Source organism: Anolis sagrei, chromosome 3 (assembly GCF_037176765.1).
Source record: "Anolis sagrei isolate rAnoSag1 chromosome 3, rAnoSag1.mat, whole genome shotgun sequence".
Classification (NCBI taxonomy): domain Eukaryota; kingdom Metazoa; phylum Chordata; class Lepidosauria; order Squamata; family Dactyloidae; genus Anolis; species Anolis sagrei.
Window position 1 is genome coordinate 182,242,607 of NC_090023.1, and position 144,179 is coordinate 182,386,785.

The following is a 144,179-nucleotide window of genomic DNA, read 5'->3' on the forward strand; positions in this document are numbered from 1 at the left end:
CAGGGTTATTTTTAACTATACTTTCAAATTTGTCTGCATTCTGCATTTTCTGACAATATCTAAGGCAGTGTTTCTCAACCTGGGGTCAGGATCCCTGGGGGGGGGGGGGTTGCAAGGTGGGTTTCAGAGGGGTCACCAAAGACCATCAGAAGACACATATTTCTAATTGTCTTAGGAAGACCCCTTTGGCAGAGAAGGCTGAAGATCTCTCTGCCTGTGAATCCTCCCACCAAAAGCCCTCCTCCTGCTGTGATTGTAGGTGAACTATAAATCCCAGCAACTTCATCTCCCAAATGTTAAGGTCTATTTCCCCCAAACTCCACCACTGTTCACATTTGGGAATATTGAGTATTTATGCCAAGTTTGGTCTAGATCCATCGGAGTCCACAGTGCTCTTTGGATGTAGGTGAACTACAACTCCAATACTCAAGGTCAATGCCCACCAATCCCTTCCAGTATTTTCTGTTGGTCATGGGAGTTCAGTGTGCCAAGTTTGGTTCAGTTCCATTATTGGTGGAGTTCAGAATGCTCTTTGATGGTAGGCTAACTATAAATCCCAGCAACTGCAAATCCCAAATGACAAAATCAATCCCCTCAACCCCACCAGTATTCAGATTTTGGCATATTGGGTATTTGTGCTAAATTGGGTCCAGTGAATGAAAATACAACCTGCATATCAGATATTAACATTATAATTCATAACAGTAGCAAAATGACAGTTATGAAGTAGCAACAAAAATAATGTTATGGTTGGGGGTCACCACAACCATAAAATATCAAGGGGTCGTGGCATTAGGAAGGTTGAGAACCACTTATCTATGCGATCAATCTTATAATGACTGAATGATGAGTGGCATAAACCCACATTTTAGGGCAAAAACACACTGAATACCAGACCCAAAATAGCCACTTGACATGTCACATTAAATGAGGAGATGATTTGTTTAAAAGCCTTTTTATTTTCCTTCACCGTTATTGTTTTACAATACAAATTTCACCTTGTTGAACACACAAAAAAACCCTACAGAAGATAACTCTGCTTCACGTAAAATACAGAATGAATATATATATTTATATATATATAGATATATATATGCTTCTTCATTCTTAAAAAACTATTTTGTTCTGCACATTGGCAAGTATAGGATAGAATACTTTCCCCCAAACACAATATGTATGGCAGGACTGAATTTCTTTTTAGAGTTACATGCAGTTTCTGCACAGTTTGGTTTTATAGAAATCAATTGTTTTGCAACAATATATATTTTTTTCATCCAGGGATGAGAACCTCTTTATAATTTTATAATTTTAAACTGATTGTTTGAAAGAAAAAAAAATCTTATAAAAAGGAATTCATGGCTGTTTTCTTGCTATAGTTCAAATCTATGTATGGAGTAGACAATGACGTAATTTAAGAAGCACATTTCACTCTAACCTGCTCCCCACAATCTGTGAAGCCTTGATTATTGTATTTGGTTTTTCCTTCCAACCCAGTCGTCTGAACATTGCTAGAGATTTCCAGTTTAATTTAGATATAAAATCAAAAATTTAGTAATGTGTACAATACATATAATCTTGGTTTCATGGAATACTTTATTTTAAATAAAAGCTTTGAAAGACTGTCTACTGACCATACTATCAAGACAAGAAAGGCACTAGAAACAGACAAATCTCTCTCCCAAGAAGCATTTTTTAAAATTTTACCTCTTTTCTCTGACATGTAAAAATCTTCTTCGATTTTATTTTTACGCATATCATTTTGAAAAATAAAGTTAGGAAATACTTAGAAAATCACTTTACAACATAATAATTTTTTTGCACCTTTTGACACTGTCACTGCAGATTTACAAAATCAAAGTTTACCAAACCTTTCTGCGTCTATCATTTGTAGCTTCAGTGAAACAGGTAGAAAGATTCCTGTATATTATCCCAGTCAGGTATTTATAAACCTTCATATAGATATTTGCTAGAAAATGGCTTACAGCCCAATCTTTGGGGCAAGAGATATGAAAATTATGTTTTCCCAAGAAAATAATATGCTTTATTCCCAGACGAGACTGGAAAGACCAGAACTTATGATATAAAAGCCTTTTTTTTTGTTGCTGTTGTTATTGTCGTTTATGCTGCTGCATCATATACAAAGAAACATGGTGATGAGCAATGCAAATCCAAAACCTATTAACAAGAAATGTATACAGTGCATGATAATTTACCATTTCGTTATTGTTGTCCATCACAGATCCTTTGGAGAGAGAAAAATATCACAGTGCTTACCAGGTAAGAGAAGAGACTTAAGTAAAGGTAATGGTTAAAAATTAGAGGAGAGGGAACAGTTCAATTGTTATGGCATCTTGTCACGTAGAGTTCTTAGCACTTTTGGACAGTTCTCTTGCCATCTCCTTTCTGTAGCTGTTATGTATCGTTCACCAGTCTGCTGTATTTAGGCTGTCTACCCAGGTGCAACACTTGCCAGGAAAATGGCCAGTGATAGGAGCGAGGCACAATGCCCCGGACATTCTTTTCAAAGTACTGGAAGGGCCTGTACCACCAAACCCGTGCAAGAAGGTTCGTCTGGGAAGCCTCTTTTAGCACCTGCAAAACAAAACATGTACACGTCTCAAGAAAAGAGTGGAGGGAACATATCCAGAATTGTCCCCACATCCCCACAAATTTACCTTTTTCATTGCTATCTCTTCCAGGGTTTTATCATTTTGTCATGTGTAATGAATCCCTTACCTTGGCAAGCTACCTTAGGCCTAGGAGAGTGGGCCTGGCAAAGCCACGGTATCTATTTTGGAGAAGGGAGACGCCATCTTAGGTTGAGTTTGCCTTAAGGGGGCGTGTTCTAGTCTTGGAGGGAAAGTTAGGCCACTAGGATTGGTTAGAAAGATGGGGACGGAGCCTAAGTGATCTGAAGGGAAAAAGTGACTTGAGTTTTCAGATGGCCAGTTTGCCAGTTGAGAGTTGGTAGTTGAGAGTTGGAGCTTGGAAAGGGTGTTGGTGAGAGCAGTTTGAGGTTTTGAAGAAGGACTTTGGGTCAGTCTTTTGTTTAGTATTCAGGATAGCTATAAAGTATAGCTAGAATACTGTGGGGAGCAGCACCCCGTTAGTGGTCTGTTCTTTTCCTTAAGGAAGGCTAGTTCTGGTTTTGGCTAGATTCCTAAGGGGGATTTTTGTGGGAGTTACTTTCAGAGATTCATTTCCTGAAGTAATGTTCTGTGTTGTAACTTTTAAGACTTGAAACCCAGAAGTTTTTAAGAACTCTTCTCAAACATAACCACAAGCTTTGTATGCCAGATTTTTACTGAAACTGTCAAGCGTTTGTACCTGAAATGTCCAAGTCTGTTCAAATAAAGTTCTTGTTATTTTTACCAACTTATACCAGCCTCAGTGTGAATACCTTTGTGGTAAAAGTGTTATTCAAGTCAGATTTTTACCAGCCTCTAAGAAAACTAGAGTAACACAGAGTGTGTTACTGAACAACCTCTCAATAGTACCTCAGCCTGTTTTTTAGTAATATGGTGGCAGCGGAAACTTTTAAAGAATCCTTTTAAGACTCACAGTTAGAGTGGTTCCCAGTTCCTAGCTTTTAAATATACAGTTGGTTTATTAACAACCATACTCCCCCTATATCTTTGATGAGTTAATCTGGAGCAGTGTCATCGTTATAATTTGATAGGCTGCTGTGTGAGCTTTATAATTTGGTGGTACAGCGGTGGGATTCGTTATATCGTGCATTTGGCTGTGTTTCCATTATGTTATTTTGCACTGTTTATTTTACTTGAATGGCTTATTTGTTTTATTGTGATGTTATTTTGTTGTTTATATTGTATTTCGCTGTAATGTATTGCTGGGCTTGGCCTCATATAAACCACTCCCAGTCCCCTTTGGGGAGATTGTGGCAGGGAATAAATAAAGATTATTATTATTATTATTATTATTATTATTATTATTATTAAGTATTCATCTTCACTTATCATGGATATCAATGAGGGGAGGCCAAAGCTCACAGGGATAAGAACTCATAAGACTGGCCCTGCCAACATCAAAACTCTAATTCCTCTTAATACACGTAGGGCCCAAGTTACGAATATCTGACCCCTAGTTACAAACAGAGCTGAGACAACAAGAAGTGAGAGGAAATCTAACCCTGGGAAGGGAAATTTATTCCCAGCAGAGTTATCCTGGGGAAAAGGTGTCTCCGGCAAAGCTTTTATACCAATCCTTGTTTCCACAACAACCCCAAATTTTCAAAATCCAATTGTCACAGGGACAGAAAGTGAGGTGAAATCCTCTGAATAGGGGCACAGTCAGGAAAACAAATGTTAAAAGTTTTCCCTTGATATTAAGTCTAGTCGTGTCCGACTCTGGGGGGTGATGCTCATCTCAATTTCTTAGCTGAAGAGCCAGAGTGGTCCATCAACACCTCCAAGGTCATGAGGCCAGCATGACTGCATGGATCGCTGTTACAGGGGTGTTAATTCTCCCCTATACTCTCCAAAACGTTTTAAAGGAGTTGGTTGGAGTTACACTTAAAAATGTACTTTTTTCCAACTTACATACGAATTCAACTTAAGAACAGGCCTGCGGAACCTATCCTGTTCGTAACCCAGAGACTGCGTGTAATTTTTTCTCTCTACTCTGACAATGTTTTTGGTTCAGTGTAAGATGCAATTTTGTGCATACCTTTCTGACAAGACACCACAAAAAAGAGTTATCTTAGGATCTTATCACATTAAGGTCAGGATTCGTCACGCATTGGGGTGAATCCGTGGGGTCTAAGCAAAGGGGGTAGAGAACCCCTTGCCCCACACCCTGCATGACAACTTACCGCTGGCCTCATCCCAAGGGGGGAAGCGTCCACCCCCTGGCTTCCTCCCATTGTTGCAAAGGCAACACAGGAAGCTTGCCATATTGCTGCAGTGGCGGTATATGTCGCTTGTTCTCCCCTTTTGTCATGGAGTCCCACTGGGAGTAGATGTACATCTTGTAATGGGCTCCGTTGCAAAAGAAGAGAGCAAATGGCATACGACGAGGAAATTACCTTGAATGATGAGGTCGTAAAGGTAACCCTCCACCCTCCATACACTTAAGCAAACCACTGCCGAACTTTACTGTTATGGATTCAGTCACTATGTGTCTATTGTATTGTAAGAATACAGCATCTCTCCTATACATTTTTTTGCTATTTCTTTTTTTTTCTTCCCATTTTTTTTAATTTGATACATCCCAACAATCAACAAAATTTTGCCATACAGGACTTATGGGGGAGGGCGGGGGTGTTGGGTGATACTTGACTAAGTGATGTATAAAATGTCATTTAAGGAATATTTACTTTTGGAATAAAATATTTCCTTTTGGAATAATGTCTAATGTATATCTCTCCTATACATGAGATTATGATGATTATAATAAGCAGTAATAGTATTTATATCCCACTTCTCTTTCAATGGAGACTTAAAGAAGTTAACACGCAAAAGCATATAATATGTAAATTAAAAACCGGAGAACACAAACATTAAAATAGAATTAAACACAGGACACAATAAAAATACATAGTTAAAACCAGATAGAAGCCTGTTAAACTACATACAAGCCTGCCTGCAAAGAAAGGTTTTAGCTTGCCATAAACTAAGTATTATTTTTTTTAGGGAAGGGGAAAAAGACTCACTTGCTGATTGGCCATCGTGTGATACCACCAGAAAAGTCTTGTAGTGATGTAATAAGCCACCACCACATCCACAGTGTAGTGGTCATGGGCCAAGAGGATAAAAAACATCCCAATGATGCTGAGAGCCCAGCAAATCCAATGATACCACCAGAATCGCCGAGGTGAATCTGAAGGTAAGGAAGAACACATGCATTAATTTCATACACACAAATGAATTCTACACAAGATGAAGATATCCTAGCCTACCACAAATAGAAACACTTCATACAGGATAATCCCCAAACGCAATACCGCAATATGGAATGAAGTGCTGAAATCAATCTCATGCATTTCAATGGCTTTAAAACGTGCCTGGTTTTCACGGGCCTGCTAATAGTTTGCAATCTGTGAATGGGCCATTCAAATGAGATCTTCACTTGAGAATATAGGCTTCTTGTTTGCAACACTCATTAAAAAGTTTAAGGTCAAGCAACAATCAAGCACAAGCTTCTGTTAGGGTCCAACAACATTGTAATCATACAGTAACACCTCTGATTACTTTTAATCAGAAATGAGGTCAAAAAAGTGGAACTTTGAAACAAAGAAAGGTCATAAGGGACAAAATATTTAATATTTTGCCTGCCTTTTCTCTATAAAGTCTTCCATCTTAAAATCACACCCATCCTATCCCAGTTCTATATGGATGCAGTTCGATCATTAAGTTCTCATATCGTATCAGCTTTTCCTGTTGTTTCTCTTCAAACCTGCTGTAACCTGGGATTGCAACATCGACAATCCATACTTTCTTTTTTAACACGATTGTGAGGTCAGGAGTATTGTGCTCCAAAACTCTGTCTGAATTCGGAAGTCCCAGAGGAGTTTGACATGCTCATTTTCTGTAACTTTTTCAGCCTTGTGATCCCACCAGTTAGTTGTCACGGGCAGATGGCAGTTGTGTCACAAGTTCCAATTAATCATCTGAGCAACGGTGTTATGCCTCTGCTTGTAGTCTGTCTGCACAATCTTCTTGCAGCAGCTAAGGATGTGATCTATTGTTTCATCTACTTCCTTGCAGAGTCTACATTTGGGATCTGTCGTTGACTTTTCAATTCTGGATTTGATGTCATTTGTTCTAATGGCTTGTTCTTGGGCTGCCAGAATCAGGCCTTCGTTCTCCTTTTTCAAAGTTCCATTTGTGAGACACATCCATGTTTTTTCTTTGTCAATTTGGCTCCCATTTTTCCCCAGGAACTGTCCATGGAGAGTCTTCTTTCGCCAGTTTTCTCTTCAGCTCTGGATTGTGTTTTTACGGCATTCACTCTTTGTCTTTTGAACTTTAAGCAATTTACTACTATTGACTTCCCTCCATGTTGGTTCGTGACTGTCTTTTACATAACCTGCCAGTGCATGTTGTTTGTTGTTGTTTCTTCTCCTTCTCCTTCTTCCTCCTCCTCTTCCTCTTCCTCCTCCTTCTTCTCACAAAAAACCCTACTAGTGAGTAGCAAACATATGACAGTGAGCTCTTATAATACATGGCTTAGTCTAGTAGCAAGAACATTCAAACTTACACTCTTTGATAAATAGGTATGTGAGTGTCAACATCACTGTGTGGCCGCTGTACAGGTAGTCACCACACATATCATGTGCTCCTGTGATAGTGAGCCCGCCTCCTGCCAACAGCTTCATTATCCTCCTCATGTGCGATTCCCAGTCTCCAAAGAGCTGAAAGAAAGAGTGGGAAAGGGGAATCCACCGGTTATTTCAGTTTAAGAGATGAATCTTTAATAAGCTAAGAAAGGAAAAGGAAAGCTAAATCCAAGTTTGCATGCAAAACATGACAGTGGTAAGAAAATTTCTACCAACACTTCTGCATGACACAATTATAATACAATGACTGCATTTTCAGTGCCATGGCTACATTCTAGGGAATGTTAGGATTTGTACTTTAGTGAGACAAGAGAGCTCTTTGAGGACTCTAAATGTCCTTGTCTAAAATGCAAATCCCAGGATGCCAAAGGATGGAGCCATTATAGTTATATTGGTATCTGTGCACATTAATTGCATTGCGTGTAAGAAAAACCAGGAATTAAGAACCCATACTATATAATGCATCTTGTCAGTTAATACAGCATTTTTGTAAACCTGCCCACCTCCCAAATGATGCTAAGTATACCTCTTCCATGTGTTTCAGTATGAGAGAGGTTATTGACCTAAATATCATTTTACTCATTCATTTTGTCCAAGAAATTAAAAGTATATAAAGAGAATAATTTTTCTTTCTATTTATGGGAAGATGATTACATCTGAATAGATATGGAAAGCCTTGGAAAAATAGGAGAAAAAACAGTTTTTTCCTAGTTTTTCTCCAAAGTCATTTTCTTCCAGAAAAATTGGGGGGAGGGGAACTGTGTAGAAACAAAAAGTCTCAGAAACCTTTCATTAAGGTCTTCATGTTATATAGTGTGAATACCATGCCATAGATATATTATTTATCTTTGGAAAGGAACATATTCTAAACACTTTTCAGTGTTTCCGAAAAAAATGGCTTTGGAAAAAACAGGAAAAAAATGTTTCCCCCAATTTTCCTGTTTTTTTCCCAGGCCTTCCCATCACTACAGTTCAATCATTTGGAGCAGTGGTTCTCAACCAGTGGGTCCCCAGTGTTTTGGCCTACAACTCTCAGAAATCCCAGCCAGTTTACCAGCTGTTAGAATTTCTGAGAGTTGAAGGCCAAAACATCTGGAGACCCACAGGTTGAGAACCACTAATTCAGAAAAAGGGAAATCAAACAAAGCAAGTAATGTGTCTTACACTAGTCTAAGAGGTCCCTTCAGCTTACTCCAAAGATAATTTGCTATTTCTAGATGCTTCCAGGAAGGAACATTTGCCTGTTTTCTTTTTTGTACATTGCTAGAAAATAAGCATGATATAGTAATTGAAGTGTTGGACTATGACTCTGGAGATAAAGGTTCAAATGGAACCTCTTTGGATGGCCTTGGGCAAGAGTTACTATCTTAGCCTCACAGGAAAGACAAACCTCTTCTAAATAAATATTGCAAAGAAAACCTCATAATAGAGTCCTCACAATTCAGAAATGACTGAAAGGCAAACAACCACAGCAAGAAGAAAAGGGGTTCTCTGGAGTTTACAGCAGTTCAAGATTGTAAAAAATGCATGTGGAGGGAGATAGGTAACCATAGAGCCACTCTTTGTTAACCTCTGACTTAAAACATCAGCCTCTGACTTAGAAATAGTAACAAATAGTTCCAGAAAACCTAAGAAGACTCAAGGCATTATGAATTTTAATCTCACAATTTTCAGTCACAGATAAATCAGTAAATTCCACATTTTTAGTCTCCATTTTCTATTGCACAACTACAGAATTGTGAAAGAGAGAAGTTGCATGGCATTTTGGTTTGGCAGGGAAATATCAGTCAAGATGAAATGAAAATTCGTAACATTGTATTTCACAGGTACCGTATATACTCAAGTATAAGCCAAGTTTTTAGCCCTTTTTTAGGCTGAAAAGCCCTCCTCGGCTTATACTCGAGTCAAGGTTCTCTATTATTTTACTCTGTTATTATTATTATTTCATTATATTTATTTTTTACTCTATTATTGTTATAATTACATTTATTACTTTATTATTACTATTACATTTATTATCTTACTCTATTATTATTGTTGTTATTATTATTACATGTATTATTATTACGTTTATTATTATTACATTTATTATTATTATTATTATTATTATTATTATTACATTTCCATTATTTTACTCTATTATTTTTATTACAATTACTATTTTGCTCTGTTATTATTGGAAAGATATATAAGTACATTTACATTGAAGAAGGTTGAAATAATGGTTTAATCAAAGTTGGACAGTCTTATCTTAAATTACAGTTGATGTAAATATTAAAAAAAAACATTTAACCTACTGATGCCTCAATTAACGTAATTTTATTGGTATCTATTTTTATTTTGAAATTTACCAGTAGCTACTGCATTTCCCACCATTGGCTTATACTCAAATCAATATGTTTTCCCAGTTTTTGTGATAAAATTAGGTGTTTCAGCTTGTATTTGGGTTTGCTTATGTTCGAGTATATATGGTATTTGCATTTTAAGCTTACTGTATTTCTTGTTGCTTTTGGTGCTTTGGATATGCCTTTGCAAGTTCAGAGCAACAGTGTCATTTTAATACAAACGTTTCATACTTAAGCAATGAAATCTGCTTACATATGTACAAGACAGTTACAAAAATACAATGCAGCTTTCCTGGAATGGTTTTCTTTGGATGAGAGCACTTTACTGCAAGTCTCCAATTATTAACTGAGATTTCCAAAGCGCTGACATGACCACATTCTTGGCACTGCAAGATCCCCAAGTCCATAAATGAGGGATCAATCTACTAAACATTAATAAATCTGACCTAAGAATCATGAGACTGGAATTCATAATGCATTTGAGATTTGTTTTGGCTTCTGCTAGTGCTGGCACATTAGTTTTTTTAAAAAAAATCTCTGTAAGCACAAAAAGCAACATAATTGAGAGAAGCAGTAAGTCATTCACCTCTATGCCTGTGAAGATATCTTATACGAGATATAGGCGACACAAGGCAATCAGATGTAACAAGGAGTGCTTTGATTGTGTTTTTTCCCCTTATAGCAGAAAGGACTGGACTGGATGGCCCTTGGAGGTTTGTTCCTACATTAGGATCCTATTATTGTTGTTGTTGTTGTTGTTGTTACTCAGAGGTGAAATGGCCATCTGTCAGGAGTGCTTTGAATGTGCTTTTCCCTTATAGCAGAAGGGGCTGGACTGGATGGCCCATGGAGGTCTTTTCCTACCCTAGGTTTCCATTATTATTATTATTATTATTATTATTATTATTATTATTAAGCAGACTTGCTCATTACTTAATTTTCCATACCACAAGACTACACTACAGCAACACGTGTCCGGGTACAGCTAGTAATTTTAATAAAACTGTTTGTAAGACTATGGATGGTTTTCTATTCACATCCTAAACACTGAAATGCTCTGGTTCCACCTTTCACAGCAACTATGGTGAGCTGAGTCAATGCTATTCGTCTGTGGGGAAAACTGGAAGAGATATGGATCAGATTCCAAAATAGCCAATCACATGATTGTCTTCAAATCGAAATCCAAGAAACACCCTCCTTCGGGACAATAGAAATACTGAACCAAAATTCTCTCTCGCAGAACCTGTCCATGAGCTAACATTAGGAGCAACAAGCAATACTAATTAGCTTTAAAGAAACTCTTGCCAATTCTCCTTGGCAAACAACACATACATCAGTCTGACTAAACTGTTTCAAACACAAGGGAAGGAAAAGAATTTAGATAATGACAGCAAGGAAAATTACCTTTGGAGAACAGTTGAAATGCATGCCAGGTACTGGGAGTGTAGTTACATACATTGTAATACACCGATATAAGTACAGTGTGCCAACTATACAAAAAAATCTCCTGCCAATAATAGACCTGTGGGAAAGGAAATAAAATAATGTGTCATTTGAAGAACTTTGGTGTAAGATAAACATTGTTCTAGGTGGTATCTGTGCATTTTTGTACAAAACATTATCCTGTTAAGTTTAGGCAATAAGACATTTAAAGCAGATGAGATGCATTACTTCATGGTGACAGCAGCAGCTCAGGAGAATCAAAATGACAAGATAAATCAGCAGTCCTTGGAAGGGAATGGAAAGGTTCTTGGTATTAGCTGTTAACATTAAAATCATGTTCTGTCTTTTCTCTTAGCACAGTCAATAATGTGGTTAAGAACAGAGCTTTGCAAAGAAAAGCAATTCAGGGGATCAAATGAAGATGGGACATTTGACTTGCAGGAGAGATGGATGTAATGGGAACCTGCCTCTCCCTATAGAACAGGCAGGGGCAAACTTTCTAACTTGGGAGCCACATGGTGGGCTGGAGCGGGATGGGCGGGCTAGGAGGGAGAGGGTTCACCCCAAGCCCCCTCACTGCCCTTTCCTTCCCTTGCTCTTCTCTTTCAGAGACAGAAAGTGAAGCAAAGACAGGAAACATTTGGATCCCAAAAGGTTGGCCTTGGTCAGGATGAAATGGTGGATGGGAGAGAAAAAGCACTCTGAAAAGACGGCCTCTGCAGAAAAGCCCCCCAGGCAGCTATTCCACTCTCCAGGAAGTTCTTCCTAATCTTTTCAGTTGAATCTCTTTCCCTGCCATTTGAAACCATTGCTCCCCTGTGCCCTAGTCTCTATAGTAGCAGAAAGTCATCTCCCCCCCCCCTCCTCCTCAAAGGGACACCCTTTAAAATCTTGAAACATGGTTCTCATGTTCCTCTCTACCTTCTCTTCTTCCAGCTAAACATCCCCCAGGAGGAAAGGAGGATAGAAAAAGGAAAAGAAAGGGGAAAAGGGAAGAGTGGAAGGAATGAAGAGTGGAAGGAATGAAGGGTGGAATGGAATGGAGGGAGAGAAGGAGAAAAGAGAGAATGAAGGAAAGACAAAAGGGAAGGAAAGAAAGGGAAAGGGAGAGAGGGAAGAAGAGAGGAAAGAGAGAAGGAAGGAAGCACGAAAGGGTGGAAGGGAAGGAAGGAGGGAAGAAATGAAGGATAGAATGGTAAGAGAGAGGAGGGCCTGAGAAAAGAAACCAAGGGGCCACGTCCGGCTCCCGGGCCTGGGTTTTCCCATACCTGCTATAGAAGCTCTTACCTCCCAAGACCAGAACCAAGTCCAGCCTTGACTTTAAAAGGGTTCTGACTTTACTTTCTCCCCATCTAAATTTGAAGTTGTGCATCCTTCAGAGGATGATGGAAGCAATAAGGTGCTATGCAAAACATTTTGTTGCCCCAGTGAAAATCAGTGAGAACTATTTCCTAAGTGAATGACTACTATGCATTGGAAGCTTCAGACACTACTACTATTGCAGTTCTTTGGATCAAGACCATTATTTGAAATATACATTGATTTCTTTTCTCCTATTTATTTATTTATTTATTTATTTAAAGCTTTTATATCCCGATCTTCTCTACCTCCGTAGAGGGACTCAAACTGGCTGACAGCAAAAATTCAATACTAAAGCTAAAATCAAAACCATCATATATCAACATTAAAATTAACCAATACATATAGGATAAATTACATAACAGCCGTTCACCAAGATAAAATCATGTCATCTCAGTCTGTATATTCAGTCCATATATTGTGGTCAGTAACTTACATTTTTAAAACCAAATGTCAAGTCTGAGATGGCAGTTGGTTAAAAAAATAAGTTATGTTGCTATGTTTTATTTCACAATATTGTATACAAGATAGAAAAAGCAACAACAATGAAGCAAATGGTCTCAGGCATACTATCAAAATTTCATTTTTTTAGTATCAGCAACACTACTTCCAAGAGTAGCAAGAACACCAGTTTTTCAGAGCAGTGATTCTCAACACTTTATGGGTTTCACTGGTTTTCACTAGATCGGTGTTTCCCAAACTTGGGTTTCCAGGTGTTTTGAACTTCAGAATCCTTGATCACTGGGTAAAGCAGCTGAGGTTTCCGAGAGTTAAGTCATTCTTCTCTATGAGACTTAATGATATCAGCACTCATCGTTAACAAGAAACTATTGATGATTTGTGTGCTATTGCCTGATAGCTGGTATATGGAAGCTGCCTTAAAATACCTTCTATTTCAACTTTTTGAGGTGCCCTTTTTCTTATACTGCAAAGATATCTCATTAATATGAAATATTAAAACTTGATTCTTATTTGGAAATGTTGTCTATAGATATTTACTACTCAGAGTAAAATATGAAAATGCTGTACTTTATGTAGTAGCAGCAGTAATTTTATTGATTAGCCCTTAGTCCATATCACAATATCAAACAAAACAACAAGGCTTGATAAGACTTGATTGCACTCTAGGTAGTAAGTTAAAATAAGACACTTATAACAATACAGTAAATAAATATGATAAGATATGATAAAACAGAGTATGTACATCATATTTCCTTATCACCCCTACAGTTTACCCTGATCAGCCCCACATATGTGGTTCTCAGATGTATTGTTTTGCTTAAATACAGAGCTGTTTTATATGTTATTTTTGGGTCTTGGCCACACATAAAATATGGTTGGGAATATATCGCGCTCCAGATGTTGGATTGAAGTTCCGAATATCTCTCAACCCTAGTTACTACAGTTGGGAGTTAACAGTCCAAAAGCCATCAGAAGTACCACACGTTCCACTGCTTTATGTTTTTAAAAGGGGATCAGTTACCTGGCTCTCTTTTATCCTGTACACAGCCACATGGTGAAGAAGCTAAGCATGTCCAAGCATGATCATTACCAAGATGGATGGATACCCACATTTAAAATCAGTTCATAGTAAGGATTAGAGGGGGGGAAGTGAAATCAAGAAACAAATGTACTTACTTGTATTTTAAGAACAGCCACTGAATTAACCAGAGTCCTACAAGGATCAATCCATTAATTTCACAAATAGAAAAGGCCCATTGCACCCGACTAAAGTGATCAAAAAAAGCATCTGGTAGGGGCGGATCCACCTCCTTGGGAGGCACTCGTTCATGGACAACGGAAATAGTCACTGTTGTCAAGACGAAACAGCAAAGTGCATAAAGGAAAGACAGAAGGGTCTTCCCCCACTCCATGGGATACTGAGAACGTTCTGGCTCTGGCATGGGAATCTTTATCATTTCTTTCCTATAACCATTTGGCATTCCGTTGGGCTTGGTTTTGTTGCTGAAGCCATTTTCCCTGGCAGGGGCCTCAGTACTGATGACCAGGTGGCCGTTGGCATGGCCATTTTTGTGTGCCTCGATGTGGTGCTCCATTTTTAAAGTCTCTATCATGTAGAGCAGTCGCTGGCCGTTGTCCGAAGATAGACGTGACAAAGGGGGCTTCTCAAAATCCTCCTTCGTCAGGTTGATCAAGTCTTGCCCAGTGAAACTTTCCAATGGTTCACAGTATTCTGGCACAGCATTCTCCATCAGCCAATCTGCCACCTCCTTGGGTGACCAGAACACGACTTCTTTCATTTCGTTAGAACGCTTGCATGTAAGTTTTAACAACTGCTTTAAATAGGGCAGTCGGCACTAGTTTTGCAGAACAGGAAGCCCCTCATTGTCTCGCTCATCCTGTCTGAAAAGCAGAGCAGAAACCAGTTTTGCAGGTTGACGCAGAGCTCCTCCAAATAGTCTGGTGCAAATATTAACACGTGGGACACAAAGAAAACGTTCACTTCATTTTGCATCTGCCGTTGCTTTTCTTAAAAAAGAGGAGGGGAAAGAAAGAGAGAAAGATCCAGTTAGGATATCAGTAACTTTGAAAATTGCTATTAATGTCGGATCACTTTCTACAAGAGCATTGTTGAGCAATGTTTACTGCAATGCAACCAGATCTGCTGGGATTGCTTCTTTAGTTGTTACAGAAATTCATCAATGCAAATAGATATCTGAACTATCTGTAGTACTTTGAAACAGGACTAATCTATGTCATTTGCTTACTCTGATGAAAGGCAAACTGATTCCTGATACTTTCTGATTCTACATACACAGTTTTCTTTCAGGAGAACGAATTCACATTACAAGTTTATATTACACAGTACATGGACGTTCACAATGCAACTTGTTCTACATGAGTCAGCACTTGTGAAAGTGCCACACATCACCAACTCAGTCCTCTTAAGCTTGTAGGTTCAACTTAGCCTTAGCTTTTTAAATAAAAACAAAAACAAAAAACAGCAGAGTTGATGCATAACATAAAAAGGCAAGATCAGGAGTGAAACCGATTGGGAAAGTAGAAATACAAACTTTTATTCAAGGAAATCCAGGACACATAGCGGCACAATTGGTTTGTCAGCATATAACAACAGACATGTGTCGGTTGCTATTTGCAACTGACTATTTTCTTTGTTCCTTCCTTTTGGACTTCAGCATTCTCATATTTCTGCTTCTAAGCCCACAGAAAAGAGGTTGTATCTATGCATCTGAATTTGTTGTCCCTTGAGAATCTTTCACTACTGCAACTACAAGGAAATCAAGGGGATCACCTGAATATGCTAAATGTGAGCAGACTAAATTATCATAACTGCCATTGTCAAACTGGTGTAATAGTCACACAAACGTTAGTCTTACATTGTTAGTAACATTTCAATGAGAGTAACATGCACCTCGGAGGGGCATACAGTGTTCCCTCACTTATCACGGGGGTTCCGTTTCATGACCACCTGCGATAAGTGAAAATCCGCGATGTAGGGGCACCATATTAATTTTAATATTTATACATCATTTTATATATTTTATATATTATTTTCTTACTTGTGCTTCCTTAACCACCTCCCGGCTCATCCCAAGGTCACCTGCCTGCCTCCCTGGCCTCTGCAGAGCCTCCAGAGCCATGCATACAGCAGCAGGCCCTCCCTACCGTGTCTCAGGCTGCCACACTTCCAGAGTCTGTGGAGGCCAGGGAGGCAGGCCTTCCCTGCTGTGCCTCAAGCCGCCGCATTTTCGGGGTCCTGGCCTCCCTGGTCTCCACTGGATGCAAATATTTATTATTTTTATTAATATCTTCAAAAACCCATGAAACAGCAAGTCCACTAAAAGCAAATCGCGAAGTAGTGAGGGAACACTCTAGAATAATACAGGTCTGCCATGATGGTCACATTTACAGTTATACGATTGTGTGTATGTGTGTGTGTTCCACACAAAAATACTAAGTAAGAAGCTAAGAAAAAGAGCAACTTTTACAAAGCATTCAATTTTACTTAACATCTTTGATCAGTTTGCTATAGCAACAAAGCTTCAAATGTAATGCATTTCTGTTACTCATTATTTACAATCTGCTAAACCAGAGCTTCTTTAAACTGTTGTCGAAGGCTTTAATGGTCAGAATCACTGGGTTGCTGTGAGTTTTCCGGGCTGTATGGCCATGTTCCAGAAGAATTCTCTCCTGACGTTTTGCCCACATCTATGGCAGGAATCCTCAGAGGTTGAGGAGTCTGTTGGAAACTAGGCAAGTGAGGTTTATATCTGTGGAATATCCAGAGTGGGAGAAAGGGGACGTTCTACAAATACCTCACTTGCCTAGTTTCCAACAGACTCCTCAGCCTTTGAGGATGCCTGCAATAGATGTGAGTAAAACGTCAGGAGATAGTCCTTCTGGAACATGGCCATACAGCTCGGAAAACTCACAGCAACCCACTTCTTTAAGCCATTTGAGAAGAGATTTCCTCCCCACTATTGTTCCAAGAACAGGCAGCATATCTGTTCTCACTGGCTAAAGTGTGTCTTCCTTTCCTTGAAGCTTGCTATGGATGGCTGCCAATGACTTGGAGACCAGAACTGTTTTAAACAATAAACTTTTGAAAGGAAAGAAAATTAAGTCACATTGAATCCCACTCAAGGAGAAAGAAAATAAGTAGGGAAATGAATAAATAAATAACATTATGTAACACAGTTTTTGTTCCTGGTTTATAAATGTCATTTCCTAATTAGTTCTATTATAAAAACATGGAAAAAGTTCATTAAACTGCAAAAACTTTGTTCTGCAGGATATCCTACAGCACATTTTGCTATAATTTTTCAAGGGATATCTCATACAGTCTCAACCAATTCAACATTGGTTTTGCTCACATCTATTGCAGGTAGCCCCAGAGGTTGAGGAGTCTGTTGGGAACTAGGCAAGTGAGGTATTTCATATACCACAGTATGTGCAGATGGGCTCAAGGTATACAAAGAGATAAAGCTGTTATGTTATTTTATCAATGTCTAAAAAAATATGAGGGGGAAAGATGATCACAGAAGAAATAGTGTCTGACAGCTCCAGAAATGAGAGAACTCACAGAAACAGTCTTGGTCTGCAATTCTTAAGCAAGTTTTACCAAGGTCAAAAGAACACACTTTAAAGTAAACACACTGAGTATTAAGATGCAAGTCACATTCTTTCTCTGCAGAAGAGAAGAGGGAAAAAGTACAGGCAGTTCGTGAGTTACGAACATCCAACTTACAAACGACTCATAGTTAAGAATGATCAGGAGAGATACAACAGGAAGTGAGGGAAATCTACACCTAGGAATGGAATTTCACTCCTGAAAGAGTTATGAAAAAAGCTATCTCTTTCAAAGCTGGATCAATTCAATTAAAAATATTAAGTACATAAGGATTAGAGAAACACAAAGGAAAATACTGACTAAATGGTACAGAACCCCAATTAAATTATCATACATAACTAAATCAACCACAACATTGTGTTGGTACAGATGTGGAAAAATTGGCTCCTATATACATATGTGGTGGAAATGCAACAGAGTACAAACATTTTATAATAAGGTAAAGAAGGAAATGGAAGAATTAATAGGGCATAAATTAGTTTTAAATAAAAAAGAATTCTTCATCCACAAATTAGACAAGAGCAAAAACATTAAGGATTGGGAAGAAATTATAAAATACATGATAGTTGCCACCCAAGCAACTGCCTTGGGTTGGAAAGACCATGGAAAGTGGGGAGCTAAAAATGGTATGGATACCTAGCAGACTTTATGCTCCAGGACTACATCTTTGAAATAAGAGCCAAACATACATCAGGCCGAATCAAGAAGAATTGGGTTCCGAAATGAGGAAGATTGAAGTCAAAGGAAAAGGAAAATTGAAAGAACTGAACCATTCTCTTTGTACAATTGTTCAATTAAAATAATATTTGAATGAAGGAAAGTACTGTTCCCAGAGGGAGGGGAAGGGGGGTGTAAAATTGATAGACACAAGTGGGAGATAAAGGTGGAATAGGCAAGGTTAAGAACACTAAGAAAATAATATTTGATATGTATTTTGAAATGGTGATGGATTGTGATAATATTCTACTTGTATCTGCAATAAAAAATGTACTGGAAAAAAAGAACCTATTTTGTTCATAACTTGTGGACTGTCTGTATAGGATAAAAGTATGTTTCGAAATGTACTACTGGTAGGAGACAAAACTTGGAAACATGGAATCAATGTATGCTAAATGTTCTGGCTCTGGCATAAAGAGCTTCCAGGAATCAGCTGGAGGTTCAGCATCACTTTATCTCCTTTATGTTAGTTCTAATGTGTAGGTAAATACAGAGAACTCTATGTTAACGGTGGGACTTCTAAGTAACTCCTTTACATAGAGAAAAGCAACTCCAAAAACTTATATGGGACATCCTTTAACAGAAAGAGGATCTACTGCTGGAGGTAAGGAGTTCACAGGGACAGTTCAACAAGTCCTCAAACTAAGGACTTTGAAATGACTTGAAAGCACATAACAACAACAATCCTATCTCATCAGCTAAAAGCAGGCCCACATTTCCCATTGAAATACTAATAAATTTATATTTGTTAACATTGTTCCTCATTTTAATTATTGCATTGTTTTTAAGTGTGTTTTACATTACAAATAAGATACGTGCAGCGTGCATAGGAATTCATTCATGTTTTTTTTCCAAATTATAATCCGGTCCTCCGACGGTTTGAGGGACTGTGACCTGGCCCTCTGTTTAAAAGGTTTGTGGACTCCTGCTTTAGACTATAATAGATTTAATTTCATTTCAATGGGGTTCGCCTTTCATTAATAACTTTTCCTCTACTCTATGCAAGAACAAATTAAATTTTATTGCTTTGATATAATTTGGGGTATTTTCTGACCCCAATATGGTGGTCATACTTTCTGACTGCATGGCAAGTTTAGAATCTCCCCATGTTGAATGCAATGTTTGTGTTCGCTGTATCAACTATGTTGTACTCAAAATAAAATAAAAAGTAGAATGAAAATGAACTAAAATCAGATACAAAGCAGAGGGCAGGAAATACCCCACACGATAGGGAGTCTATATTTTATTGGAGTGCTCCAAGTCTGAAAGATATTTTCATTCCCCCAAAATGAGATCAATTTACAAACAGAGAATGCCATTTCTAATTTACCAGATTTGTTGTTCGCTGAAAAACAGCATGGGATATTTTCATTGTCTCAGTACATAACACTGGTGAGGACAAGCAGAACAATAACAAAAACACCAATGACAACAGTCAACAGATTTGTTGAGAATATTTTTTATCCCAATTGTTTATGGGTGGAAAGAATGCCTGGCAAGTGGCTGAAATCTAGGAATAATTTTGCAGGTGAAAACGCTGTACAAAGGCCTAAGCTGAAATTCTATAATCTGTGTTACATTGTGCAACAGGAAACTGCATCTGTAGAGAGATTAAAGGTCCAGTGTAGAGCATGAAAGCTAAAACCACATGCTAGAAGGAAAACACAACAATGTTATGCATTACTTTGCCAAAAATGTATTGGCAAAAGATTATCTAAAATACTGACATTAGCAACGAGGTAAGTATACAAAGGAATAGCCAAAGGTGATATGCTGACAGACGGGAAGGCTAATACTTTTCAAGCAACCTAACAGAGAATTGTGTCCTATTAACTGTTTAATTCAGGTAGGTCAAACGGGGAGCCATCAGTGAAGTGCTCTCCATATTCTGCCATCAATTTTTAACCTAGTTTGAAGCAAGAATATATGTTCTGCTTAACAATTAACCAGGACTACCCAAACAGCAATGTTTCATTAGGTTTTAAAGTTCAGAGAATGGAAGACAGGATTGAAGATAGAAAAAGGTACACCTTTCTACTGGAAATTTGGTGGAAACAGATGGACAAATGCTGTCCCTGAACATGTTTTCCTGAGGACATGGTTGTTGGGAATCAAGATTTCCAGATTTAGTTAATATCTTACAAACTACAGGGATATGCAAGTAAAATACACTGTATTTTCAATGCTATACTTAGAAAAAAGAAAGCATAAAGCAAATGTACTTAATCAAGGAGGCATGTAGTACCAATGGTAGTAGCCCCTCATTGGAGAGATTTGCTAGCACGCTTATGGGTGGATAAAAAAGCCAAAATCGTTCTGCTCCAGAATGAACAAGTGGAAATTAGGTCAGCTTCATTCCTCCTTTCCTCTAGGAAGAACCTCAAAACATGGCATTTGGGTAACAGGCTTGACAGCAATAGCAATGTTTTAGAACAGACTATGGATAGGCTTTGGGCTGGGTCGTTGGTCGCTGAATTGGATTTGGATACGGCAATATGGATGATAATAATGTTTTCAACGGATTTTAACTTAATCTTCTCTGTTATGATATGTTGTACTATGTTTTTGTATGTGTTGACATCAAATTATTGCCATTGTAAGCTGCCCTAAGTCCCCCCTCTGGGGTTGATAAGGTAGAAATGTCTGAAATTTATATAAATAAAAATGTAATGTTTGTTTGTGGGATTAACATAACACAAAAACCACTGGACGAATTGTCACCAAATTTGGACACACTACACCTACCAGGCCAACAAATAACCATCACTCATAAAAACCCTGAAAAACACAGCAGAAGAGACTTAAAAAGCCAAAAAACAAAAAAATACATTATAACACATGCGCAAAACCACATATATACATAAACACACATATATACACAAATATTTCCACACACATATACACACACAAAACCCATATACACAGGCTGGGGCACAGTAATGCATGGCAGGGGGCAGCTAGTAAATAATAAATAAATAATGCATTTACAAGTGATCTACTCAAGAAAGTAAAATATCATCCTCAACACTTGCATTTACAGATTGCCATCCTGTGTTGAGGATGATATTTTACTTTTACAACATGAATGGGAATCGGGCTGTTCTCTAGAGATTTTTACATCACTATCCAGCACGTGCAATACTGAAGAGTGTTGGGAATTTCAGCGCAACATCTGGAGAATGTGAAAATTCCCATTCCTGCTTTACAGGAATGGGAATTTTGTTCTTGCTATAACAGAATTACAATGCAGACAGTGAATCAAGGAAAAAGATTTGTAGTCAGGGAGAAAGAATCTTTCCAGAATTCCTATTTAGGTTTATTTACAGTAGAGGACATGCGGATAAGTCACAGTTCACATGGGTCCTTGTGAAATTATCATTGCCACTGCATTTTTTTTCTGGAGCTCTACTCTTTGCCACTCTGTCACACTGAACTTCATGGTGAAAAAAAATAACTGACTATAGTAGGTATTTGAAATAGGTTACAAGGATTATAAGGAGTTTTTTTTTGTTTTTTGGGGTTTTTTTGTCGTGTCAGGAGCAACCGCTCCTGTTGTGAGAGAGTTGCCAGGGACTCATAGAAAATAGTTGAATAAGCATATGGAATAAGAAAGGGAGATGGCATAACAAAAGTATTCTGTGAATGAGCTTGGGGAATAAGGGGCAAATGAGAAAGGGGGAAAGTTGTTTCAGAGGAATGATCCCTGGAGAATGGTAGGTCTGGAAAAGCAAAGTTAAAACCAGAACGTGCTAGGATTTAAATAATGAGAGATAAGGGGAAGAGCAATGCTGCTAATCATGTAATTGAGGACAAGATGTTTACACTGAATGTCAGAGCAAAGTGTAAGCAGATACAAAAGATTATGTCTACCAAGATGTCGATCCATTGGTTTTTGAGTCATGCTTGAATGAACAGCAGTATTTCAAAATGTCTGTACTAGCATGATATTTAGGCACCTTCCCTATCGAACACAAGCCGCATACGTGTCATCAAGTAATTCGCTGTATGAATCAATCTTCACTGAATGAGCACAGCAATTCAGGACTGATTTTGGTATGAAATCAGAAGAACATAAATGAGGTGCTTTTTCTTTGCTATAATCTCAGTTATACATTTTCCAGACACTTTGCTAGAGGGACTGTACTTCTGCAATTTAATATGTTGTATTATTTTATTCCAAGAAAGCATTAATGAAATTAATTCATCTACATCTGTAAATGCCGATGTAATTGCTCTACTGCCTCTCTGACCCTTGCATAGCATTGCACTAGATCAGTGGTTCTCAACCTGGGGTCCCCAGATGTTTTTAGCCTACATCTCCCAGAAATCCCAGCCAGTTTACCACTGTTAGGATTTCAGGGAGTTGAACATCTGGGGACCCCAGGTTGAGAACCACTGCACGAGATATTTTCAGCTATGATGTGAGATAGTGTAGTTTGTCAATAAAGACTTTTTTCATGTCAGGAGCGACTTGAGAAACTGCAAGTTGCTTCTGGTGTGAGAGAATTGGCCGTCTGCAAGAATGTTGCCCAGAGGGCACCCAGATGTTTTGATGTTTTACCATCCTTGTCAGATGCTTTTTCATGTCCCCACATGGGGAGCTGGAGTTGACAGAGCAAGCTCATCCACGGTCTCCCTGGATTTGCACCTCTGACATGTCTAAAGACTAAGAAGATGGCAGATCTTAAATTCCTTTTTAGGGATATTTGAAAGATAGCCTCAGCTATCTTTCAAATAAAAAAACTATATAATATCTACATATATCTACATAATGAAATATCTGGGAGATGGGACCCAATTCTAAACAAGAAACCCATGCATGATTGACATATACTTTCTGCACATAACCTGAATATAACTACATTCAATACTTTTAATAATTCTGTGCAACAAAGTGTGAGTGTTTTGAACCTTCAGAAAGCAAGATTGTCACTACCTAGGACAACCTCGTAGATAATTTCTGAAAAATGCTGCTCAACCTCTAATATTTATTTATTTACTGTATTTATATACCGCCTTTCTCACCCCTGTGGGGACTCAAGGCAGCTTACAACTTATTAATTGCAAAAATGCAATGCCAACATACAGAAAAAGAAAGAAATAATAATAATTACTACATATAACTATGACTTAAAATCATTAAAATAATAACAACAACAACAACAACAACAACAACAACAATACCAAAAGTTGTCTTCACCACTGTCTCAGTGGAATTTTTAATATGGGTATATTAACAGCAAATATTACATTACCACACAAGGTTATCAGGAGTATACCAACACCATGAAAATGGGGATCATCATTGGAACTTACTGAAGACTTTTGTATGCCACTCTTAGCCTTAGCTCTAACAAGCTCACAAAACAATAATTGGCAGTTCTGCTACTTCAGGTGCATAGGAGTCTTGAGGGCATTTCAAAAATGTTAAAAATGCACATTTTCTCCAAATAGGATCATCTGTGTCTGGTTTCTACTTTGTGCAGGAGAAGAAGCTGTGTTAAGATGGAATAATTGCAAGGATGAAGCCCTAGATTTTTTACACTGTCTCTTAGGAGCACTTGTCATTGTGACCACTTTATTGATAATGACGGTAACAGAAATAACCAAGAATTTTTTGCTGCGAAAAAGTAACTGCCAGTTTTGCATATTTTCTTGTCTACAAAGATAGTAATGCAAGTAATGAAGCCACTTGAAAGAGTCTGATAAAAAGTGGACGCAGAGCTAAATGTATACCTTGGGGATAAACATACCAGAAATAGGAAGCCATTACCAAAAACATCCCACTGAAAGACTGTTGTGCTGGAGCAAGTTTGTAGAAGTGCATAAAATCCATAGTTCCAAGGGCCAAAATTATCCATTTGAAAAGAGGTCAAAATACAGCGCAATTGCTCAGTATTAAATGAAGCAATTAAATAGGTAACTCAAGCAAGACTAACCTCATTCAGGAAGGTTGGTACAACAGGGCACATGTGGCATTTGGAAAAAGATACAGTGGTATCCACTGAGGTTTGGTTCCAGGACCCTTCGTAGATAGTGAAATCCAGGTATCCTCCAAACCCATCATATACAGGGTGTTTCAAAAAGATGAAGTCAATCTGAAATCACTATTTCTCTGCAACCACAAACCACTCATGAATGAAATTCTTACCACTTTAAAGGCTGGGGCACAGACCGTGCAGAGTTTTTAAAGATTTTTTTCTGGATTAAAATGGTTAGTAAAACTTGATAACCCATTAAACGGTTTGTAATTTTTAGTTTAAATGTAACATGTTACCCTTGTCTTGTCTCCTGCCTATGTCATTAGTTGGGAGCCCCCCAACCCAGCATCAACTGGGCCAGAGTGAAGCAAGAGGGGTCTGAAGACAGTTCCATCTTGTATACCGTGCTTTACTAATAATATAATATAATATAATATAATATAATATAATATAATATAATTGTGTGTGTGTATAATATTTATTATTATAATGTAATACAATATAATACTACTAATAATACAATATTATAAATATATATTTTATATTTCATGTAATATTACCAATAATATTACAATATAATGGTATAGTACAATATAGTAATATATAATACTGATATTGTACTATGCTAATAATATAATATATTGTATGTATATAAGTGTATATCTTGTAAGCCGCTCTGAGTCCCCTTAGGGGTGAGAAGGGCAGCATATAAATGTTGTAAATAAATAAATAATTGTGAAATATACTGCTTTGAAATTGGGGCCATTGTTTTGAAACACCCTGAAACAATGCTGTAGTAAAGTGGTGTCCCTCATATAAAATAGCGAAGTTAGGGGTTGCTTTTTAGAATTTGTTTTTAATATTTTCAAGACTTGGATCATTGAATCCATGAATACAGAATCTGAGGATATGAAGGACCAATACTGAAGCCATCTTCACTTCCACAGGCAGGCATAGCAGTGGTATCCTCTAGACCAGTGTTTCTCAACCTGGGGGTCAGGACGCCTGGAGGGGTCACAAGGGCTGTCAGAGGGGTCGCCAAAGACCATCGGAAATCACAGTATTTTCTGATGGTCATGGGGGTTCTGTGTGGGAAGTTTGGCCCAATTCTATCATTGGTGGGGTTCAGAATGCTCTTTGATTGTAGGTTACCTATATAGCCCAGCAACTACAACTCCCAAATGTCAAGATCTTTTCCCCCCAAACTCCACCACATTTGGGCATATTGAGTATTGGTGCCAAGTTTGGTCCAGATCTATCATTGTTTGAGTCTGCAGTTCTCTCTAGATGTAGGTTAACTGCAACTCCAAAACTCAAGGTCAATGCCCATCAAACCCTTCCAGTATTTTGTGTTGGTCATGGGAGTTCTGTGTGACAAGTTTGGTTCAATTCCATTGTTGGTAGAGTTCAAAATGCTCTTTGATTGTAAATTTATTATAAATCCCAGCAACTACAACTCCCAAATGACAAAATCAATCTCACAAATATTGAAATTTGGGCGTATGGGACATTTGTGACAAATTTGGTCCAGTGAATGAAAATATATCCTTCATCTCAGATATTTACATTACGATTCATTACTGTAGCAAAATTACAATTATGAAGTAGCAATGAAAATAATTTTATAGTTGAGGGTCACCACAACATGAGGAACTGTAGTAAGGGGTTGCAGCATTAGGAAGGTTGAAAACCATTGCTCTAGACTAGGATAATAATGGCAGGGATGAAGCTGGAGCACAAGCCAAAGCTAGGAAGACAGTGCTGGGACACTGTGGAAATTCTCCTACAGAATACCATAATATGTGCACATAGATTTTAAAAAGAAAACTTTTAACTTCATCACACTAGAGTAGGGGTTCTCAACCTGTGGGTCCCCAGATGTTTTGGCCTACAACTCCCAGAAATCCTAACAGCTGGGATTTCTAGGAGTTGTAGGCCAAAACATCTGGGGACCCACAGGTTGAGAACCACTGCACTAGAGAAAGATTCCACTTTAAATCCAGTTTCTGCAGAATTCTGCAGAATTCTGGGCTTTGTAGTTTATTAAAGTCTCCTCCCTAAACAACAAACCCCAGAATTCTGTAGGAGGCACCAATTGGATTTAAAGTGGATTCATTCCCTAGTGCGGTGGTTCTCAACTTGTGGGTCCTCAGATGTTTTGGCCTTCAACTGCCAGAAATCCTAACAGCTGGTAAACTGGCTGGGATTTCTGGGAGTTGTAGGCCAAAACACCTGGGGACCCACAGGTTGAGAACCACTGCCCTAGTGTGATGAGGTCCTTTGCCATGTGTAATGAAATAATGGTCCTTTATGTAACCATCACATGGAGACTGGAAGCTGGCAATGAGAAGCATCTGCTGCCCAATCCCTTCCACAGAACTTAGCTGAATCTCCTTTTTTCCATCTGTACTTATTTTTCTTAGGTTAAGTACCTACATCAATATTTAAATAAGAACTATTTATGTGGGTGGAAAGGACTGAGGAATAAAAGGGCATAAGCTGTCACTATTCCAGAGAGAAATACACAAGGTTTTGTTTTGTTTTTTTAAAACAAGCTCTAAGAGCCAAGAAATCCCGCACAACAAGGCCACTGTGACATTAAAAATAGAGACACAAGGAGGAAAGGATCAAATAGAATGTACGCTCTGATAAAAGCACTACACTTTTTTCTTTTATTGCTGTAAAAGACTAATATAGCTAGCCCTTTGATATCTGCCTTATAGGCTCAGTATTTTTTTTTCCTTTTTAGTTGTGTTCACATTTGTTAGAATGGAGTAGTGCTGCTCTCTCTCCCCCAACCTCATCATATTCACACATACAGACACAAAACTAAAAGTTTAACAAACCAGTCTAGTTTTGGATCATGAGAGTTTAAGCTTTAGTGCACAGAAATAATTGCACGTGCCAGCAGAACAGTCATAATACCGAGGAAGGGACAAAAGTGCATGTTGATTGTGGCAAGAGTTGCCTAGGTAACAGTCTTCCACTTCATTTCTAGTAAGTGACTCTGAAAGATGTATAGGTACAATTAAAAAAAAGTACACACCTGATGCAACACATGCTTGGTGTTGAAATACAAAGGATACAGATCATGACCAGAGTGGAAGCAATTCTACATGGCTTATTGGCCTATGCATTTTGACTAACCCTGTATTTTGACTTCCAGAGTGTTTACTATGGATTTAGAACAGTGGTTCTCAACCTAGGGTCCCCAGATGTTTTTGGCCTACAACTCCCAGAAATCCCAGCCAGTTTACCAGCTGTTAGGATTTCTGGGAGTTGAAGGCCAAAAACATCTGGGGACCCCAGGTTGAGAATCACTGCCCTAGGAGCCATGGTGGCACAATGGGTTAAACCCTTGTGCCGACTGGGTTGCTGATCTGAAGGTCAGCTGTTCAAATCCGCGAGACAGGGTGAGCTCCCATCTGTCAGCTCCAGCTTCCCATGTTCAGACATAAGAGGAGCCTCCCACAGGATGGTAAAACATCAAAGTGTCCTCTGAGCAACATCCTTGCAGACGGTCAATTCTCTCACACCAGAAGCGACTTGCAGTTTCTCAATTCGCTTCTGACATGAAAAAACAAACAGACGATGAATTTGATACCACTGAGAACCAGTACCTGGAGAATTTCCAGCAAAAAAGAAACATCTGTAGTCAATCAGTTTAAAAATGTTTAAAAAGCAATGGTTTTGGGTTTGGAAAGATTTGCTGTTTACAAGAAACATTGCCCAGAAAACGCCCGACTGTATTTGCTCAGTCTTCAAGGAGGCTCTTTCCGTGTCCATAGGTGTACATAGCATTGAATTAAACATGCAGAATAATCACAGGATGTCTTAAACCTACACCTGTTGATAAACTCTACAAGCTAGCTGGCATTGCCCCCCCCCCCCCCCCGCCTCCGATGTGTGGCGGGAAGTTGCTGCTAAATGTGAACACTGTGAAAGCCATCTGCTACATGGCAACCAGCCTCCTCCCAGCAGATTCAAATCATGGAAAAGCTTTATGAGAACTACCACTTCTCTTGGCGTCCCTCAGCAACAGCAAGGGTATCCTCTGGGCAGTTAAACCAGGAAATCCCAACTGGATGGCCCCCCACAAGGGTCTTCCTCCAGGGGCAAACCAAGAATGGGCAACCTGGAAGTCCTTGAACAGACTCAGAATTAGAGTAGGCAGCTCAAAAGACAACCTGCAAAAATGACACTATCTAAAAGAATCCCACACCTTGTGTGACTGTGGAGCAGAGCAGGCAACTCCACATCTGTATGCTTGTCCACTATGCCCTGCCTCATGTACAGAGGAAGAATTGTTGGAAGCTACAGACAATGCCAAAATCAGAAGACGCTTACTTCTTGGGAGGAGGAGGAGAGCAATGTCCAATCTCGATAAAATAGTGAAAAGTAGAGACATCACACTGGCAACAAAGATCCGCATAGTCAAAACAATGGTATTCCCCATTGTCACCTACGGAGGTGAGAACTGGACCATAGGGAAGGCTGAGCGAAGGAAGATTTTGAACTGTGGTGTTGGAGAAGGGTTCTGAGAGTGCCTTGGACTGCGAGAAAATCCAACCAGTCCATACTTCAGGAAATAAAGCCTGACTGCTCATTGGAGGGAAAGATAGTAGAAGCAAAGATTAAGTACTTTGGCCACATCATGGGAAGAAAGGAAAGCTTAGAGAAGACAATGATGCTGGGGAAAATGGAAGGAAAAAGGAAGAGGGGCCGACCAAGGGTAAGATGGATGGCATCCTTGAGTGGCTGACTTGACTCTGAAGGAGCTGCGGGTGATGATGGCTGACAGGGTGCTCTGGCGTGGGATGGTCCATGAGGTCACGAAGAGTTGGAAGTGATTGAACGCATGAACAAAAACAGACAATGCCATTGCGGTTGCCCGTTTTTGGTCAAAAGATATTTAGCCGCCTGCGCTCCTTCTACTTTTATCAGTTGTATACTAATTTAAGCAATGCTTTTGATACAAAATAAAGTTTTAAAAATGGCGCCAATCCTGGCACACTTAACAACAATCTTTTGGCCCTGACAGCTTAAGAAGCACTATCTCAAATGTGCTATTATACCCAGGCTCAACTTTCCAAAAGCAAAGGGAGAAAATCCTGTACTGGACTCAACAGACCCTTTGCCTTATCTGCCATGGCTTTTCCTATTCTAGGAAGGAATGTGAGGCTACCCTGTGTCTTAACAATATACATTTCTTTTTCTCATCCACCCCACATAAGAAGCATAAATATGAAATAGGACATAAGTCTAGAAAAGCAGCAAAGGTGAATATTAATATATATATTTGCATCCAAAATTCATGCAACAATATCCAACAGACAACTAACAAATTATGACACCAATACCCAATCAGTCACAGATAAGACAGGTATTTCATCCAAATATAGCCAGCAGGATCCACAATTTGGAGCAAAAAGAGACAGGTACACATCTATACCCCAATCGGTTATTAAGAACCGTACTTGGGATGTGAAACTGCAAAAGCATCTGGGAGAAATGGGCAGATACCCAGAAATTAAAAACAACTTGATGCTGCTCACCCCAGCGAATCATTTATCAAAGTCAGACATTCACAAATTTGGAAGATCCTTCACCCTGGCCAGATTTAATGTGTTGCAGCATTACTGCAAGGTAGGTTTACAGGCACACCATACTAGGAATGAGTATGTCCATAAGGTATAGAGAAAGTAGAAACTACCAGGCATGTCCTTCTATATTGTGACTTTTATAGAGATATTTGAGCTGTTTTGTTACTCCCATTGTACAAAAGATACCTGGTAGAACTGACAATTACTATCTAAAATGGTTCACCGATAATAGGGAACCATTCTTAGGGTTGCTAAGTTTTGTGTTGTTGATATAAAAATAAGGAGGTAGATTGTGAATGATGATGGGTGATTTTAAAGGATAATGTTTTAACCTACCCATTTTAGTTTCTACACCCGATTTTACAATAGCTGATCCAGATGACCCCACATTGGGAACTTTCTGCTTTTAATGTTTTGAATCATTGTTCTTAATGTTAAGATACATACATTTTATACATCTCACATCACATATCTGATTTGTATTCCTGGTCTGTGACCATTACAATAAAATTCATTCATTCATACCAAAATCTGTGGAGATTAAAAAAATGCAAAATACCAAACAAACAAGCAAACAAACAAAACCAATAACCATGGAAGAGAAAACAGATCAATGAACACCTCTTGTAAATGTGTTCAGGATTCTTAAATGCCTCAACCCATCAATCACAACAAAGATTAGTTTATATTTAAGGTCATGCACATGTTCAACAATATATCAGGGAAAATTAATATCAAATAAGCAGATAGATCTGCTGTCATTTCTTGTATAAAATGATTTCTAAAACTGACGCTTTGTGAAAACACCACATGAGGGAGATCACATCCTCTTTTTCTTATTGAATTGAGGATAATTACGGCAATATAATACTTATGAGACTAAACTGAAAAATCAAAGTGGGATCTACCCTTTAAACTGGGCATTTATGAATGAATATGATTTCTCTAAATCTATACAGTTGACTCTCAGTTAACTGGAATTCAAGCAACTAGAACTTTAACGCAACTGAAAAAAAAGACAAAGAAATCATATTTTAAATAAAAATTAAAATAAAATCAATTTTAGCGGAAATACAAGTTTGTGCTTTTAATTGCTATATTTCCATATCAATATCAAGTCAACACAAGGTTACATTAGAGCATGAGATATAAAATTAGCTAGGTTTATTTTTAATAGTAACTCTCAAGCAATCAGAAACCACTTTTATCTGGCATCTACACATTCCCTTGGGTGCCAGTTAACCGAGAGTCTACTGTATTCCTATACCAAGAACAAAGTGAAAAACATTCCTTACAAAGTGGCTGAGACCATATATCATTCTTCATCTAAAAATGGATGGAGAAATGCAGTGATATTTCTGCTGTCTTGTGTAAGCTGCCTACCATCAGCTCACATATGTACAACATTCTGGTATGCTAAGATATTCTGAAAATATACTATACTCACAGAAAGATTCTGCCGGCCCACAAAACCTTCCTATGTCATCATTAATCCCTCTTGTCATTTATCAGAATTTAAAACCAGTTACCAGTGATTTTGATTTCCATTAATACCACCTCTGGGCCTGGTACTTTGAAAATTACCTCTCTTTAAAAGTAATTTGTTATATAAATGATTGCAAAGCATGCTTCCCACACGTTAAATGTAATTGTTATAGTTTTATTAATTCCCTGCCTTGCTCACTGTAATGGATTGGCCTATCTTAAAGGGTTGTTGTAAAAGGTAGAAAATAGGCCCAGCTTGCAAAAGCTAAGGAGGAAGGTGGGTGGAACAAACAGGCAGCTCATAGCCAGCAGTGCAGTCTAATTGGCTAATGAAATTGGAAGGAAAAAGCTCAGCAACTGTAGATGGGCAGAGCCAGAAGGGGAGAGAAGAAGCTGGGGCAGCCATTTTAAATCAGTTAGGAATTTGGGGTGTGTGGTGTGTGTGAGTGGGGGGGGGGGGCAATCAGAAATTTTGAAGGGGGAAAGTAGAGTTTGGGAACTGTTTGTGGTTTAAAGTTATCTCTTTGAGGATAATAGTTAATAGGCCTCTATAGTGATTAGAGTGCTGTGGGAGGAAGGGAGATTTCAAAGGTTTAAAAATTCTGTTTGGATTTCTGTGTGTGGAACTTTGTTTTAAGAAACTTAAGACATAAGTACCATCCTCTGTAAGAAGTAAAGCCTGACAAGTTATTTGAAACCATACTGACTGTTCAAAACAAACAACATTTTCCTGTTTTATTCCAACTGAAGTCTTCAATTGGTTCTTTAAACAGTCCAGTGAAGGAGATGGCCTATTAAAATAATAAATTTATGGTAGCAAAAGAAATATTAATAAATCATAGGAGGCAGCAAAAGCAAAATATAAAAATACAGTGGTGGCTTCCCACTGACTGGCCTTGTATGTGTAAGGGTGTGTGTGCTTTGATTCCCTCAAAGTCTGGCCCACGGCCTTGGGCCAGACTTTGTCATTTGTCTTCCATCTTTTGTGTGATGCTCCTGTTGCAGATTCTGCCTTCTGGATTTGAACCGCTGACCTTTCAGTCAGCAGGCCTGCTGGCACAAGGGTTTAACCCATTGCACCACCAGGGGCTCTTATTGTTGTTGATGATGTCATTGTCATTACTTATGACGAGTGACTGTTAAGATCTGTGTAAACCACCCTTTCTGTGAATCTTTCCACATCTCAACCCAACTGTTTCATCTTGTGCCTACACTACAAACCCTGAATACCCCTTTCCTATGTAAACATCTAACTAGGAAAAGTGAGAAAAAACTACTTTTCAAACAAATACAACTGGCAAATTGCTTCACTGTCCTCAAAAGCTCTAACAACAGCTGATGAAGTAAGGGGATTATTTTCCTTGTTTGCACATAAGATACTGATAATATGATCCAAGACTATGATTTCACACATACACAAGTTTACTAGACCAAATTTTGCCTTGATTTTATTCTTAAGGTTGTTTTACACAGGAGCACAAAACAGAACAAATTTTAGTCAAAGGAGAAATTGTAAGATCCCAATATCGTAAACGGATCTGATATACAGTAAGATTATAGTAATGTAACAATGAACCTCACCGCAGCTTTAACCATATTTATATCCTACTTTAAATGAGTATAAGGCTACATACATCATCTCACACTTCACCTTATATGCACCCCAAGGGAGCTGACCAGATGGGGGCAACAATGCATTTCTCAAGGCTGCCAGGTGAGGTTCATGGTTTAATAATAATCTGAATCCAAGGTTCCCAAGTATGAGATCAATATTTCACTGATTTCTTTCCACTTCTGTGAACTTGGCAACTTTACATGACATAAACACTGCTGCCAAACCGATGTTTCTAAAGTAGCAGTGCTCTGTTTTGTAAAATCTATACCACAGTTATTTAGAGATATTTATTGATGTATTTGAAGTGTTTTAGTCACTTTTTAAGGCTATGCCATCAGAAACAGTATACATTGAAGAATAAATAGAAGAAGCCAAAATAAAAAAAATGTAGCAAAAATGGGGAATAGATCTACGGAAAAGTCAAGATACACACAATAAATCAATTAACGGTAGGTGTTTGAAAAGGATCCCTAAAGTTCACACACTACAGTAAAAGTATTCAATCTCCATTTCCACTCTGAGTGTTCTATATTTTATTGTGTTACACCCTGAAACTCAAATAAGTCTATTTGGGAACGTATCACCTGATATTAACAAGATGGTATTATTATCATCATCATCTTTATTAATGCCCTGCCTTTCTTCCAGAGGGGACTCAAGGCAACTAACAGCCACACATTTTGATCAATTTAAAATAAAGCAAATAATTTTTTTTTAAAAAAAAAAAACAACAACAATAAAACAGCATGTTGTTAAAGGTTTTCATGGCCGGAATAACTGAGTTGAATGGCCATGGCAGTATGGATATGGCCATACAGTTCGAAAAATTCATAGCAATCCAATAAAACAGTACTGTGTGTTAGGTTAAAATAGTTAAAATACAATAAATACAACTAAACACATAATTCCCCCCAATCCCACTCACAATTTTCCTAGAAACGTGACCCTTCTCCAATGCCTGCTTGCAGAAAGCCAGCAGAAATATTCCACACAGTAAAGGAGCAAATATTTTTACTACTCTGCATTTCTTTGCGTAACAAGGATCAGACGTGACTCTGTAATCTGGTTGAAGGTACTTAACTACTAGCCAAGGTTGCAAAATAGGTCCCCAGAAACTTTAATCAGATAGATTTATCAGCTTCCTGTGATGAATGTGAATTAGTTCCTTCACCTCTACTAATGTTACAAGAACTCTGAAAGTCAAGCCAGATGGAGTAGTGATCTGTCCATTGCTATCTGCCCTGTCCACTTTTCTTCAAATCCTGAGCAGAAGGAGCTCCAAAAGAAAGCCAGACAGATATGTTGGGTTGTATTAGCACTGGAGTCTTCAACTCCAAACACCAAAACTACCTTTGTCAGCTCAGGACTATAAAATAGTGGGATGTATAGTCGCAGAATTCTAGTCCTGCCTCAGGTACGGAACCAGGTACAAACATGTAGAATTGGTTCAACTGGATATCTAAAAAGAAAAGTTGATATAGAACAACCTCTCAAGTTGTGAGAGATTCCATACCGACCGAATATATGACTACAGACAGTCCCCAAATTATAAACATCTAACTTACAAACAACATATAGTTACAAATGAGGGTGAGACAACAGGAAGTGAGAGAAGGGAAATTAACTCCTGAAAGAATTATTATCATGGAGGAAAGGGGTCTCAACTGGAGTTTTATCTCCAATATTTGTTTCTACAACAAGCCAATTTTTCAAAATCTAGTTATTACAGGGACAAAAAGTGAGGTGACATCTGTCCTCGGCTGAATATTCTTCTCCCTCATGCCCTAAAGTACATGCTAGCAAGCTGCATTTGAAAGTATCTGTACCCAAATATTAAAAAGGCAGAAAGAAAAAATACACAGTACAATCTTTTGCAGCTATCAAAGCAGACTAATAAGAGAGAACCATTCACACAAGAATTAATAAATGAATATAGTTAGGAATAATAATTCCATGTTAAACCAATGCACACCAAAACTGATGTGCTTAAATCATACTATTATCTATTATGTAGCTCAAACTAAACCCAAATTAATGCCATCGTAGTTTGAATGCTTATAAAGCCTACCTCAAACTGAGCTAATAATGTGCTGACATGATTACTTTCTGTGAACATGGCTCTAGAGAGCATTAAAGAGACAAAAGCAGCAGAGATGTACACTTTACTGAGACCAGTGGAAAATGTGTCCATTTTTTAAAAAGTACAACAAGCTTAGTTTTTTTGTAAACCGGTAGCAATATGATCTATTTTCAGAACAACCAGTTACATACAGTATTATCATTTTCAGGAATCCTACTCCGCTTATCACTTTCTCCAGGTTAGCTATATTCAATGTATGAGGATGGCCTTTCATAAGGAGGCTGTTGAGGCACAAGTTCTGATACTCTCTAAGGGCTCTTCCACACAGCCATATAACCCAGAATATCAAGGCAGAAACTCCCACAATATCTGCTTTGAACTGGGTTATCTGAGTCCACACTGCCACATATTCCTGTTCAAAGCAGAAAATGTGGGATTTTATTCAGCTGTGTGGAAGGGGCCTAAGTCTTGTTTTCTTAATTGCACTTTGAATCAGATGCTCAATCTTTGTATTGACGGTTACAGATAATGATGATTACCGAACCATTTGTTTATTAAAATATTTCTATTCCGTCCTTTATCAGAAGACATCAACATAAAGCGATGAACTATTATATAACTTTAAAAAGATCAAAATACATTAAATGTTTTTCAATTTAAAATAGCCAATTTCAAACAGGTTAAAACAATAGTGAAAAAGAATACCATATAATGCAATGTAGTCTCATAGGTAAGAGGCTGAGCTGTGAACTAGACAATTATAGTTTGCTGGAGGGTGGTGACACTAGGTTTATGGAGTGCAACACATTTATGGATGGTACGACACAGAGGTGATGAACCATTTTATGCAAAATGGTATTCATCTTATGCGGAACACTTCCCCATCAATTCATAGGAGATTAGGCAGAAAGCATCCTGCAAATATGAGAAAAGTAAATAAACATCCCCACTCAGAAGTAGAATTAGTTCACATGGTGCAAATGAGATGTGCAAAAAATGTGGTCACTTCTGATCAACACATATTTTTCAGTAAGAAGAACAATCTAAGGCACACCCACTAGCAGACCCTCTACTTTGTTTGAATCTCAGCTCTGTTATTATTTTTGGAGCCTCTTCATTCAAAATATGATTTCCATGGATGATGCCTCACCCTTTTGTTGTTAACAAGAACTGAAAAAATAAAACACACTAATTTGTTAGAGCATTTCAGATCCTACACATACTGATACTGACGTTTCTGGAATTTATTTCTGAACAGCCTTACATAGATTTGGCTTGCTCAATTGCACTTACTTGTGAGTAAATGCTATGATTTTATTGGAATTTACTGTATATGTTGACAACATGTGTGAACCAAGAAAAGGTTTGGAATCCACGAGTTTCTTTGGCCGTTCTCTCAGAAACAGGTCATACTTCATATTGCTACATTCCAGTCACAAGACCCATCCAAAAAGTTTCAGAGATGCCAATTATATTGTACTTGCTTTGTTATATTAAGAGTTCAAGTTCATCTTGTTTATTTCCTGCTCTATGCATTAGTGTACAGACACCAAAAACTACTCCAATTTTTTCATTCCCTCTGTTGTGTTTTTGTATTTTTTTGCTCTGTTTTTTCTATAACAGTTGAGGTCTTCTCTCCTGTTAAACTCATCTCTTCAAGAATACTATCTCCCTCCCCCAGACAAAACCATTTAACATCTTCATGATCAGGTCTGCGAGATTGTTAGCAAAACATTCCTGCCAACCTCAGTGAAGTGCAAGCCATCCCTTGCCAGAAGCCTGACTTCATTAAACCTCAGACCATGGTCCATGAGGCCAAACGGTTCTCGGCAGAACCATCTGTAAAACAAGTTTTCCTATTACACTATGTAACACAATTTTTGTTCCTGGTTATAAATGTCATTTCCTAATTACTTCAATCATGAAAACATGGAAAAGTTAATTAAATTGCAAAAGCTTTGTTTTTGTGGGACATCCTGCAGCACATTTTGCTATAGTTTTTAATGAGTATCTCATAGAGCCTCAACCAATTTAACAGTTTGCGGCAGCCACAAAAATCAAGTTTCTTGAGTATAACCACTTCTTTCAAAACAGTTGTTATACAATTAAACATGAAATAATACTTTCAAACTAGGAATGGTTTTTTCCCCAAATATTGTTACACATTGTTATCGTTCTTCCTGAACCATATCTTGAAGCAGGAGGAGACAAAACGATGACCTGTGCATCAAGGTCCATGAGCTTTTTATTCATAATTTTGTGTGATCTCCAGAAGGCTATGCCTTACAGGATAACATGGACCAAAATGTGTGTGGGCTTGATAAGCCTTGTCAACCTCTCTGCTACATCACAGATTTTTGCTCCAGGGAGACAGAACAACTTCACAACCATCATTTCAGGCCTTAAAAATGAATGCTTTTGTTTCTCTCAGCAGGGAGTCCCTTACCACCATCACCTCGGAGGTTGTAAAACTTCATTACAAAGCACTGTAGGACAGACAGTAAATTATTTCCTAGAGGTTAACTGTATTCCACACTATTCCTTAAACTACATGAGTTAACAATCTCATACTATAAACTTTAACATTGATTTCTAATCTATAATCTTTTAAAAACAAAACTAAATTTTATTAAGTTAAGTTAATCTGGAATCATTGTGAAACCAGTTATTAACTTTATTTCCATGTGGAGTTTTAAAGAGTCTCTGGAATCCAAACAGCTCGTTGAGAATTGCACGAGTATTAAGACGACATGAGACACTTTTGTTTTACCAAACTAATATGTGTCTGTGGGTATATGCCTTCAAGTCACCTCAACTTATGCATTTCCTAGGATTTTCTTAGACAAAGAATATTCAGAAATTGTTTTGCCCATTCCTTCCTCTGAGATATAGCCTACTGCACCTGATATATGTTGGTATTCTCTCATCCAAGTACAAACCATAGCAAACCCTGCTTATCTTCCAAAATCAAATGGAATCTGGCACCTTCGGATGATTAGGTACAAATATGTGAATTCAATGGAGTTTCATTTATACACAAAGAGCTAGGAATACCTTAGAATCACTCTGGAGGACTTCACGGAGCCTAGAGAAGTAATTGCTGCCAATGCAATGATATGGTCAACTTCCACCAGAAGTTCCATCAGATTGAATACCTAGAGAGAACACTCCTCTAGACATTTTCTAGGTCCTCCACAGTGATTCTGTGGCATGCTTTGGACAGAAGCCCAATACATTGCTCACTTCAGGTAAGAAAATAAGGTTCCATATTACGCAAAAATTGCATTACACTAAGGGTCCTGGAATAGATGTTTCACATAATACATGGGCCTACAGTTTACATGTAGAGAGAGAGAAGGCATGCTATAATGGCATAGCACTCTGTCAAAAGTGTTATGAGCTCATGAGGATAGAGCTGATACAACATTTTTTGAGAGAAGAAGTGGATTTAGAGTGTTCTTAAATCAAACGTCGACCATTTCCCCAAGTGCTGGCCAAGGTATTTACATGTATGGAGTACAAAAACATGCAGGGTTTTATACATGTAAATTAGTATACCATATATCTATGTCTATGAAGATCACAGTGTACTATTTTATTTATTATTTTTTACAGTATTTATATTCTGCCCTTCTCACCCCACAGGGGACTCAGGGCAGATTACAATGTACATATACATGACAAACATTCAATGCCATAGACACACCATAGAGACAGACACTCACGCTATTTAACATACCAGCTTCTGGCCACCAGGGGAGCTGTCGCTTCACCGTCCATTTGTGACACTGATGAAGAACTTCCTCATTCTTTGCATGCTTGCTTGAGATTTTTATAGCGTCGTAAATTAGCCTCTCCACATAAGCGGTACCTAAATTTCCTACTTGATAGATGCAACTGTCTTTTGGGCTGCAAAGGTCGACAGCAAGCTACACAAATTGGTCGGAAGCTTACTCCGACTCGAGCTGGCTTTGAACTCATGACCTTCTGGTCAGTAGTCATTTTAATGCAGCTGACTTTCAGCCAGTTGTGCCACAGTCCCAGTGGCTTTTTAACTTGTGTGAAGATTTCCTCTAAATTAAAAGAAGTATAAAGGAGTTTTCCACAAAGTAGCAACACACTGATTTACCACATTGATACTACCTTCCAACGGGGGAAACTAGTAAGTGTTAAGCAACTGCTCTTTTCCATAAAGTTAGCCCTATTATTTTAATACAGCCTCATGAAAGGAAGAACTAATGACTTTACAACATTAAGATAAACTCATTTGACTAACAGATAAATTGCAGAGTAATAGCAAAGTATCATGAGTTCTCATTAAAGTTGGAGGGAGGAAGAATCCAGATAGCATCAAATGGCTTTGGGTCATTTTGAAAAGAATTACATTAACTTCATCACAAATCATTTTAAAATACCCCTGAATTTCAAGGAAACCGCAGTTCCTAAGGGGAGCAGGAAAGGGTTGTCTGCTGGCATTATTCATGCAATTCTCTGGATTGTAGCCAGGACCTGTGAACAATTTTGGATCTAGGAACTGTTTTAATTGCATACAGATATATCTCAGTTTCTGAAACAGATGCGATTTTGGGTTTTACTTCTTAATCCAGGACCTCCCATGAATACCAAAATTCATGGATGCTCAAGTCCCATTATATACAGTGGCATAGGAAAATGGTGTCCCTTACATAAAACGGTAAGATCAAGGTTTGCTTTTTTCTCCTCTCCTTTTTTTTTTTTTGGGGGGGGGGGGGATTTTCAAGCCATGTATATATAAACTATGGATACAGAGCGCAAACTGAATAGATAGATAGATAGATAGATAGATAGTAGGCCTGTCGGTTTCGTTTCGTTAATTCGTTAATTCGTATTAAAATCGTTATTTTTTGCATATCCGAAGCGATATCAAAACATATTTTTAAACCCGGAAGGGTTTAAAAATATCGAAGCAGCAGCCCCATGTATTTTACGAGCTGAAGCTCCGCTCGTTAATTGCATGGAGGCTGCTGCTGAGCGCACCATCCGGCTCTGGCTCCTCCTCTTCCTCCGGAGCCCATTGGATGGCGCGCTCCTGCGCCCCCCTCCTCCTCCTCCTCCTCCTCCTCTTCCTCCCAGCTGAAGAGGAGGAGGAGGAGGAGGAGGAGGGGGGCGCCGGAGCCCATTGGATGGCGCGCGCGCGCTCACAAGCGGCCTCCGCGCGCCATCCGGCTCTGGCTCGGGCGCCCCCCTCCTCCTCCTCCTCCTCCTCCTCTTCCTCCCAGCTGGGAGGAAGAGGAGGAGGAGGAGGAGGAGGAGGGGGGCGCCGGAGCCCATTGGATGGCGCGCGCGCGCTCACAAGCGGCCTCCGCGCGCCATCCGGCTCTGGCTCGGGCGCCCCCCTCCTCCTCCTCCTCCTCCTCCTCCTCTTCCTCCCAGCTGGGAGGAAGAGGAGGAGGAGGAGGAGGAGGAGGGGGGCGCCGGAGCCCATTGGATGGCGCGCGCGCGCTCACAAGCGGCCTCCGCGCGCCATCCGGCTCTGGCTCGGGCGCCCCCCTCCTCCTCCTCCTCCTCCTCCTCTTCCTCCCAGCTGGGAGGAAGAGGAGGAGGAGGAGGAGGAGGAGGGGGGCGCCGGAGCCCATTGGATGGCGCGCGCGCGCTCACAAGCGGCCTCCGCGCGCCATCCGGCTCTGGCTCGGGCGCCCCCCTCCTCCTCCTCCTCCTCCTCCTCCTCTTCCTCCCAGCTGGGAGGAAGAGGAGGAGGAGGAGGGGGGCGCCGGAGCCCATTGGATGGCGCGCGCGCGCTCACAAGCGGCCTCCGCGCGCCATCCGGCTCTGGCTCGGGCGCCCCCCTCCTCCTCCTCCTCCTCCTCCTCTTCCTCCCAGCTGGGAGGAAGAGGAGGAGGAGGAGGAGGAGGAGGGGGGCGCCGGAGCCCATTGGATGGCGCGCGCGCGCTCACAAGCGGCCTCCGCGCGCCATCCGGCTCTGGCTCGGGCGCCCCCCTCCTCCTCCTCCTCCTCCTCCTCTTCCTCCCAGCTGGGAGGAAGAGGAGGAGGAGGAGGAGGAGGAGGGGGGCGCCGGAGCCCATTGGATGGCGCGCGCGCGCTCACAAGCGGCCTCCGCGCGCCATCCGGCTCTGGCTCGGGCGCCCCCCTCCTCCTCCTCCTCCTCCTCCTCCTCTTCCTCCCAGCTGGGAGGAGGAGGAGGAGGAGGAGGAGGAGGAGGGGGGCGCCGGAGCCCATTGGATGGCGCGCGCGCGCTCACAAGCGGCCTCCGTGTATGACCATGTTCCAGAAGCATTCTCTCCTGACATTTTGCCCACATCTATGGCAGGCATCCTCAGAGGTCTGTTGGAAACTAGGCAAATGGTGAGTTATATATCATCTAATATTATCTATGGAATGTCCAGGGTGGGAGAAAGCCATTCAATGCTAATCAAGGTGACCATTACTGCAACATTCACACTTAGCCTGTTTGATCAAGAAAATTTTTTTTTCAAAAATGTTTTGTAAATAATAACGAAAATTCGTAAATAACAAAACATTTTTTTTGAAAGTTTTGTAAATATTTTTAATATCGAAACAAAAAAACACCCCAATTAAGAATCGAATTTAGAAACAAATTTTTTCTTGATCAAACAGGCCTAATAGATAGATAGATAGATAGATAGATGATAGATAGATAGATAGATAGATAGATAGATAGATAGATAGATTATGATGGAGGCAGTTTCTCTTAACCTTGCCTGATGTAGGTCGCTGTACACAGTCGGAAGACTGGCTATAACAGAATCCAGTTCTTCCTTCCTCAAGTTTTGTTGGAGTCTGTGTTTCTTTAGCTCTCTTTCACCATTCTCCTCATGCCAATGATGCTTTAAAAAAAACCCAGCTAGACAGAAGATAATATAATCATAGAATCAAAGAGTTGGAAGAGACCTCATGGGCCATCCAGTCCAACCCCCTGCCAAGAAGCAGGAATATTGCATTCAAATCATCCCTGACAGATGGCCTTCCAGCCTCTGTTTAAAAGCTTCCAAAGAAGGAGCCTCCACCACATTCCGGAAGAAAAAGGCACTGGGAGAGCTTAAAACAACTTTGTAAACAAGAGATTATTTTTCAGATGTTTCCTTAATATAGATAAGCCTATACTTAATAAACTTTATATCCTGCCACCATTCCCCAAAAGGGGTTCTGGGCGGCTTACAAGGCACTAAAGATGTAGTATATAATATAAATGGTACATGTATAAAAGTAATATCACAGAAATGTTATAAAAACAACCACTATCAACACATAAAATAAAATAAAAACAGTTTAAAATGCTGATCATTTGTAGTTAAAACTAGCTGCCTTCAATTCACAACTAAAGTGCCAAAGTGTCAATCTCATATGGGGCCATTTCAGCCTACTAGAGGCCAAAAGCCTGCTTAAAAATCCATGTTTTTAGGCTGGATCAGAAAGAGTCAAGGGTGTGGGCTAACTAATCCCTTTAGGGAGGGTATTCCAGAGCCTGGAATCCACAACAGAGAAAGTCCTCTCTCTCGTCCCCAACAATTGCACTTGAGACCGTGGTGAAGCTGAGAGAAGGACCTCCCCTGCCGATCTCAAAGCCCACGTCGGTTCAAAGAACGAGATGTGGTCTCAAAGACAGGTTGGACCTGAAGTGTATAGGGCTTTGTAGGTAATAACCTGCACCTTGAATTGAGCCCGGAAAATTGTTGGAAGCCAGTGGAGCTGCTTGAGGAGGGGCATAGTATGTTCCCTATAGCTAATTCCAGATAGTAATCTGGAGGCCAACCTTTGTACTAAGTGCAGTTTCCAAGCCGTCTTCAAAGGCAGCCCCACATAGAGTACACTACAGAAGTCTATTCTGGATGTAACTAAGGAATGGACCACCACAGCCAAGTCAGCCTTTTTGAGGTACGGTCGCAGATGGCGCACAAGTATAAACTGTACAAAGGACCGACACCTGAGCTTCAAGTGTCAACAATGAATCCAGAAGGACACCTAAACTGCAAACCTGTGTCCTCGGGGGAGTGGAACCCCGTCGAGCTACCCTATACCCCAACTGCGACTGTCCAGGAGGACTTCTGTCTTGACTGGATTAAGTCTCAGTTTGTTGACCCTCATCCAGCTCATCACAGCTGCCAGACACTGATCCAGAGAGCTTCCTTAGATTGGGGTGGAAAAGAGAAGCAAAGTTGTGCGTCATCTGCATAGAGATGGCACTTGTTACTTGTTACTATGCTACATTTGTTTTGCTTTCAGAATAAATACTACATCTTGGGTCATTTGTACTCAGTTGTACTGTCTTAATTCCTTGCTCATGTGATGCTGTAGTGATACAAAGGATTATCGTATACATCATGGAGTCATGGGGAACAAGGGACACATGTTAGTCATGGGGAAAGTGAATTAGTTCAGGCTTCCCTTTGATAACAAGTACTGGGTCAAATTATATCACCATCAAAAAATTATCCTGAAGATATGATCATTTCGGTATCTGGGTGTGGCCATTGAAATTCTACTCAATTCAATCAGAGGACAGCATAACCTAACCTATCTGCAATTTTTTAAAACTCTTAAGACTATAATGTTATAGTGGAAAGAGCAGAATGTTGCTTGAATGAACATAAGCATATGTGAACATTTGCTTCTCCTTAAATTACTATTTCTTCCAATATGGTATTCAGTGCAAGGAACTCAGCCCCATTGTAGCCAACCGTGGCTGCATATTCATCAATATCTCAAGAGTGTCAAATCTTTAAGCCCAATTATTTATTTACTAGCAGTCCCCTGCCATGCGTTGCTGTGGCCCAGTCTGTGTATATGTGTTTTGTGTGTATATATATATGTGTGTGTGTGTGTGTGTGCGCGCACACACACTCATATATATGTGTTTGTATATATGTGTGGTTTTGCGCATGCGTTGTAATGCAATTTTTTGTTTTTTGGCTTTATAAGTCCCTTCTACTGTGTTTTTCAGTGTTTTTATGAATGGTGGTCACTTGTTGGCCTGATAGGTGTATTGTGCCCAAATTTGGTTTCAATTCGTCCAGTGGTTTTTGGGTTATGTTAATCCCACAAACGAACATTACATTTTTATTTATATAGATTATTTGGGGGGGGGGGGGTTCCGTGTCAGGAGCGACTTGAGAAACTGCAAGTTGCTTCTGGTGTGAGAGAATTGGCCGCCTGCAAGGATGTTGCCCAGGGGATGCCTGGATGTTTTGATGTTTTACCATCCTTTGTAGGGGGCTTTCCTCATGTCCCCACATGGGAAGCCGGAGCTGACAGAGGGAACTGTGCTCTCCCCGGATTCGAACCTGTGACCTGTTGGTCTTCAGTTCTGCCGACACACGGGTTTAACCCACTGCACCACCGGGGTCTCCTTATTTTTATTTGCCACCCTTCTCAATCCCGAAGGGGACTTAGGGCCGTTCACAGTGTTGACAACAATTCAATGCAATCGATAAAAACAGTATGAAACCTGAAAATTGACCTTCTCCTGATAAAACATTAAACATTATTAAAGACATCACATAAAATAATAAAGGTGCTTTCTCTTTATTATATTTCCTTTTACAAGGTTCTCTAATATCGAAAGAAAAAAGGAAGAACAAACAGCACACGAGGGATATGCTTTCTCTTTCATGAGCCAATCTGCAAATAAAAAGTCCCAAAGAAAAATCTCTTTCCAGAATTGCTTAACATCACCTAAATTACTTAGTGGAAAAATGGGTGCAACGGACCTAAAATGGGAAGCCATTTAAGGTGCTGGCCCACGCTTATTCCAACACTTATGCTGCATTTGAAGATGCTAAAAATACTGTGTTCCCTTGCTATTCCATATAAACAATTGTGACATTTGCCATAATCCTATTATGCAGTGAGTCATCAAGGAACCCTTAAACATACAACATGGTCCTAGGGAAGTTAAATACATAAGTATTAAAGAAGGCTTGACTAAGCCAATTTAGAGAGAAAGGGAGGGAGAGAAGGGGAGAGAACACTCTGATAATGAACAGAGTTATACAGAGGAAGCTCTCTGAAACAAAAGAAGCAAACAATGTTTGCCCATGAAACCATTTAAACACTGAAGACTGAAACCAGCTTGCATTTGAGATTACCTGCTCATTAGAGTATCTAAAGTGCCCTATGCTCAGCAACTGTGACAGCAAATTCTACTATAAAACATGGTATACTTTGAAGTATTTACATTCAACCAATTTTAAATAAGTTCTTAGCTTGATTTAATTTAACAACCCTTCAGAGGTACCACTTCTAAGCATTCATAGGCTGCCAAATTATATTAAATACATACAATGATTACTTTAATGTTTAATTGAGAACATTATATATTTTTCCAGACGGCCACATTTGCTGGAGTATACAGAAGACACGCCATCAGACAGACTTACCATTACCATATCTGAGAACGTTATTTCCTTGCTTCTTTCACACTTTGAATGAAAACTTTCCCATCTGTATACAGAATGCAAATAGACTTCACAATCTCTTCCCTCCCATCCAGTTTCATTTCTTTGCAAACGGAAAGAGCCGCATCAAAAAGTCTCACAGAAAGCAGTTACGACACAACACAGGCTGTAAATTATACATACTTAAATAAAGCTTTTAAATAAATAAAACATTCGAGCCAAAACTCACAGCTTTTTTCCTCCAGCTGTAATTCTCCGTGTACTATGTACAAAGCTACGTCAGCAGCTTTCAAGAGAAGGAGGAGGAGTAAGACCATACAGGGAAATCCAGTTCATCTAGAGAAAGCCTGTGACTTATGTGGGTGGAACTATGTCCCGTTAGAGAGAACTTTCAGCCTACTGCGATTCTCAAAAGCGAAATGTATTTCACTGCAGTTTGCACAGAGAAGAGAGTGAGAATGGGTGTGTCAACAGAATGTAGATTTCATGGTATGTTGGGTGTGGTAGCGTTCGGCTGTGTTCCGTTTCCCAAAGTGTAAGGATTAAATACAAGTCCTTTTACTCCAGGAAACGGGAGTTTGTTTCATGAGACTTTATAAACAAGATACGGAAACTTGGAATTTGATAACTCAGGTTTACTTTGACTCAGTAAAACTATTTGGCACTTTAAAATCTGTTTCCATTTCTGCCCACAAAATGTTTGTAGATGCTTAAATTACAACCTGCCCTACCATAACACATTAAACAGTCACTATAAAAATATTTGTTTGGCTTTACAAGCAAATCTAATACGCTTTTTAAAGCTATTAAATGGTGTTTGTCACAACAACAGTTCTTTACAATAGGAAAATCCACCTCCAAATTACTGTCAACAACATCTAAAGTTTCTTTAAAAGTTCGTATGTCAAAGAGATTTCTTTGTTGAATATATGACAACAATGGTGTTTAGTACATTGACCTTTTAAGCCCAAGAACCCATAACAAAGACACAGGTCAAGCGTGGTAACCGAATCGCAACCTGAGTTTACCAACTGTGTGAACTCTTACGGCTCCGTTGATACTAATACAGAGTGGCACTAAGAACTACTGCAACTGCAGCTTTTAAAAGTAAGTAAGCCTTTTTGATTACATATTTATTTTCATTTCCTTACCACCACTGACAGGAGAGTGCCTCCAGTCTTAGAAATGTTCTCCAACTTAACACCGCAGGTATAAACACAACTATTAATAACTACTATTGTGCTGGTCAGATAAATATTCCTAGCAGAAGATGCCACAATTGGGACTATACCAATAGTGTAATACCTACTGTCAAAATATTGTGGCTTATGAGATTTAGCAGACAAATTAAAGAGGTGGGTAAAGGTAAAAGTAACAAGCAGTAGAACAAAATACACATGCCATAATTTCATTTTTGAATAGGACAAGGAGGTAAAAAACACATAGAGTTGGTGGAAATCAGAGCATTTACGAACCAGGTACCATCTAGATATTTTGGACTTGCCAAAATAAGGAACAGATGTCCAAAACACCCAGCAAGAAAAAATAATATCTAAAAATCTGGAGGTGGAATCCACAATAATAATAATAATAATAATAATAATAATAATAAACTTTATTTGTACCCCACCACCATCTCCCCCAACGGGGACTCGGGGCAGTTTACATGAGGCCAAGCCCAAACAACAAATTACAATAAAATAAACAACATCACATTAAAGTACAAAACATATAAGCATAATAAACAATATATACAAAACATAAAAAAGCAGTAAACCAAACATAATGACAGTGAGCGGGCCGCATGTACATAACATGATTTTTTTTAAAAAAAATCTACCCATCTACACTGACAATTAAATACAGTTTCAGACTGTAGTGGCTAGACAACAAATGCCCAGGGAAAGTGCACAAAAGAAAGTCCTTAATGTGAATCAGTATGCTGTCATTTGTGTAATCCCCATTCGGGCCTCAAACCAGTACCAGGATTTCCTATGTAATCATTTTTCCACAATACCAGTTTGAAACTGACTTCAGTGGTCTGTGTAGATGTGTCCAAAGTTTCTCTCACACTGTGGGAATTTCCCCCTTTTTCCATAAGTCCTTTAGATCTATTTTGTATGCTCCCTTGATCTGTGCAGATTACACACAGTTATGTAAGGAAAGACTATATTCCATATAGAAGATATGTCTGTTCTGGGTGCTGAAAGTTATCTCTTGCTTACAACTCCTGGTCTGGAACCCCCAGTGGCACAACGGGTTAAACCCTTGTACCAGTAGGACTGCGGACCGCAAGGTTGGCGGTTCAAATCTAGGAAGCGGGATGAGCTCCCATCTGTCAGCTCCAGCTTCTCATGCAGGGACATGAGATAAGCCTCCAACGGGATGGTAAAACATCCGGGCATTCCCTGGGCAATGTCCTTGCAGATGGTCATTTCTTTCACACCAGAAGCGACTTGCAATTTCTCAAGTCACTCCTGACATAAAAAAAACCTTTTAGTATAAGTGAAAAAAATAAAAAACAATATTTTGAAGTTTAAGCCAGTAGGACTGCGGACCTCAAGGTTGGCGGTTCGAATCCAGGAAGCGGGGTGAGCTCCTGTCTGTCAGCTCCAGCTTCTCATGCAGGGACAAGAGATAAGCCTCCCACGGGATGGTAAAACATCCGAGTCAATTCTTTCACACCAGAAGCAACTTGCAATTTCTCAAGTTGCTCCTGACATTAAAAGAAACCTCTTAGTATAAGTAAACAAAAATCAAAAACAAGATTTTCAAGTTTTGCAATATAGTGCTATCCATGTCTAAACCGCAGTACGTGCTTGGATTTCAATGAAACCTATTCCCGGATAAACGTTTGCAGGACTATAGTCTAACATTTCAATTCTAAGAATATTTACTCAGACGTAAATCCCTCTGGGTTCACTGTGGGGCTTGCTTCCAAATAAATGTACACAGGATTGGAAACATAATTGAAATACAGAAATCTCCATATGGTATTGTTTAATAAACCGATGAAAAACTACTATACATGTCATCAAAAAGAAGAAAAATTAATAAAATTAGTGAAAATTAATTCCTGAATCAAGACAGAAATGTGACTATAAGACTTTTTTTCTTGACAAATGTAACATTCCTCAAAATATGGCAACAAATGATAATTCAGGACTGAACAGGAAGGAAAAGTAATTTATTCTGCCTCAATGACGCTTTTCCATAAAAATTATGTCATCTGCATGACCAATGTAAAGTATACGCATACAACTGCCAAGCCAAAGCTCAAAAGATCAGTCACACAAAAGAGTTATCTCCTCTCAAAGGATTATACTCCAAGAAGGGAGAAAGAACTGCCTAACGCTACAGATTATAGAAACTCCCATGCTTTTTCCAAACCTCAAAAGCACAAAGTACACATTGTAATCTTATCTCATTCCAGATAAAGATCTCAGTGCTGGTTGCTTATGCATCATAGGACAATCAGATAACCGTAATGTAGCTTTTCCTGATTTCCATGAGCCATCAGATCAAGATTCTTTATATGACAAGTATTTCATTTTCAAATTATGTCTTCTCCCAGTTCAGATGCAATGATAAGCAACAGTTTCAAAGAAGCCCAGCATATCAGGACTAAGTAGCGGGCATGCTCTCTGATCACTTCCACTCAACTATTCCTAATGGAGCTTCCGTCTAGGTTACTAACTGGAGGTAGCCATAGGAAGCATACCATGCCCCTATTGAAGCAGCTCCACTATCTGCCGCTAAGTTTCCGGGCTCAATTCAAAGTGCAGGTTCTTACCTATAAAGATGTATATGGATTGGGTCCAGCCTATCTTCATAATTGCATCTCCCTTTATGAACCGGTGCGGGCTCTAAGATCTGATGGGGAGGCTCTCCTCTTGGTCCTGCCTCCATCTCAAACATAGTTAGTGGGAACGAGGGAAAAGGCCTTCTTAGTGGTGCCCCCCTACCCCCGGAATGACTTCCCCAAAGAACTTAGGCAAGCCGCCACACTACAGCACTTTCAGAAAGAACTAAAAACAAGAAGCCTTTGATAATGCCTAAGATAGGAGCCAGACTATTCCTTCGCAAGGAAGGCTAAATCGATTGAACGGATTTCAATCAATGACTATTGCCATATTTTATTCTTGTCAATGTTAGATGATTGGTTTTAAATATGTTGTTGTATTTTTAATGTTGATATACTGTATTTTATATGTGGTGCAGCATCATTGGGTGCTATTTGTAAGCCGCCCCAAGTCCCAATGGGAGATGGTGGAGGGATATAAATAAAAGTTTATTATTATTTATTTGATAAGACATTCAAAGTGAAAACTCTGCCTTGCCACAGAGTTGTAAGATTTTTTTTAAAAAAACCCTAAATCTTTTTAAATAATCTTTATTGAGAATATTTCCTTTAAAAACAATATGAAATATGTACATAAGGTAAACAGAAAAGAAAAAGAAAAGAAAAAACCAAAAGGACAATACAAAACACAATTATATTAACTAGGTGTAGGCAAAGAAAGGAACTAGGAAAAAGAGAAGAAGATAAGAGGAAAAAAGAAAAAGAAAATGGAAAATAGAAGAAATAAAAAAAGAAGAGCTTGTTGACTTCCTGAGTGCCGTACGAGTGGGTTCTTCCTTTTCTTTTGTTTTATTCTTACGTCTTTCATTTTTTATATTCTCCTCTCCGTATTTTGTGTGTGTGTGTGTGTGTGTGTGTATACACACACACACACACATATATATAGAGAGAGGGGGGGGGGGGGGAGAGAGACATTCTATTACTTTTGGCCTGGTCTCTTTTATAGAGGTCCCTTTATTTTTGGATATTAGGTATGTCAGAAATATTTTTACTTGGTATAACTGACTAGGCCCTAGACTACAACACCAACAAACATTTGGTTCGCAAAAGTATGAAAAAAAAGAAGAGATACCAGACAAAGAAGAATGGATGGAGAAAACAGCTGATATTAGAAATATGGACAGATTGACATACTTGATATCCCCAAAAACCCTAAATCTTGACGCTAAAGTCAAGGGATCATTTCTCTTTCTTCACAAGCAGCAATGTTTCATATGAAGGCAGCTGAAGGAAACTCCATGTTATGCTTGAAGTCACTAAGATGCCTGGTATGATTTCAGCCAGTTTAAAAATCAAAAAAAATACTTCCTGGAGAGTTTTTGGGTTAAAAAAGGGCTAGTAAACTCTTTCTCTTTATTGCTCTAGTTATTGTGGAAGTAGTTGCATAGCCTGGAATGGCAGTGGGAGAAGGGGGAAATATGTGGGCATTCAGGCATACAGCTCTCCTTCCTCATTGCGCAAAAGAAGTAAAAGGAGACTCAAGCTGATATGACACTTATGTCACTTCATGTGACCAGTGATGAAATGCATTAGTGCAGCTCTATATGTTTGAAGGGGAGGGGGTGTGATTCTGCCTGTCACAGTGTAAATGCATGGGAAAGGTGTCAGAGTGCAAGAATTTTTGTACTCTGGCAGAAACTGATGCTATCAACATTCTTGTTTTAACAAAATACCTCCCTGCAAGAAAAATCCATTTCACATGCTTTTAGCAAACACAACTCAACCTACGGATCCATCCATATATATATATATATATATTTAAAAACAAGACTATGACTGAAATTTCACTTCCCAAAAGAAAATTCAAACTGGATAGCATCATTTTTCTAAGATACAACAAGTATTTGAAATATTTTAATCTATTTTTAAGTAACTTTTTAAAAGTTTTCCCATTTATATATTTCACATTGCCTTTTTATCTATATCACTTTGTGGGAGCTCATAGTCTTAGGAGTTACAATATATTTTATTGTAGCTTTATTTTAATTTACTTTAAATGTTTTATAAGCTAAACTAAAACAAAGCTACAATAAAATCTATTGTAATGCCTAAAGCTTTTAAAAGAGCCAAACACAACAGAACAGGATTTCAGCTATACATATTTTTACATATCATTAACTGGGTTGCTGTGAGTTTTCAAGGTTGTATGGCCATGTTCCAGAAGCATTCCCTCCTGGCGTTTCACCTACATCTATGGCAGGCATCCTCAGAAGTTGTGAGGTCTCTTATGAGGCAGGAAGCATCCAGGCTTTGAAGCTGCAAGGGCATTCAATGCTAATCAAGGTGGCCAGTTGCAACATTCACAGTTGCCTCCCACAAACAAGGCTTTCATGGCTGGAAATAGTGGGTTGCTGTGAGTTTTCCGGGCTGTATGGCTATGTTCCAGAAGCATTCTCTCCTGACGAATATCTCCCACCCTGGGCATTCCATAGATATATAAACCCACTTGCCTAGTTTCCAACAGAGTTCACAACCTCTGAGGATGCCTGCCATAGATGTAAGTGAAACATCAGGAGAGAATACTTCTGGAACATGGCCATACAGCCTGGAAAACTCACAGCAACCCAGTTAATGATATGCACAATCTTTGTAAAAATATGCATAGCTGAAATCCAGCCATGAAAGCCTTCAACAACACATAATCAACAATCTAACACCAATGGTGAAAGTGTAGTGCTCATTATTTTCTAGACTAATAACCATGGCAATGAGGCATATTTTTATTTCATTTTAACCCTGTTTTTTTCTCATGAAAATAACACATGAAAAAAATATTGGATCAAATTATACATGCACAGAGAAAAGTCATATGATAGCACAGTACTAACATGATGCATCTAATTCTGTTGCCAAACAATATCAAGGTCAGAACAACGCAAATCTGGATTGTCACAGATATATTTCACATAATATATTTGAAATGATAAAAATATTTGGGTGTGTACTCATAGATACTTTTATAAACAGAAAGCCATTTTAAAGGTATTACTACATAGCTACTGTGTACTATCAGTATTAACAGAACTCCAAACGTTTCTCTGGGGGTAGAAAGACTGACTCACAGCCATCTGATTAGTAACATCTGTGTTCGCTAGTAATTCCATTCTGAAATATCCCCATCATACTTAAGATTGAGTCATAAGTATCTTCACATGTTGCTAGGAACTTTAGATAAACAATTGTAGGCTCTGCACTGCTGTCCTGGGACCAAGGGCTGGGATTGTATAAACAATTCCAGGCCTTCACCCTGGGACTCAATGCGGATTCTAAATTTTATTCCTAGAGAACCCTAGGCAAAACACAAGGAAACCACAAGCACAGCACCATTTTCTTTGTGGTTTAGACTGAGGTTCTTTTTATACACATGTAATGTACCCATTCAAATGAGTGCCTTGTTTTCTGAAAAGTTAGAAGAGGTAGAAGCAATAAGATGATGATTAGCGACAAAGTGAGATCAAAAGAAAATATCACACATAGCCTAAGGACAGGGAGACTGCTGTGGCATTGACATTATTTGGCTGCAGTGAACTGTGACTGTTTCTCCTGATTCCCACTGTAGCCAGTAAACTGTTGACCTCTCTCCTATGTCACTTCTATGACCATCAAATGTGGACACCTCCCAGATGCCATCATGGTTCCTGGGCAATACTTTATTGGTCCAGACACCACAGTTTTGAATAATAATAAACTTAATAATAATAAACTTTATTTATACCCTGCCACCATCTCCCCAATGGGGACTCAGAGCGGCTTACATGAGGCCAAGCCTAAACAACAATTTACAAGTAAAACCGAAAACACAAACTGGAAATTGAAACAATAAACAACAACGACATATTTACATAGAACATGTGAATACATAGCAATATAAAATTACAATAGGCACCATCACAACTACTGCCATTACAGATACCACTCGGGCATTCCAATACAAGTGTATATTACCAAAAAAAGTGTATATTACCAAAAAAAGAGACCTCACAACCTCTGAGGATGTCTGCCATAGATGTGGGCCAAACGTCAGAAGAGAATGCTTCTGGAACATGACCATGCAGCCCAGAAAACTTACAGCAACCCACCAAAAACAGTTATTCAACAGTAGTTGAGCAGAAAGTTAAAGATTGCTTATTAGTTAACACATATAAATCCGGACCGACCCAAACTGACTCTAATTCTCATCTCTCCCTTCCTTTCACATATCTAAATAATAACGCTTACTGATACTCCTGTATAAGTTAATGTCACATAGACGTCCAACAAGTTTTGAGGTAAAATACACGGATTTTTACCCAGTGGATAAAGGTTAGTGGCGTGTAACCAATGAATTTTTTTTCTGTTAAAAATACATAGGGAAAATTAAAGAGGAATTATGTATTTATTTATTATTTGAGAGTGTAAATTGTCTGTATCTATTGAACTATAGATAGGGTTAAACAGGAATAAACATGTAGAATGAGAATACAATCTGAAAAAAGGAAAGGGGGGGGGAGCCAGGGAAGCAATCTACCTCTATTAGGGACCCAACACAAAGGCAGAGACAAGAAGCGGACATGAGAAGTGCCCACCACATTCCCCTTCCCTTGCCCAAACTGCAGAAAGAAAGGCAGCCTTCCCTCCTTCCTTGCCTTCTTTTTCAGCCTGAGAAGAGTTAATCACCATTACGGGGGAGCCATTTTGGAGTGGAGCGAAGCATTGGCGATTTTTAATAAGGGTTTTTTTTTTTCATAACCTTCTCTGCAGAAACTCTGGTGACCCTTTTTCAGAAAAGTTCCCCTATTTAAAATGGCCAGTCACTGCATCCATGTCATTGTCACCGACCATGCATAAGTTGTCCCGGTTTTGGGGGGTGATAAGTCTAATACTTTTCTATGCTTACATAAGCACATACAGAAGTGGTTCCCAATCTGTCCCAATCTGGTCCGTGGACTACCAGTAGTCCCCAAGAACGAAAACATGCCCCGCAGCTTCACCATTACTACAAGACTGCAACAAGAGTGGCTGGTCTCACAAAACCCTCTTATAGTGCCAAGGCAATGAGGATGTCAAGAAGGGAGAGGCTGACTACTCACAAAAGGCTCCACAACAAGCTACGTAACTGCTGCTTCTCCTCCTCCTCCCCCCTCACCCTGAGCACAGCAGTTCTATGTGGTGCCTAGAAGTGGCCCGGGACGCCTTGGTGTCTTCGTTTTTAGGCCTGTTCCTGGGGTTATTTGGGGTGTTGATTCAGAAAATTGAATTGGATAGACCACATCTAGATTAAGGTTTTCTGTAAGCGAGCAGATGGCGGCTACTGGATGGCATATGTTTTGTATCAGAAAGTAGAGCTGATGTGGTCTATACAAAGCAATTTTCAGAATCAATATCCCAAATAACCAAACCGAATCTAAAGTTGACCAAAAACTGATTCGTAACCCTTTTGGTACGAATGTTGGAGAGTGGTCCCTAGTCAAAGTTGTCCTTGGTCAAAAAAGGTTGGGAACCACTGATATACAGTAATTCCTAATTGACCCAAGTCTAATTAATCTGTTGCTGATCCTTGAGTAATTCTTTGAATATATAGAACTCTTACTCTTAATTGTCCAATGTATTGTCCCCCACTTTTTGTAAAGACTTTTCAAACTTTCAGCCCATCCCCAGTGTCTCCCAAAGTCCTATACCCACACCCCACTTCTGACAGATCGTATTTCTTATCACATGTACTATACATTATGTGGATAGACATACCTTACATTAATTTTCCTTACAAACACAAAAACATTTTTACATAAGGCCAGAAAATCACATGAACGTCCAATAAAATGTTGGAATGCATATGCTGAAACTGTTTTTATATATTGAATGGAATTTATCATCAAAAATGTTGGCTGCAGGCCACTACTTACATCTTAAATGTTCTTCATCGTTTCTTGGCAAACCAAATGTCAGAAATAAACAGCTTCTCCTGTTTAAATATTTTGCTTCGTGGGATCCGAATAAAAATGCTGAAATCCATTCAAGTAATATGCAGACAGAAGTGTTTATGAAGGGATTCATAGTACAATAAAGTAATGGATATACAAACATAAAGCCATCGTATACTTTTAAGTGCAGAATGGCCGCAATACACTCCCTAAGCAGATAATCATACCGTACAAAACACAAATTGCCAAGAGAAAGACAAGTGACTGAGCTGCTTCAACAATATTCGGGGAAACAAAGGACAACATTCTCAAACCGCATGTAATCTAACAAAAGCTGCAGCTCTTAATGCACCCATCAACAACAAAAGGAGGTGATCTTGAAGGAAATATATCTTTCTAGTATTATCTTTCCAGCACATGTGAAGTGCCTACTTTCTAGCAGCTTCCTATCTATTATAACTCTAGGAAGTGCTCTCAAGCGGGCATGGTTCAGATGCAGGCCACAAACGAAGCTTGGATGAAGTGGTAAGATCAGCTTTTTGAAGCTCAGGTTTATTTTAAGAACCAACTGGCTCATCCAGGCAAAAATACCTCTGTGTTCACTCAAGAACTGTTTCACACATAGTGCATTTATAACAATAATAACCACAATCTACTTTTTGTTTCCTTCTGATCTCACGTCTTCATCTGACATCCCAAATATGTACACATACAGTTGCAATTTAGCATAACACCTTATGCATTTGATAAAAGTAGATCTTAACGCATGAAATCTTATATCAAAATAAACTTTGTATGGGCAAATACAAAAATAAGCTAATGGACGAGGTTTAATGTTTCTGAGCCTAGCATTTACTTGTAAAATTATTTCTACTGATCCAACATTAACAATTTTGATAATATTTGCATTTTTAAAACATTGATTACTTACTAAAGAACATTTTAAAAAATTACATTAGGAAACCACATTAAATAAAACATTTATGCAAAAATTTTTTAGTACAAATCATTTTCTGCAAATTCCAACATTTTTGCACAAAAATGTATAGTTTACATAAAATTGGAATTAGTGTATGAAGCTTTTTACTTGAGAAATCACCATATGTGAAAGGCCATCTCAAAACAAAGAAAAAGTGCCTTAGTCTCACGCTGCATGGGAAAAAATTAAATGGTTTGCTCTTGCATGTAAGAAAAATATAAATAAAGATTTACATTATTTGTTGAGACAACATAAAAGAAATCTAAATCAACCTAATTACTTTCCTGAAAGCACGACATTTGGAAAGGTCTGCTGAAAACCAAAAACCAAACTAAACAAAAATGTTTGCTAGTAAAATGTAAGCTTGGATTAGTAAGAGAATTCTAATGCTGCAATTCAGATTGCATTTAGGAAGGAAAACTTTTATTTCCTTTTCTTAATATTTACAAATCTCCCTTTAAAAGAATAATTTCTTACTTATCTGGCTTCTTAAATGTCACCCATTCTTCAAGTCAGAGTTTTCCAAACATTTCATGTTGGTGACATGCATCATTTTGCAACACAGTAATTCAGTTTTAATAGTAATCTGGAGGTTAAACCAACCTCTGATAAGAGATATGGACTGATGCATTCTTTTGTGAGACTGTTGTAAATTTTCTTTTTGAGATTAGTAACTTTTAAGTACGTTTTCCTTTTTATCCAGGACTTCTCTTGTTGTATATGCCTATGCTGTGAATTTGTTGTTGTATGACAATAAAGGCTGCATGTGTAATATGGACACATACATAAATGCCAATAACAAAATGTATAGAAACTATATCTTATAAAAAACTTTCATATATACATATATATATATATATATACACACACACACACACACACACACACACACACACACACACACATATATAATTATTGTGTATTTCACAGACTCAGTGGCATCTCATTACGTTCATACGGCACAATTACAAAGTGCAGGCAACAAACTTATGTGTTGTATCAAAATTGCACAATTCAAAGTGCTGGTCTTAACCTACAAAACCCTATACGGTTCCGGCCCAGTGTATCTGTCAGACCGGATCTCCCTCTACGTCCCACCTCGGAGTCTAAGATCTTCTGAGGAGGCCCTGCTCTCGACCCCACCTCTATCACAAGTGAGGCTGGCAGGGACGAGGAGCAGGGCCTTCTCGGTGGTGGCCCCTCACCTGTGGAACTCACTCCCCGGGGAGATTAGGTCGGCAAATTCCCTTTTTTCTTTTAGAAAAAAACTGAAGACCTGGATGTGGGACCGGGCATTTGGACATTCTGGCAGCTAAAGAAAGACCTTGATGATGAGCTGGAACTGACGAAACAGAATGGATTTACGGAACTCTGAGCATAGGATTAGTTTATTATTATATTAGTGTATTGTTATGTACTGATGATTTTAATTTGTTAACTGTTTAAGTGCTGTATGTATGTATATTTGATATAGGCATCGAATTGTGCCTTCCTTTGTAAGCCGCCCTGAGTCCCCCCTCAGGGGTGAGAAGGGCGGGGTAAAAGTAACTGAAATAAATAAATAATAAAATATCACACCGTTCGGAAAGCTCTGCTCTAAGTGTTCAGGCCTTTGAATTGAGCTCTGTCAAGAAACAATTTTACCATTCTAAAGTTGACAATTGTTTGGTCGCAGATCTATCACATCCCTTCTTACATCACTCCTGCATACATTTTAAAATACTAACAAATTAAAGGAGCTTGATAATTGCTGGAAACTATGTTAGCTCACGCAAAAACCTAAGAAAGACCCTATGTACATGTGAAAGATCACCTTTGATTTGTGCCCTGCCTCCCCGAAAGCAATGCTGATGTTTTCCCCTCTCCACAAAATAACCTTAGACTTATCAATGGATCAAGAGGCCCTGGTGGTGCAGCGGGTTAAACCACTGAGCTGCTGAACTTGCTGACCAAAAGGTTGGTGGTCCAAATCTGGGAAGCGAGGTGAGCTCCTACTGTTAGGCCCAGCTTCTGCCAACTTAGCAGTTCAAAAACATAGAAACTTGATTAGATCAATCGGTACCGCTTCTGCGGAAAGGTAACGGTGCTCCACGCAGTCATGCCGGCTGCATGACCTACGGACAAGGCTGGCTCTTCGGCTTAGAAATGGAGATGAGCACCACCCTCCAGAGTCGGACACGACTATACTTAATGACAGGGAAAAGCTTTACCTTTACTTTATCCATGGATCATAGCAAAATCCATAATTTTGACCCCACATCTCCCCTCAACTAACAGATGAGGTTGACTTATACATGATTATATATAGCAGGCATCCTCAAACTGAAGCCTTCCAGCTGTTTGAATTCTCAGAATTCCTGTCCATTGAACAAGATGGGTATGGCTTTTGTGGGGTTGGAGGCCCAAATAGCTAGAGGGTCAAAGTTTAAGGATGCCTGATATACAGTATAATATTTCTGCTACACCAGATACTGAGTGAACCTTACTAGAACCAAACATGATTACATGAATATACTTAAAGTCAAAGAATAAGTGGTATTACTTCACAACCAAGTAACACAAATGTAACTAAATGTGAGGAAAAATTAAATATCAACCAGAAGACAATACATTTTACTGGCATCTATAGCTTGTAACAGAATATCACAAAGCCAAAAACTGAAGGCAAAAAGCCAAATCTACTGTTGATGTTAACACTCCTTGCCTGTTCAAACTGTTGCTGTTTCTAAGCCAAACAAATATATTCTTTGATCAACTGAGATACAGAGCCCAAGAATGTAACAAGACAAACCTTGTACATTTCAAGAAGAATGCAGCTAGGCTGGAAGAATTTGTCTAGCTTCCAAGACCAGAAACAGATGCTGCTGCAAATGCAAAATAACAAAATCATGTTCCGATGTAAGTGTTGTCCAGTGGCCAAATTATTAGATTTGGGCTTGAGAAAGCCCAGTTTTGCAAGTACAATGTTAATAATACAGAAAATTACTTATCCCTCTTTCCATTCCACCTTACATTTTGTGAGAACAGCACACCAAAAAGGATTCTCCAAAAAAATAATATACGAATGTAATAAATAATATCTATGTTTCTGTTTTATCCGAGAAGTCTAAATGTTTTTAGCATACCCTTATTGAGGCCCAATGAAGTGTGCAGGTTACAGTAAATAACTGGGACGTTCTAATCCTCATGGAAGTTGGAAGTTCACTGGAAAACCTTTCATTAGTCACCAACTCTTAATGTATTTATTTATTTATTTATTTATTTAAAATATTTATAATCCGCCATTCTCACCCCACAGGGGACTCAGGACGGAGCACAACATATATACAGCAAACATTCAGTGCCAGGACATAAAACCATAAATATATACAAATAATGAAATCACTTATAGTCACATTAAAAGACACTTAAAAACTATCTCAGGACACCATTTTGCCTCATTGCACTGCCCCAAAGGCTTGGTCCCACAGCCAGGTCTTCACCATCCTTCTAAAGGACAAGAGGAAGGGGGCTGATCTAATATTGCCAAGAAGGGAGTTCCATAACCGGAGGGCAATCACTGAGAAGGCCCTGTCTTTCGTCTCTGCCAAGCGCACCTGTGATGGTGGCGGGACTGAGAGCAGGGCCTCCCCAGAAGATCTTAGTTTCTGCAGTGGTTCATAAAGAGAGATGCCTTCAGACAGGTAAACTGGGTGTTCAGGCAGGTAAACTCTTAACTTTACATGCCTCACAAGGTTGCTGCAAGATGAAGGTGGAGGAAAATGGGCTAGTCTGCCTTGAGCTCACTGGAGGAAAGACAAGATGTAAACGTAACTAACGTTATTAGCTAACATTTTCTCTGAAATTCTATACATATACAGCTGTTAGCACAACCAAGGCACAATATATCCAGAATCTAACAAACCAGTAAGCAGTATCTTTTCTTCTCTTCTTCCTAGCATCTATGTCTCTCTTTCTCTCTTAGCTGCATGCTAGAAAGCTTAACAAAGGCTAGATCAAAATCACTCGCAAAAGAGATGACAGCGGAAGGAAAAGATAAGGGCCATCTGATTAAATCCCCTGCCATGCAGGAACACACAATTAAAGCACTCTGGACAGATGGCCATCCAGCCTGTGATCAAAAACCTCCAGAGAAGGAGACTCCACCAATCTCCAAGTCACTTATTCGACTGTCAAACAGCTCTTACCATCAGGAAGTTATTCCTAATATTCAGGGGGAACCTTTTTCCGGAAGTTTGAATCACTGTTCCACATCCTAGTCTGTGGAACACTAAAGAAGCTTGCTTCCTCCTTAATACAGCATTATTTTAAATATTTAAACATGGCTGTAATGTCAACTCTTCAGAATGAAAACAGCTACCAGCTTTTTCCAAAGCTGCTTCAATGATGTTGAGTCTTGGGGAGAAAAAAGACTGTTGATGAGAAGAGCTTCAGATTTCTGAATTGCAGCATGGAATTTGTATCTGGGCTTACTTGGACCCTTCTTGTCTTTTTCAAACAGAAAATAGCCCTTCTTGTCTTTTTCAAACAGAAAATAGCCATGCCATTCAGGGTTGTACTTAAGCATCTCTTTGGTGGCAATGTCATATATATATATATATATATATATATATATATGTTATATAAATAAATATATAAATGTTATATATATATATATATATATATATATATATATATATATATAAACATTTCTGTGCATGAGTACCTTAAAAACAAAAGAACCAATGAACGAAATCACACCAAATTTGGCAACAAAATGTCTCACAACACAAGGAGTGACCATCACTCAAAAAATATGATTTTGTCATTTGGGAGTTGTAGTTGCTGGGATTTATAGTTCAGCTCCAATCAAAGAGCATTCCAAACACCATCAACAATGGAATTGAACCAAACTTGGCACACAGAACTCCCATGACCAACAGAAAGTATTGGAAGGGTTTGGTGGGCATTGACTTTGAGTTTGGGAGTTATAGTTCACCTACATCCAGAGAGCACTGTGGACTGAAACAATGATGGATCTGGTCCAAACTTGGCACAATCACTCAATATGCCCAAATATGAACACAGATGGAGTTTGGGGAAAATAGACCTTGACATTTGGGAGTTGTAGTCACTGGGATTCATAGTTCACCTACAATCAAAGAGCATTCTGAACCCCACAAACGACAGAATCGGGGTAAACTTCCCACACTGAACCCCCATGACCAACAGAAAATACTTAAGGCCATCCAATCCAACTCTCTTCATCAGGGCAAGAAAACATAATCAAAGAGCCAGCCAGCCATAGAGTTAGATGGATAGATATGATTCACACACACACAGTTATAGTATCATAGATTTGAATGGGACCCTTAAAGAAAGGACAATGATATGTTGCATGTTCCAGGGTGGGCAACCAGACACTCTCCACATCAACACTGACAAAGAGACAGCAAGAAATACTGTTTACCCACAAGCATAAAGAAATTAGATATATTAGAAACCAACGCTTTCTCATTACTTTATTTTCCAGATCAACAAACTGGGCCACAGCAACCCGTGGCAGGGGACAGCTAGTTATTAATAAAAGACACAGGCTAACTAATAACATGCTTGAAAATGTGACTCTTTTGCTACAGATCTGGATTTAGACTGAATCTAAGATTTAGCTTTCAGAAATAGAGTCAATTGTTGGGTAATTGGTTTCTTAAAACTATTTCTGGGAATTGTCCTTCTTGGTTAATGCTATGGAGAGGTGGAATGGGGCCTGGCCCTTGTGAAAGCAACATTGGACATAAACTATACATGATTGTTGTTTATTTCATTCAGTCTTTCTGTGCAAAACTATTTTTGGTTGACCTCACTCATTCCCTTCCAGGGAGTGGATGAGATATGGGCATTTCAAAAATTCATGCAGTTGCTTTATTCCCACCAAAGTTACAAAACAGGAAAGGTAAACCATAAATGAAAAGGATTTTTGACATTCAATTCAGTGCAACAATGTAAGATATTTAAATGTAAACATATTGATGGGTATAATAAATGCCCTCTTTTTAATGTAGATAACATGTTTTCAATGTTTCTTTACTTTTTAGTGCAAATATAACGCCATTTCTTAACTAATGTACCCGTCTCTGCTTAAAACAAACCTGGATCTCCTTACCACAAATTCTCAACTTCAGAATCATCTTTAGGTCCAATTGTTCAAACCAGGCCATATAGTTTGAAATTACTGTGTTATTTACATGAATAGTGTTTTTACAGCAACAGGATTAAAGTCAACAATTCACCATAAACTAGAATACTACATCTGACCTGCAATGTGTAAACTATTCTGACTAATACAATAAATTATAAATTCTATTGGGTGAGATATGCAAGTGTCTTTTTGCAACAGAAATTAGAAAAACCTGGAAAGTGGGTATGCATAGTAACATGAAATGTTGTGTTTCCTTTCTTCTCTATAGTGATACAAATTTTATAGGCTGCATCCAGCTCTTAATGCACCTACAGCTTTAAGAGCTAGAAACTCAACCTATTTCATCTCACACTGTTAGTCATCTCATGGGACTACATTCAGCTTCCTTCCTAAAAGTCATTGAATTGACTTATTTAAACCAAAAAGGTGTTTCCAGGATGCTAAGCTATGGTAAGGGCTCTGAACCTCTGCACCGTGAAAGCAATAAATAACTTGAAAAACCCATCAGAAACTATTTCCGTTCTTCTCTGAGGATGAGTCATTTCGTCATTTAAAATGGTTTCAAGTCCACAATTTCCATGTCAAAACCCATTGTTGTAGCAGCAGGTAAATGAGAAGTGGATAATCTTGCTCAACATTATATGATGAAGCAATATACACTTTCAAATATATTTTCTAGGCTGGCATCAAACATAAAACAGGCCATCACAAAAGCCATAAATGTCTCTATTTTGACAAATTTGTCAGCTGTTGATTATATTAGACTGTCATGCATCTGAAAGATGGATGAAGAGTCCTCTGCTTGCATGAGAAATAATCCATTTTTATTGAATGTTCAGGAAAAAAAATCTGTTTCCAAACCAAGCTGAGGCTTGGAAATAAAGATTTCAGTTCTTATTTGTCCCTACCATTTCTATAAAAGTGTCTTAAAACAAAAAGCTACACATTATTTTATCTAAGCTACATAGTGACCTTGATTCAAAGCACAAATTAGATTTTTTCAAAGTTTAAACTTCAAAGGGGAAACAGTCTATTCACAGGTGTCCATCATGTCCGTCATCATAAGTCCACGAGTGTACCTTATTCTGGAGTACCGCTATTAAAGACAAACATACAACTCTAGTGCAACCTGGTAACTTGGTAGGCAAGCTAACAATTTGGGCGTCTTTGTATCCTAGACACCAAACAAAACAAAGGGGGGGGGGGGGAGAGAGAGAGCTCATTTTCTTTAGTGTAGCTTTCCTAGTACAACTTATTATTCAATCATTCCAGTAATTATGTACTTACCAAGAAAAGAGGTAGATAAAATAAATCTGGGGATAGTTTACATGTTGTGGTTTTACCAAGGATGGCAGTGTTTATATTTTCAAAATCATTTGTAACTATGGTGTATCACTATTAGGAATTCATGATGAGATAGTAGCCTATACCGTAACACAATCTCCAGTTGAGTGAATACTCTCCGGTTTGTTTTGTTTGTTTGTTTTCATAATAAATGTTGGTCCCGTAAGGATTATTACAGTTTAATGCAACACAACTTCAATCAAGTCTGTGTTATAATTTAGGCTATTAAGAACATGTAAGGGTCCTTCCACACAGCTATATAATCCAGAATATCAAGGCAGACAATCCACAATATCTGCTTTGAACTGGGTTATCTGAGACTAAACTGCCATATAATCCAGTTCAATGTGGATTTTATACAGCTATGTGAAAGGGCCCCAAGAGTATGAATTTATAGTCAGATTAGGTGTTTGCCCTTGTTAGGCTACAAAACAGATCCCTGTACTTGTTTATGTCTGACACAGCCTTTAAAAGATTGATTCCTCCATAAAGATGGGATAGGTAAAGGTAAAAGTTTCCCCTTAACTCTGGGGTATGATGCTCATCTCCATTTCTAAGTCGAAAAACTGGCATTGTCTGTAGACACCTCCTAGGTCATGTGGCCAGCATGACTGCATGGAATGCCGTTACCTTCCCGCCGAAGCAGTATCTATTGCTCTACTCACATTTGAATGTTTTCAAACTGCTAGGTTGGCAGACGCTGGGGTTAACAATGGGAGCTCACCCAAACCTGCGGATTCAAACCGCTGACCTTCTGGTCAGCAAATTCTGACCAGCTGGGATAAGGATATTTAGCTGAATTTATTTTAATATTCTTTTAAAGGTGGAATAAGGATATTATTTATTTATTTATTATTTATTTACATTTATATGCCGCCCTTCTCACCCCGAAGGGAACTCAGAGCGGCTTACAAAGTATATATACATACAATATATTATTAACATAGTACAATATCAGTTTTAAATATTGCTATATTGCACTATATCAATTATACTGTAATATTATTAGTAATACTACATGTAATATAAATATATAATTATAATATCATATTATTAGTAGTAGTATTATATTGCATTACATTACAATATTATAATGATATGTATACACAATATGTTATATATTATATTATAACATATTAAAATAAATTCAGATAAATTCCTTGCTTCTCTTCTAAAGGCAAAGGCAAATTTTAGTGGAAGGAAGGATTTATCTTTTATCCTGATTTCCATCATAGCCTCTCCCTGCTTAATGCAAAGTCTCAAAATACTCTGGAGTCCATTTGCCAACCCCTGAACCCTCCTACCTGCTTGTTAACTTGCTCCAATCTTCATTGCTCTCCCTCTATTTCCACCTCATAAATAATCTAAGCATTTCCCCTTACTTTTTCCCTTCTCTCATCCTAACTCCCTAACTTTCTAGCAATTGCCCATGTTTCCCTACCTGTCAAGTCTCAACTTCAGTCCTTACCAGGTGGTTACCACTGTCAACAGCTGTGCTGCTTTTGAAAAAAATCATTGGAAGTGTCATCTGAATGGAAGCAAAATCTGGATGCCCTGGCCAATCCAATATACAGTCATTCCTTCACCTTTACAATGTTGACTTCAGTAGTTCTCTCCTCTTTATTATCTCTTTAATCCAGTGGTTCTCAATCTGTCTTGGCCTTCAATTCCCAGAAATCCTAACAGCTGAAAAACTGGCTGAGATTTCTGGGAGTTGTAGGCCAAAACACCTGGGGACCCACCGGTTAAGGACCACTGCCTTGAACAAACACTTTCCAGTAAATTATAGAAACTCAATTTCAGAGTAATTTGGCTTCTAGGAGGCACAAGCTTCATATTCCAACTTGAAAGTGGACACTGCAACTTGACAGGCAGTCAAAAATACTGTGAAATTCTGAGTCATCGATCGTGATTTCTTTCCTGCCCTGCTCTCAATTCTAACAACCCTCCTGTGGGAGTTTGACTTAAATCTCAGCACAACAATTTGGACAACCAAAAACACTCCGATTTTGAGGCACCTAAGCATCTTGTCCCAGCAAGTTATGACTGTCACAGACATGCAAATATTGTTTTATAGTTTAGAATAGCCAGCATGGTATAGTGGTTTGAGTGTTGCACTAGGATACTGGGGATCAGGATTCAAATACCTGCTTGGTCTTAAAAAACCAATGGGGCAACCCTGGGTAAATCACATTTTCTCTGATTCAAGAAGATGGCAAAAGAAACATCTGAACAAACCTTGCCAAAGAAATCTCATAATCTCATAGTAAGTTCTCCTTAAAATCACCCTAATTAAGAAGTGCCTTGAAGTCTCATAGCAACAACAATGATTATTTAGGCTGCTAGGTTAAGAAAAGTATATATATATATATATATATATATATATATATATATATATACACACACACACACACACACACACACACACACGTGCACACACACACATATATACATATATATACATACACACACATGCACACACACGCGTGCACACACACAGACTGTTTAGTAAGGAGAAAAATTGAAAAACAATAAGGAGTAGAAACATATTTACCATTATAAGGTAGTTTTCTTTCCCAGATTCATCTTCTTATTGTCAAACCCTTTTTTCTACAAAAACATAGAAAAGAGAAAATATTCTGTTTCCCATTTCAGTAAATCAGTTGAATTGCAATTTCATCTTTCAAAGTAAACAAAAACTTTTAAAAGTTCTCAAATTTAAGTAAAACAAATGTGCATACTCAAATATTTAGTTGCCAAATCTTAAACATCGCAATGGCAATGGGGTAAAAGGTTATAGAGCTCTTTCACTCAACAGTTTCACACTTATTCATGGCTTCACATCCCAATATGTATACACAGTTCAAAAACAAACATTTTGTTAGAGCTGTCGTCTCTGTGCAGGAATAAAACTGATGGTGATAAATTTAAGAAGCCTACAGCTCAAATGTCTACAAGTTATTGTTTCTTTCATGGCCTTTTGCACAATAATCATATTAATTAGCTTCCTAGGAAACTGAAGCAGTTATGTTCTTTGCAACCAACAAGTTTTCCTGCTCTCAATCGGCTCTTATTTAGTTACTATTTAACTAGAAAAATATTTGCTTATGCTGCATATGACACAAAATCAGTGGCCTGGGAACTGGTTCAGTGTTTTAAACTGCAAAACGCACAAAAAATCTGGGTTGCTGTGAGTTTTCTGGGCTGTATGGCCATGTTCCAGAAGCATTCTCTCCTGATGTTTCACCTGCATCTATGGCAGGCATCCCCAGAGATTGTGAGGTCTGTTGGAAACTAGGCAAGTGGGGTTCATATATCCGTGTAATGTTCCAGGTGGGAGAAAGAACCCGTCTGTCATTCTCCCACCCTGAACATTCCACAGATAAATAAACCTCAATTGCCTAGTTTCCATCAGACCTCACAACCTCTAGGGATTTTTTTTTGTCATGTTAGGAGCGACTTGAGAAACTGCAGATCGCTTCTGGTGTGAGAGAATTGGCCGTCTTGCAAGGGCGTTGCCCAGGGAATGCCCAGATGTTTTACCATCCTTGTGGGAGGCTTCTCTCATGTCCCCGCATGAGGAGCTGGAGCTGACAGAGGGAGCTCATTTGCGCTCTCCCCGGATTCAAACCTGCGACCTGTCGGTCTTCAGTCCTGCCGGCACAGGGGCTTAACCCACTACGCCACCGGGAGCTCCTTTTTACCCCTGGGGATGCCTGCCATAGATACAGGTGAAACGTCAGGAAAGAATGCTTCTGGAACATGGCCATTCACCCTTGAAAACTCACAGCAACCCAGTGATTCCGACCATGAAAGCCTTCAACAACACACTGCACAAAAATTATTTTGTAATCATTATTTTATTATTCTTTCTCACTGTGAACAATGGCTTGTAAAGTCTGCTCTTAAATTTTAAAACAAATTAATAGCTCTTCACCTGCAAAAGCTGCAAGGAAGGTTTCACACACACATATACAACCAATGGGCACTAGTAAATGACATTGGTGGTTTCAGGTGATGTTATTTTTCGTCTCAGAGTATAATTGATTACAATGTTAGAGATCAGGAAAGATTTTCCATGTCATTCATATCTGGTGGCTGACTCAGGCAAGAAAGGAAATGTTGACCTTTCCATGCACATTAAGGGATATTGCATCTCTTCCTGACTGAGTCACAGCCAAACCATTTTCTTGTACATACACAGCTTCCTGGCATCCTAAGCAATCAGTCGTTTGGGCTAATTTGCCACTTCCAGTTAAGAGGAAATAAATACATTAACAAATATTCTAAGTATTATTCTGCTCCATAGCCAAGAGCACCAACAATGACCTGATGCATGAGCACACAGAAATACTGCTGTTTTGTTTTTTTCTTATACAGTACATGGAGTTCTATGCAAATCCATTCCACTTCTGAACAATACAAAAGGAATCCTTGGAAAATTCCCTCTGAACTGTTGCATCTCACAAGATGAAAGCCTGAATTTACACATGCTATCTATAGGAACATATATTGGTAAACTCAGAGCAGTGTTAAAGCAGACAAGTCAGTCGTGCAATATGCCTTGCAAGTAGCACAATCATATTTATGTTAAGTCTTAACATAAAGTGATAGTGATAGTTCCCTTATCATAAATGTAATGCATAGCTTGGATTATTTTAAAGTACTTCTTTTTGAAATGTGACCCTTCATTTTCTTTTCATATCTAATAGCACTACAAAACAATGACATTATCCTTCGTAACTATTGTACACATAAGTTGCACATTCATTTCTGAGAAATACAATTAATCAGAAGCAACTTGTTATTTATCAGTAGCTACTACCAAGATTCTTCAATATGTTTCAATTTTTAGACCATAAGATACTAAACTCTGCTAGAATTCTGTTATTGAAAAGTTGTATCAAAGTAAATAATCAATTGCTTTATTTCCACTATCTTTTGTAGTAACCTTGTTACCACTGTACATTTTTCAGTGCATCAGAACTGCTATGTAGTATGCATATATACAATATAACTCCCATATGCATAGGGATGCATTCCCAAAATTCACATGGATAAATTAAACTACAAATAATAGTAAAGCCTATTAATTTTAATGAGACAAATAATGTAGGTAACCGAGAAAAGCGTGTTACAGTAAGTTGTAGCAGGACCAAGTGAGTGTGTGTGTTGAAGAAAAATCTTATGATGGTAATTATTATGTGCAGCTGGTAATGTAGGTCAACCAGCAATCTTGGACCACACCCGATAGGGTATAACTGTATGGGTTTCTAGAATACAGTTCTGGAGAGCTTTTTCTCTGAGGAGATCTATGCTCAAAGGCTCTGCTCTGAGGTTGGAGAGAAGCTGTTATGCTGCTCTAAAGGAGGCTATGGTGGAATAGCTGTTTGCTCAAGGTTTATGTTATGCTTTCTCATTTGACTTAAGATGAAAATGCCTTATTTTGTGCTATTTACAAAGATTATGTAAGTTTCTTACAGTTTGTTTTTTGTATAAGTCGCTCGGAGCACCTTGGTGGAGAGCGACTAATTAAGAAATAAAGTGAAGTGAAGTGAGGTATGCAACATTGCAAGTTTGTATTTCATCTCTGCTATTAAGAATAAAGACTTGTCTATGAGTCTTGTGCATGAGACATGGCTAAGATCCACTTGCTGCACAACAAAGCGTATAGCTTGTATAGATAGACCTAAGTGACTATCTGAATGTGTGATTAAGTGAAACCACATATATCAGTTCTGCATATATGGGATCATATTGTATCGCTACCTTCCCAGTTGTACATATGTTAATGAAGCCAACCTACAAGAGCTATAAAAATGAATGGCATATATTGAAATCTAGTATCTAGCATATAGCAGCATTCTGCAAGTCCAATGATAAGGATTAAGAGTTTTAGGAAAATTTAAAGACCTAACTAACTAGTAACATTAACTGCTAGACAATGTAGTACATAATAAAAGAGATCCTGATTCCCAAATAAGTTGTAATATATGGGTTTTCTATTACTTCTACATGGCTTTGGCACTGTATAAAGGAAAGCAGAAAAACCCAGACAGTACCCAATGGAATTCATAAGGAAAATGAACACATCTCAAAGTGATCAATAGATGGCTGCTTTATTACAGAAAAAGCTCTTTAACACCATTTGGCCTATATATATTTCATTTCACAGTTTCAAATATGTCTGAATTTGCACATGCTTTCTGTGGGAACACATACTGGTTAACTCTGAGCAGTTGTTAATAAACACGAGTCACCTTATGCAAGACACCCTATAAGTGGCACCAACACCTAGCTCTCTGTGTTTTGCTCTGAATTGCACTAAATTTTATTTTTAAGTGATAGCTCTCATATCACAAATTTAATCCAGAGTAAAGGAATACTTTAAAGAAGTAAATGATTGTGGTGCCAAGGTTGAGGAGAATCATACACACACACACACACACACACACACACACCATACAACCTTCTACAAAGCTTAAAAATATAAAACACACATATAATTATATGCACCTAATATAGTATTACATTCAAAAAATCATTTTAATCTGTGTATAAGGCCTATATATTCCAATGTGAAATCTGAGGACATTTCTGAAGCAGAGCACCTCATTCCACTTACTGGACAAAAAGGAGCATGCGAACCAGGCTCAAGGTTTTTTAAAATGTACTTGGCAGATGGTTAGAAAGAAAAAGGAAAGTTTGATAACATTCAAGGATGCATTGATGCAACTGGACTGAGAGAACAAAACACTGTCAAAAACTCCTAGGGAATTCACAGAAATGGGAGAGGGCCAAAATCCTCATTTAGGAGCCAAAGATTTCAATTTTAAAATCCATCTACCTCTTTCTTTAATGGAAAGTTGGCATCAGTATTATCAATCTTTTCTATAGCCCAAAATCTGAGGTCAGTTGCAGGATGATAGCACTCCAAGAAATTAAAGGGAGCACTTTTTTGGGAATTTCAGAATCTGGTATTTGGGATGCCTTGTTTAAATCTGAAGCATTCGTTACATCAAGTGGATATGTTCTGTCCATTTGATGGGTTTATCAATATATAGGCTTGCTACCACCACCTGAACTCATTTTCATAAGAACCAATCTGTTTTGTGTTGGATTTATTGTGATAAATTATCTCTCTTCCTTATCTCAATACTACTTGGCCCTCTGGCGTCTGCTCAGAAGCACAAGGAAAAATAAACACAACATACTAGAGATCAACCCCAAAGCCTGGAGTGGCTTACTTGAATTGCAATTTCTAAATCTACAAAATATATACTATTTACAGGAGTAGAGAAAAGCACATTAGATCACATAGCCCTACATCGTTGGAAGCTGAGAGCACATAGTAATCTGATCTTGTGGAATGTAAACCAATGTAAACACGTTACCGGAACACTCCAAAGTTACGCTCTAGGAATCAAGCTCTAGGAATCAAGCACAGCTCTATGCATTTAACTCTTACACTGCAGTGCTACACCACAGATAGTTCAAACTACAAACAATATTTCATTACATTTAAACCAAAGTTCTAACATTTTGATCTAAGGAACTGTCCATAAATAGGTAAAGGTTTCCCCTGACATTAAGTCTAGTCATGTCCAACTCTGAGAAGTGGTGCTCATCTCCATTTCTAAGCTGAAGAGCCAGCATTGTCTGTAGAGACCTCCAAGTTTATGTGGCCGGCATAACTGCATGGAGTACTGTTACCTTCCCAGAGAAGCGACACATATTGATCTACTCACATTTGCATGTTTTCAAACTGCTAGGTTGGCAGAAGCTGGGCCTAACAGCATGAGGTCACCCTGCTCTCTCGATTCGAACAACCGATCTTTCAGTCAGCAAGTTCAGCAGTTCAGAGGTTTAACCCGCTGTGCCACCAGGGAACTGATGGAACTATGGAAGGAACTGCCCATAGTGGAGATTACATTTTAAAAAAAACGATTTTGTGAACGAATTATTGACATCTGTGGGTTTTCTACACAGGAAGGAAGTGAGGTGATCTCTTGCTGCTTTTTTCCCAATACTTTCAGATCCAAAAAACAGGTTTCTGAATTGTTATATGATACATCAAATTGTATATTGCTGTTCCTCACATTTATCCACTTAACAAAATCCATATCACTTAAGACTTCTCTCCAAATGTAAAAAAAATCAACGAAAAATCAACCCAAAATTATGAGTTGTTCTGTGAAGAGGTGATCTCTCTTTCAAATCGATCCATTTAAAAATTGCCCACCTGTTGGGCCACAGTGCATTTCATGGCTATTCCTTTTATCTGACAGTAAAAGTTGTTCTCAAAGTTAAAACATTTTTGTCAAGCTTATTTCAGCCAAAGAGATTGGGAAACAAGAAGAAAGATGTCTCACTTCTCTACTGTCCAAAATTTGGAATATGATGGTATCTATAATAAAGCAGCCATCTACTGAGTGTAGTACAAAGCAATTTTTTTTCTTTTAATGTTGACCCCCTCTGCATTATTAACTCGTCCAAGAGAGGAACTACTAATTTCTGATAAAAGAAACATTACTCTTTACAGGTTTAGGGAACTGATGTGCAACTTTTATTATGAATAATTATATTAAAATATTTACATCATGTCCTTTCTCTTTAGATCTCACAAGGAGCATAGCTTTCTTCCTAATTCATAGCATTTTATGAAATTCAGTTTCAGTTTATTCACTACATTACTTTAGTTCATTCAACGCAGACTGTTTTCAACAACAGGGGTTTCCATCCAGTATCATGTAAGTGGATCTCTATTTGTGCAATGGATGCCTTCATCTCCTCCCTTCTATGTTCCCTCATATATCCAACAAGGGGTGCAGAGAGGCTCAATGGGGGAAAAGATTTGTCTTATGGACAGCATCTTATCTATTGGTGGACAGACACCATGAGAGTCAGTCTAGGCTTCGGTCAAATACTGTAGAAATCCAGAATTAAGCCTAAGACCATATAGTACTACAGAGCAGCACATTTTTTTGCTACTGATTCATGGAAAATTTCTGCAGTACCAGTATTAAAAAAAACTCTAAAATCTTAACAGTAAATATAAAACAACACTCAAAAACAGGGGAATTCCAGACAAGAAACAATCAGGGCCAGCTAATCAACTCCCCCAGGCAGTAAGAAGCCGGACCTTGAAACTGCTGGGCCATTAAATGCTAATAAAGGTGGCCAATTTAAACTTTCACACCTACCTCACGGAGATTAAGATCTTCTGGGGAGGCCCTGCTTTACGTCCTGCCATTGTCACAGGCATGATTGGTGGGGACGAGAGAGAGGGCCTTCTCGGTGATTGCTCCCCGGCTATGGGACTCCCTTCCTGGTGAGATCAGGTCAGCCCCCTCCCTCCTGTCCTCTAGAAGGATGGTAAAAATTTGGCTGTGGGACCAAGCTTTCAGGACAGGGCAATAAAGCGGCAATAAGAAAGATGACCAGGCCAATTAGATTTGATGCGGATGACTAGGATGGTTTTAAATGGTGTATTTTAATATTTTGATAAATATTTTTTTAATGTTTATGTATTGTATGTGAATTTGTGTCCCAGCATTGAATGTTTGCCGTGTATATGCTGTGCTCTGCCCTGAGTCCCCTTTGGGGTGAAAAGGGCGGAATATAAATGTTTTAAATAATAAAATAATAATAATACCTCGAACTGACAAGAGTTCTATCTCCCATCCTGGACATTCCACAGATATAGAAACCCCATTTTTCTAGTTTTCAACAACCTCACAACCTCTGAGGATGCCTGCCACAGATGCAGGTGAAACGTCAGGAGAGAATGCTTCTGGAACATGGTCATACAACCCAGAAACTCACAACAACCTAATTTTGGACTATCCTCAAAAAAAGAGATTGAAGCTTTAAAGTTCTGGTGATTGTTTATTATTTATGGCTAAGAGACATTATCCCTAGAAACTCTGGAGCCATTTTGCTGCAGCTTTTTAATAAATCACAATTTGCTGTTTAAAAAAGCAACTAGAAGAACATGACTTTGTAAACTCCTCTTCTCTCAGTTTGTCAACTGACATCCTTTTTGTCCAGAACAGGACAAAGTGAACTTTTCATAGCTAACGCTGTTACAATTAATGCATTGTTTTTATCTAATCGTGCATCATTTCTGCTGTATAATGCAAGAACACCGAGCTCACATTAACCTGTTGTTGCCTGCAAACGAGAATTCCAAAGAGAAAGCACTTTCATTCTGTTGCATAAAGGATTGCAAACTGAATTAAAACTTCCCTTTTGCTATTATAAAGCCCTTTAAAATATCCATCAGTTCCTTAGTCAAGAACAGGGGTCCTCAAACTTTTTAAACAAAGGGCCAGGTCACAGTCCCGCAAACTGTTGGAAGGCTGGATTATAATTTGAAAAAAAAAAAAAGAAGGAATTCCTATGCACCCTGCACATATCATATTTGTAGTGCAAAAGCCACTTAAAAACAATACAATAATTAAAATGAAGAACAATTTTAACAAATATTAATGTATTAGTATTTCAGTGGGAAGTGTGGGCCTGCTTTTGGCTGATGACATAGGATTGTTGTTGTTGTTGTGTGCTTTTGAGTCGTTACAGACTTAGATTGACCCTGAGCAAGGGCCGGGTAAATGATCTTAGAGGGCTGAATCCAGCCCCCAGGCCATAGTTTGAGGACCCATGGTGAAGAAGATGACTGCATTACTAATTTAACATTTATATATACATCAATTCAATACATCAGTTATTTGAGTTCTGTATTAGATGCCCCAAAGCTATCCAAATATTAACCATAAAAGACAATAAATATAATCAACTTATCTCTCACACAATCCTGCGGAAAGATAAAGCTATAAACAGAGCAGTGCTCACACAAAATCATGATTCAGATGGATTATCTGTATTGACAAGTAATCTCACATTACTAATAATATGGGGGTCTTGCAATAAGCCTTTCACCTACAATATTAGCATCTAGGAATCTGCGTGTAAATTGGGTTGATTCAAATAAGGTCAGCACTGAAGCTTAAAAAGTCATTTTCTTACAAAGTGAGAGAAAATATGTGATTGTACCTGACATAATTCTCCAGGTTGGGGAACTAGAAATAAATTTCGAATCCTAGGAAAAAAAGCCATTATGGTAAACAGACTCTACTGTCAAGTTAATAAGGATACGGCAAACTGATGAGTGAGTATGAATAGATGGGGGCAAAAGTAGAAAGAAATTCTGAGTAACATCCCTCCATCTGGAATCCAAGAGACACTCTTTTAACGTCCCCTGTTAATTACTAGGGGTCTAATAATAGAAAATAGATGTTCCAGATTATTTTGGAATTCTTAAAACAAGAGAGAAAGTAAAATACAACAACAACAATGACTCGCAAAAAGGGAATCGGAAGAACAAAGGGGAATATTTCTAGAACACTAGGGGTGTTATTCAAAACCACATTAGCAGAAGCTCAGTGAAGAATGTAAACTAAAGATAAGGAAGCATATCACACAGTCTAAGAAGGCACATGGTTAGCAAAGCAGAATCAAGGAGCTATAAAAGGCAAGAAGGCTTTCTTCAGCAAGAAACAGAAGCAACAGCTCTGTAAGTAAGTACATAAAGGATGGAGGAGATCAGAACTGTACAAGCCTAGCACTGGACATTTTTAAATGGGCTAGGACAGGCTCAGAATTTGTAGGTATACAAGGGCCGTGAAGGACAATCTTTTCTTGATGGTCTTATTGTTTTAGCAATAATGTCTTGCATTCCTTTTCTTGACATATATTGCTGCCTGTATGCACCAATAAGACTAGCAATAAAAAACAAAAGAAATTCCATCCCGTTTAGACTACTGCAATGCTCTCTACGTGGGGCTGCCTTTGAAGATAGTTCAGAAGTTTCAAATGATCCAGAGATTAGCAGTCAGGTTACTAACTGGAACGCCGTTCAGGGAGAGAACCACTCCCATGTCGCAGAAGCTCCACTGGCTGCTAGTCTGCTTCCGAGCTAAATACAAAGTGCTGGATCTTACCTTTAAAGCCCTAAACAGCTTAGGTCCAGACTATTTGACAAACCGCATCTTCCTCTACAGACCAACTCTGACACTGCGGTCATCGGAGGAGGTCCTCTTCTCAGTTCCACCCCCGTCCCAAGCATGGCTGGTGGGAACAAGAGAAAGGGCCTTCTCCGTGGCTGCCCCCCACCTCTGGAACTTCCTTCCTAAGGAGTTCAAAATGGCCCCCTCCCTCCCCGCTTTCAAAAAACAGCTGAAGACATACCTTTGCTCACTGGCTTACAAGGTGGAGGAATAGTAGTTGGTAATACTACCATTATACCTCTGATTAATAGTTGCCATCCATATCCATGCTCTGCTCCCCACCAGCTTAATAGATATCTTGAGCAATGATCAATCAATTTGCCCCAAAGAAATGGGAAATTATTGTTTCCATTTGATGTTTGATGTTTTGTCTTATGTTTGCTTTTTATTTAATTTTAGTTTGTTAAGTTATAATTCGTATTTATATGTTGGGTTATATAAATTTTGTTAATATGGATATATTGTTGTATTTGGGCATTGAATGTTTGCCTTCTATGTTTGGAATCCGCCCTGAGTCCCTTTGGGGAGATAGAGCGGAATATAAATAAAGTAGTAGTAGTAGTAGTAGTAGTAGTAGTTGTTGTTGTTATATGACATGAAAGTGTGCTAGAGGATGCTGGGAGGAGTAAAAAAAACTTAATAAATTATGTGCATCTTTTAAATTATTCACTCAAATGTTTACTACAAGAAGATACCATATATTGCCAAAGGCTTTCATGGCCGGAATCACTGGGTTGTTGTAGGTTTTTTCGGGCTATATGGCCATATTTTAGAGGCATTTTCTCCTGACTTTTTGCCTGCATCTATGGCAAGCATCCTCAGAGGTAGCTATTACTGCCTGACCTGACTTTTGATATAAACCAGTGATTCCCAACCTGTGGTCTGCAGATCACCATGGTTCCCAAGAGCTAAAATATGGTCCGTGGCCTCACCATTACTACACAATTGCAAAAAAAGCGACTGGTCTTGTGAAACCTGTGGAAGTCAGGAGGGGAGAGGCTGACTACCCATGAAAGGCATGACAACAAGCCTCCTGACTGTTGCTTCTCCTTCTCCTCCCTCCCCCTGAGCAGAGATGGTCCATGTGGCGCATGAAAGCACGGGCGCCTTAGTGTCTTCGTTTTTAGGTCTGTTCCTGGGTTATTTGTGGTGCTGAATCAGAAACTTGCATTGGATAGACCACATCAGCTCTGGGTGATTAAATATGGTGTTCTGTGGGCAAACAGATAGCGACTACTGGATGGCATATGTTCTGTATCAGAAACTAGAACTGATGTGGTCTATTCAATGCAATTTTCTGAATCAGCACCCCAAGTAACCAAACTGAAACTAAAGTTGACCAAAAACTGATTAATAACCCTTTTGGTACTAATGTTGGAGAATGGTCCCTGGTCAAATAGCCCCTGGTAAAAAAAAAAAAAGTCGGGAACCACTTATATAAACAGAGATGACAAATTAATAACAATCACACATTCACTTGAGAGTTCCTTAAGAAATTAAATAGGAAATTGTTGATGATCTTTTTAAAAAGATCACCGGGACTGTGGTGTAGCTGGCTGGGAGTCAGATGCATTAAGATCACTACTGACCAAAAGGTCATGAGTTCGAAGCCAGCCCGGGTCAGAGTAAGTGTCCGACCAATTTGTGTAGCTTGCTGTCAACCTTTGCAGCCTGAAAGACAGTCGCATCTGTCAAGTAGGAAATTTAGGTACAGCCTATGCGGGGAGGCTAATTTAACTAATTTATGATGCCATAAAAATCTCCAGCAAGCCTGCAAAGAATGAGGAAGTACTTCATCAGTGTCACAAATGGACGGTGAAGCAACAGCTCCCCTGGTGGTCAGAATACCCTCATGAAAAAAATGGAATGTTAAATTGCCTCTGTGTCTGTCTATATATGTTGTGTGTCTATGGCATGGAATGTTTGCCATATATATGTACATTGTAATCCGCCCTGAGTCCCCTGCGGGGTGAGAAGGGCAGAATATAAATACTGCAAATAAATAAATAAATAAATAGCAATATTTACCTTAATATTTAACTTGCTCCTAAATGATCAGGAATAAAGATTGAGAAAGGAAGTTCCCAAGATTTTGATGGGAACTTCAGAGCAGCCAATCCCAAATCACTTCTAAAAGGATCTCTCAGAAGTAGATATATGGCAGGAAGAGGGAAGAACCTTATTTATTTACAGTATTTATTTACAGTATTTATATTCCGCCCTTCTCACCCCACAGGGGACTCAGGGCAGATTACAATGTACACATATATGGCAAACATTCAATGCCAAAGACACACAACAGATATAGACAAACAGTCATAGGCTATTTAATTTTTCTGGCCACTAGGGGAGCTGTCGCTTTCATCGTCCATCTGTGACACTGATGAAGTACTTCTGCATTCCCCGCATGCTTTTGCTGGAGTGCTTTGCTGGAGTCTTTTTATGCCTTGTAAATTTTGTTAAATTAGCCTCCCCGCACATAGGTGGTACCTAATTTTCCTACTTGACAGACGCAACTGTCTTTTGGGTTGCAAAGGTCGACAACAAGCTACACAATTGGTCGGAAGCTCACTCCGACCCAGGCTGGCTTTGAACTCATGACCTTGTGGTCAGAAGTTATCTTAATGCAGCTGACACTCAGATGGCTGCGTCACAAGGCATGTGTAGGGGCAGAGGGATTCGCAAACACCTTAAATTTCCTAAGTAAATAGCAACAAGCAATGTTCTCAGGATTCAATAACTTGGGAGTTCCAAATGGCACAAGATACACCCAGTGGATGTTCTCTTATTCTTCAAGTGACCTGACAGAGAAGTTTCCAAAACCATGTAGAAATCCACTGTTTCTATATTAGTTGGAAAGGATACAAAAGACATTTGTTGCAACATGCTCATTGCCAAAGCACAGTCTCAGATTGCTATCTATGAATGCCTATGTACAGTTTAAATAACTTCCCCCATCACTCCTTTTAAAAAAAAGATTTGTTATTTTTCTACATTGGTTACAGTGTGGTAACAACACAAGGTGAACTACATTTCCATACAAGACAAAATGCAGTTGGGGACTATTTTTTCATCAACTCAGATATGACAAAGATCTGCTAAGAAAAACCATCAATTCTATATCAAATGTAGGAAATTCGCTGGCAAGCTCCTCTGTAATATCCAAATGAGAAGTTACAGAGTAGTTGGCATAAAGAATGGCCCTTGATTGAGGGAAAGGGCATTCGTTGCATCAATCATTTTACAAAGCACCTGGCCACCTCAACTTAGTAAATATTTCCCTTCAGATAATATCATGCCTTAGCACTACAATACATTTCTATGCCATGTTTTCCTGGTTTGCATGGAATACATTGCCTACATTCATCTTTAAACTTTAAAAGCTGTTAATTCGTGGTTACATCCATCCCTGTGGTGTACCACATTCAAAGCTACTCTATTCTTCTTTCTTTGTGGTTTAAAAATGCTTTCTGTCATGTGTCTTTCAAAGGCACACTGCTTCCTCGTCCTTGGTCATTCCTAAATCCTCTTTCTCTGGTTGCTCAGCAGTGAACTGTATGTGAATCCATATAAATAAAAATGTAATGTTCGTTTGTGGGATTAACATAACTCAAAAACTACTGAACGAATTGACACCAAATTTGGACACAATGCACCTATCAGGCCAATGAGTGACCATCACTCATAAAAACACTGAAAAACACAGCAGAGGAGACTTTAAAAGCAAAAAAACAAAAATTATATTATAATGTACGCACAAAACCACATACATATATATGCAAACACACATATACAAATATACACAAATATATACACACACAAAACACATATACACAGACTGGGCCACAGCAACGTGTGGCAGGGGATGGCTAGTCTATATAAATAAAAATGTAATGTTCATTTGTGGGATTAACATAACTCAAAAACCACTGGGCGAATTGCCGCCAAATTTGGCCACAAGACACCCACTAACCCAAAGAGTGACCATCACTCAAAAATGATTTTGTCATTTAGGAGTTGTAGTAGCTGGGATCTATAGTTAACCTACAATCAAAGAGCAATCTCAACTCCACCAATGATGGAATTGAACTAAACATGGCACACAGGACTCCCATGACCAACAAAAAATACTAGAAGGGTTTGGTGGTCACTGACCTTGACTTTGGGAGTTGTAGTTCATCTATATCCAAGAAGCACTGTGGACTCAAACAATGATGGATCTGGACCAAACTTGGCACAAATATTCCATATGCCCAAATATGAACACAGATGGAGTTTGGGGGAAATAGACCGTGACATTTGGGAGTTGTAGTTACTGGGATTTATAGTTCACCTACAATCAAAGAGCATTCTGAACCCCACAAATGGCAGAATTGGGGCAAACTTCCCATACTGAACCCCTATGACCAACAGAAAATACTTAAGGCAATCCAGTCCAATTCCCTTCACCAGGACAAGGAAACGTAATCAAAGCCCTCTTGACAAAGAGCCATCCAGACATTGATATAGATATATATGATTCACACACAGCAAGAGATATAGTATCATAGATTTGAAAGGGACCCCTAAAAAAGGACAATTATAAGTTGCATGTTCCAGAGTAGGCAAACCAGACAATATCCACAACAACACTGACAAAGAAAAAACAAGAAATACTGTTTACCCACAAGCATAAAGAAATTACATAGATGAGAAACCAACACTTTCTCATTACTTTATTTTCCAGATCACCAGACTGGGCCACAGCAACACGTGGCAAGGGACAGCTAGTGTCTATATAAAATCCTTCCATCTCTGCTTTTCTTGACATCAATATGTCTGCTTAGCTTTTCCTGGACTGAATCAAGTGAGTGTATATTTGATACCTCCTTTCACTTTTAAGCACTGCAAGGGATTGTGTGAGCACTCACACTAGTTTCTCTGCATCACCATAAAAAGGAATGAGACATTTTTGTCCCAATATATTACACTCTGTGGGACAAACAAATATCCCAATTGCAAATTTTCCCCACCTGGGATTTGTTGATCCATATCTACATCACAAGAGGTTGATAACGCTATGTAACAAAATTTGAAAAATGTTCTGTTCCTGGTTTGAAAGAGTTATACCTGTTTAATTGTGCGGAACGTATTGTGCAAGTAGTTGTTATTCTCCAGAAACTTCATTTTTCTGGCTGCAACAAACTATTTTGAATTGGTTGAGACTCGAGGAGACATTCATTGAAAAACTATAGCAAAATGTGCTGAAGGCAATTGTGTGATACCCAAAATAAAACCACACTGAATGAATATTTCATTTGAAATATGCCTGTACAAAGAACTGCATATGCCTCTATGAAGATACAGAGCTCCATGTATAGAATGCTAGATTAAACGCATCTGGATGAATTTAGCATTGCAACAGGCATAACTACAGTAGAGTCTCCCTTATCCGATCTTAGCTTATCCGACATTCAGTCTTATCCAATGCTCTTATCCGATGCCCAACTCTCTCTCTCCATTCCCAATATGTGAAAAGGGCAAGACAAGGAGGAGGAGGGAGGAAAGGAGGGAAAGCAGCAAGACCAGAAGCGGAAGTACCCTCCCTCCTTCCCTCTGTGATTTCCACGCTCCTCTTCCACATCTGGGCACTTCCTGCTGGGCTGCTGTAGCCCTGAGCTGTTGCCTTGCCTTAAGCCTTTGAGTCCCTGATGTTAGTATTCTAGGTGTCTAGTGCTATGTCGGATGAGTAACACTAGGAGACTCCATATTATCCGACATTTTCATTTATCTGACGTTTTGCCAGCCCATTTATGTCAGATGAGCGAGACCTCTACTGTACCACCTTCTGGCGACGTCAGTGAGTCAGAAAGTTACTAATAGGGAAGAACATGTTTTTATGGCAGTATTAGTTACTCACTATCTGCTAATACACATAAGATGTTTACTATTCTCATTGAAAGACCTGTTGAAAGGATTTCTTTTTTAGAGGGATGGAAATTTGACAAATAAGGAATATTGTATAGCACTTAAATAATAACTCTTTATGGAAGGACTTCAAAAAACTAATATTTAATTTAGGAATTTATGGCTGAAATATTTATATATAGAAACCATAAGGAATATATTATATAAAACAGAGAGATAAGTATTAGCATTAAATAAGTTTGAACTTGATATATAAAATAAAAATAAAAACAAATGTGGGAATTTTTACCCATGTACATTCAAGTGTCATACAGGATGAGGCAGCATAACTTCCTTTTTTAAAATGCGCGCCATTCAGTCGGTTGAAGATGTAGCAGAGCGCTAGTGGTCTTGTTAGAGAGGCGGGAGTATAAAGTTTGGTCCTGACACCGTTCAGTCGTCAACATGCGTTGGAACAGTGAGAAGCGTGCTTTTGCCGTTGAGGCCTACTTTTCGAGCGGATTTGGAGTGGCCAGTCTGCTCTCCAGATTTGTGATTTTTTTCTATGGGTTTTTTTTTTAAATCCCGTGTTCATGTGAACCCTCCAAGGACCCTACAAGATTTGAAGACCAACATCCAGGAAGAAATTGCCAAAATAACGCCTGCTATGCTGGCAAGAGTCATGACAAACGCCAGAAATCAGTTTACTCAGTGTATGGAGAATGGAGAATAGGGGACATCACCTACCTAATTTGATCTTCAAAACTACGTAAAACAAAACTTTAGGTAAGCGCCTACATTATTTTAAAAATCTGATTCATACAATGGGTTTTATTAAGTTTTGAAAAAAGGAAGTTATGCTGCCTCACCCTGTACAATATTCGTGACAGTTTTCCTATATTAACACCATTCTAAAACATGCTTCCTAATATAGTTTAAACTCACTGCATAATAACATACATACAAAATACCTCCTGCTATTACTTCTTCTTCATCACTTCAGAATATTTAATTTACAAGCATTACTATACTATTAGTCTCAGATGTCACAGACATATAATTTCAATTGTTTAGTTGTTATTATTTTCCTCCAAGCACCAATGATATTTTCATTATCATCTAAGTCATGTTCCCAAATTAGTTTTAATTCCTCTTCCCCCCCCCTTTATTTTCTTCTGATATAATTTTAGAAAATATTATATGATTCTTTTTATTGTATTGTCTGTTTTAATAATCAATATTTCAAAGTTGGAAAATAGCTTATTTGCTAATATTTGACTAGAACGTTTTTATGAAAATAAACTATTCAATTTAATATTTGCTAATATTTGACTAGAACAGTTATGAAAATAAACTGTTCAATTTATTTGTAACAATTCTGTTCTAATATTTCAGCTCCTGACTTAGTGTTTTAACCTACCTCTCTCTCCCCCTCCCCTCTCTATATATATACATTATACATATATACACACATATATACATATCACCTCTGAATTAAGGAGCCACAGTGGTACAATAGGCTAAACCTTGTACCGGCTGAACTGCTGACCTTAAGGTCAGCGGTTCGAATCCGCGAGATGGGTGAGCTCCCACCAGTCAGCTTCAGCTTCCCATGCAGGGACATGTGAGAAGACTCCCACAGGATGGTAAAACATCCGGGCATCCCCTGGGCAATGTCTCTGCAGGCGGACAGTTCTCTCACACCATAAGCGACTCAAGTCACTTCTGACATGATTTTAAAAACCCTCTGAATTGCTCATAGTTTTTAATGTTTTAAATTTTGGGATTAAAGATGACACAGAAATGTTATGCTTATGGAACTTTTTCCACCCTTGGAAAGAAACAGAAAAAATTACACATTTTTTCCTAGTGACTAAATACATTTGCTTCAAGGACAGTCCCTTGCGGATATTAAAATCCCTTATTTGGACTTAGCCCAACTAAACTGCCTAGATATGTATAGGATTGTGTAGTGTGTGCATCCAAGCTGATACTCTATATATATTCATGATTGAACTCTGGTTGTTTTTATATACAGTACCATATAAAGATTTCTATAAAAAGATTAACTATAAAATTGAAAGTAAAACCCAGTAAAGACAATGATGGGACCCCAGTTCTTCTCAGTCAGTTTCCTGGGCAATACTAAATAAGTTTATTGTGAAGATTAACATGACTATTTCCAAAATGGAGCTTTAGGGCAAGTAATTTCTTTAAATCAATTAACTTGAAAACATCCATTTATCAGCAACAGCAGCAGAGTAAGGATATAGATTTTTAATTCTTCATGGATATCAAAATGCTTGCCTCTTCCTTTAGTACTTTTGTCTATAAAATAGAACAGCAATTGCCTGACTCCAAAACCAGAGAAATTTCAAAGCTCAAGAGTTTTGTAAGAGAATACCAGTGATGCCACTAATTAATCCTAGCTGAAGAAAGTACACCCTCCCCAAACCTAATAAAAATGTCAACATTTCTGAAAGCAACATAAAATACAATTATGCAACCATGACGAAAGCTGTTAATACTATTACTGATAACTAACGATGTTCCTAAATGGGGAGAAGCCATTGATTGCCTGCCATCTGGAACCTGAATTTGACAAATTATTTTACCTTTTAAATCCTTAATGGCATTTTGTTTGGCATAGGACATTTATTCCTGTTGATGTTTTCATAGCATCCAGCAAACTTCCTCTGGTTCTAAATTAGGAATATGCTGTTAAAGCCAAAGGAATATTGATTTGGATTTTTTAACAGACCCCGTACTTAAAATGTGCAGTAGTGCAAAATGTAGCAACCAGGTTTCTATGGTGAATTAGATTTTATTTGTTCATTACCTCAGGAACCCTGTAGACTGGGATAAAGCAATAAAGAAATACTTTAAATAAACTAGCTACTTCAGAACACATTGGTTATAATATAGCACAATAAAAAGGCAATTAGATGATAAAATAGTATTGTCTTTTCTATGACAAAATAATTCACAGCATTTTACAACAGAACAACTAAAGGAAGACAATTTTGATTCACAGGGTGCTAGAAATGTCAATTACCAAGAGAAGAGAATGTGTTCCATTGTTAGCCTCAATGTAAGTGAAAAACTTGGCAGAATTCTAAAGCCCCTTCTACACTGCCATATAATCCAGATTATCAAATCAGATAATCTGGATTTTATATGTCAGTGTAAAAGGGGCCTAAAACTCACAGAACTGTCAAAACAACAATCTTCTGAAAATATTTTATTTTAGGAAACAAAGAACCTCTTCCTATCTGAACGGTACTTAGTGAGTGTTCTCAGTGTCAGCACTAATGAGATATTTTTAATACATTCCAAAAACTATGGAACTACTTAACATATATAGTTAACAGTAACCCTACTAGGGCAACTGGAAGGAACCAATAAACTTGTAAAGAAATGGATAATGCATATCCCCATATCAGATTTCATTTAATAGGTTGAATATATGTTTTGATGTACATAGAAATGACCATCACTGGAAACATCCATCATTTGTCTGATATGCCTAGATCAGGGTTACTACATTTGAAACTTATGACTCACTGCAGTTAATCAGTCTGTGTGTGGGGGGGGGGGGGGGTGTATGTGTGTGTATACATATACACACATCTCTCAATCACTGCTGTAACATTATGTTAACTATGACCAAACAAATGTTAAGATGCACACTTTACAATGGTGTCCAGAATCAGAAGTCACCAATCTCATTGCAACACCAAAAATGCCAAACATTTCCAAATACAGCAGCTTTTGCTTTAGACTATTGAGTATATTGTTAGTGATTCAAATTACAGAGTTTTAAAGTATTTATGTTTTACAGAGCTCTGTTAACTTCACAAATAATTCATTTCTTAATTTGCCCCTAAATTTAGTATGTCAGGGTATATTTCCTGATCAATGTTGAAATTACTACTATGGAAAACATTAATTTGGGGTTATTAGAATTTATTACAGTAAGTTAATTTTCCGTATTCAAGAAGGCAGAAAAGGCCTCAAGAGAAGGAAACATATTACTTGGCTTTGTAGATACGTAGGTGGGGCAATCTACCAACTATATTATAGCTTTTTTGGGTGGATGGAGATCAGTGAAACTTCCTCAACATATGAAGACTATATCAGCATGGAAGCAGTTGAAGAGAATGATTAGCAAGCAAAGAAAGAATCAAAATGAAGAAAAAAGTGAGTAAGAACAGAATACTGATGTCTTGTATTAAGAGTTTAAGTCATTCAGTCGTGGAGCTTTTAACTCAAATTTCTCTTATCTCAAATCGAATTTTCCACTGAAATATACTGAAATGCTATTAATCTATTCCAACCCCCACAAACACCCCCCCCCCCAATCTTTTGTTATGTATTTTTAAATAAAATGTACTTTATAAATAATAAATAATTTATAAAGGCACATTCACATGGAACAATACAAAAGAAAGTTCAACTTTAAAATGGTAGAAGTACTAAGTTGTGGCAAAAAAGCACATAGCATGAAGTGAAGAGGCAGAAACATCATTTCCTTCATACTATATTAATTCCAGCCTCCCTCCCTCTCTTGCTCTCTCGTCATGAAACCAAACATACCAGTAATAAAAAAAAACACACAAAATCAACTAACTCAAAGTTCCTCAAAAACAGACAGCAATCTCCCAAAGCGAACAAGAGCGTGAAGCACGGAGGCTTTTCCCTTGAAGCCCTAAAGCCCTTTACTCTTGCGCTAGAATCCCCGCTGGTACTAGCTCGTAACTCAAAACAACAAACATATGTGAAAGTGAAACCCAGGCCAAGCAACAGTTCTCAATTGAAATATTTCTTAAGTTGGGACACTTAAATAGAGGTTCCACTGTATCTAAATACTATACAGCAGAGGTTTCAAAACATTTCATGTTGGCGACACATTTTTTAAACAAGCATCATTTTGTGACAAAGTAATTAAGTTTTACTAGCTAACAGATTAGACCAACCCATAATAAGAGATAGCAAAACACATATATAAATTGAAATAATGAAGTATGAGGACACAACATAGCTCATGCAACCCTTTCATTTATATTTTAAAATATATATGATTTACTGCTCATTTCATACTGAGGTTTCTCATTATGTTTGTGCAATACACCTATAGCGACATAGTTTGGAAAGCTCTGCTCAACAGGTACCAGATTCTGTCTGATCTTCGAAGCTACGCAGGGGCAGATCTGGTTAATAGTTGGGAGGCTGACAACAATTACCAGGTGCTGTCAACTATATTTCAAAGGAAAGAACTGGCAAAACCACTTCTTATCTAAGAAAAGAGTGGGAAATTCAAGTCAATAGGAGACTTGAAGGCACATACACACATTTGCTCAGTAGCAATTCTTCAAACAATAGCAGCCCTCTTTGACTGATAGGTCCTTTAGACCAAAGCATCTTAAACTGTGGATCACAATCCCATTTGGAGTCCCATAACGAAAGATAGAGATCATGAAAATTGTGTGTACTTTGCCACCTAGTGGCTGTTTCAGACATTTACATTAATCTGTAGCATCAACATGCAGCAAATGCTTGAGTTGTACTTCATAGAAAAGGAAAAACAGCCTGCCTTGTTTAGCAAGCCTTTTTCAAGATTTGCTTGAGGTCTATTTTTTTCCAGTTAAAGAAGTATTTCCCTTCAATTTTTCATTCTAAAAAACTAAGTTACCATACTCAACTAAAATCAAAAACGTGAGTCATCTGCCATTAAAAGTTCAAGAAGAATTAGCATGCAACCTCTGCAGGGAGGGAAGAGTTAATACTACCTATTTGAGGGGGGGGGCTTGGGGGGGAGAGAAAAGGATATGGATTGCATGCATGTATGTGAACAAACCATGATGGGAACAAGTGGGAAGTGGACATGGGTTCAATTCAGGCACATGGCCCACTCTGTAACCTGGGATGTTTTAGGTTGGAGGTAAGGACCCCCATCAACCCAATTCAGGAGGAAAAAGGAATAGCATGCAAAATGTTGAAGATTAAATATACACCCAGCAGTATCAAAATACTCAGCCAAGATTTAATCCTTTATGTAAAAATAAACAAACACATTCATCCCATTAGTATGCAAATTTGCTTACATTTTTAATAAATGGTGAAATATATACATACACACACACACACCAAATATTGTTTGAAAATAAATTTCTTTATGATTTATCATCAGTAATTGTTTATTTGTATACCTATTTTATAGCCTATATAGGTGGGGGCATGTAAAAATAACTCATGTGAAAAGGGGTCACAAGTGGAAAATGTTTGGAACAATTACTTGTTTGATCAGAGCCAATCAAAAATTATAGCAAAAGTAATCTGTGAGGATAAGAAGGAAGATAAAATAAGAAAAATTAAAGAGAAATGGATGATATATACAGAATGAATAAAAAGAGGTGAAGCCAACGTAAATATTGCACAGAGATGGGGAAAGCTGAGCTCATGGATGAAGCTAAAGTTCTAATAGAAATTGTGGTATGGATATTGGGTGGGGGAAGGTGGGGAAGGGGAAAAAACAAAAATGTTAGAGTGAACATGACTAAGATATTTTAGATAAATGAGTGGATAATATAAAACAGAGGAAGAGTGAGAAATAGGAAGAGGGCAGAGAAATGGGATTATAGATAAATGACATATGTGCACTAAATGCATTAAATCTACTCATAAAACAAAATATATTATTAATAAAATATTTTTTAAAAACAAGTGGAAAAAGTTTAAGAAGCCCAGCTTTAAACTACAAAAGATTTCTTTTCCTTCACCCCCCCCCCCCCAAAAAAAAATATCCCCAGGCTTTTATTAATGTTGTTGAAATATTTCTAGAGATGTTCTCTTTGTTCTCTGCTGGTGAATTTTAGGTTTTTTTATTCTAGTTTCTACTGTATGTATTTGGAATAAGCTGCAATTTCTCTGCACCCTTTAGCATGTTGATCCATTCTATACGTAGTTGGGTGCTTAGATAATTATACAGGAAGTGATCCCACATTTCCTCCTCTCCCGGCCTGCCTCCCCCCCCCCCCCCCCCCTCTCACACACATACACCACCTTTCAATGAATCAGGTATTGATTCATTGGGGTTTTGATTGAAGCTATGAAGCCCATTTTTCTGGGTGGGGTGGGATAGGAAGTTCCAGGACTTTGCCACAAAGAATGATCAAGGTCAGACTGCGAGAGTAACTTTATTAAAAATAATCATGTAACCTGGGCTACTCTGATTCTTTCCAGTAAGTAATCTATTACGTCTGTTACGTTTTAAGGTAAGAGGCTTAATAAGTAACTTATTAGCTGATTTTTTAAACTGTAGATACCATGGATTGAAATTAGGTCCTTGGCTCCTGTATGCAAAGCATGTGCCCTGTCACTGAACTAGGCAGATCATAAGCCTTGAGTAAAAGTGGAGAACTAAACAAGTTCAATGATTTAGTTGTACACATAATATTATTCATGTGCCCTGAAGCACTCAAAACATTTCTATTTAAGACATCTAAACCCCAGATTAATTTGCCAATCTTTGTAGCCAGCCACATGATGCTAGAAATGTCAGACCTCCAGTAATAGCACGAATATAGTGAACTTTGCAGCCTATCTCGGGGGAAAAATCAAATCTGGAAGAAGGCAAAAAGAGAGCCATTGAGGGGGGTGATAACAAAATACGGTATGTCCCAAGGTTCAATCGTGATCACTTCAATGCTATCCTTTATAAACCCCACAGTCTGTTTTGGAAAATTAACAATCAAATAATTAATGAATTAACAATTCGAATAAGCATGTTCAATTATAAGTGGCAATCAACTCCTCAATTTCTAAACGTTATAATTTTAAACAAAAAATAAAAATGGGTAACAAAACAAAAAAAGGCTAGGCATCAAAAAGAGATGCGGGTGAGACACCCCTGGTCTTTAATACATCTTCATGTCTTTTCTTTTTGCCTTTTTTTTCTTTTATCTTCTTACAGATTTTCTGCGAAATTGACACTTTGATGTATCTTGCTTGACTTCAAAGTCAGTATTACAGGCAACTGCAGCTGTTACAGTTTTTTCCAACACAGTGGTGGAACCAAATTGTTACATTTGTGAAAGGTCTGATAGCTGTCAGTTAACGGTATTGGAAACAATTTTCCAACCTAGTAGTTGAAGCTCTGACTCTATAAAAAGAAATATCATAAAATAATAATCCAACACAAGGGCTAGTGATATGTGTTTCCATACCTTCCACTGCTTCTACCTATGGTGCCAAGTTTTCCCCTTGTATCCCTCCATGAAGCAAAAAATATGTTCTAGAATTGTGGAGATAGAGCTGCGAGAAAGAATTACCCTCTGCTTTTGGATATACAGGGATCAAGCGGAAACTCAACAACTGGATAAGTAATAATAAATAATAATAAAACTTTATTTATATGCCGCCACTATTTCCCCAAGGGGACTCAGGGAGGCTTACATGAGGCCAAGCCCAACAATTACAACAAAGCAAATATACAACATAGAAATGCAGCAATAAAATATAATGAGAATAGTAATACAAAAAAAACAATACAAAGTAAACACACCGTGCACTATAATACCACAATAATTGGACACAATGGGCAGGGTCAGTTGCAAAGATTAAAAGGTTTAAAAACACTGGGTGAGATGAGCAATGTAGTGTATCTGGAAGGAGGTTCTGGTGGGACTAAATAAAGATTAATGAAATAAAGATTAATGGCAGACAGGACTGGGAACTGGAATGAAGATCAAGCATTCTTAATCTGAATTTTTAATTGCTATGGTGGCCAAATGGGTTAAACCCTTGTGCCGGCTGAACTGCTGACCTGAAGATTGGCGGTTCGAATCCGTGAAATGGGGTGAGCTCCAGCCTGTCAGCTTCAGCCTTCCATGCAAGGACATGAGAGAAGCCTCCCAGAGGATGGTAAAACATCTGGGCACCCCCTGGGTAACGTCCCTGCAGACAGCTAATTCTCTCACACCAGAAGCAACTTGCAGCTTCTCAAGTCACTTCTGATACAATAAAAAAATCTTAACAAGCCAAAATTAAGAACTTGATTCTTTAAAAGTATCTGTTCCTCCAGTTCAGAAAATATAGAGCTATTCCCCCTCCCTTTTTTCATTCTCTTTATGAATTAGCACATGGGATCTCTATCTGTTTGTTCTCTATCATACAAAGAGGCTTGAAAAAACAATTTGTTTTAACAGTAAGCTACTCCATTTTTCCAACATTACACACACACTGCAACAGGCAGCAAGTGAGAGCAATGTTTTGACATTCACAATGTGATCGTGTTCATACAAGACAATGTGGCAAATACACCTTAAGACCTGCCACTCCATTTATCTGAGACAGTGAACAAAGTACATTACATGAAGACAGAAACAAGAAATCATTAGTACATAACATGAAGACAGAAACCTTGATTTAACGTCTATATTTTAAGGCACACATTGAATTATTTTTGTTATCATTCTATTACAGACAAAAGAAAGCAGGCTTTCACTCCAAATCTTTGGTGGAATCCCCAAGGAAATTCCATATATAGAGACTCCTTTGAATGATCATTGAGTGAGAAGAGATTAAAAAAAAGTGGTGTGTATGTACATCTTTATAGCATCCCCTTAATCTATAAAGGGTTGCATGCTGCAAGTAACAAGATGTCTAGGCCCAACACCACTGGAGAAATTATAATGTTTAGCCGGTATGGCACCACCTGATATCCGTCGGGAAGTAGCAGCCTATAATGAAACGACCAAAGGGCTGACATCCGGCCCATCCTCTGTTCAGATATCAACCAGCATGCCAATGCCTTAAATCAAGGAATAGTTTCTAAGATCTACAGAGATACTTACAGGAACACCTCAGCAAGCAAGAGTCCAAAAGTGGCAAGCAAAAACCCAGAACCTTAATCAGTGGCTGATACCAGATGAGAGACTACCTCCTGGGCACACAAAAGGCTGGGTGACCTGGAAGGTGCTGAACTGGCTATACTCTGGCACCACAAGATGCAAAGCTAAATGGGGCTACAAAGTGGAGTCCATAACATGCGAGTGCAGAGAAGAGCAAACCAGACCACCAACTACAATGCAAGCTGAGCCTTGCCACATGCACAATGGAGGTCCTTCTTACAGCGACACCAGAGGCACTCCAAGTGGCCAGCTTCTGGTCAAAGGACATTTCGCATAATGCCAAGTTTTTTACTTTGTGTGTGTTTTAAGTAAATTATAACTATACCTTCAATTTGCTTCTGACATGATAAATAAATAAATCTATAAAGGGTGAGGTGGAGTGTGGAAGATTGCCTATTTGGAAAGAAGAGATGATTCAGACATCTAATACATTTAACCTAAGGTCCAGTAATCTACTAACTTTAGTGCTGATTGATCAGATGCCTCTTAAAATGATGAGACACATACCTCTTCTGATCATCCACAAAACTACACATTATTAATTTGTTTATAGTGAAAACAACCGAATAGATTTAAGCGTGCCAATGAATTATAAACTTCTACTTGTACGTGCTTTCCAATCGAAGTTCTATGGGATAGTTTTTAAAAGTTGAATTTACAGTAGAAATTTTAATTTGTAACATGAGAAGAAAGCAGGGGTAGAAAAATAGCTCTATTCTCTCAGTGACAAAAAGGCATTCATAATAACCATAAACCACAGTTAGCAAAGCTTAGCAGCAAGCAGTACTAAACAGATACTTCCTTCAGGACCGAATAGATGTACAACAGAAAGGGGTGAAAGGAGCAGAGGGGAGGACTCCCCACAGAGACGAATAAAAGTCCCAAGTGAACAGATCCACATTATGGATCTGTTCCATAAACTGTCTATAAAACAATGGATATCTGTTTTGGCTTCTATAAGGCAAGATCTGTTATCTCATAATGAACCCCACACTAAAGAAGGGTTATAAATCCCTTCTGTGGGACACTTCTACTTGTATTTCGCTGTGGTTTTGTTGAGCGTGAAACATATTGCTCTTGGTACATATAAAAATATCTTAGTATACACATAAAATACTGTGAGGCTACATTCATGATATTATTGTGTTTCCAGTTATTATTGTCAGAGCACCAGCCATATTAAAATCATAATGTCACAATGGGGTGCATGACAAGTATATTTGTCTGGTCTTTTGAAAAGAACATTAACAATCATGGTTATTGAATAACCTGATAAACTCACCAAACATAAACATAACATTTCAGATGTTATAATACAAAGGAAACATTATTTTTCTTTTTTCCCCAGAAAATATTCAGGAAATCAGCAGATCATAAAGCATGCAGATCTTGTTTTGACTGCAGCAGAATATTGTATAATGTATAATGTATACTATATATTGTATAATGAAAAGTAGTTATATAAAAATTATTTTATTTTATTTCATTTTATTTACAGTATTTATATACCGCTTTTCTCACAGCTAGGGGGACTCAAAGTGGTTTACACATAGATAATGGCAAAATTCAATGCTTTACAACTACAATAGTAAAAACCACACATTAGACATGAATCATATTAAAACAGTACATCACCAGCATCAAAACAATCATTAAAACCACAAAACAATCTCATCAGTCAAGTCACCGATCAAGTCCTTATCCCTCTAAAAAGCTGCATACATCTATTGTCTGAAGGCCTGGTCCCAAAACCATGATTTTAATTTTTTTTCTAAAGGTCAGGAGAGAGGGAGCAGATCTTACCCCGTTTGGGAGTGTGTTACATAGGCAGGGGACCACAGCCGAGAAGGCCCTACTCTTCGTCCCCGCCAGCCACATTTGTGCTGTTGACAGGAGCAAGAGAAAGGCCTCCCCAGATGATCTTAAATTGCGAGGTGGGATGTAGGGGAAGATGCATTCGGACAAGTAAGCTGGGCCAGAACAGTATAGAGCTTTACAGATCAAAACCAGCACTTTGAATTGGGCTCGGAGATGGACTGGCAGCCAGTGGAGCTGGCATAACAGGGGGGAGGTATGCTCCCTGTATGCCGCCCCAGTTAGTAATCTAACTGCCGCCCGGTGAACTAACTGAAGTCTTTTTGTGGTGAGAGAGTAGCACTCCATCAGATAAATGTCTGTTAACAGTTTTTATTTCAATATTTAAATATGTTATGGACAATGCATCAAGATCAAAGCTATTTCGACTAACCATAGCAAAACCTCCCTTTACTTATGAAAGGAGATAAAGTAAATATCCCTTTTACTTATCAAGGAGATTTTGCTAGAGCTAGTCAAAGTACGAGCTTTGTAGCTTAGATATTAATCAAATCCTTCTTTTCTAAAAAAAAAAAAAAAAAAAAAGCATGTAGAATAGCCCGCTGTTGTTAGGTATTGTTGCAGTATGATGATAATCACAATCATTTCACTGACAAATGCTATAAAGAAGCAACAGCCTAGTATAGACTATCAGCAAAGTCCCGCAGAGCCACTACTAGGATTTGCCACATAGATGTATCCCTTGTGTCTGACCTCTTCGACACAGCTGAATAAAATCCCACATTATCTACTTTGAACTGAAATATATGGCATTGTGAACTCAGATAATCCAGTCCAAAACAGATGTGGTGGGATTTTCTCCCTTGATATTCATATGGCTGTGTGGATATGGCCCAGAGAGACACATGCAGAAGGAATATACTTTCCTTTAGGAGAAGTAAAGAAGTGCTGAACTAGAGCAAGCTTGAGGTAGTTCAGTTACAAATTTGTTTTGCTCTGCTGTTTCTTCCCTTATCTAGTTATTGTGACTACAAATGACCAAAGGTCACTGTGCTTCGAAATGTGGTTGACAATATATTTATAACTCTGGAATAAAATAGAATTAGAGCATTAACTAAATGAATAAAGCAACTGTTTCTTCACTTTCTACGTAACCCAATCAGTTTTTGAATCTTTTATATGTCACTTTTTTAGATATCGCAATACTGGAATCACTAAAAAGAACCCATGCAACTCATTTTTAAGGCTGAATGATGTAATATATTGTCTGTGGCTCAAGACATATTTTCTGTAAAACAACATTAGTAAGGGATCACGGCATTCTGTGAAGAACTGCATATTATTACATCATCTTCTAACTGTATAATTTCAAAAGCTCAGGTTGGAGAACTACATGTATGCTCATGACAAAACACACATATGCCCTACTTACCTCTTTACATAGAGAAAAACATGTACTGAAATGTATGCCAAACTATATTTCTTTAACCTGGTATACTAACTTTCTAGGTGCCACGTGTTTAAAAACAGGAGATAGTAGTAAAGGGATGGATGTGGCATTAGGAAGATTGTACCTTGTGATTTACTCCAGCTTTAAAAGGCTTTCACACTATTGTTTAACAGAGAGGGATAAAGTAAAATGTATATTAAAAATAAAGCATACCCACACCAAGCATGGACAAAAGTGGACAAGAGTGTGATATTGTTAATAAGCTAATTATCTTATTAGGTATCTGCAACAGCAAGAGTATCCCTCTGGGCAGCTAAACCAGGAAGTCCCAATTGGATGGCTACCCATGAAGGTCTGTCTCCAGGGGCAAAAGCAAGAATGGGCAACCTGGAAATCCCTGAACAGACTCAAAAGTGGAGTGGGAAGATCAAAAGACAACCTGGCAAAATGGCACTACCTAGAAGAATCCTCCACCTTGTGCAAGTGTGGAACAGAATAGACAACTCCGCATCTGTATGCTTGTCTACAATGTCCTGCCTCATGTACAGAGGAAGAGTTGTTGGAGGCTACAGACAAGGTGGTTGCTATTGCCCGTTTTTGGTCAAAAAAATATTTAGCCACTTGTGCACCTTCAATTTTTATTAGCTTTATACTTATTTATTTTTGATACAAAATAAATAAATAAAGGTATCTGTAAATTACTTCTTGCTGGAAATAAAATAAAAATATACTACTCTTCTGTCACTGGAACAATTACGCAAATGTTCTATTAGCCAAGGTTTCATTTGAACTTATTCTAGTACAGGCAGTTCCCAAGTTACAAACATTTGACTTGTATAGAACTCCTAGTTACAAACTGGGGTGAGACAACAGGAAGTGAGAGCAAATCTACCCCTAGGAAGGGAAATTCACTCCTGTAATAGTCAACATAGGAAAGATGTCTCCACTGAAGCTTTTTCACCATTTCATATTTCCTCAACAACCCACATTTTTCAAAATCCAACTGTCACGAAAAATATTTTTGGCTGGAGTTACAGCTGTTCTGATCAAGATAACCTATCTTGTTGATGACCCAAGGACTGTCTGTATTTGCATTTACAGACTTTATATACAACTTTTCAGTCTTACGTTCTTAGTATCTATTTGCTCAAATTTTGCTCTAAAATGCATCATAACATAAATTACAAATGCAGTGGTATCTCTCAAACTGACTTTTCCAAACAAATCCATGTACCTTTCCACATACCTATTAGAAAGGAAAATGGCAACGGCAACAACAAAGCACTTAAGCATAACGTTTATGTCAGTGATTCTCAAACTGTGGTTCCCCAGGTGTTTTGGCCTTCAACTCCCAGAAATCCTAACAGCTGGTAAACTGGCTGGGATTTCTGGGAGTTGTAGGCCAAAACACCTGGGGATCCACAGTTTGAGAACCACTTGTCTATGTGAATTTAGTAAAAGGGTGAACAAGTGCTCAATATAATCTCTGTTTTGCGTATTTTAATATGTATTTTATGGAAATACGTTTCAATATGTATCTTTTATAGAAATACATTTTAATATGTGTAATTGTGGTTTTACAATGTTTGTGTAGTTTAATTATTCTCTAATCTGCCTCAAACTACGAGGAGAGGTGGGTAAGAAATAAAATAATAATAATAATAATAATAATAATAATAATAATAATAATCACAAATAAACCTATCCAATTATATTTTAATCAACTCAGAGCAATAATCACAAAACTCTTTGGATATTTGCAAATACCATTACTCCAATATGCAAAGCATCCAAAAACATGCAGTTCCATACCTGCACAACACAAGCAATGTGTATGGCTTCCCCCCACAGTGTCCATATTCACATATAACAGCAAGACAGAATTCCAGAGAATTCTGGCTTATCATTCATGAGCAGTCCTGCTCTCTCTTAGCTTCTATTGCCAGTGAAAGAAACTAAAGTAATTTGGAAGCTAAAACTTGCCATTACATCCAACTTTCAATTTAATGTTCTATTTTCGAGCAGAATATGAAACACAATATTGAAAGTTAATTTCTGATCCTTTACTCCTCAAGGAGCAACAAGAGAATCATGTTCAACTACAACACCTTGCACCTGTCTTCTGGTTAATTACTGGATACTTCAACATTTCCCATTGGGGGTTAGTTACACAAAAACTATCAGCCTGAATAAACAAACCATTCCTAAACAATAAGACAGGATTCACAGTCTTATTGTTTAGGGATTAGTGTACCAACTTCCAAATAACTGGCCTTCCCTATTTCACTTTCCTAACATTTTTTGCTATTTGTCATAGCTTAAGGTATTGGATGTTTAGTTATGTTTTTGTTTACTATTTGTATACAGCAAACCAACATTGATTTGTAAGGAAAGAATGGATGCATACATTTTTTTTTATATAGATGCAATTTTGGTAGCATTACCATTCTGAGGGGGGGAAAGTCAGAATATATGATCAATACCTAGGGACTAGAAGGCAAGGAGTATCAAACATGCTATGATTTCAATCTCAATTTAATGTTTTAGAATTAAATTAACAATTACCGGTCTCCTCGACATCCTAGCTAAATGGTAGTGACAGCTGGCAAGAGAACTCATCTCTTTTCACAGTTTGCTCAAGTGAAAGGTCACACCAGAAACAGAGTCCTGTCTGGCTCATGTCAAGAAACTGCAAAAGCATTAATAAAGATTTTGCCTGAATGAAGACAAGTGACATTTTCCTCCTTCCTGTCCATCACTGGTTGAAATTGCTTATGAAAAAGGGTTAAATTATTACCCTCCGTGGCCTGAGTAAAATCAGTTAATGACAGTCTTTAAAATGCTAGAGAGGGAGCTATTGGGGGACAAATATAAAACCATAAATTATCAGACAGGGACAGTTAGAAATTGTGAAAGGACATGAGGACAGTTTACATCCTGTGAGGAATAGTTAGAGATAGGGCATATTAGACATAAATTATTCGAGACAGACACGAACAAGATCACAACAGAAACTGAGAGTGCAGAAAAACTTCAGGAGAAGGAGTTACTAAAGTGTTATACTATACCAAACACAGACCCAGCACTTGATATATGATATTCTGGACATATATAGAAAATTATTAGATATATTTGAATATAGCATAGAATGCTAAAGTACAGTTGGCTCTCTGTATCCACAGGTTCTGAACTTGCAGAGTCAACCACCCACAGTTTGAAAATATTCCAAAAATTCCAAAAATTCTCAACGATTCAATGGCTTCTTCATAAGGGAAAATGTTAAAAATCATACAGGGGAAGACAAGTGAAAAGTTACAGGCCTACATTTTGTCTCAGATGTAATAAGATAAGGATCTGTTGGGCAGAAGTGAATGGAATGGTGAAAGATCAGTGGAATGTCTGAGGGAATTTTGAAAAGACTAGCAAGTCTGTTAGTGAGGTTGAGGGATTAGTAAAGTAGGTTTAGGAATTTAAATGACTAGGAGTGTTAGTCAGGGTCAGAATTAGCTAGGAGATGAGTGTGTGAGAAATGCTACTTAGAGGTCTTAAATAAGTAATCTGTGATCTTATATTCATTTTCTATTTAATAAGTCATTATTCTGGTATTATAAACTTGAGCCTGAGTTCAGACATGGCGTCTGGAATGTCAGCAGTTAATATAGGGTGGTTTCTGGTGGGAGGATGAGTAAAGTCTTGCACATGAACCACAAGGGTATCTAGGAGGTTTCAGCAGTTGATAAACACAGAGGTGAGAAAGGAGGAATTTCATCCATTAATAGGAGAGATGGAGATTAGTGAAGCCCTTCCAGCTGGTGGCAACAGAGAGATTAATGGAAAACACAACACAATACAATAAATTTATACTTTTATTTTCTACATCTCTGCCTAGATATACCTTTGTTGAAGCATTAATGAGAGGAATTGATCCTACCTTATGAAACTTAACCAAACCCTAAACACATCTTCTTGACCAGTAAGTAATCACTTTGGGGTCTAAGCACCAGACCTAGTGAGGGATCTTATACAAAACATCAGCAAAAATGCACAAGTGTTTAGGGCAGCATTTCTCAATTTGGGGGTTGGGACTCCTGGAGGAGTCACGAGGGGGTGTCAGAGAGGTAATCAAAGATCATCAGAAAACACAGTATTTTCTGTTGGTCATGGGGGGTTCTGTGTGGGAAATTTGGCCCAATTCTATCGTTGGTGGGGTTCAGAATGCTCTTTGATTGTAGGTGAAATATGAATCCCAGCAACTACAACTCCCAAATGTCAAGGTCTATTTTCCCCAAACTCCACCAGTGTTGGGATTTGGGCATATTGAGTATCCATGCCAAGTTTGGTCCAAATCCATCATTGTTTGAGTCCACAGTGCTCTCTGGATGTAGGTGAACTACATCTCCAAAACTCAAGGTCAATGTCCACCAAACCCTTCCAGTATTTTCTGCTGGTTATGGGAGTTCTGCATGCCAGGTTTGGTTCAATTCCACCACTGGTGGAGTTCAGAATGCTCTTTGTAGGTGAAATATAAATCTCAGAAACTACAACTCCCAAACAATAAAATCAACCCACCCACCCCCCAACCCCATCAGTATTCAAATTAGGGCATATTGGATATTTGTACCAAATTTGGTCCTGTGAATGAAAATATATGCTATATATCAGTTAGTTCAGTCCACCTTCTCCTTCTCTTTTTTTTTTGTTATGGTATCTCATTACATCATAATAAATTCAAGTCAAGCCTTTAGGTTACCACCTGATTCACCATATATATTTTTGTAGCTATACAATCTCTGTCATGTCATCTGCTACACATTTAGAAACAATTATTGAGATCCCAAATATGCACGTAGCTCTCCACACCCAGTTCTGCATCTTCCCACCACCCAAAATCAGCCAAACCCTAGCAGAGGCCTTGCTACTCTCAATAACCAGTGGGGAAGGGAGGCGGGAAGGGATTCAGCCACACTTTTGTCAGGGGAGAAAAAATGAGGGTATGCTTTCCAATGGAAAGCACCCAATTTTTATTTACTACTGGAGTTCACGGTAGCCAGATTTTCATGGTCTGAAATACCCCTCCCTTCTCTCAGATAAGAAAGAACTGCAGCAGCCCCTCCCTCATAGGACTTTGCAGTTGTCAGGTTTGACAGATTTTTTGGACAGACTGTAAGTGCAAGAGAAGAGACCTTTCTCCTGTCCAAAATGATGTCTTACAAGCATATACGTCACCAACAGAAAATTGGACCCTATTGTCTTTTATTGAATATTCCTTATCTGAAACGTTTGAGATCTGAAGTGTTTTGGATTTTGGATTTTTATTTATCCATTGTATTTTGGAATACATGTGCAATAGTGGGAATCCAAGCATAGTACTCAGGTTGAATCCAGATTTCCCACCAATTCACATATCCTCAGGTCTCTATCCAGGCCCATGCCTCATTTATTAGCAGCTACTTAAGCTGTATATGAGACACAAGGCTACAAAGAGACAGAGGATGCGAGACACTGAGGATATAAGGGACCTGATACTGTGCAGAAGATCTCCAGAGAGCCCATCAACCACACACTTTCAAACAAGCATGGAAGGAACTGCCACCTCAAAGGCAGAAGTGAGTAGGGGGCTGATGGCAAAAAAGTTCTCATTTTGGATTTTGGATTTCTGGATTAGTGGTGCTTAATCTGTGCTACAGGGTAATAGGAACACATAGTTTAAGCAGTGGGAATACAACTGAGCCTCTAATTGCATTACATTCCCTGTATGATTATCTACTAATTTCCTAAGAGATGGTAAGAGACGCTCTATAAGAGGTGGTAAACATTTAAGATACTGCTTAAATGTTTACTATCTCTCAACAGAAAGATGGTCCACGACTCTATGCTACAGAACCATGGATATCAATCCTGAGCACTAACTGCTACTGTCAGCCAAGGAACCTCTTGCTTCTTGTTCTAGAAACCAGATTATATTTACTCAATTACAAAAATAAGTAAGAACAAGAGCAGGCAGATTTCCACTGCAAAAAAAATGGCTTTGAAATCAGGTCTATTTTTGCTGAATTGTTGTTTAATGACAGATACAGAAACAGAAGTCAATGTGCACAAAGAACAGGGTTAAACCCGACATCTTTATTTGTGCCACAAGATTACATGTGTTAGCGCAAGAAAGGAAGCAACTTTCTACCACTAAACTGTATATATACATTAAAAAACATAGCATTATAAAATAATAGAGTTGGAAGAGCCCACACGGGCCATCCAGTCCAACATTCTGTCATACAGGAAAAGCATAATCAAAGCACCCCTGACAGATGGCCACCCAGACTCTGTTTAAAAGCTTCCAAGGAAGGAACTTCCACCACACACCAAGACAGAGAGTTCCACAGCTAGATGTTTTAACTTCCACAACTAGCACTTCTCGTGCTACATTATGCAATCAAATTTATTTATGTTTCCAGAACATTAATTTATTACCACTGACCAACTTAGAAAAAATAGCATCACACCATGAGTGCATTTCAATTATTTGTACTGTCCTTAACAACAGTGGAAGTAGAATAGAAAAATACAACACCCAGATTCTCTCAGCCAGCAGAGCTATAATCTTAGTTATAGTGTTCAAATACTAATATGTGCTGTGACACCGCTGAGAGTATCTGAGTATGCTAAGCTCTCGTGCCCAGGAGTCTAAGAAAGCATGTTTACAAGTGGTAGAAATGAAGTGGTAGAAATGAAGAACATTTCATACCCATTATTAGTGATTCTGTATATGAATAGGCCTCTTCTGGTTTGGCAGAAGATGAAAAATTGTTCAATAATATGGCAAGTTATTACACAAAAGGAAAGGAAAGACTGTGCCAGAAGTCTGCATAGTATGCCAACTCAACAGTAGGGGATCAAAGTGCATTGCAGAAAGATGCTGTGAACAATTTTATGTTATCAGGCCATAAGAGAATACAAGAGTTTCCTGCCATCTAGAAATACTCAATACTGTAGAACTAGAAGCCAGTAGCAGGTACTACTCACACCAAAAACATGAATTAAACATTTAATATAATACTTTAAATAAATTTCAGATTACACAGCCAACAAACACAGCTTTCTAATATCCAGTGTTATAGAAAATCACTTTGAAAATCAAAAACTAAAGGTATGTGTGTATTATTTCCATTCCACCTGTCTTCCAAAATTGGATTCGTTTGTTTCTTCATATGTTCCATAATAATTATTGAATTAATCTCCATAGGTTCTAATGATCATCCAAGTTATGAGCCAATCTATGTTACTGTTATGTCTGAATAATAGGTGTGACTTTACTGTATCACATCAATATGAGCACAACCATTGTCAGTATAGATTCATCAACTAGTGCCCTCATTATCACTGATCAATGAATGATCCCCATCTTTTCTTAAGTAAGCACATCAATGCATCACTGCAATGCAAGAGAAAGTTAAACATACTAACTAGAGAAAACATAATAAGGAATTTTTAAACACCAGCTCAAGACATTTTTGTAATGAACTGTTCAAACTACTGCAAATTCCTATAATTAATAAATGAATCTTCCCAACCATCTCAGAATATCTTATGAATCTTTTAAGATTGCTTCTGTTCTAATAACTTGTAGTTAAACTTTTGAACATTTTCACTGGAACATAGGAAGGGTCTTATATAATGGGATCATACAGTATAACAGGGAGAAATAGACAACAATCAGTCAAAAAGGGAAAGAAGGACATGATGATCAGGATATCATGTTTGGATGTAGAATTATATTAATGAAAATACTTGCAGAAAATTCTTGAGGACATCACTGCAAGCAGTTTCTTATAGGACTGAGGAAATATTCTGTATTAATAAAACACAGTAGTCTCGTGCTCAAGCACTCTTTCTTCCTTAAAGACAGTTAAAAGGAGACTGCAAGTTTTTATTATCACTTTTAACTAATTAAATTCAGTTCGATATATTCACACTCGGATTATCCGTGATTAGTCTGATGGTTTAGGAAATTAAGGCAACGTCAAACTAAATTTTATTGAACTGATACATAACACTAATAGTTCTATCCCAATTAAGCAACTTTACAGATGGACAGATGTCTGAACAGCCTGCTTAAAATAGTAATAGAAAACAAGAGTTCAAAAAAGCTATAAAAATATTGTTGCATATGCAAAGTACCTGTCTGCCTGAATACCCTAAAGGAACTAGATCTTGTCTGATCTTGAAATCTAAGCAGGATCAGCTTTGGTTAGTACTTGGGAGACTGATGATGAATACCAGGTGCTGTTAGCTATATTTCAAAGGAAGGAACTGGTAAAAATAACCCTTAAGTATTCCTTTCCCAAGAAACCCCTATGAAATTCATGGGGTCGCCATAAGTCAACAGATGATTTGAAAGTACATACATATACAAACATACATATCCAAAATAAAGTATTTTATAGTACTGTTTATCTAAAAGGAGTCAGTTAAGAACTTATCATCCAGAATGGAGGACTGCCAGCCCACTTGGAAGTCCTAAATCTTCTTGGGAACCCAGCACATGTGGAAGGCTTAACCCAGGTTAAAATTTGCATTGGAGAAATGGGCAAAAGGATGGTTTGCATGCTGAACTAGAACATAGGGAGATACGTTAATTTGTCCTCCTTTCTTTTCAAGACACACACCAAAGTATGAGTTTTGCAGTGTGTGGCTTCTCACTTTTGTTTTAGTCATAATAATAATATTATAATAACTTTATTTTTATAACCCGCCAACCATCTCCCCAAGGGGACTCGGGGCAGCTTACAAGGGACAAGCCTAAAAATTACAAATAGAACACAACAATTAAAAACATCCAATAAAATATGAAAACAACCACAATTGTAAACAATATCAAACAATATGGCTGAGAAAAAACATAGCTGAGGTTCATATTGCTAACTGGTGATATGGAGGATGCTTTACGGTTAAAAGAACCATCATTGTTTGAGATTTGGAACCCCCGCTTAACCATGGAAACCCACTGGGTGACCTTAGACAAATACCACTCTCTCAGCCTCAGAGGAAGGTGATAGCAAACCTCTCCTCAACAAAACTTGCCAAGAAAACCCCATGATAGAGTTGCCTTGATTTGGAAAATGTTTGAAGGCACACAACAAACACTATGCTTGAAATGAACATGACATCATGTATTTGATCATGTCTCAAACCTTTGTGAAACTTACAATGTATGGCTACTTCCATTTAACAGGAACCTTGGTTACAGTGACTACAGAGGGCAGCACCTTTGGCAGTTAGCTGTATGAAAGTGAACATCAAAAATATATTTCAATTAGAGCATTAGAAGGGGTTACGCTGAGCAGTGTTCTGGAGTGATTAAGAACAACTTATTTTGACCCTTGGATAAAGGGAAAGAGCAAAAGGTCCTGCAACTCGGTCATATGATAGCAAAAGGAGGGGAAAGGCCAAGTCTCCAGCACTGTCAGAAGTCTGAGATGCAGTCAGACAAAGCAAGACAGAACAGGGAGATAAAGAAAGAGGTGGAGAAAGAGGTGGGAGGAAAGATAAATCTGAATTCACATTGTATAAGAAAGATGGGGAAACAGTCAGGGAGCTTTAGAAAAACTGAAAGAAACAGACTTCAGTAAGCAAGCAGGTGAGACTCTAAAACAAGTTTTTGACAATGTGGTTCTGACCTGAATGAAAACTTAGCTCCTCACCAAGAGTACTCAACATCTGTCAGATGAAAAGAAAATCAAAACAAGAGCAAACCTGAGAGATAACTAGAGTTCAGAAATCCTGATCTCTGTGTACAGGCTGGAATGAAGAAGGACAGAGAAAATAGGCTATAGGGTTAAGTGTATGGTTTAGTGAACCAAAGGTGACTTCTATATACCTTGTAGACATAGCATTTTCTCTTTCAGCAATATATTATCCTGAAATCTATGTATTGTTATCACATATCCATATACTTAAACACTGTATTAAACATATTATCTTTGTTCTTTTCAAAGCTGTGTCTCGGCCTGAACCAGTCTCATTCCTATATTTGCCAGGCCACTACAAAGATGGTTCTAAGCACTCTAAGGCAGGGGTCCTCAAACTTTTAAAACAGAGGGCCAGGTCACAGTCCCTCAAATTGTTGGAGGGCCGGATTATAATTTGGAAAAAAATGAATGAATTCCTATGCACACTGTACCTATCTTATTTGTAGTGCACAAAACATTTTAAAACAACACAATAATTAAGATGAAGAACAATTTTAACAAATATAAACTTATTAGAATTTCAATGGGAAGTGTGGGCCTGTTTTTGGCTGATGAGATAGCATTGTTTTTGTTGTTGTTGAGTGCTTTCAAGTCATTTCAGACTTAGGTTGACCCTGAGTGAGGGTCGGGTAAATGACCTTGGAGGGCTGTATCTGGCCCCTGGGCATTAGTTTGAGGACCCCTGCTCTAAGGCACCCAATCCTGTCTGATCTTAGAAGATAATAATGGTTAGCCCTGGTTAGTATTTGGATAGGAGACCACCAAGGAATACCAGGTTCTGTAGGGTATATTTCAGAGGAAGAAACTGTTAAAACCACTTCTGAGTATTCCTTGTCTAAGAAAGCCCTATGAAATTCATGGGACAGCCATGAATATAATATAATAAAAGAGGTGTTTACTTTTTTCAAAAGACTAACATATTTAATTTTCCCATAATTACCGTACATTAATTTGTTAATTATGTATGATTGTGTTTCATATTGTTGTATTGCTTTTAAACTTTTGGCTTATATTAGTTTATAAATACTCATAAAATAGAAAATAAACAATCAAAGGAGGCCAGCCAGTATGGTGTAGTGGTTTGATTCTGAAGAACAGGGTTCAAATTCCAGCTCAGCTATGGAAACACACTGGGTGACCTTGGGAAAGTCACACTCTTTTAGGCCCCTTATACACTGCCATATAAAATCCAGATTATATGCTTTGAACTGGATTATATCGCAGTATAGACTCACATAATCCAGTTCAATGCAGATAATCTGGATTATCTAATTTGATAATATGGATTATATGGCAGTGTAGAAAGGGCCTTAGTCTCAGAGGAAGGCAAAGGTAACCCCCTCCTAACAAATCCAGCCAATAAAACTCTGCTATAGGTTTGCCTTATGGTTGACATAAATTAGAAACAACTTGAAGACAAACAACAACAATACTGCATATTTCCAAAAAAAATTTCAAGAGTGTACTTATTACTGTTTCTATAAATAGAATATTCAGGTAAAACTTTATGCAGCAGCAAAAGTGTGAGTAACTCACATTTCGCCTGAAGTTCCTATGTAACATTGGAAACATTCATCACATTTAATTGACATAGTGGAGGTTTATTTCACTTGCACACTAAAATCACCTAAAGTGTTCACATAAGAAACGAAATGTGTGAATAGACTCAAAATCAATGCATGCAAATGGGGCGCATTCTAATAAATATGAGAGACAAGCATGTAATTGGGGATTACCTTATATACAGGGTATGCAAATGATTTAAATACAGAAATGAACTCAACTATTACCACTATTAAACATGTGTAATTACATGACAGTCTGCAAAACGAGTCCCTGAACTGCTCCCAATTTTGTGTAAATAGCTGGCAGCTCAGTGAGTCCTAGTTTGCCTGGGGACTGAGGCAAGGCACAGGCGCTGTTCCCATCACCTCAGCAAATGTTCAGATAGGCTGGAGTGTTGCTATAGAGATGGTTAGAAATATAGGAAGTTGCCTTATACAGAATCAGACAAATGGGCCATCTAAGTTGATAGTGTTTATCATGGTTAGTTGCAGGGAACATAACACATTCCTATTACAACAACTTTGTAGGCTACTGGAACATTTCTGGGCACAATTCAATGGGACGGCTATGAACCATAAAACCCAAAGAACTGGAGTCTAGGTTATGCAAAGCCTGCTTAAGTTTTGAGTCCTGCAGAAACTTGTGTGCTACATTGGAGAAGTACATGTGAGGCAGACATAAAGAAATACCTTTGTGAACCTAATTCCCAGATTATGGAACATCCTTCCAAAGGAAGTTAGACTGACTTCTTTCCTGTTATCCTTCCACCAGCAGGTAAAGACCTCTCTATTCAGGAAGGCCTTAGGCAACTGGGACGCATTCTAATGTTAGGATCAGGGGCTTTAAAATTGATAGCTGAATCTAGACTTCAATTATTTATATGGTATTAATTCATGTTACAAATGTTCTATTAATCTATATAAATAAAAATGTAAAAAACCTACAACAACCCAAAAATGTAATGTTCGTTTGTGGGATTAACATAACTCAAAAGCCACTGGACAAATTGACACCAAATTTGGACAGAATACACATATCAGGCCAATGAGAGACCATCACTCGTAAAAACACAGAAAAACACAGAGGAAGGGAATTTAAAAAGCCAAAAAAAATGAATTACAAAACATGTGCATAAGCACATATATACAGATATACACATAGAAAACACATATACACAGACTGGGCCACAGCAACACATGGCAGGAGATGGCTAGCTACATAATACAATTTAATTCATGTTTGTATGAATTACTGTGAAACCTTTTCTGTTAGGCTGGAAACCACCTTATATCTAAACCAGTGGTTCCCAACCTGTGTTCCATGAATTACTAGTGGTCCGCAAGATCTAAAATACGGTCTGCAGCCTCGCCATTCCTACACCGTTGCAACGAGAGTGACTGGTCTCATGAAACCCTCTTATGGTGCAGAAGCTTATTAAATATGATTTTCTATGGGCGAGCAGATAGCGACTGCTGGATAGCAAATGTCCTGTATCAGAAACTAGAGCTGAGGTAGTCTATCCAATGCAATTTTCTGAATCAGCACCCCAAATAACCAAACCAAATCTAAAGTTGACCAAAAACTGATTTATAACCCTTTTGGTACCAATGTTGGAGAGTGACAAAGTGGTACCTGGTGAAGTGGTCCCTGGTCAACCACTGATCTAAATCCTAATAGAAGGATGGGAAATAAATCAAATACATAAATGCTTTCTGTCTGTACTGGCAGAAGATCCTAAAGCTTTTGGGTATTTCTTATTATTTTAAGTTCTATCTGCAGATGACAGAAATTTAATGCATGACTATTTGCATGTTAAACGTGTTTAATACTCTGAGTTACTGCTCTCTTCTTATGCCTCCTTCAGGAAGTTTCCTTACAATTTCTAGATTAAATTACTCACACACAAGATGCACTGAAGGATGTTTTTATGTCCAGGTTTATACATCTATAAAAGTAACTGAAACGATGCCAACAATTATTCAATGCAGGCCTCTCCTACAAATGTTTTCAACCGGCTTCGTAACTAGGATGGAGCCACCCACAGTGATGCTTTAAAGAAGCTCCAAATGCATAACACAATGCCGCCAAACTTCATTTCAAAGTATATACCTCATTACTTTGTTTCCTGAGGATAGCTTATTGGCCCCGGAAGACTGACAGCAGAAACATCATTTCAAGGAATAAAACTACGGATAGCTATTCCCTTTTTGGGTGAAAACATTGTTTCTGTGAACATTGTGCCTTACCTCCCACTTGGTGTAACAATCACTGTCATTGCATTAATGGAATAATATTTTATGTGCTAGATTACGCACAGTAATAGAGTGTTCTCTACAAGACTGTTTTTATGTCTTTACTGATTAATTAATTAACAAACATTAAAAGACCATGCCGAGGTATGTATTTAAATGATATTGATTGTATGCGATGAAATTCAAAACACTACAGATTGAAAAGAAAACCTGAATAAAGAACCTTTAGAACACAATACATTATCACTTAATTATGTGATCGTTTACCTGAATGTTACTATATTCACCACGGCACCTCAAGAGACTAAAAAAGTCTCTTGACATTGGCACCCTAATGTAATCAATATGCTTGACCGCTCCAGTATATACTTGACTGCTTCCTCCCAAATATTTACTTCCAATAACAGCACTTATCATCTTCTAGTTCTAAATAATTAGTTCAAAACTCATCTCAGCCAAGATTTCAGCAGCCTTTTAGAAAACATCATGTTTCATTTTTATATGTTACTAGCCATCCCCTGCCACGCGTTGCTGTGGCCCAGTCTTTGTCTATGTGTTTTGTGTGTATATATGTGTGTGTATTTATGTATATGTGTATATATGTGGTTATGCCCGTGCATTGTAATGTGGTTTTTTTGTGTTTTTTTTTTTGTTTTTTTGCTTTTTAAGTCTCTTCTGCTGCGTTTTTCAGTGTTTTTATGAGTGATGGTCACTCGTTGGCCTGATAGGTGTATTGGATCCAAATTTGGTGTCAATTCACCCAATGGTTTTTAAGTTATGCTAATCCCACAAACGGGCATTACATTTTTATTTATATAGATATCATACAAAATGGAAAAGTTAAGTGAGAATGTGAAGGAATCACTTTTATGAAAGAATCACCTTTGACACTAACCAGTATATTTTGTATGAGTTTTTGTGTATATAATTCAATTTCTTCAGATACATATGTAACTCAAGCAAAGCGGGCAAGTCAGTAATGCTATGTATTTACTCTAAAAGCACCAGACTGTCTCTGATCTTGAAAGCTAAGTAGGACAAGCTTCGGTTAGTACTTAGATGGGAGTGACCAACAAATACCAGGTGCCATTAGCTATATTTTAAGGGAAAATACTTTCTCTAAAATAAGAATATTTCTTACCTAAGAAAATTCTATGAAATTCACTATAAATGGATGTGCAACCTGAAGGTACATACATATACACATGCCATTTGTCCTAATTCATCATATATTTTTACACTTTAACCATACCTTGAGTTTGTGTCAACTTGGTCAGCCCAGCCTTTGCATCACACTGACCTCTCTGTTTGTTCCTTGCCACGGATTTCCATCTGATCTCTAATCTCATAAAGATTCGACAGTAATCCCCTTTGAACTCAGTGGGACTTTATTGTTGTTTTTGTATGCCTTCAAGTCATTCCTAATTTATGCCAACCCTAAGGCGAAACAACCACAGAGTTTTCTGGGGCTGAGTTTGTGTGATTTGTCCAGGGTCACCCAGTGAGTTTTCATGTAAACCTAAACAGACCCAGCCCAAGATGCCCACCCCAGAATTTCAATGCTGTGGTCCTGCCAGACTGGCACAGGACCTGTTGTCCCCTTAAACTGTCACATCCAATCTCACAAAATATTGGGTTGTACGGATGTCCACATCCCAGCAATGCTTTCTCCACATCACCAATCTTTGCCTTCTCAGCTTAAATCACAGCAACTCACTCAACCATCAACCACCACCACCCTGCCTATACCCACCATCCCCTGACATGTTCTCTTGGTTGTACTGCTGCTCCCTCTTCCTTTCTTCCTCTTATTTCTTCTCTTTCAGCTTCGGTTTGCTATATAACGGCACAATGTGCTTTGGCTTTCTCTTGAAGTATGCAGTAAGTTGGGGTGAGAGTGGTGTATGTCTGTGCCTAGCATATCATCTATCTATATATCTATCTATCGATACATTCGAGTTGAGGGTGTGTACATATGTACAGTTGACTCTCAATTAGCCAGAACTCAAGGAACTGTTAATCTCAAACAACTGGCGAAACATTTTGAGGAACTAATACTTTAAATAAAAATTATATTACAAGTATGACACAGTAAAACTGTGCTAAGTTTGTCTTAGTTTGCTTTTAATTACAGTACTTCAATATTACCATCAAGTCAATACAGAGTTTATGGTATGCTATTGTATGATTATGTTAAGCCTATTTTAACAGAAACTCTCAATCAACATTTATCTGCCATCTACCGATCCCATGGGTGCTGGTTAACTATATATGTGTGTGTGTGGAGGCAGTCCCTGGGTTACAAACATCTGACTTACAAATGACTCATTGTTACAAACAGGGTTTTTGTTTTGTTTTTTTCCGTTTCAGTAGCGACTTGAGAAACTGCAAGTCACTTCTGGTGTGAGAGAATTGGCGAACAGGGGTGAAAAAACAGGAAGTGAGAGAAATCTATCCCTCACATGGGAATTCACTCCTGAAAGAGTGATCACGATGAAAAGGGTGTCTCCAGTGAAGCTTTACCACCAACCTTGTTTCCACAACAAGCCAAATTTGTCAAAATGCAATGATTACAGGGACAGAAAGTGAGGAGAAATCTTCTGAACAGGGGCACAGACAGCAAAACAAGCACCACAGGTGTGTTAACCCTTCCCTATAAAATCAAAAGCTAATATGTATATATATATTTGGTGGTGTTACACTTTTAAAACATGTACCTATTCCGATTTACAAACAAATTAAATTTAAGAACAAACCTACAGAACCTACGTATCTTGTTTGTAACTCAAGGACTGCCTATATATAGGTTGTGGGTAAGAGAGGTAGGAGTGTGTAGATAAAAAAAGTTGGGGTGAAGAAAATGAAGATGTGTATGCACACATGTGTATATATCTACAGAAGTTGGGATACGGAGTATGTGTGTTTGTGTGCATATACATACTATACACACATATACATACCTACCTCCTCATCCCATACCCCAATATAAAGATGTGTATATATACAGCCCTCGATCCAATTCATTAATAAACACACACACACACACATTGAGGTATGGGAGGGGGAGGTGTGTGTGGGGATTCAGTGTGGTATATATATTTAAGGGAGCTGGAAGTATCTATACGCGCACACATATACATATCCTTATCTCCCTCAACTTTCTCTCACTCTGTATATCTATACACATACATACACACACAAATGTGACACACATATATATGTATCCTCACCCCCTACAACTCTCTCTTTTTCTCTCTCTATATATATATGCACACACAAATGTGACACACATATATATGTATCCTCACCTCCCTCAACTCTCTCTATATATATATGCGTACTCACTCAAATGTGACACACACATATATGTATCTTCGCCTCCCTCAACTTTCTCTCTCTGTATATATATATATACACACAACCGTGACATATATATACACATATACTCACCTCCCTCAATTCTGTCTTCCTATATCTATGCACACACACAAATGTGTCATACACACATATATGTATCCCCACCCTCAACTCTCTCTCACCCTATATATACACATACATACACAGATATGATATATATGTATGCTCACCTCCCTCAACTCTCTCTTTTGCTCTCTCTCTCTCTATATATACATACTTACATACAAAAACATGACACACACACATATATATATATATATATATATATCATCACCTCCCTTAACTTTCTCTTTATATACACACATAACTGTGACACACATACTCTCTCTTGATATATTTACACATACATACACACACACAAATGTGACACACACATATATATAAACATATATATATGAATCCTCATCTCCCTCAACTCTCTCTAAATACACACACAAATGTGACACGTGTGTATCTATCTGTATCCTTATCTCTCTCAACTCACTCTCTCTATATATATACATACACAAATGTCACACACACACACATATATATATACTCACCTCCCTCAACACACACACACACACTCTATATATATATGTTCATACACACACAAATGTGACACATGTGTGTATGTATCTGTATCCTTATCTCCCTCAACACTCTCTCTCTCTTTCTATATATATATATATATATATACATACATACATACACATATAAATACACAAACCTGACACGTGTGTATGTACCTCTATCCTTATCTCCCTCAACTCTCTCTCTCTCTCTCTCTCTCTATATATATATATATATACATACACAAATGTGACACACATATATATGCATCCTCACCTCCCTCAACACTCACTCACTCACTCTCTCTCTATATACACACACATATAAATATACAAACCTGACACATGTGTTTGTACCTCTATCCTTATTTCCCTCAACTCTCTCTCTATATATATACCACACATATATATGCATCCTCACCTCCCTCAACTCTCTCTCTCTCTCTCTATATATATATATATATTCATACATACACAAATGTGACACATGAGTGTATGTTTATGTATCCTTATCTCTCTCAACTCTCTCTCTCTCTATATATATATATATATATTCATACACAAACAAATGTGACACATGTGTGTATGTATCTGTATCCTTATCTCTCTCAACTCTCTCTCTACATATATATTAATACACACACACGTGACACATGTGTATGTATCTGTATCCTTATTTCCCTCAAAACTCTTTCTTTCTCTCTCTCTCTCTATATATATATATACCACACATATATATACATCCTCACCTCCCTCAACTCTCTCTCTCTATATATATATATATTCATACACACACAAATGTGACATATGCATGTATGTTTATGTATCCTTATCTCTCTTAACTATCTATATACATACACAAATGTGACACACATATATATATATGCATCCTCACCTACCTCAACTCTCTCTCCCTCTCTCTCTCTCTCTCTATATATATGCATCCTCACCTCCCTCAACTCAACATATACATGTATATATACACACACAAATGTGTTTGTATGTTTGACATGTTTATATGCATGTTGGGGGATGGGAGATAGTGTGCGTGTTTGTTTGTGTATATAGACAGACAGATATTCCCTCCACCTCCCTCACCTTCAGCTTCTTGCAGACTTCAAGGCAAAGAGGGAGCCCCCTGGCCTTCTGTCCCTCTCTCAGCTGGGCTGGCAATGCTTCAGGTGTCTCCCTCCCTCCCTCCTGCTGCTCAGAGCAGGCCCTCCAGCCCCACTCACTCCTTCGGTATCCGGCTCCCCCTCACAGCCCCGTCCATCCGCGTCCCTCGCCCAAGCGGCCCTTGGAGGGAACGAGCTGCCAAGGAGGGGAGGCTGGGCCCGTGGCTCCCCTTACCTGGCTTCTGGTGGGCCTGTGGGCGCGGAGAGGAGCGCTGCTGTGGGGCTCTCCTGCCCCTCTCTCTGTGTGTCCGCCTGTCAGCCAGGCAGGCAGGCCGGGATCTCAGCGACGCGGGGCCCCGAGTGGCAGCGGAGGCGAAGGGGAGGGCGCCCCCACGTGACGGGCCTTGTCATCGCGCGCCGCCATCTTACGTCCGCCGGCCCCGCCTCCCGCCCGCGAGGCCGCCCAGCACCAGTCGGCAGGCAGCCAGGCGTCCAGGCGGGCAGAGGCAGGCGAGCGGGCGGCGACGACAAACACTTAGTTCACAATAGTCGCAAAACAGAGGCCGCCTCAGCCTCGCTTGGGCCACTTTCCCGCCAATAGCGTCGCAGAGTGGGACGACACCAGGCAGGCAGGGGGACACAGTCCAAGCAGTGGGATGTTGTAGGCTTTTTCGGGCTGTATGGCCATGTTCTAGAGGCATTCTCTCCTGACGTTTCGCCTGCATCTATGGCAAGCCTCCTCAGAAATAGTGAGGTCTGTTGGAACTAGGAAAATGGGTTTATATATCTGTGGAATGACCAGGGTGGGACAAAGAACTCTTGTCTGTTGGAGCTAGGTGTGAATGTTTCAACTGACCACCTTGATGGCCTGGCAGTGCCTAGGGCAATCTTTGGTTGAGAGGTGATTAGCTGTCCCTGATTGTTTTCCCTCTTTTTTGCTGTTGTAATTTTAGAGTTTTTTAATACTGGTAGCCAGATTTTGCTCATTTTCATGGTTTCCTCCTTTCTGTTGAAATTGAAATAAATGCAATTTGTTTCATAAAGATCAAGTAGACAGAACATATTGTTATATTTTATGCTTGTCTTATTTTATTTTATTATGATATTGCCTTATGTTCTTTTGTTACTGTATTGTAATGCATTTCTGGGCTTGGCCTCATGTAAGCCACCCCGAGTCCCCTTTGGGGAGATGGCGGCAGGGTATAAATAAAAATTATTATTATTATTATTATTATTATTATTATTATATGTTGAATTTCACAGTTTTCTTAGGCAAGGAATATTCCAGCTTCTTCCACGCTGCCTTATATCACAGGATCTGATCCCAGATTATCTGCTTATTCCAGATTATCTGGCAGTGGAGACTCATATAATCCAGTTCAAAACAGATTCTGAGATATAGGAGAGTGTAGATGAGAGGTGGTTTACTATAGATCTCCTTAAATCGCCTTATTTAAATATTTCCTGCTTCAGACAAACACACTATCCTACTTCTCGGGGTTATTATGACAACAAGACAGGCCTGCCCCGAGATCCTTAGATAAAAAGTGGGGTTATTGAAAAAGGAAACTGGTGACTGGGAAAACCGAACTTCAGACTTGTGAGTCACTAATTCCCTTAGTGTCCCATCATTTGCTTGGGAGTAGTACCAAATAGAATTATTGCCAGAGTCTTTATGTTTGCTCATAAATTAATCCCACAGATTTTCTTAAAACTTACTCCTAGAGGAAGATATGTAGGAGTATAGGCAAAATGTAGGCAGCATTGAACAGGCGCAACTTGTTCCTGGCTTAGAGATAAAATCTATTGGAGGAAAGCCTCCGCTCCATATACGGGTGGAGCATCCCTTTTCTCTTAAAAACAATACACAGACAGTGACTTGTCTGTGAAGGGAGTACAATCATATATCTATGACTGCATATAATAAATTGCCTAAAATGTTAGCAAAGAGCCTACGCATGCTTCCGTCGAAATACAGGTTGAGCATCCCTTATCTGGAATTTTGAAACCAGAAATATTCCAAAACCTAAAATTGTCCACACGGGTGGCCAAGATAGAGACATACTTTGCTTCATGCACAATGTTATTAAAATGTTGTATGTAAAATTATAATAATATAATAATAAAACTTTATTTATATCCTGCTCCATCTCCCCCAGGGAGACTCCGTGTGGCTTACATGAGGGCACGCCCATAATACAGTACATACATTGTAATACAAAACATACCAGAAAATAAAATACGTAAAATGCAAAGAAATATAATAAACAATACAAGCAATTAAAAACAGGGGATTTCACTGGGCAAGACCACATTCAAGGCTAAAGTTTTTAAAAACACTGGGAGATAGGATGATGTAAATTATCAGGATGAAGATTCGAGAATGAGGGAGGATTCAACTACACGAACCATAAATAAAGTGCTTCTAAGGACATTTAGTGCAAAGTTTGGTCAGGGAGTTTCTTACATTCAATCACTGAAGGCACTTTGGAATAGCCAGGTTTTCAAATTCCTCCTGAAGATTGCTAGCGTGGGGGCTTGTCTAATATCTCTAGGGAGTGAGTTCCAGAGCCAGGGGGCCACCACAGAGAAAGCCCTCTCTCTCATCCCCACAAGTCGCACTTGAGATGCGGGTGGGAGCGAGAGAAGAGCCTCTCCAGAAGATCGAAGAGATCGCATGGGTTCGTAGATGAAAATACGGTCGTGTAGGTAGGTGGATCCCAAACCTTTCAGGGCTTTGTAGATCAAGACCTGCACCTTGAATTAGGTCCGGAAAATAAATGGTAAATAAGAAGAAGAACAAGAAATGTATAAGGCATATAAACTAGGGCTGGGCGGTTTCGTTCGTTAATTTCGTAATTCGTTATTAATTCATTTTTTTTTATAACGAAGCGATATTGAACCATTCAGGAGCAACTAAAAAATGAAACGAATTTTTCCAATTCGTTTCGTTATTGTTTCGAAATTGTTTCGTTATTATTTCGTTATTATTTCGTTATTATTTCCGTATGTCTGGTGCAAGTTTTATAGTCGTTGTTTGTTTTATCAGTGATAAAAAAAAAATATCACACCAACAGTCAACAACAGAGGGAGAGGGAAGCTTCAGAAGTTCCCCCTGTCCCATTTGGAGGGTTTTTTAGCGTATTGCGCAATCGCGTCTGCCATTAACGAATCGATTCGTTATTGTTTCAAAATTGTTTCGTAATTTCCGAAATGTCATAAATATCAAACTTTTTAAAAGAAAAATTTCGGAATTCTTTTAAATAACGAAACGCAAAAAACCCCTAAAAACGAATAGAGTTTAGAAACAAATTTTTCCGTGGTTGGACAGCCCTAATATAAACTATGCGTGTAAGATGTACGAGGGTTATCCAGAAAGTAAGGTTGGCTGGCTGTTGTATTGGATCACATTATTATTATTATTATTATTATTAAACTTTATTTATACCCCGCCACCATCTCCCCTCAGGGACTGAGGGTGGCTAACGTGGCCAAGCTCGACGAATACAATAAACAAATGAAATGCACCAGGATTGTGGCGCAGCTGGCTGAGTGTCAGCTACATTAAGATCACTCTAACCATAAGATCATGAGTTCGAAGCCAGCCCGGGTTGGAGTCGGTTTCCAACCAATTATGTGTAGCCTGTTGTCGACCTTTGCAACCCGAAAGACAGTTGCATCTGTCAAGTAGGAAAATTAGGTACCACCTTAAAAAGTGTGGGGAGGCTAAATTAACTGATTTATGAGGCCATAAAGAAGACTCCAGCAAAGCATTCCAGCGGGGAAGCATGCGGGAAATGAGGAAGTGCTTCATCAGCGTTGCAGATGGACGATGAAAGCGACAGCTCCCCTGGCGGCCAGAAAAAGTTAAATAGCCTCTGTGTATGTTTGTATATGTTTGTATGTCAAAAATTGGCATTGAATGTTTGCCATATATGTGTACACTGTAATCCGCCCTGAGTCCCCTGCGGGGTGAGAAGGGCAGAATATAAACGCTGTAAATAAATAAATAATTAATAAATGCATACAGCAAAATAATAATTCGAATTAAAATAAAAATAAAATAAAAATAATATACCACAATAAAAAACAATAATATAAAAACAGTAAAGGAAAGTTAATACAGTGGGATATAATATCAGTTTGGACAAGGAGTAAGTTGGGAATTCTTGGGAATTTTCGTGGGAGAAGTTGGTATCACTGCCGTGTAGCAGGAAACCAGCAGAAGCGAATGAGTAGTGCCAATCTTCAGTAGCTCATCAACTGGCATTATGAAGGTTAGAAATGAGCATCCTCATTCCATTTCTCTCCAAGTGTGATGTTCGCACAGCAATATGCTACCTAAATCCTAAGGGATTGAATGCCACTGCAATTCATTGTGAGAGGACATAATGTCAAGACAGCATGTGACAAAATGGGTACAAAATATATTGTTAGACCATGAAGAAACTTCATAGAGCCATCCAAAACAAACATTGTGGGATGCTGACGGCAGAAATCTGTCTCCTTCATGACAATGCGCATCCACATACCACTCATGCAACACAAGAGTTGTTGACTTCATTTCATTGCGATGTTTTCAACCATCCCTCTCACATCCCCGATCTCGCACCCAGTGATCATCTGTTCACTAAATTGAAGGAACACCTGGGTGGGAAACACTCAAAAACTTCTATGACACAGGTATCAAAAGCTCATCCTGCAGATGACAAAATATATTGAATTGAATGGTGATTATGTGGAAAACTAATATAATACCTCTGCTACAATCCATGTAAGTTTTATTAAAATATATTCATTCTTTTTATTTAAAACATTATTGTAACCTTCCTTTCCAGATAACTCGTATATAATGATTTTTCTGTTTAGAATTGGGTCTCATAATGATTTTTGTGTTTAGAATTGGGTCTCATATCCAAGATACCTCATTATGTATCTATATACAAATACAAATATTCAAAAATCTGAAGTCTGAAACACCTCTGGTCTCAAGCACTTTCGATAAGACACCCAAAACCTGTATTTCTGCATAACAGACTGGTGTCAAAGTTCAGAACGAGTAAGAAAAACAGGCTTGCTGTTTTAGTAGGTTAGGAGGCTTCCCCTAATCGGTAGGTTCCAGAATATACTGGACTTGAAGTCTCCCAGCAACTGGGTCATTTAATTTCTAACACACTTAGAAAAAGTATGGAAAGGAAGATGCTTCCAAGCAAATTGTTTACCGTGTGTTCATTATTTGCAGAATAGGAGATCTGTCCGTAATGGAGGACTGAGATAGAAGATGACATAATTGTGATTGGTTGCCATCTCGGACACTGTTCTGAACTCAGGATTGTGTAAAGATGTACCCTTCTCACACTTTTAATCCATGCTTAAGTGTGAAGTTGCAGCCATAATATCACTTTCAGCATTTGTGTGAAATGGCATGATTAATGCCAAATTGTGTAAGTAAAGGGTAAAGCAGTGACATGATCAAAATATTGTAATACAATATAATACTAATAATGATACAATATAATAATTGTTTATTATATATTACATGCAATATTACTAATAATATTGCATTATAATGGTGTAGTACAATACAGTAATATATAATACTAATATTGTGCTATGCTAATAAAATAATATATTTTATGTATTGATCAGAATATTGTAATACAATACAATGATAAATATAATAATTGTTTATTATATATTACATGCAATATTACTACCGTAATAATATTACATTATAACGGTATAGTACAAGATAGTAATATATATAGCACCGAAATTGTGGCGCAGCTGGCTGAGTGTCAGCTGCATTAAGATCACTCTGACCAAAAGGTCATGAGTTCGAAGCCAGCCCGGGTTGGAGTGGGTTTCCAACCAATTGTGTGTAGCCTGTTGTCGACCTTTGCAACCCGAAAGACAGTTGCATCTGTCAAGTAGGAAAATAAGGTACCACCTTAAAGTGTGGGGAGGCTAAATTAACTGATTTATGAGGCCATAAATAAGACTCCAGCAAAGCATTCCAGCGGGGAAGCATGCGGGAATGCAGAAGTGCTTCATCAGCGTCGCAGATGAACGATTAAAGCGACAGTTTCCCTGGCAGCCAGAAAAAAGTTAAATAGCCTCTGTGGATGTCTGTATATGTTGTATGTTAAAATTGACATTGAATGTTGCCATATATGTGTACACTGTAATCCGCCCTGAGTCCCCTGCGGGGTGAGAAGGGCGGAATATAAAAGCTGTAAATAAATAAATAAATGTTCCTGGATGAAGAGTTTGGTCTTAGTAAAACTCAGTTTATGAAGGGTGCATCTACACCTAAGAATTAATACAGTTTGATCTCACTTTAACTGAAGTGGCACAGGGCCCTATATCCCAGTATATGAAGGCAGGAAATCCCACATTATCTGACTGTGGACTCAGATAACCCAGTTCAAAGCAGATATTGCGGGATTTTCTGCCTTGATATAGGACTGTTTGGAAGGGCCCTCCATGTTATGGAATCATGGCAGTTGTAGCATTACAAGTTTTATAGCCTCAAGCTACAAATCTCATAATTCCATAGAAACACTTCAGTTAAAGTGGGATCAAACTACATTAATTCTGCAATGCGGATTGTACCCCAGGACTCCGACCTAAACCTCCCTTTCCTTTTGACACAGTTATGAGGGTTGAATTAAAATTAATGCCTCTACTTTCGTAAGTCCTCAACAGATGGCAGTACTCGTATGCGGCACGTACTGGCTTGTTCAATAGACTCTCCTCTACAGTTCCATTTTGGCGGGAAGCCTTAGCATTTAATGGTTGTGTTGTTAAAGTGCGAAGTATGGAACCCTGAGCAGACGGTTGGTCAGTGCGACTTATGCAACGTGCAGTCATTGCATTCTTGACAGCAGAAGGTGTCACTCCAAAGGAGATTCATCAGAGAATGCAAGCTGTTTATGGTGATTGTGTTGATGTGAGTACTGTGTGTTGTTGGGCGAGTAAGTTTAAAGATGTTGAGGTGGGAACATCTGACTTGCGTGACAAACAAAGAGTTGGATGTCCTGTGACAGCAACCACCGAGTTTCACAAGCAAAAGGTTGACAGATTAATTCAGGATGATCATTGTATCACTCAGAGAGAAATTTCAAGCATAATCAGCATTACACAAGAACATGTGGCTCACATTATTGCTTTGTTTGGCTATTTGAAGATCTGTGCACTATGGGTACCCAGGATACTGACGCCTGAAATGAAAGTGCACAGACTTGAAACTTCAGACACTAGATCTCACCACCATACGACATCCTCCATACAGTCCAGATTTAGTACCATCTGACTTCCATCTGTTCCCGATAATGAAAGAAGATCTGCAGGGACATCATTATGCTTCTGATGAAGATGTTGAGAGAACTGTGAGATGCTGTTTGCGGAAACAGACTTCTTCCGTGACAGCTTCAGAAAAATTATTCATCGTTGGCAGAAATGTATCCAATTGTCTGGTGATTATATGGTAAAGTGAATAGTAGTAGTTAAAGAGCACATTCTAAGGATTATTTCTGCATTTGATTTATTAAAATATCCCCATCCAAACCCAAGTAACGAAGGTGGAGGCATTACTTTTCATTCAACCATCATACTAATCACCTGTCTCATAGGAATGCATGCAGAGAAACATACAGCCAATAATCATCTATAACAACCAGAAAGCATGCGTGTAAATATGTAAGATTCCCAAAACTCACATTTTCCTACATGACATCCTATATTTGGGATCCTAAAGTAGGGTTGTGTATTGGAGTGATAAGTTTAGGAATATTTGATATTAGCAGAGTCAGTTGTAGCCAATGCTATATAGGAATTTACAATAGGAAACAGGAGGAAAAAATACACAGGATGATTTGGTAAGGTTTTATTCATGCAAGTGATACATTTCAGGCCTGAGCTACACTGCCATATACAGATTATCTGATTTGAACTTAATTATATGGATCTACAGAGACACTCGCTGGAACACCCCAGCAAGCGAGAGTCCAAAAGTGGCAGGCCCAAACCCAGCACCTCAATTCATGGGTGATACCAGATGAGAGACTCCCCGCTGGGCACTCAGAAGACTGGGCGACTTGGAAGGCGCTGAACAGACTGCGCTCTGGCACCACGAGATGCAGAGCCAATCTTAAGAAATGGGGCTACAGGGTGGAATCCTCGGCATGCGAGTGCGGAGAAGAACAAACCACTGACCACCTGCTGCAATGCACCCTGAGCCCTGCCACATGCACAATGGAGGACCTTCTTGCGGCAACCCCAGAGGCACTCCAAGTGGCCAGATACTGGTCAAAGGACATTTAACCAAATACCACATTTGCAAAATCTGTGTGTTTTTTATATGACAGTGTGTGTATCTGTTCAGATAGTAGAACAGATAGACAAATTTAAGTTACTTAACTTCAGAAGAAGAATCCCTAATGCGGAGAAAAGTGGCTTCTGCAGGTAAAAATGCTGTTTTTGCTATTGATTATTTGTAGATTCTGCAAACAGGAACCTGCATTCCTAGTGGAAGTATATCTCTTGAATGTATGTATGTTCTTCAGGTCTTACAGGCATAGAAGCTCTGGGAAGGAAGGAACAAGTAAATAATATAGGTCATGGGTTTGTACAAAACACCATGAGCTACAGGTCGGAAACCACTGCATTGCGAGCAGAGAATCTGAGGGCCCTTCCAAACAGAATATCAAGGCAGAAAATCCCACAATAACTGCTTTGAACTGGGTTATCTGAGTCCACATTGTCATATATTCCAGTTCAAAGCAGAAAATGTGGGATTTTATTCAGCTGTGTGGAAAGGGCCTAAGAAAAACACATCATATGTTCTGTCTATCTAAAGCAACTTTGAATCAAGTGGTTTTGAGTGGGATATTAGCAGTGCTGCCTGCGTGCATGCTAGTCAGCCGTTTCAAAGCCTGCCACATAATTTTCATAATAAGACAATAATTTGCATAATCAAATGTGGCTGCCTAGATTCAAAGAACACTAGAACCCAGGGAGATAAATTCCTGATGCGGAGAAGGAGGTTAGGAGATGGAAAGACTGGATGAATAATATGGTGGAAGGAAGATCTGCAAGAAAGGAAACATGAAGGAGAAATAACACATGAAAAGCTGTGTGTAGTGATGTAATAATGTTTATGCCACATTGCAATTTCATCACTGGTTGCTGTGTTTTCATATCAATGTCACACACTGCCAAAGAATATTGGTATATTGATTGGTGTATACCTTTCTTACATATGTTCACAATTAAATATAAAACTGATTAAGGTTTTTGAATATTTCCAAAATCAGATATGGGGAAGTGTCACATGAAGAAACCAGCAGCTCTTTCTAGACTATCTTCTTACAAGGTCACTGAGTTGTTAGGACAAAGATCTACTGTGGATAGTGAAGTTTTTCCGTCACAACTCATCTTCAAGTTATTCAAGTTATTCAACTCATCCTCAAGTTAACTATTGGGTCAATATCCTTCTCTGAAACTTAGTGCTTCACTCCTTTCAGTGTCATAGTTTCCTCCCTCCAGTTTCCCCACTTGAACCTGACTGTTTAGGGGTCTCCCAAGGAGCTGCTTCCCATTGTCTCTCATCTTCATGGGTCCTTATGTCGGGAAAATGGAAGAGGGGTATTTTAATGACTGTTCCCAGATTTTGGAAGTACTTTCCAATAGAGTTAAACAGATGCCCTTGTTGTTGACTTTCTGCAGGCAAGTGAAGACTTTTTTGTTTCAGCATGCCCTTGAAGACTGACAACATCCCTTTGAAGAGTGACAGCTCAAGGGAAAGAGGCCTTATGTATTGTGTTGTTTTGTCTAATCTCTTTGTTCTGTTTTTAATGGTTCATATGTCTTATACTAATCGTATTGCTAGTTTAATTATGTATTTAACTTTAGAATGAAGTCATTTTTTTACTACTGAGTCCTAGGCCCCTACTATGCTTCCATGTAAAATCCAGATTATCTGCTTTGAACTGGATATTCTGGCAGTGTAGATATTCTGGGTTACATGTCTGTGCAGAAAGATTCAGAGTGAAGGGTTGAGGTTGAAAGAATAAATGACTTGTTTGATGCTAGCTGACAAGTTGATGGCTCAAGCACGATTTTAGTCAGAAATACTGCAGTTTACCTTAGCCTGTATACTGCATGAGCTTCGTAAAAAAAGAATAAGTTGTTTGGAGATGTTTATAAAATATATAGAAGCAATTAGGAGTGATATTGTTTGCATATGCCTTATGTACAGAAAAGTGTCTGTATGTTGCATGCCTTTGACTCATTTCTCATTTATGGCAACCCCAAGGCATACCTATCAGGGGTTTTCCTGGCAAGATTTATTCAGAGGGTTTCCCATTGACTTTTCCTGAGGGCAGAATATGTGACTTGCCTAAGGTCATCCAACAGGTTTTTCAAGGTAAAAAGGATTTAGGCCCTTTCTACACAGATGATCAAAACAGATAATCCACGTTATCTGCTTTGAACTGGATTATTTTAGTCTTCACTGCTCTATTACCTAGTTCAAGCAGATAATATGGATTTTATATGGCAGTGTAGAAGGGGCCCTGAACCCTGGTCATACAGAATCCTAGGGTCCTCCCAACCCAGAATATCAAGGCAGAAAATCAGACAATATCTGCTTTGAACTGGATTATCTGAGTTCACACTGCCATATATTCCAGTTCAAAGCAGAAAATGTGGGATTCAGGAAATTGCAATGGATAGACCACATCCGCTCTAGATTATTAAATATGGTTTTCTGTGGGTGATCAGGTGGTGACAACTGGATGGCATATGTACTGTATCAGAAACTAGAGCTGCTGTGGTCTATCCATTGCAATTTCTGAATCAGCACCCTATTTAAACCAAATCTAAAGTTGAACAAAAACTGGTGCTAATAGTGGAGAGTGGTCCCTGGACAAAGTGGGCCCTGGTCAAGTGGGCCTTGGTCAAAGTGGACCCTGGTCAAGTGGGCCCTGGTCAAAGTGGGCTCTGGTCAAAGTGGGCTCTGGTCAAAGTGGGCCCTGGTCAAGTGGGCCCTGGTCAAGTGGGCCTTAGTCAAAGTGTTCCCTGGTAAAGTGGGCCCTGGTCAAAGTGGGCCCTGGTCAAGTGGTCCCTGGTCAAAGTGGGCCCTGGTCAAAAGAATGCTTGGGAACCACTTCATAATGTACTATGCTTGTTCAGTACACGCGTGCACACACATGTGAAGGCAGTTCATGTTAAAGTCTGTCCCACAGTGTATCTACATGGTAGAATTAATGTTATTTGATTCCATTTTAACTGCCATGCTTCAATGCTATGGGATCGTGTGAGTTATAATTTTAAAGATTCTTAGCCTTCTCTGCCAAAGAGCCTTACCAAACTACAGCTCTTTTTAAAAAAATATTTTTATTACTTTATCATAATTATTACATTTATTATACATTTGTTTATAGCAGTTACATATTATTCAACACCCTCTTTAACTACAGCTCTTTTGATTCAATAGTTGTGGCAGTTAAAATTGTATCAAACTGCATTGATCCTACAAGAGATGAACCCTTAGAATCATTTCTGTGTTCTGTAGAAGGGAAGGAATTCTCCCCACTTTGAAAGATGGATCAATCCCTCCCCCCACGACTTATGCACAACTGTAAAAATGTGATCAAATGTTTCAAGAGAAGGGCAATGTACAATTCTCTAAAGTTGATAAATATTAATAGAAGGGTTGGAACTTGTGAGTTTCAAGACCTGAAGCTTTGAAAACTCTTCCTAAGTAGCCATAATAAATGCTTCTTACACAAGTTCTTCCACTCCAAAGTTCAAGGGACTTAATAAACCTTTAGACCCTGTATGATAAACAATGCATAAAGCTATGAAAGAAAATGCAGAAGAAAAGCAGTAATGAGCTGAGATTGTGACATGGAAGGCGCAAAAATATACAACAGGCAGAGCAAACACATATGTAGATAATTGTTTTTGCCAATCTGTGATTTCAAAGCAAAAGGGTGTGATAAAAACATGCAAATGAAGAAAGACAGATTCAAAACAACTTCAGAGTGTTCTTCAGGGCTTGACTTGGAACGGCTGCATTTCTTGTCTTCTGCATAGCAGAGCACAAAGTCAGATTTCGCTTGTTCAACCCAACAGCAGCTGTATATTAACAACCAAAAAAAAAAACTTGAGTATAAACAGACAAGACTCGGGGCTTTCCCTTCAATTACTTGTGATGCCTTATTAAGGCAAGCCAGCATAGTAAGCAGACAATATCCATTTTTCCTTGTCACTGTTATACCTGTTTTCCATCTGTCAAAACGCACTTTCATCCACTTCGTATTTTAAAATTTCAACCTCGCACTGCTTAGAGCAGCATTTCTCAACCTAGGGGTCGGGACCCTTGGGAGGACTGTGAGGGGGTGTCAGAGGGGTCGCGAAAGACCATCAGAAAACACAGTATTTTTATTTATTTTGTTGGTCATGGGAGGTTCTGTGTGGGAAGTTTGGCCCAATTCTCTCATTGGTGGGGTTCAGAATGCTCTTTGATTGTAGGTGAACTATAAATCCCAACACTGCAACTCCCAAATGTCAAGGTCTATTCCCCCAAACTTCACCAGTGTTCACATTTCGGCGTATTGAGCATTTGTGCCAAGTTTGGTCCATATCCATGTTTGCTTGAGTCCACAGTGCTCTCTGGAGGTAGGAGAACTACAACTCCAAATTTCAAGGTCAATGCCCACCAAACCCTTCCAGTGTTTTCTGTTGGTCATAAGGAGTTCTGTGTGCCAAGATTGGCTCAATTCCATCATTGGTGGAGTTCAGAATGCTTTTTGATTGTAGGTGAACTATAAATATCAGCAACAACTCCCAAATTTCATGGTCTATTTCCCCCAAACTCCACCAGTGCTCACATTTGGGCACGCTGAGTGTTCATGCCAGGTTTGGACCAGATCCATCCTTCCTTGAGTCCACAGTGCTCTCTGGAGGTAGGGGAACTACAACTCCAAAACTCAAGGACAATGCCCACCAAACCCTTTCAATATTTTCTCATGGCCATAGGAGTTTTGTGTGCCAAGATTGGTTCAACTCCATCGTTGGTAGAGGTCAGAATGCTCTTTGATTGTAGGTGAACTATAAATCCCAGCAACTACAACTGCCAAAAGACAAAATCATCCCCCCTAACCCCACCAGTATTCAATTTTGGGTGTATCAGGTATTTGGTGCCAAATTTGGTCCAATGAATGAAAATACATCCTACATACCAGATATTTACATTACAATTCTTAACAATAGCAACATGAAGTAGCAACAAAAAATATTTTTATAGTTGGGAGTCAACACAACATTAGGAGCTATATTAAGGGGTCATGGGATTAGGAAGGTTGAGAACCACTGGTTTAGAGTGTGGATTTGCACCAGTATGCATGAATAGATAGCCATACATTTCATATGGCTTTCTAAAATGAGCAAATGAGGGAGGAGATTGTACATGGCTAGAAACAATTTTCCTGTATAGTTATGACCGTATGGCTTTCTAAAACGAGTAAATGTATAGCAGATGTTTTATAACCCAGATGAGAGACTAGAAGCCCCTTCATGCCCCACAATTTTAGCACTATTGTTCCATTTCAATGGCCATCATTGCATGATTGCAAGAGTTGCAATCTGGTTAGACACTGGAGCCCTCTGGCTGAGCATCCTACATTGTTGTTTGCCTTTATGCCAGCTTCTGGCAACACGAAGGCAGACCTATTGTAGGGGTTTCTTGGCAAGATTTGTTAAAAAGACTTTGCTTTTGCTTTCCTTTGAGACTGAAAGAATATGACTTGCCCACAGTTTCCATGTCTGAGTAAGGATTCAAACTAGCATGAACTTTCACTACAATATCTTTCTTGAAGTGATGCTGGGGGTGAGGAGCAGAATTAAATTTTGCAGGATCTTTTCCTTTTGTTTTTCCAAACAATCACACTGATAAAAAATACTGGCTCAGAATGAATGGACATATGCAGAATTAGAGAATAGATTAGCTATGGGCAAACCTAGGCCCGCGGGCCAGATGCAGCCCCTTGAGCTCTTTTGTCAGGCCCTCCTCTCTCTCTCACCATCCTATCCTTCCATATAATAATAATAATAATAATAATAATAATAATAATAATAATATTTTTATACCCTGCCACCATCTCCCCAGTGGGGATTCGGAGCGGCTTACATGGGGCCAAGCCCGGACGACACATTACAGCGATAAAATCAAAGCATAAACAATGAACAACAACATCTTCAAAATTACACTAAAAAACGCAGTCATAAAATAACATTCTAATAAACACAATGACGATAACAATGGGTGGGCCGCATGTACAGGATAAAAAAATTAAAAGACTAATGAGATAAAATGGGAGCAGGACATTTACGGGGAACTCATAAAACACATAGAGTTGTGAGGCTAAACCTCCCATTTGCGGGGCACAAGCTCCAGTAACAAAAACGTTGAGGGGTGCAAGAAGTCATGGTGTGCACCTACTCACCAAAGGTACAGTGGAAGAGCCAGGTTTTAAGGTTCTTTTTAAATGTTTCTAGTGAAGAGGCTTTCCTGATCTCTCCAAGTAAAGAGTTCCAAAGTTGGGGAGCCACAGAGGAGAAGGCTCTCTCCCTTGTGCCCACAAGACGGGCTTGTGAGATTGGTAGGGGTGAAAGGAGGACCTCCCCTGAAGATCGAAGGGCCCTCCCTCCCTTACCTCCCTCTTCCTCCCTCCCTCCTTCCTTCCCTTCCACCCTTTCATCTTTCCTCTCCTTTTTCCTCCTCTCTCTCTTTCTCCTTCCTTCCTTCATTCCTTCCTTCCTATCTTTCTTCCTTCCCTCCCTCCCTTTTGTCTCTTCTTCCTTCTCTCTTTCCTCCCTCCCCCCATTCCCTTCCACTCTTCCTTCCGTCCTTCTCTTCCTCCCTTTCTTTCTTCCTCCTTTCTCTTTTTCCTTCCTCCTGGAGGATGTTTAGCTGGGAGAAGAGAAGGTAGGGAGGGAACATGAGAACCACATTTCAAGATTTAATGGGGTGTCCCATTGAGGAGGACGGAGAAAGCTGACTTTCTACTTCTCTAGAAACCAGAGCACAAGGGAGCAATGGTTTCAAACGGCAGGGGAAAAGATCTGACTGAAAAGATTAGGAAGAACTTCCTAAGAGTAAGAGCTGTTGGAGAGTGGCATAGGCTGCCTGGAAGTGTGGTGGAGTCTCCTTCTCTGGAGGCTTTTCCACAAAGGCTGTTTATTGGGAGTGCTTTGATTGTGCCTTCTTGCATGGCAGGGGGTTGAACTGGATGGGCCTTGGTGGTCACTTCCAGCTCTAGGATTCTAGGTTTATATATCAGGAGTAAGCAATACGGGGTCTAATGAATACACTATTCCTCTCCCATCAACCATCTCAAACTGGCCTAACCCAAGGCTAACCATTTTCAGATCCAAATGTTTCCCGTCTTTCCTTCACTTTCTCCTTCCAAAACCGAAGAGGAAGGGGAGGGAAGGATAGGGAGGGGATTTGGAGAGAACTCCCTCCCTTCCGACCCACCCACTTTGCTCCAGCCCACCATGTGGGCCTCAAGTTAGAAAGTTTGCCCATGCCTGGAATACATTGTCTTTTTGCATATGCATGATCCAGTCCTATGATCAATAACCAGAACCAACTCCTTTCCCTAATCCATTGGACGAGAGACAGGGCGTTCTCAGCAGTGGCCCCCAACCTATGGAACGCCCTCCCTAGAGATATCAGATTCGCCACCTCCCTCTTGTCTTTTAGAAGGAAAATCAAGACCTGGTTATGGGACCAAACGTTTGATCAGTGAGCAGCAAGTGGAAGAAGATCGCACAACTTATGGCAATGAATTGACCCGGACCGGTTTTTGGATTTCGATTTTAATGGATGTGTCTTAATTAATTGTTTTAATTTTTAATATTTTGATTGTACGGTGGTTGTTTTTATGATGCTAGCATCGTATTATGCTTTGGTTAGGCCGCCCTGTGTCCCCCTTCGGGGGGAGAAGGGCGGGGTATAAATATAGGAAATAAATAAATAAATAAATCACTCCAATTTCTCTTTTCTTCATTCTTGTTCTAAAACTGAAAGTTAGTGGGATTTCTTCCTTACTGAGCCCATTATAGAGGTGCTGCCAATACAATCAGTAGTTTTTAGTCTTTTGTCCTCTAGATGTACTAGACTTTGAACCTCAGAAGCAATAGCCTCATGGGCAATAGATATTTCGGAAGTGGGGGTGCTTAATGTCTGAAGAGCCAAAGGTTGAGTAACATTGGTATACATTTACATGAACCTGGATTGCACTCCATAGTGAATATATTACTGCAATATAATGACTATTTGTCTGACTCATCTAATACTCTGGTTCGCCAAAGTATCGGGCGATATTTTGAAAAATCAGGAATCATTATAAGTAGGAAAACAGATCTTTTTCACACAAGACATATGTTCTAGTACTTCCCAAAAGTACAAACCTAAGGGGAGGAGAGGACTTGACTCAAAGTCCCAAGTGTAGCCTAAGGGAAATTGCTATGCTAACTCACTGTGCATTTTTGTTTTCATAATTATTGAATGTATCTTTCCTATTACCTTGAAACAGACTTAGGAAAATATTATTTCACAAACAATCCAAGTTTTCTTTCCCGCTACTGCTATTACTGGTTTGCAATAATAATCTCCATAGAGGAATTTCATAACTTCTATTTGTGATTCTGATTGGAAATGTCAGCCTGCTCCAAACAAACAACAAAACAAATCCTCTGGTTGGCACCTTCTGTTGCTTTGATTCTTTCTAAGCAAATAAGGAAATGAAATTTCATTTTCAAGATTTTTACACACATGCTAACAGAAATCAAACTGTTCTTCATTCTGACATTTCCCTTTATTTTACACCTTGGTTTTGAATAAAAGTTTTTTAAAATAGCAGAGTTCTACAGGGACAACGACAAAGTAGTAGAGATCCAGGCTAAGGAACCCAAAAGTGAATGAGAGATGCCTTGAGATGGGCCACGTTAACCTTATGATTACCTTCAAAGAGTTTTTTGTAATTGTAAGACTGTATAAATGTAACTACCATATATTGCCTTGGCATTGAAAGCTTTGAGGGTCATTTAAACGCCTCCACAAAAGACTCCATCAAAATCCACAGCAGCGTATTCCCTTTGTTGTATAGCTCTTACCGTTGGGAAGTTCATCCTAATGTTTAGATGGAAATTTGAACTGGTTCAGCAGGCAGCAGCCAGGCTCCTTACTGGAGCAAACTATATGGAGCATACAACACCCCTATTAAAACAGCTTCATTGGCTGCTGATAAGTTGCCGAGCCAAATTCAAGGTGCAGGTCATGACCTATAAAGCCCTAAACGGTTCGGGCCTCGCCTATCTCCGCGATCACATGAACTGGCACGAGCTCTAAGATCTTCCGAGGAGGCCCTCCTCTCGGTCCCACTACCGTCTCAAGCGTGGTTGGTGGGGACAAGAGAGAGGGCCTTCTCAGTGGTGGCCCCCCGCTTCTGGAACGCCCTTCTAAGGGAAATAAGACAGGCCCCATCCCTCCCCTCCTTTCGTAAGAGCTTGAAGACCTGAGGGTTTCAACAAGCCTTTGAAAATGACCAGTTCTAACTCAGCCCTACACATTTTTGAATATAGTCTTATTCTTCCTACCAGTTACCCAGAGCATTTCCTCTAATCGGCCCCGGAATGAACAGCCACAGACCCATACCTAATATTGTTGCCTGCCATAGCATTGCACTTCATTCCTAGCCCCCCTAGAATTTTTGGGCTTGCACAAATCTTGGCCTGGCCTTGTAAATTTTTAAATTGCCTTGCACAGGCAGAATTACTTTTAATATATGTGTGTTATGGCGACAATTTTTATGCTTATATTTTGTTTTATTAATCTTATGGTTGTTTTTTACTTTGTATGTTTTGTGATGTTACCTTGGGAATCACTCTGAGTCCTCTCGGGGAGATGGAGCGGTATATAAATAAAGTATTATTATTATTATTATTATTATTATTATTATTATTATCTCTTTTCCTGTAGATTGAATCCATTGCTCTAAATCTTTGTCTCCGGAGCAGCAGAAAACAAGCCTGCTCCCTCCTCAATATGGCATCCTTTCAAATACTTAAACATGGCCATTGTGCCACCTCTTAACCTTAAACCACTGAGCTGCTGAACTTGCTGACCAAAAGGTTGGAGGTTCTGCCAACCTAGCAGTTCAAAAACATTGAAATGTGAGTAGATGAATAGGTACCCCCTTGGCGGGAAGGTAATGGTGCTTCATGCAGTCATGCTGGCCACATGACTTAGAAGGTGTCTATGGACAACGTTGGCTCTTCAGCTTAGAAATGGAGATGAGCACCACCCCCCAGAGTCGGGCACAACTAGACTTGATGTTAGGGGAAACCTTTACCTAACCTTTTCTTGAGGCTGAACATACCCAGCTCTTTATGCCTTCTAATAGGGCTTGGTCTCCAAACCTTTGGCCATTGGGGTTGCCCTCTGAACACTCTCTTGTCAATATCCCTCTTGAATTGTGGGGCCCAGAACTGGACACAGTCTTCCAGCTGAGGTCCTGTTCAATCCGTAAGATAGACTCTCCAGATTTCAGTATACACTGCCCATTGCATAGCTTGACCACTGTAGAAAAATGATTATTTTTATTTAAGTGTACTAATATGTCTCTGTATTTTGACTTCTTTCACGGTCACAAATACAACTTCATATTATGAACTGAATTTACTGTCAACTGCAGACTGACACTGTTCTGAATAATATTTCAGAAGTCTTTGAGGTATTTGAAAATGATTAAATTAGAAACTGCATTTTTTTTTAAAAAAAAGTACCTCCATTGTAAATCTCAGACCTTGGAAAATTACTTTTTTGACCTCTCTGCCCGAGGGACTTTGAGAGTCACAGGCCAAAGCACTAACTTTTTCCAAGTTCTTATAAGCTTATGCAAAATAGGGGAAATGCTCTGTTCATTGGTTTCTGCATCTTCTCTTGCAAGGCTGTATCTTTTTCAAGCTGTTGATGGTTTCATAGAATCACAGCGTTGGAAGAGACCTCATGGGCTATCCAGTTCAACCCCGTGCCAAGAAGCAGGAAAATTACATTCAAAGCACCCCAGACAGATGGCCATCCAGCCTCTGTTTAAGAGCCTCTAAAGAAGGAGCCTCCACCACACTCCGGGACAGAGAGTTCCACTGCTGAGCAGTTCTCACAGTCAGGAAGTTCTTCCTAATGTTCAGATGGAATCTCCTTTCTTGTAGTTAGAAGTTTGTGTGCATTCAGAAGACCTACAAGCCACTCTAAACACCTTCGCAGAAGCATACGAGAAGCTCAGCCTGTCATTAAATATCAAGAAAACCAAAGTGCTCTTCCAGCAGTCACCAGCCAAACCCTCTCCAATGCCAGAAATACAGCTTAATTGTGTAACATTAGAAAAAGTTGAGCATTTCTGCTACCTTGGCAACCACCTCTCCACCAACATTAACACTGAAATACAACACTGCCTGAGCTCTGCGAGTGCAGCATTTTTCCGAATGAAGCAGAGAGTGTTTGAGGATCGGGACATCCGTAGGGATACCAAGGTGCTTGCTTATAAAGCTATTGTCCCCCCAACCCTGCTATATACCTGCGAGACGTGGACAGTCTAATGTTCAGATGGAAATAATAATAATAATAATAATAATAATAATAATAATAATAATAATCTTTATTTATACCCCACCACCATCTTCCCAACGGGGACACAGGGCGGCTTACATGAGGCCAAGGCCAAACAACAAATTACAATAAAATAAGATACAAGTTACAATAAAATAAACAACATTGCAGTAAAACACAGAACATATGACTAAAAGCAGTAAACATAATGACAGTGAGCAGGCCGCATGTACATAAAATGATTTAAAAACTCAGGGTGAGATAAAGGAGCAGAATTATTTGTAAGGGAGAACTTGTAAAGAGACTGGGTGATAGACTGACGTTTGTACAAGGGGGGGGGGTGTAGGTTAAGCAATAGGTTAAGAATATGTAACTACTCTCCAAAAGCGCAGCGGAAGAGCCAGGTCTTGAGATTCTTTTTAAAGGTTTTTAAGGTAGGGGCTTTCCTTATCTCTCCAGGTAATGAGTTCCAGAGTTGGGGGGCCACAGAGGAGAAGGCTCTCTCCCTTGTACCCACAAGGCGAGTCTGAGAAACTGGCAAGGGCAAAAGGAGGGCCTCCTCCTAAGTGTCATATGGTCTGCAGTTGATGGTGGTTGGTGATGGAAGGGTTAATGTGAGTATTAGTTCTAGAGGGTTTGGTGATCTGTAAGTGGGAGTTCATGGGTGAAAGCTATTAAGGGTGGAGGCAGGGGCGGCTCAACCCATTACGCAAAGTAAGCATTTGCAGTATAGTTGATTTTGCCCAGGGGCGCTCTTGAGGCGCTCTTGGGGGAAAATAGACCTTGACATATGTGAGTTGTAGTTACTGGGATGTACAGTTCACCTACAATCAAAGAGCATTCTGAACTCCACCAATGATGGAATTGAACCAAATATGGCACACAGAACTCCCATGATGAACAGAAAATATATATCAGTGATTGGTTGGGGGGAGGGGGAGCCAAAATACTGTTTGCTTACTGTTGAAAATTACCTAGGGCTGCCTCTGGGTGGAGGCATGCAGGGGATAGGTTGCAGCTGGGTGTTACTGGATTTAAGGAGCTAACCTTGAGACTGATTTTTGGGAGAAAAGTATTTGTTGCATTTTGGTGGTGGATGTTGCTGGTTTTCCCCCCAGGTCTGTTGGATTTTTGGTATCCTGACCTGTTTCCTGTAATCTTGGAACCTTGAACCTTTGGACTGGCTTTTGACTACAATATAGACTCTTGATCCCTGGACTCTGTTATTGAACTCTTGGCGTTTGACAACTGGACTACCAAGTTATTTTTGCTATCAGTTTTTGTTTATTCTGTAGCTGAGTGCTATCTTTGTGTTTTATATTTTGGTCTATTAAAACAGCTAGCAAGTAAGTGCTGTTTTAATTAAACTGTTTGATAAAATTGGGAGTTTGATTCATCTCTACCTAAATAAGGTAGAGCCCTGGCAACGTGACACTAAGATCAAAGAGTTCAGGCTGGTTCATGGAGAGAGATACGATCACGAAGCTAGGCGGGTCCCAAACCATTTAGGGCTTTATAGGTCAAAACCTGTACCTTGAATTGGGACCGGAAAACGAACAGCAGCCAATGGAGCTCCTTAAACAGGGGGGTTGACCGCTCCCTGTAAGTTGCCCCGGTTATTAATCTGGCTGCCGACCGTTGGACAAGTTGTAATTTTCGGGCCATTTTCAAGGGTAGCCCCAGAAAGGACCAGAGCCACAGAAGAACTGTGCCTCCGAGTCCCATCCCAGCGAGCCTCCCTAAAAGGATACCACGGTCAATGGTATCAAAAGCCGCTGAGATGTCGAAGAGAACAAGCAAGGTCACAAGAATCTCCTTTCTTGTAGTTTGAAGCCATTGTTCCGTGTCCCAGAAAACAAGCTTGCTCCCTCCTCCCTATGGCTTCCTCTCACATATTTATACATAGCTATCATATCTCCTCTCTGCCTTCTCTTCTGCAGGCTTAACATGTCCAGCTCTTTAAGCCGCTCCTCATAGGGCTTGTTCTCCAGTAACAGAGGCTAACAAGGCTATGCCCTATAGCTCCTGTGTCAGGTTTTAGCAGTTGTTACTTTCTTTTGCCTAAATAACTCCTTTAGCTGTAATTTTTTGTGAAATTTTGCAGGGCATTATTTTACTTACGAAAGAGCCTCAGTATAAATGCACTAAGTTACACTGCATTGTGGGAGAAAGAGGATGACTCGATCTTCTTTGACAAAGATTATTAGATTACTTTGTCACACCCCGCAGAGTAATTTAATAATTCTCAGTGTGAGAGTAATCTCATCCATAACGTTGCCTTCTATTATGTCAGGTTCTTGAAATAATGGATTTAAATGCCGTCTCACAACCTACCGCATGTTCGACTATCTAGGGTGCCGTTCCCACTTGTAGATTTTCAGAACATTTTATAACAAAACTAGGAATCCGTCAGACTCTTTAGAAATGAAATGGTCATTTATCACTGCTTCTGCCTCTCTGGTGTTTCATTAGCAATGACTCAAGCCGTGAGTAAGTGGAGTTGCTGCTGATATCTCTATTACATGGTCTGGCAAGCTGAGATATTCGAGAGCCACGGTGATGCCTTCCCTATAAGCCTGCTGATATTATCCAGTTTGTTCCCTACATAATTTAAAAACAATGCAAGATGCTATCATTTATCTTCATGAAAGATTGTGTAAGATGTGCTCTGTTACAAAATCCTTTTTTCCATTCTCCTGATTTCTTCATAGAGGAAATTATGCTAAGATTTGCTTAACGTTTTAGCTGATATTTCTGTCTCAGTCCTCTTGCAACATTAATTTCTGCATATTCTGATGACTTGATTCCTTTTTGCTCAAAGTAAAGATAGACCGAAGTTTGGAGGAAGCGCTCTTAAAATACCAAGATACAGTTTTTAGGTTAAAGGCTTTTCCTTTCAGAGCATACTTTTGGAATTAAGCTAAAATCAATATAAATAAAAATGTAATGTTCGTTTGTGGGATTACCAGAACTCAAAAACCACTGGACGAATTGACACCAAATTTGGACACAAGACATCTAACAATACAGTGTATGTCCTTCACTCAAAAAATTTTGATTTGGTCATTTGGGAGATGTAGTTCCTGGGATTTATAGTTCACCTACAATCAAAGAGCATTCTGAACACCACCAACGATGGAAATGAACCAAACTTGGCCCACAGAACTCCCATGACCAACAGAAAATACTGGAAGGGTTTGGTGGGCAATCTCCTTTGGTTTTGGAGTTGTAGTTCACCTACATCCAGAGATTACTGTGGACTCAAACAATGATGGATCTGGACCAAACTCTACACGAATATTCAATATGCCCAAATGTGAACACTGGTGGAGTTTGGGGAAAATAGAATCTTGACATTTGGGTGTTATAGTTGCTGGGATTTGTAGTTCACCTTCAGAGCAATCTGAACCTCACCAATGATAGAATTGGGCTAAACCTCCCACACAGAACCCCCATGTGGGCCACAGCAACGCGTGGCAGGGGACAGCTAGTCTATATAAATAAAAATGTAATGTTCATTTGTGGGATTATCATAACTCAAAAACCACTGGAGAAATTGCCACCAAATTTGGCCATAAGACACCTACTAACCCAAGGAGTGATCATCACTACAAAAAAAAACATTGATTTTGTCATTTGGGAGTTGTAGTTGCTGGAATTTATAGTTAACCTACAATCAGAGAGCATTCTGGACTCCACCAACGGTGGAATTGAACCAAACTTAGCACACAGGACTCCCATGATCAACAGAAAATACTGGAAGGGTTTGGTGGGCAGTCTCCTTTGGTTTTGGAGTTGTAGTTCACCTACATCCAGAGATTACTGTGGACTCAAACAATGATGGATCTGGACCAAACTCTACACGAATATTCAATATGCCCAAATGTGAACACTGGTGGAGTTTGGGGAAAATAGAATCTTGACATTTGGGTGTTATAGTTGCTGGGATTTGTAGTTCACCTTCAGAGCAATCTGAACCTCACCAATGATAGAATTGGGCTAAACCTCCCACACAGAACCCCCATGTGGGCCACAGCAACGCATGGCAGGGGACAGCTAGTCTATATAAATAAAAATGTAATGTTCATTTGTGGGATTATCATAACTCAAAAACCACTGGACAGATTGCCACCAAATTTGGCCATAAGACACCTACTAACCCAAGGAGTGATCATCACTAAAAAAAATGATTTTGTCATTTGGGAGTTGTAGTTGCTGGAATTTATAGTTCACCTACAATCAGAGAGCATTCTGAACTCCACCAACGATGGAATTGAACCAAACTTAGCACACAGGACTCCCATGACCAACAGAAAACACTAGAAGGGTTTGGTGGGCGTTGACATTAAGTTGAAGAGTTGTAGTTCACCTACATCCAGAGAGCACTGTGGTGTAGGGGTTCAGATTGCTCTTTGATTGTAGGTGAACTACAATGATGGATCTGGGCCAAACTTGGCATGAATATTCCATGTGCCCAAATATAAACACAGATGAAGTTTGGAGAAAATAGACCTTGACATTTGGGAGTTGTAGTTACTGGGATTTATAGTTCACCTACAATCAAAGACCATTCTGAACCCCACGAACAACCGAATTGGGCCAAACTTCCCACACAGAACCCCCATGACCAACAGAAAATACCCACAAGCATAAAGAAATTACATATATTAGAAACCAACACTTTCTCATTACTTTATTTTCCAGATCACCAGACTGGGCCACAGCAACGCGTGACAGGGGATAGCTAGTCAGTTAATATGATGTTGTGTTTACTCTCTCTCCGGAGTTCCAGTTTTGCGGGGGGGGGGGGGGGGGGGGCAGAGTATAAATAAAGTTGATGATGGCAATTATTTCCATTTTCTTTTTAAAAATTTAGTGTATAAAAGGTTTAAGAGTTGAAAAAATGCCATCACCCTGCTGAAAAGTGGTTATAACCAACTCTCTCTCTTTGTTGTTATTGTTTATTTGTTCAGTCGCTTTCGACTCTTTATGACTTAATGGATCTGCCCACACCAGAGCTTCCTGTTGTCAGTTGCCACCCCCAGCTCCTTCAAGATCAAGCCAGTCACTTCAAGGATACCATCCATCCATCTTGCCCTTGGTTGGACCCTCTTCCCTTTTCCTTCATCATCATTATCTTCTCCAAGTTCTCAAGTGGAGCCCCCGGTGGTGCAGTGGGTTAAACCCCTGTCCCGGCAGGACTGAAGACCGACAGGTCGCAGGTTCGAATCCGGGGAGAGCGCGGATGAGCTCCCTCTATCAGCTCCAGCTCCCCATGCGGGGACATGAGAGAAGCCTCCCACAAGGATGGTAAAAACATCAAAACATCCGGGCGTCCCCTGGGCAACGTCTTTGCAGATGGCCAATTCTCTCACACCAGAAGTGACTTGCAGTTTCTCAAGTTGCTCCTGCCACGACAAAAAAAAAAATGTTCTCAAGTATTTCACCTTGCCTTTAATATACTTCCTTCCTGGAGTATGAAATGGTTTGATCAGGAATAGAGTGGTATTGCAGAAATACATCGCAGTCAAGGCAACGGTATATCCCATTGAGCACTGTATCATACCATTATTCCAACCATATCATTCTCCGCAGATTAAATAATTATGTAAATGGTAGGCTTTTAAAGAAATTTCTTTCTTGTCTTCAGCTGGTTAATGATATTTCTGCTTTTTGCAATGACATGAATTGATTTTCCTATTCGAGTAATAAACATTTGATAATAAATGTATTTTCCTGGCTGAATAAATGTACAATCTGTGTTCTGGGAAAGGAAGGTGTAATTACTTGCCACACATATCTTATTTTTTTCTAGACTTTGCATTCTGAAAAGATTAATGGACTCAAATTAGTTATTGAATAAGAAAAATGGGAGCATATTTTCAAATTTCCTGGATGATTTCACATACTTTGTTGAAATTTTAACTTGTTAAAGAAATTAATTTCTATTGATGGACCACCTGAAGTCCATAATTTTTCTTCCCTGGTGAGATGATTGGCATGTTGAAGGGATGAACAGGTTCTTCATCTCATCAGGGAAGGAGAATTATGGACTTCAGGTGGTTCATCAATAGAAATTAATTTCTTTAACAAGTTAAAATTTCAACAAAGTATGTGAAATTGTCTTGGAAATGTGAAAATATGCTCACATTTTTCTTATTCAATAACCAGTTTGAGTTCATTAATCTTTGCAGAATGCAATGTTTATTTTAATTTTATTTATTTTGCGTATTTCTACCCTGCCCTTCTCAACCCCCGAGGGGGGACTCAGGGCGGCTTATAAAAGGCACAATTCGATGCCTACACAATAATACAGATAAACATATATAAACAGCAATTAAAACAGTTATAACAGTTTAAAATAATCAATTATATATCATAGTCAATAAAATCAATCTCATGCTTAACGTTCGCCAGCTCAGAATCCATAAATTCATTCCACATTGTCCATTCCTATCAGTCGTCATTGTCCTTTATTTATCTGCCAGATTACCCAAACACCTGGTCCCAAATCCACATTTTTAATTTCCTTCTAAAGGAAAGGAGGGATGTCGATGATCTAATTTCCCCGGGGAGTGAGAGGCCACCACCGAGAAGGCCCTGCTCCTCGTCCCCACCAATCTCACATGTGATAGAGGCGGGGCCGAGAGCAGGGCCTCCCCAGAAGATCTTAAACTCCGAGGCAGGACCTAGAGGGAGATGCGTTCCGACAGATACACTGGGCCGGAACCGTATAGGGTTTTGTAGGTCAAAACCAGCACTTTGAATTGTGCTTGGAACTGGATCGGCAGCCAGTGGAGCTGACATAACAGAGGGGTGGTATGCTCCCTGTATGATGCTCTGGTGAGTAATCTGGCTGCCTCCCGCTGGACTAATTGAAGTTTCCGAACAGTCTTCAAAGGCAACCCCACGTAGAGTGCATTGCAGTAATCTATTTGGGATGTAACAAGAGCATGGACCACTGTGGCCAGATCCGACTTCCCAAGGTACAGGCGCAGCTGGCGTACAAGTTTTAATTGTGCAAAAGCTCTCAATGTCTAGCTTAAATAAGATATGTGTGGCAAGTAGACAAAATAAACATTCTGCAAGGTCATCAGAAAATCAAGCATGGGAAGGGGATTAGTTCTAGAAATAGACTGGGAAACTACTACAGTTAAGAAAACAGGGTTTTTAACAAAACACTACCTTCATCAGGAATCCTTGTATTACTGGTGAAAATGACTTCTCCTGCCAGGGCCATTTTGACTGTATTCCTGCTCAGTTTGATGTGTGATTTCAGCTACTGCAAGAACCGCAGGTTTGGGACCCGGTGTGCCAAACTACAAAGGTTGCTGATTATTATTATTATATTCATTTATACCCCATGTTGTTGTTGTTGTTTTTGTTGTTTTTATTATTTTCATTTCTGCCTTGCTTTTCCTTTCCTGAAGGAGACTCAAAGCGGCTTCACATAAAAGCATTATCATACAATTTAAAACATACAAATATGCACACGGATGGATTGAAGGCAAACGAACAGAAGCATAGTTTGCTTTGGACCTCTGACTGGAGAAGAAGCTCATCTATTTTCATAAGACAGGGAAGACCTTCTTCCTGGGGCCCTTCCACACAGCCCTATTTCCCAGAATATCAAGGCAGAAAATTCCACAATATCTGCTTTGAACTGTGTTATCTGAGTCCACACTGCCATATATTCCAGTTCAAAGGAGAAAATGTGGGATTTTATTCAGCTGTGTGGAAGGGGCCTCAGGGTCCTTTGACATAGCCCTTTTAGATCTAAAAACTTGGCTCTTCTGATGTGCTTTCGGAGAGTGCCCATTCAACTAATCCATTGTCTCCATCTACAGTTTTCCTCATGATGCACTTTCCCCTGTGATAATAAAGGTTAAACCCCATTGCTCCTCCTTCTTGGGCTCCCCCCTCATAATTATACTTTTATATTCCTATCTCACCATTTTATCTTGTGCATCTGGCCTGCCCTTTGTGTTTGATTTTTATTATGTTATTTTGCACTGTTTATTTTATTCTGTTATTTTATGTATTTTGTTGTGATGTAATTTTACTGTTGTTTTGTGTTTAATTATACTGTATTGTCTTTGGACTTGGCCTCATGTTAGCCGCCCCAAGTCCCCTTCGGGGTGATGGAGACGGGTTATGAATAAAGATTATTATTATTATTATTATTATTATTATTATTATTATTATTATTATATCCCAGAATATAAAGGCAAAAAATCCTACATTATCTGAGTGTGGACTCAGATAACCCAGCTCAAAGCAGATATTGTGGGATTTTCTGCCTTGATATTCTGGGATATAGGGCTGTGTGGAAGGACCTATAGAATCACTGGGCCCCTTCCCCACAGCTGAATAAAATCCCACATTTTCTGCTTTGAACTGGAATATATGGTATTGCGGACTCAGATAACCCAGTTCAAAGTAGATATTGTGGGATTTTCTGCCTTGATATTTTGGGTTATATGACTGTGTGGAAGGGTCCCAAATTAAGCTACTTGGTTAAGCTTGAAATACGTAGTGACTGATGTAATATTAGGGATATTATATATATTTATATTGTATGATGTATTGTCTTTTTTATTGTAATATTTGATGTTCTCTCCTTTGGTGGAAAGAGCATAAATAAGCATTATCATTGTTCTTATTTTTGCTGTTATCATCATCATCAAAATGCTTCTTTCGTGTTCAGTTTTTTAAAATAACAATTATATTTGCTGTATATAGTGTCTTCAAAACAGAATTAAAAGGACTAACTGCTCACTGTTTTTACCATGATTGAAGATTTAAATTGTCAGGAAGTCTGAATCGAAAGATGCAGTATATCATGTAAGCTCTGATAGCATAAAGACAAGAAAGGTTAATAGAATTATTAACCAAGGAAAATGGAGATGGGTATAATGACACCGTTGCAGGTAGGGAGAGATTTGAGCATCAGTACTTACATTGTCTCTATTAGGAAGTACATTATCATTAATCTTAATTAATTCTGATGTGTCAGCCAATATGATGCTGGTGCCAGTAATACAAAATAGCCAGTATCCTTGAGGGAGAGACTATAACTCAGACTAGTTTGAAACTTAGCAAAACGACCAAGAATTTGCCAATAGATTCATTTTAAACTTACTTAAATGGAGTAAATATAATGCTACTAATAATTCAGTACAGAAAAAAACAAAAAGAAAACAAACTTTAATAGTTTTCAGGAAAGTCTAGATTAGTCTAAAGAACGTGAAGACACACATACTAAAGGTGCAGTTATGCTAATTGAGAACTTATTTCAAGGTCATCTTATTTAAGTTAATGTCTTGGTCCTAATCTTATTCACCTGGAAGAATATTGTTTCACATGGACTTGTTTTCATGTAAATCTATTCAGCAATCCTGTTCAGGGGTGGAAATCATATGCACATCACATACAAAGACATAGCTATGTTAGTCTGGGTCACTATACAAAGGGATTTAGTACTATAGTTGCAACTAACTGGAAGAAAGGAGTTGGTAGCAAAAGCTTTCAGAGTCTCTCTAAGGGGTTTTGTAAGCAGGTGAAAAAAATCACAGTTTTGTAGGAGAAATTATTTCACAGTGAAAGTGTTACTTTTAGGAATTAATACAGTTATTAAAAACTCATTTGTGACTCCACGGTTTGAGGAAAAATTAGTATGGGTTGTTGTAGGTTTTTTCGGTTTATATGGCCATGTTCTAGAGCAGTGGTTCTCAACCTGTGGGTCCCCCAATGTTTTGGCCTTCAACTCCCAGAAGTCCTAACAGCTGAAAAATTGGCTGAGATTTGTAGGCCAAAACACCTGGGGACCCACAGATTGAGAACCACTGTTCTAGAGGCATTCTCTCCTGGCGTTTCGCCTGCATCTATGGCAAGCATCCTCAGAGGTAGTGAGGATGCTTGCCATAGATGCAGGTGAAACATCAGGAGAGAATGCCTCTAGAACATGGCCATATAGCCTGAAAAAACCTACAACAACCCAGTGATTCCGGCCATGAAAGCCTTCGACAATACAAAAACTGGTTTCTTTACATATGTGTCAGGATTTTAATAGGTAAATCTCTAATTGGCTCAATCCAGGTAAAATACTCCAAATTGTAGCTGAATTATTTTACTGGTGAAGTCTATTTTATCAGATGCAACTTATTTTGCTGGTGTAACTAGTGTATGAAAACCTATGTTACCAGCTTCTTTCTCTTGGTCTCAAAGGAACTACAAGATATCTTGATCAAATGCATATGGAAATGTATTGATTACATAATTTGATATTAGATTTAATGGTGCCCTAAAGTAAGTGTATGGCATAGGTAATCATTTTGCCACTTCCAAACACTATTTTGTTCCTAGGAGTAAATGATTAAAAACCTATAGTAGCTGAGCTGTGGAGCTTGTTGACCAAAAGGTCGCACGTTCGAATCCTGGGAGCGGCGTGAACTTCCACTGTTAGCCCCAGCTTCTGCCAACCTAGCAGTTCGAAAACATGCAAATGTGAGTAGATCAATAGGTACCACTCTGGCGGAAGGTAATGGTGCTCCATGCAGCCATGCTGGCCACATGACCTTGGAGGTGTCTACGGACAACACTAGCTCTTTGGCTTAGAAATGGAGATAAGCACCACCCCCCAGAGTTGGAAACGACTGGACTTACCTTTTAACCTAGCAGCCAATAATGAAAGGACCAAGACAGTATATCTCTAGCTCATCCTCTGTTCGGATATCAGCCAGCACGTCAATGCCTTACATCAAGAAATAGCTTTCTAAGATCTACAGAAATACTCGCAAGAACACCTCAGCAAGTGAGAGTCCAAAAGTGGCAGGTGAAAATCCAGAACCTCAATCCGTTGCTTTTTTTTTTATTTGGTCATGTCAGGAGTAACTTGAGAAACTGCAAGTCACTTCTGGTGTGAGAGAATTGGCCGGCTGCAAGGACATTGCCCAGGGGACGCCCGGATGATTTGATTTTTTTTTTATCATCCTTGTGGGAGGCT

General features: G+C 38.8%; 1 protein-coding gene across 9 annotated transcripts; it reads right to left on the bottom strand.

Moving 5' to 3' along the window:
• Positions 1 to 939: 939 nt before the first annotated feature.
• SGMS1 (sphingomyelin synthase 1) lies at positions 940 to 113,890 on the bottom strand. 9 transcript variants are annotated; one of them, XM_060768783.2, is made up of 7 exons: positions 113,726 to 113,890; positions 66,268 to 66,323; positions 14,083 to 14,929; positions 11,047 to 11,164; positions 7,219 to 7,372; positions 5,672 to 5,838; positions 940 to 2,592 (listed from the first exon to the last, which is right to left on the bottom strand). In XM_060768783.2, the coding sequence occupies exons 3-7, from the start codon at positions 14,703 to 14,705 to the stop codon at positions 2,413 to 2,415; spliced, it is 1,242 nt and encodes a 413-aa protein (XP_060624766.1). In that variant the 5' UTR covers positions 14,706 to 14,929; positions 66,268 to 66,323; positions 113,726 to 113,890; the 3' UTR covers positions 940 to 2,412. The 9 variants fall into 9 exon arrangements, with proteins under 9 accessions (XP_060624766.1, XP_060624765.1, XP_067321815.1 ...); XM_060768782.2 differs by having other exon boundaries at positions 14,083 to 14,934; XM_067465714.1 differs by lacking the exon at positions 113,726 to 113,890 and adding an exon at positions 113,611 to 113,631 and having other exon boundaries at positions 14,083 to 14,934.
• Between the last annotated feature and the right edge of the window lie 30,289 nt (positions 113,891 to 144,179).

Excerpts from the sequence above, each read along its gene's own strand:
- SGMS1 (XM_060768787.2), bottom strand. The coding sequence starts at position 14,705 with ATGAAAGAAGTCGTGTTCTGGTCACCCAAGGAGGTGGCAGATTGGCTG. Across the intron at positions 7,373-11,046 it reads ATTTCAACTGTTCTCCAAAG|CTCTTTGGAGACTGGGAATC; the intron begins GTAATTTTCCTT and ends TCTTTCTTTCAG. Across the intron at positions 5,839-7,218 it reads ATACCTATTTATCAAAGAGT|ATTCACCTCGGCGATTCTGG; the intron begins GTAAGTTTGAAT and ends CCTTACCTTCAG.